The sequence below is a fragment of the Bufo gargarizans genome, chromosome 6 (genome assembly GCF_014858855.1).
Source record: "Bufo gargarizans isolate SCDJY-AF-19 chromosome 6, ASM1485885v1, whole genome shotgun sequence".
Taxonomy (NCBI): domain Eukaryota; kingdom Metazoa; phylum Chordata; class Amphibia; order Anura; family Bufonidae; genus Bufo; species Bufo gargarizans.
This window is the reverse complement of record NC_058085.1, coordinates 321,121,880-321,233,400: the sequence shown is the minus strand read 5'-3', so window position 1 is coordinate 321,233,400 and position 111,521 is coordinate 321,121,880. Positions and strand designations below refer to the sequence as shown.

The window sequence follows — 111,521 nt, the reverse complement described above, 5'->3', positions numbered from 1 at the left end:
GGAGCAATTATGTTTGCGTTTCCATAATGTTTCAGCCATATTACCGGTATTTCCTGTTTCAGCTGCACAGCTAGATGCATTTCACTCAGAAGCGGGAGTGCCTCCCTTCTGCAAGCACTGTACTACTGTGACATTCTTTCCCTTAGGACTCATGCACACAAACTTATTTTTTTCCGTTCTGTTTTTTTACAGGTCCGTATGCGGAACCATTCACTTCAATAGGGTTTAAAAAAAACAAAAAAAACTACGGAAATGACTCGGTGTGCATTCCATGTCCGTTCCACCAAAAAAAGAGAACGTGTCCTATTCTTGTCCATCTTGTGGACGAGGACAGGCATTGTTACAATGGATCTGCAAAAAAACGGATGCAATAAGAATATCATCAATTTTTTTTTTTATGGATCCTTGTTTTACGGACCGCAAAATACATACGGTCGTGTGCATGAGCCCTTACTTCCCACAATTTTTGTGTCTAGCTCCAGAGCTCACAAAACAGGAATCACACTTAAGGCTCATGCACACAACCGTATGTATTTTGCAGTCCTCAAAACACGGATCTGCAAAATATACGGATGACATCCATGTGCATTCCGCACTTTGCGGAACGGAACAGCTTGGCTGTAATAGAACAGTCCTATTCTTGTCCGTTATGCAGACAATAATAGGACATGTTCTTTTTTTTTTTTTTGTGGACATATGGAAACGGAATGCACACGGGGTAACTTTGGTTTTTTGCAGACCCATTGGAACGAACGGGGGAAAAAAAATACGTTTGTGTGCATGAGCCTTTACAGAAAGGCATATATCCTGTGATGTTAAAGGGTTTCTACCACCAGATTTGGTACTATTTAGCTGACTGACACTAGCGATGTGCTAGTGTCAGCAGTCCATAACAGTGTTCTTACTTATCATCTGTCTGCTGCCGTTCACCTTAAAAACGTACTTTTATAGATATGCTAATGAGCCCCTAGGTGCTATGTGGGCGTCATTAGAACCTAGAGGGCTCCGTCCACTAACCATTTCAGCCGCCCATCGCGTCCCTCCAGCCCGCCCCGCTCCTGTTGATTGACGTGAAACTTCTCAGTATCTCGTACCAATTTCCGCGCCTGCGCCGTGCGCTTCTGTATTCGGCGCAGGCGCAGTGAGTGAATGCCGCGCTCCTGATGCCGGCTTCCTCACTGTAACGTAGTTGGCGCAGTGAGGAAGCCGGCGCCGGGAGAATACAGAAGCGCACTGCGCAGGCGCGGGAATTGGTACGAGATACTGAGAAGTTTCACGTCAATCAACAGGAGCGGGGCGGGCTGGAGGGACGCGATGGGCGGCTGAAATGGTTAGTGGACGGAGCCCTCTAGGTGCTAATGACGCCCGCATAGCACCTAGGGGCTCATTAGCATATCTATAAAAGTACGTTTTTAAGGTGAACGGCAGCAGACAGATGATAAGTAAGAACACTGTTATGGACTGCTGACACTAGCACATTGCTAGTGTCAGTCAGCTAAATAGGACCAAATCTGGTGGTAGAAACCCTTTAAGAAGCAGTTCTTTTATCAGGCTCCTGATCTCAGCTAGCTCTGACACGCTCCCACTTCCTCTCAGCTGTCTTCTCCCTCTCTGTTGCTAGGGACGGATCTTGCCTAACAACAGACAGTTGACTGCAACTTAGGTGGAAGTGAGACCCCTAGTGGCTATGACTTTGTTTTTTTGTTTGTTTTTTCAGGTAGATACAGGCATATTTGAAAGGAAGGGATTTTGAAGTTTGCTAGTTACGCCATTCTCTATTGGCTGTTGAAATGTTCACCAAGCCTACTAGATGAAGGCGTTCACCATTTGCGTAATAAACAGACTTTGCGAAAGGGACTTCAAGAAGTTGAGTGGTCCATGTGTCAAATCTTGGAAGAGTTGGACGAGCAGTTTCTGTTCTGAAGGTTCTGGATGGTCAAGACAAACAGATGCTCTCCAAGATTGCTGTAGAAAAAGAGCTTCTGTATCTCAAAGGACATCACAATCTGGTCCTGCAGTGACCACTGGACCATAAGAAGCCGTCTGCTTGAAGCCTGACTACAATCACACACTCCACTAGCTTGTTTGTCACTGACCTCTTATCTTTGCCTCCACTTGTGCCGCACATTGGAGGCATGAATGGCAAACAATAGTGTTCAGTGATGGTGCGTTAGGAGAAAACTCCTGCCAACACATTGCCTGCGGTACACAACGTGCTCTTCAGGGTATCTAACAACTTCCCTGGCCATCTTGATAGCCAGATCTCTACCCCAGCAAGAAGATCTGGGTCTGGATGAGGCAATAGATCTCTAATCCCCAGCAGTCACCATCCATATTGGCTGAACTACAGGTCCAAGCTGAAAGAGCTTGGAATGACATCCCACAGGAGGAAACCCATCATCTGTATGACCATTATCATGCCAGAGTGGCAGCCTGTATAGCAGCATGGGACGATGCCACCTAGTAGTAATGTGACCCTGCCTCAACATCTACCCTGCTGCAGAACCCAAAATAAAGGTGCACCACCTTAGTTGTGATCATTGACCAAGAACCACTAGCAGTTTATACTTTAAAGTCAGCTCAATCACATTCAGTTTTCCAGTAGTGTATTATGGAGGATTTAAGGAAGAGCACTGACCTGGTACTTGTGACACCATGGTTGGCATGGCTCTGGGGATGTGACCTGCTCCATGGCTAGATCGTATTAGAACCCTCGCTGCTATTCTGATGGGGACACGGTGGTTGCCACTGGGGTTCCAAGACACGCGATGGCTGCTTCTTATTAGGACTCCCCCTCTTGGGGTCCATTCAGACGTCCGTAGTTCATTGCGGATCCGCAATACACCCGTCCGACACCCCCATAGAGCTGCCTATTCTTGTCCGCGATTGTGGGCAAGAATAGGGCATGCTCAATTTTTTTTTGCGGAACCACGGACCGAAAGATTGGGGGGCGCGCTCCGGAAATGTGGATGCAGGAGCACATAGCATGCTCTCCGGACACATTCCATCCCCATAGAGAATGAATGGGTCTGCACAGGATGCGGATCCATTATACGGACGTCTGAGTTCCAGTATGGGGATATAAGAGGCATTGGGAGGTATTGCGGGGAGCTGCATAGTGGTCTCTGTTCACATCGATAACATAGAGATTATTTAGTAATAATAATCTTTATTTATATAGTGCCAACATATTCCACAGCGCTTTACAATCAGAGGGTCATGTACAAACAGGTGAACAATTAAAACCAGAAGTGGGGTTCCTGCTCGCAAGAGCTTACAGTCTAAGGAGATAGGGGTGACCCAAAAGGTAAATGCTTGTTCTGTACAATGGTCCCCTTAAATAGGGGAGCCAGTCGCCAGCCGCTATCTAGTGCTTCTGCGTGCATGGGGTTGTGGTGTTTGATGATGGATCAAATTCACGGGAATGATGATGAAGGGGGTAATAAATGGAGAAGACTTAGATTAGGAGCATTTTTTTGCGGCCCCGTAGAGATCAATGAGTCTGCATCCGATCCGCAAAAAATGCAGATCGGATGCAGAACAAAACTACGGCCGTGGGCACGAGCCCTTATCCAGGAGGACAGTAGCTGGCTCTCTAGTGCCACCCATTGGATGGTTATCCTACATGTCAATGTGTGACCCTTGGCCTTGGAATAATCACTTGGGATATAAGGCACCCCTGTCAATCACTAGTGAAAGGAAAAAAGTGATCAGTGTAAACTGTCACTTTTTTTTTTCACTGGTATTGACTGTTAGGTTTCAGTATAGTTTAGGCCCCTTGGTTAGGTAGTTTAGGGATCGGTTAGCGCCCAGCCCACCGCACCGCAGTCCGTTATTCACTGATTAGCGTATCGCTAATCAGCATTTGTACTTTTATAGTATCTGGAAGTGATCAAAACTGATCACGGTCAGATCTATAATAGTATTAGTGTCACTTTAGTTCGCCCTCCACCCAAAACGCAGTGTTTGCCCGATCAGGCCTGATCAGTCGCCCACACGTGCGTTCACCCACACCCGCCCCACCGCAGTGACAAAAAATTTTTTTTTTTTGATCACTGCACATTCACTTTACGCGCGCTGCGGCGATAAAAAAATCAGTTTTGATATTTTTTATCAACCGCAGTGGCCTCCGGTACTTCGCTAGCCTCCCATTTGTAAGACAGGCTTCCTTTTTTTTCTTGGGTAGTCTCAGGGAATACCCCTAAATTTAGTTGCCCAAATGTGAAACAGGGGGTATTCTTCTGAAGAGGCCTACAGGCTTCTGACCTAGTCGGATGAGGAATGGGAACCCTCATCTGATGAATCTAGCGGGTCAGAATACGAACCTGTAAAAAAGCAGTGGCTCTCTGACCCAAAGTTCGGACGAGGGGGCTGAGGTCCCTGATAGCACCAGGCGTACCCGGCCCCGTGTCGCTAGACCACAGGTTGCGCAGGATCCGCTTCAAGAGCAGCAGAGTGGGGCTGGCACTGTCGGATTACGTGGTGAGGCATACACCAGCAGCGCAGCCCTTCCTGGACCTAGTACCAACACTGCGTACAACCTGGTGAAGTAGCGAGCACCAGAAGGGCAGTTGAAGCTGGTACGGTGGCACGTGCAGTAGTGACCCCGTCGCAGCCACCGCAAAGACGTGCCCGTAGAGCCCCTAGAATCCCTGAGGTGCTGGCAAACCCTGATTGGCAGTCCCCAACTTCAGCCGCACCTGTAGTTCCCCCTTTCACCGCCCAGTCTGGGATTCGGGTTGAGACAGCTCAGATCGGTTCGGCCCTGGGATTTTTTGAGCTGTTCTTGACTGCGGAGCTCTTAGACTTAGTTGTGGCAGAGACAAACCGGTATGCCACACAATTTATAACCGCTAACATGGGAAGCTTTTATGCCCAGCCTTTCCGGTGGAAACCAGTCCAAGTTTCCGAAATTAAAACTTTTCTGGGCCTCCTCCTCAACATGGGCCTGACAAAAAAGCATGAATTGCGGTCATATTGGTCCACGAACCCGATTCATCACATGCCCATGTTCTCTGCTGCTATGTCCAGGACACGATTTGAGACCATCCTGCGTTTCCTGCACTTTAGTGATAACAGCACCTCCCGTCCCAGAGGCCACCCTGCTTTTGACCGGCTCCACAAAATTCGGCCCCTCATAGACCATTTCAACCTGAAATTTGCAGATATGTATACCCCAGAGCAAAACATCTGCATAGACGAGTCCCTAATACATTTTACCGGGTGCCTTGGCTTCAAACAATACATCCCAAGCAAGCGCGCCCGGTATGGGGTCAAATTGTATAAGCTCTGTGAAAGGGCCACAGGCTATACACACAAATTTCGTGTCTATGAGGGAAAAGATCAGACCCTGGAGCCGGTCGGTTGCCCTGACTACCTGGGGAGCAGTGGGAAGATAGTCTGGGACTTGGTGTCACCCTTATTCGGCAAGGGGTACCATCTTTATGTGGACAATTTCTACACAAGTGTGGCCCTCTTTAGGCATTTGTTTCTAGAACCGATTGGCGCCTGTGGTACCGCGCGAACTTCTCCCAACGGCTCGTTAGCACCCGTCTTGCAAGGGGGCAGAGGGCCGCACTGTGTAACGAAGAACTGCTCGCGGTGAAATGGAGAGACAAGCGTGACGTTTACATGCTCTCCTCCATTCACGCAGACACGACAATACTAATTGAGCGAGCAACCCGTGTCATTGAAAAGCCCCTCTCAGTCCACGACTATAACCTCCACATGGGAGGGGTGGACTTCAATGACCAGATGTTGTCTCCGTATTTAGTTTCCCGCAGAACCAGACGCTGGTATAAGAAGGTGTCTGTATATTTAATTCAATTGGCTCTGTACAATAGTTTTGTTCTCTACAGTAAGGCTGGGAGAACTGGATCCTTCCTCAAATTTCAGGAAGAGATCATCGAGAACCTCCTGTATCCAGGAGGTTCCGTGGCCCCATCCACCAGTGTAGTTAGCCGTCTACACGAGCGACATTTCCCCAATGTCGTTGCGGGTACCTCAACCCACCCGTCACCCCGAAAAAGATGTCGTGTCTGTAGCAGGAGTGGAATAAGGCGTGACACCCGCTATTTCTGTCCTGACCACCCTGCCCTATGCTTAGGGGGATGTTTCCGAAAGTACCACACACAGGTACACCTAGCATAGGGATCATCTCACCAGGATAGGCACACAGGGCTATTAGGGCCCATTCACTCACAGCTGCTGCAAACGTCTCCTTTCACATGGGACAAAGTGCATAACGCACTTCGCCACATCTTTGGGCGATTTGCGCTTTGCACATTGACCCATAGGGAAGGAGAGGTTTGTTCTATAAAGGTAAAAAAACAAAAAAAAAAACACCAGTAAGCAAACACGTTAATGTTTAGTTCAAAAAGTTAAAGTTTACATGTTCTGTTCCAAAGTTAATAAAATTATTGTGTTGTGGCCTGTTTTTTTCTTTTTTTTTTTTTTTCTTTTTTTACCTTCCAGGTGGACCAACCGATCTACTAGCTGCAGCACCGATGTGCATTCTGACAGAAGCATTGCGCTGCTGTCAGATTACACGCAAGTCAGTGTATGCGGCGCTGCAAGACGGGATTTTCTCCTCTGCAGTGACAGATACGTTTGCCAAGGCATACGAGCTGAGGAGGAGGCGGCGTTCCTATGCTTTGGCAAACACTTTGTATATATATATATATATATATATATAAAAAAAAAAATCCCGGCAATGATTTATTCATCCACATCGATTGATGCGAATGGAGAAATCTGGTTTGCCAGGGCATACGAGCTAAGTGGGTATGGATGTAGGGCGGAGCTCCTATGTCCTGGCAGACGCCTTTCCCCTCCATTTTTTTTTTTTTGGCAGAGATTTTTTCATCCACATTGATCGATGCGAATGAAGAAATCTGTGCCTGTATGCCATTACCTGTATGCTCAATATAAGGAGAATAGAAACATAAAAACATAGAATGTGTCGGCAGATAAGAAACATTTGGCCCATCTAGTCTGCCCAATATATCTGAATCCTATGAATAGTCCCTGGCCCTATCTTATATGAAGGATAGCCTTATGCCTATCCCATGCATGCTTAAACTCCTTCACTGTATTTGCCGCTACCACTTCTGCAGGAAGGCTATTCCATGCATCCACTACTCTCTCAGTAAAGTAATACTTCCTTATATTACTTTTAAACCTTTGCCCCTCTAATTTAAAACTGTGTCCTCTTGTGGTAGTTTTTCTTCTTTTAAATATGCTCTCCTCCTTTACCGAGTTGATTCCCTTTATGTATTTAAAAGTTTCTATCATATCCCCTCGGTCTCTTCTTTCTTCCAAGCTATACATATTAAGGTCTTTTAACCTTTCCTGGTAAGTTTTATCCTGCAATCCATGGACCAGTTTAGTAGCTCTTCTCTGAACTCTCTCTAGAGTATCTATATCCTTCTGGAGATATGGCCTCCAGTACTGCGCACAATACTCCAAGTGAGGTCTCACCAGTGTTCTGTACAGCGGCATAAGCACTTCACTCTTTCTACTGCTTATACCTCTCCCTATACATCCAAGCATTCTGCTGGCATTTCGTGCTGCTTTATTACATTGTCTTCCCACCTTTAAGTCTTCTGAAATAATTACTCCTAAATCCCTTTCCTCAGATACTGAGGTCAGGACTGTGTCAAATATTCTATATTCTGCCCTTGGGTTTTTACGCCCCAGGTGCATTATCTTGCACTTATCCACATTAAATTTCAGTTGCCAGAGTTCTGACCATTCTTCTAGTTTTCCTAAATCCTTTTCCATTTGGCGTTTCCCTCCAGGAACATCAACCCTGTTACATATCTTTGTGTCATCAGCAAAAAGACAAACCTTACCATCGAGGCCTTTTGCAATATCACTTATGAAGATATTAAACAAAATTGGTCCCAGTACAGATCCCTGTGGAACCCCACTGGTAACATGACCTTGTTTTGAATGTTCTCCATTGACTACAACCCTCTGTTGTCTGTCACTCAGCCACTGCCTAATCCACTCAACAATATGGGAGTCCATGCTCAATGACTGCAGTTTATTGATAAGTCTTCTATGTGGGACAGTGTCAAAAGCCTTACTAAAATCTAGATATGCGATGTCTACTGCACCTCCACCGTCTATTATTTTAGTCACCCAGTCAAAAAAATCTATAAGATTTGTTTGACATGATCTCCCTGAAGTAAACCCATGCTGTTTTTCATCTTGCAATCCATGGGATTTTAGATGTTCCACAATCCTATCCTTTAATAGGGTTTCCATTAATTTGCCTACTATTGATGTCAGACTCACTGGTCTATAGTTGCTCGATTCCTCCTTACTACCTTTCTTGTGAATGGGCACGACATTTGCCAATTTCCAATCTTCCGGGACGACTCCTGTTACTAATGATTGGTTAAATAAATCTGTTAACGGTTTTGCCAGCTCACCACTAAGCTCTTTTAATAATTTTGGGTGTATCCCATCAGGCCCCTGTGACTTATTTGTCTTCACTTTAGACAGCAAACTTAGAACATCTTCCTCTGTAAAGACACATGCATCAAACGATTTAATAGTCATCCTTTCTAGTGGAGGTCCTTCTCCTTCTTTTTCTTTTGTAAAAACTGAACAGAAGTATTCATTAAGGCAGTCGGCTAGCCCTTTATTTTCTACATACCTTCCGTCCTTTATTTTTAATTTAGTTATTCCTTGTTTTAATTTCCTTTTTTCATTTATATATGTATGTATGGCCAGCAGAAACTCCTAATGCTGGCCATACATGTAATGATTGCGGAGACCCTCAAATGCCAGGGCAGTACAAACACCCCACAACTGACCCCATTTTGGAAAGAAGACACCCCACGGTATTTGCTGAGGGGCATATTGAGTCCATGAAAGATTTAAATTTTTGTCCTAAGTTAGCGGAAAGTGAGACTTTGTGAGAAAAAACAAAAAAAAATCAATTTCCGCTAACTTATGCGAAAAAAAAAATGCTATGAACTTGCCAGGCCCCTCATTGGATACCTTGGGGTGTCTTTTTTCCAAAGTGGGGTCACATGTGGGGTATTTATACTGCCCTGGCTTTTTAGGGGCCCTAAAGCGTGAGAAGAAGTCTGGGATCCAAATGTCTAAAAATGCCCTCCTAAAAGGAATTTGGGCACCTTTGCACATCTAGGCTGCAAAAAAGTGTGACACATCTGGTATCGCCGTACTCAGAAGAAGTTGGGGAATGTGTTTTGGGGTGTCATTTTACATATACCCATGCTGGGTGAGATAAATATCTTGGTCAAATGCCAACTTTGTATAAAAAAATGGGAAAAGTTGTCTTTTGCCAAGATATTTCTCTCACCCAGCATGGGTATATGTAAAATGGCACCCCAAAACACATTCCCCAACTTCTCCTGAGTACGGTGATACCAGATGTGTGACACTTTTTTGATGCCAAGGTGGGCAAAGGGGCACATATTCCAAGTGCACCTTTCGGATTTTGCAGGCCATTTTTTACACATTTTGATTCAGGGCTGTGGAGTCGGTAGATAAATGCTCCGACTCCGACTCCGACTCCTCAGTTTTTTGTACTTCCGACTCCGACTCTGACTCCCCGACTCCGACTCCTCTGTATTTAATATGCGAATGTATTTTATACATTCCTTGAAGGAAAGAAAGAAGTTCTTCTAAGCTCTTCTAGCACAGAGACGTAGTTGGGCAGAAGCTGCTGCCTTCTCCTTTGTGTGCTGATCTTCTGCTGAAGATGGGGCAGTGGGAGGATCCAGGAAGGGACATTTATTTTAAAACATGATTTCCCTAGAAGAATCCCATAGTCATGTTTAAAGTTTAAAGGGACACTGACAGGGCCAATAAGCATATTGAGGTATATATATGGCACTACAGGTCTTATAATGGGTATTACAATCATATAAGTATCCCCCCTGTCCACATTATACATACAGTAAACTTTAAGTTTTATAACCTGCTCCAACGGTCTTCAATCAGCCCAAGGGGCGGCGTTTCACCTCTCTTGCGCCCAGCCAGCCTCCCCAACTGCCGCTTTGAAGCGCCGCCCAGCTCATGAATATTCAGTTTGCTGGGCGGCTTCTGCGGTCCCCGCTCTAAAGCGCTTCGCTTAACAGTGCCCGGCGCATGAGCCGGATCTTGTGAAGTCCGGTACAGTAAGCGCCGCCCAGCTCATCAATATTCACTTCGCTGGGCGGCGCTTACTGTCCCCGACTTCACAAGAGCCGGCGCATGCGCAGGGCACTGTTCAGCGCAGCGCTTCAGAGCGGGGACCACAGAAGCCGCCCAGCAAACTGAATATTCATGAGCTGGGCGGCGCTTCAAAGCGGCAGTTGGGGGAGGCTGGCTGGGCGCAAGAGAGGTGAAACGCCGCCCCTTGGGCAGATTGAAGACCGTTGGAGCAGGTTATAAAACTTAAAGTTTACTGTATGTATAATGTGGACGGGGGGATACTTAGATGATTGTAATACCCATTATAAGACCTGTACTGCCATATATATACCTCAATATGCTTATTGGCCCTGTCAGTGTCCCTTTAAGATAACATTCTGAGTTTACACGTTTTATAGCCTTAGCTGAATGACAGCAGTTTTTCCAATGGTTTACAGCTTCAGTCTTGAACTATTGACCCTCCATTCCCTTCACTTATACAAGGGTCTCTAGTCCTGCAAAACACATATTTACTTAATCCCTTATCAGTGAGAGGCTAGGCTAACCATGGGCATTGTGTTCCCTGTAACATCAGAACACAACACAATGGAAAGTATATGTATTGCCACTCCTAATTGTGCATTGCGTGCCATATAGTGAAGCATATGAAAAGCATGCTTCTTCACATCACTGAACGCGTTTGTTTTGCGGTTACGTGAGGCACTGCATGCATTGGCCTTTATTCTTACAGTAGAGAAGTCATTAATTATAACTGTTTATGAATTCAGACATTTAAACTTGCTTTTTTTATTTTTTTATTCCAATTTAAATTTAGTAGGAGTCGGAGTCGGTTCATTTTTTGCCGACTCCGACTCCAGGTACCCAAAATTGACTCTGACTCCGACTCCACAGCCCTGTTTTGATTGCAAAGTTCTTCTCACACATATGGGCCCCTAAATTGCCAGGGCAGTATAACTACGCCACAAGTGACCCCATTTTGGAAAGAAGACACCCCAAGGTATTCCGTGAGGGGCATGGCGAGTTCCTAGAATTTTTTATTTTTTGTCGCAAGTTAGTGGAATATGAGACTTTGTAAGGAAAAAAGAGAAAAAAAAAATCATCATTTTCCGCTAACTTGTGACAAAAAATAAAAAATTCTAGGAACTCGCAGTGCCCCTCACGGAATACCTTGGGGTGTCTTCTTTCCAAAATGGGGTCACTTGTGGCGTAGTTATACTGCCCTGGCAATTTAGGGGCCCAAATGTGTGAGAAGTACCTTGCAATCAAAATGTGTAAAAAATGACCGGCGAAACCCGAAAGGTGCACTTTGGAATATGAGCCCCTTTGCCCACCTTGGCTGCAAAAAAGTGTGACACATCTGGTATCGCCGTACTCAGGAGAAGTTGGGGAATGTGTTTTGGGGTGTCATTTTACATATACCCATGCTGGGTGAGAAAAATATCTTGGTCAAATGCCAACTTTGTATAAAAAAATGGGAAAAGTTGTCTTTTGCCAAGATATTTCTCTCACCCAGCATGGGTATATGTAAAATGACACCCCAAAACACATTCCCCAACTTCTCCTGAGTACGGCGATACCAGATGTGTGACACTTTTTTGCTGCCAAGGTGGGCAAAGGGGCGCATATTCCAAAGTGCACCTTTCGGATTTCACCGGTCATTTCTTACACATTTTGATTGCAAAGTTCTTCTCACACATTTGGGCCCCTAAATTGCCAGGGCAGTATAACTACCCCACAAGTGACCCCATTTTGGAAAGAAGACACCCCAAGGTATTCCGTGAGGGGCACGGCGAGTTCCTAGAATTTTTTATTTTTTGTCGCAAGTTAGTGGAATATGAGACTTTGTAAGAAAAAAATAAAAATAAAAATCATCATCATTTTCCGCTAACTTGTGACAAAAAATAAAAAGTTCTATGAACTCACTATGCCCATCAGCGAATACCTTAGGGTGTCTACTTTCCGAAATGGGGTCATTTGTGGGGGTTTTCTACTGTTTGGGCATTGTAGAACCTCAGGAATCATGACAGGTGCTCAGAAAATCAGAGCTGTTTCAAAAAGCGGAAATTCACATTTTTGTACCATAGTTTGTAAACGCTATAACTTTTACCCAAACCATTTTTTTTTTTTGCCCAAACATTTTTTTTTAATCAAAGACATGTAGAACAATAAATTTGGCGAAAAATTTATATATGGATGTCGTTTTTTTTTTGCAAAATTTTACAGCTGAAAGTGAAAAATGTCATTTTTTTGCAAAAAAATCGTTACATTTCGATTAATAACAAAAAAAGTAAAAATGTCAGCAGCAATAAAATACCACCCAATGAAAGCTCTATTAGTGAGAAGAAAAGGAGGTAAAATTAATTTGGGTGGTAAGTTGCATGACCGAGCGATAAACGGTGAAAGGAGTGTAGTGCAGAAGTGTAAAAAGTGCTCTGGTCATGAAGGGGGTTTCAGCTAGCGGGGCTGAAGTGGTTAATGGGCCAGACACTGAGTTGTAGGGCAACCAACCAGCCACACGGTGGCACTATAGAGCCAGCTACCGGATCACGGTTTCCATTCCCTTTTTCCCATCAAGATGCATTTGTTTGGACTGCAGCGGACACTCAATAGTTAAAAATCAATCTGCTGTGCAGACTGGGCCTTAGAAGACCAGAGCCTGGTTCAGACACGATCCTTGCCTGTCCACAGTCATCACCATAGTAACGACCAGGCTCCCCTCTTAAGGCCTCATGCACACGACCGTTGTGTTCCGTTCCGCAAAATGGGGTTCCGTTGTTCCGTGATCCGTTTTTGTTTCCGTGTGTCTTCCTTTATTTTTGGAGGATCACCAGACATGAAGGAAAGTAAAAAAAAGTCTAAGTCAAGTTTGCCATGCAAATAATAGAAAAAAAAACGGACGCGCGGACGACAATCTTGTGTGCCTCCGGATTTTTTCACGGACCCGTTGACTTGAATGGGTCCGCGAACCGTTTTCCGTGAAAAAAATAGAACAGGTTATATTTGTGTGACGGACAGGAACCATCAAGGACACGGGTGACGAACGGTGCATTAGCCGAGTTTTCAACGGCAGAAAGTCATGAAAAACGGAACAATGGACACGTCATGAAACAACGGTTTGTGCATGAGGCCTAACCCCAAGAAAAAAAAACTTACGGATGTAATCAGCTCTGACAGACGTCCGCAATTTCGTTCCGCATTTTGCGGAACGGAATTGCGGACCCATCATCAGTCAGAACACGACTCAACCACTGCACCTGCCAACTTGACAACACATATGACGCATTAAGGTGGGCGGGCGGGACCCAGGTTTATTCTTACAGGTCCGCCCCGTCATGTGACTTTTAGCCCCGCCCTCCAATGCGCAGTTCGGAGGTGACGTTGAGGTGGGTGTTTCCAGTCCCGCGAGAAGCGTGTTTTGCACATCAGCCAATTACTTTTCTTCTCTCCAGTTCACGTGGTTTCCTGGGGCGGGGCGGAAGTGATCTGCGCGGTGTATTGTGGGGAGTGTGGTTCCGGTGCGGAGAAGCAGCCAGGGCCGGAGCGGACTACAAGTCCCGTCATCCTACTACCGAGTGACATCTGCGGATACTAAGCCCACCCCAGAGAACCGCGCAGACCCGCCCGGCGACCGGACAACATGAGAGATAAACAGAAGCGCCGCAGAGAACGCACGTGGGCCGAGGCCGCCAAGATGGTACCGAGAGGGGCGGGGACGGGTACCGTGATCGGGGGGAGGTTATAATGAGGGAGCTCTGGCGTGACGTGTGTGGCGGAGGATCCGGGGTGGTGAGGGGCATGAAATAGGGAGGGGCGTGGGGTGGTGAGTGGGCATCTATTTTATATATATATATATATATATAGGGGAGAGAGGGGTATGTGATTGCTCATTGTGGGGGAGGGGATGTCACTGAGTACATAACATGGGTCTCTTTTACTGTTTAGTCCCAGGATCTGGTGTAGTGGGTGATGGTGGAAGACGTCTCTCCCCCACCCTGTGACCCTAGCGATATGCCACCAATATTCGCGGTGGGACAGTCCCTTTAAGGGACTTTATTTATTTTCTAAATAAAAGTAAAAGGATGGAGTGTGTCGGGATTAGAAGAAATGTAACAGAGCCCATACATTGTATTATACTCCAGAGCTGCATTCACAACTCTGCTAGTTATTGTGAACAGTTGCAATTTCTGATTACCCCCAACTTAGAAGAGCTTCTGTGGTGAAGGGGGGGACTGACATAACTTTTACCAGGGTGCAAACTGCCAAAACGCAGAATACACAGTGGATGCTGGGAGATTTGACACTGTAGAATAGTGAGTGCAGCTCTGGAGTCTAATGCATTATATAACTCAGGATCAGTACAGGATAAGTAATGTATGTACACAGTGACTCCACCAGCAGAATAGTGAGTGCAGCTCTGGAGTCTAATACATTATATAACTCAGGATCAGTAGAGGATAAGTAATGTATGTACACCGTGACTACACCAGCAGAATAGTGAGTGCAGATCTGGAGTCTAATACATTATATAACTCAGGATCAGTACAGGATAAGTAATGTATGTACACAGTGACTCCACCAGCAGAATAGTGAGTGCAGCTCTGGAGTATAATACAGGATTTAACCGGGGATCAGTACAGGATAATTTTATGTACAGTTGTAATACAAAGTGTGTGAACCCTTTGGAGTTACTTGGATTGCTGGATGTATTGCTAATGAGGCTACTTTCACACTCGCGTTTTGGTCTCCGTTTCTGAGATCTATCATGCGCTCTCACAAGCGGTCCAAAACTGATCAGTTTGCGTTCTAATGCATTCTGAATGGAAAAGGATCCGCTCAGAATGCATCAGTTCCGTCTCCATTCCGTCCAGGGCTGTGGAGTCTGAGTCAGAGGCGATTTTGGGTACCTGGCGTCTGAGTCGGCAAAAATGAACTGACTCCGACTAAATTAAAATTGGAATAATAAAAAAAAAAAGCAAGTTTAAATGTCCCAATTCACAAAAAGTTATAATTATTTACTTCTCTACTGTAATAATAAAGGCCAATGCATGCAGTGCGTCACGTTACCGCAAAAAGAACACGTTAAGTGACCATGAAGAAGCATGCTTTTCATGTGCTTCACTATATGGCACGCCACACACAGTTAAGGAGCGGCAATACTTATACTTTCCATTGTGTTGTGTTCCGCTGTTACAGGGAACGCAACGCCCATGGTTAACCTAGCCCAGGGATGGGCAAACTGCGGCTCTCCAGCTGTTGTAAAACTACAACTCCCAGTATGCCTACAGCAGGGCTTGATGGGATTTGTAGTTTTACAACAGCTGGAGAGCCGCAGTTTGCCAAGTAAATGTTTTTTGCAGGACTACACACTTGTCTAAGTGAAGGGAATGGATTCAGCTAAGGCCTCATGCACACAGCCGTTGTTTGGGTCCGCATCCAAGCTGCCATTTTGGCAATTCTGATGCGGGCCCATTCACTTCAATGGGGCTGCAAAAGATGCGGACACTACTCCGTGTGCTGTCCGCAACCATTGCTCCGTTCCGTGGCCCTGCTAAAAAAATATATCATGTCCTATTCTTGTCCGCGCTTTGAAGACAAGAATAGGCATTTTATTGAAGGCTGTCCATGCCGTTCCGCAAATTGCGGAACGTGCATGGGCGCAATCCGTGTTTTGCGGACCACGGTCGTGTGCATGCGGCCTTAGGCTATAAAAACTTGTAAACTCAGATTGTTAGCTTAAACTTTAAACATGACTATGGGATTCTACTAGGGAAATCATGTTTTACAATAGATGCCCCTTCTCCGATCCTCCCACTGCCCGATCTTCAGCAGAAGATCAGCACACAAAGGAGAAGGCAGCAGCTCCTAGCCAGTAGTTCTGTGGTAATGACATGTATGTTGCCTTTCTTTCCTTCAAGGAATGTATAAAATACAGAGGAGTCGGAGCATTTATCTACCGACTCCACAGCCCTGGTTTCGTCTCCATTCCGCTTTGGAGACTGACACCAAAACGCTGCTTGCAGCATTTTGGTGTCTGTCTGACTTTAAATGGTGTTCATGACGGATCCGCCTTGGCTATGTGGCCGATAATACAGACGGATCCGCCTTGGCTATGTGGCCGATAATACAGACGGATCCGCCTTGGCTATGTGGCCGATAATACAGACGGATCCGCCTTGGCTATGTGGCCGATAATACAGACGGATCCGCCTTGGCTATGTGGCCGATAATACAGACGGATCCGCCTTGGCTATGTGGCCGATAATACAGACGGATCCGCCTTGGCTATGTGGCCGATAATACAGACGGATCCGCCTTGGCTATGTGGCCGATAATACAGACGGATCCGCCTTGGCTATGTGGCCGATAATACAGACGGAATGGGGGAGATTCACTTTTCAAAATGCAGCCAAAAACTGGCATACATACTAGTGATGAGCGAAGCCAGCTTCCGATGCTACGCCCAAAGTCGCTTCGCTCAAAACTTCGGGTTAATGCTGTACAGAGATCTGTCTCTATACAGCATCGAAATGTATGGGCTCTGATGAGCCCAAGTTAGTTATTTGCAAAGTCGTGCGAGACTTCGTTGAATAACGTTGGTAGTTAGTTTTTAAAGTGGAAAACCACTTTAAAACTTGGAACCGAACTTGGCTTTGGTTCCGACTGGTAGCTCGTTGGAGCCGGTACATTTTAATGCTGTACGGAGACGGATTTCCGTACAGCATTTGTCCGGAGTTTTGAGTGAAGCGACTTTGGATATGGCATCCAAAGCAAGTTTTGCTCATCACTAGTACATGCCCTAAACTGCATTTAGTTAGAGAGTCATTTATTAAGACTGGTGTTTTAGACGCCGGTCGTAATAAAGCCCCTGCACTGTCGGTGGATCCGCCGGAGTTATGAGGGGGTCTAGCGCATCCAGCGCCACTTCTAAATGTAAGCCAGCGTCCTACCTTTCTTACATTTAGACCACATTCTACACCTAAAACAGACGTAGAAAACGATGAATGAGACGGGCCTGTCCCCACCCACACGAGACCCACCTTTTTAGACCTGGCGTGAGATGGGGAAAATACTGTATTTCTGGATAATGAGATGTGGCAGATGCCTGTAAATAAATTAGGCTCATCTCTGGCGGTCCGTGCTCCAGAAACTGAAGCCCCCATCAGCTGCGGGCTGGTGTACACTTCAGCTGCAACTTAGGCCACTTCCTGGCATGAGTTATAGTAAATCCGGCTGGGTGTGCGAAGCTCCGCCCTCTTATCACCACCTTAAAAATGCGAAACTATGGGGTGCGCCATATCTTGCAACCTTATTAAGCCATTGTTGTCGTTAAGACATTAGTAAATGCCCCTCAGAGGCTTTAGGGGCTAGAACCCTTGACCTAATAGAGCTCTATCAGGGTGAATAGGACCTCACACTCTCCCTGCTGTCCTGTGTGTAGTACACACAGCAGCAGGGAGCTGACCATGGCAGCCAGGGCTTCAGTAGCATCCTGGCTGCCATGGTAACCGATCGGCGCCCCGTGTTTTCACTGCTGGGGCTCTGATCGGAAGCTGCCACTGCACCCCTAATGCAAATACTGAGGGGGGGCTGTGGCCACTGTGCCAACAATGAATATAATTAACCCTTAAAACCAAATGTAGGCAGCGGGTGCCGGTTGTATCACACAGCTGGCAACCGGCCTCAATGACGGGGATCCTGCTAAGCCCCATCAATTAACCTCTTAGGTGCTGCGATTAATGCTGCCTACATTTCTATTTAGGGGTTAATTACATTCATTTGGTGGCGCAGTGACCTCCCCCACCCTCCTCAGTATTGTACTTATTGGTGGCCAGCGGAAACTTCGCAGCCCCCTCCCCTTAATCTATTCATTGGTGGCGGCTGCATCACAGTGGGGAGGGTCTAGCTCCTTCTCCACTGTGCCGATTGCGCAGCGTACTGGTGTAATGTGCGCTGGACGTTTAGAAGCAGGCAGCACTGTTAAGTGAGACTGCCCCTATGATATCACTAAAATACCGCAGTAATTAGGAAATGGCGATATCGCCGTTTCTTAATACCGTGGTATATCATGAATATCGCCCAACCCCATGTCAAACCCCTGCTGATCTGACTTTTATGGCCTATTCTGAGTTGTCCAGTTTTTTTACTTGCATGCTCTGGGTCATTGTCCTGTGGCGTCACTGAAAGTCTCCTCCGCCTGAGGTCGTGGCCTCTTACAGTCTTCTGTAAAATCGTTGTTCCTTCAGTCACAAGGCAGCCAAGCTAGGAAGCAGAAAAGCAGCCATGACGTGCGCTCCACCATGCCTCTCGGTTGAGATGAGGTTTTGGTATTGTTGTGCAGCGTTCTTTTTCCACCAGGCTTAGCGTGAAGTTCTACAAAGTTCCCCTTTTGTCTAATCTATCCAGAGAACGTCTTCTCAGAAGCTCTGTAGAACATCCAGGAAATCTCAGGGCAGCAGTTCTCTTTATTTGGACAGCAGCAGCTTCCCTCCCATTGTCCTTCCATTAACACCATTCTTGTTCTAAGGGTACTTTCACACTTGCGGCAGGACGGATCCGACAGGCTGTTCACCATGTCGGATCCGTCCTGCGGCTATTTTGCCGTGCCCGCGGACTGCCGCTCCGTCCCCATTGACTATAATGGGGATGGGGGCGGAGCCCCGGCGCAGCACGGCAGTGCGCGGAGAAAGGCCACGGACTAAAATTACTGCATGTCAGGCTTTTTAGTCCGGCGGCTTTCTCCGTGCACTGCTGTGCTGCGCCGGAGCTCCGCCCCTGTCCCCATTATAGTCAATCGGGAAGGAGCGGCGGTCCGCAGGCACGGCGTAATAGCCGCAGGACGGATCCGACATGGTGAACAGCCTGTCGGATCCGTCCTGCCGCAAGTGTGAAAGTAGCCTAACAGTGGACACATGCACACAGTGTTTGTATTCATTTATTTATTTTTTACTTTTTTGTTACACTTGGGTTCTTTCTCACCTGTCTGTGTTTCTTCAAGTGATCTTTACAGGATTCCCCCTCCAGGGGAGAGTAGTAGCAGTAGTGAGTGCAGCTCTGGAGTATAATGTAGGATTTAAGACTATAAAAATGTCCCCTCACATTGAATATACTTACCTGGCTTCCTGGTCCCCGCGCTGTTTCTCCCTGTGCGCACATGAAAACATCCAGTGTCGGAGGAAGCAGCCAATGGAAGACGGGGATGAGCCTCCCTAGCTTCACCCGCGATGCTAGAGGGGCTCACCCCCCGTCACCACCTGCCATTGGCTGCCCTTCCCCCCGACACCGGATTTTTTTCATCCACGCATGGGGAGAAGAGTCAGTGTGGGGGACCAGTAGTGGCGCAGGGAGCGGGGCCAGGCATATGGGGGACATTTTAATAGTCTTGGATAACCCCTTTAACCATTCCAAGACCCTAGGATTTTTTTATTTTATTTTTTTTCTCCTCTTTTACTCGGTCATCCTGGAGCGATAATTATTTTATGTTTACATTCCCATACGAGGACTTGCTTTTTGTGTGAAAAGTTGCATTTTATAATGACACCGTTTAATATTGCATAGTATGTAGTGGGACGCTGGAAACCATTCCAAATGGGATGAAATTACAGCAAAAAAACGCACTTCTACCATAGGTTTATAGATTGTTTTTATGGCGTTCCCTATACAATAAAACTGCCTGTTACTTTCATTCTCAGGGGCGGTACGATTACAGCAATACCACATTTGTATAGTTTTTTTGGGGGGGTTTTAATACTTGAAAAAATAAAAACTTTGAATTAAAAAAACTGATTTTTGCTTTGTATCACTTTTTATTTTATTTTTTACACACTAATATTACATCCCCTTAGAGGACTTGAACCTGCAATAGTTAGCTCACATGTCCCATAGACTGCAGTAAATTATCATTGCAGCCTATGGGACCATAAGAACTATCACTGTGGTAGCCTCTGATCCTTCAGAGGGACTGAGGCTACCACAGCGAATTAACATCTTCCCTGATCTCAGTTGGGGCAAGCCTTTTTGGGTCCTGAGGTGAACATAGCACTCCTTGGGGAAAGACTCCTCTGATCCCATTGTCACAATTGACCAAGGCATCGGAGGGGTAGAATGTGTTTAATAGTGATCACACATTAGTCCTGGGTATCTGCTGCTTTAAACTGAAACGGGTGCCATCTTTATAGACTTGGTTAATTTCAGAATCCGAAAACCCCATTAAGGGTCCATTCACACGTCTGTGGAATTGGTCCGCATCCGTTACACAAATTGCGGAATGGGTGCGGACCCATTTATTCTCTATGGGGCAGGAATGGATGTGGACAGCACACAGTGTGCTGTCCCCATCCGCATTTCCAGAGCGCGGCTCCGGACAAAAATAGAACATGTCCTATTCTTATCCGCAATTGCAGACAAGAATAGGCAGTTCTATGGGGTGCCGGCCGGGTGTATTGCGGATCCTGCAATACACTACTGACGTGCGAATGGACCCTTACACTGAAATGCAGTGAAAATATTTACAGCAAGGTACTTGCTGGAGCGGTCATATGACTGACTGATGTGACCATTAGGCCTCTTTCACACGGGCGCGATTTCCGCGCGGGTGCAATACGTGAGGTGAACGCGTTGCACCCGCACTGAATCCAGACCCATTCATTTCTATAGGGCTATGCACATGAGCGGTGATTTTCACGCATCACTTGTGCGTTGCGTGAAAATCGCAGCATGCTCTATTTTGTGCGTTTTTCGCGTCAACGCAGGCCCTATAGAAGTGAATGGGGCTGTGTAAAAATCGCGAGCAATTGTGGATGCAGTCCGATTTTCACGCACGTTTGCTAGGAGACGATCGGGATGGGGACCCGATCATTATTATTTTCCTAACATGGTTATAACGCAAAATAGTAGCATTCTTAAAAGAACGCTAAGTAAAATGTGGATTGAGGGATTAAAAAAAAATAAAAAAACTTACCTCCTCCTCTTCATCGCGTAGTTGCCGATCTCTTCTTACTTCTTTAATCATGAGCTGCCGGCTAAAGGTCCTGTGGTGACGTCACATCACACGGTCCATCACCGTGGTGGTGGACCATGTGATTGGACCATGTTATGAGCTCAGTGACGTTACCACAGGTCCTGAAGAAAGAGCAGAGATCGGCATGTTATAAGGGAAAATAATCTACACTACAACTAACCCAAACCGGAACTTCATTGAAGAAGTTCGGGTCTGGGTACCACATTCATTTTTCTCACGTGCGTGCAAAACGCATTGAACTTGCGCAGAAAAAATGGAACCACGCAGTCGCAGTCAAAACTGACTGAAATTGTGTGCTCACTCGCACGATTTCCCCGCCGCGCACCCGCATCCTATCCGGCCCCAATTCGTAACGGCCAATGTGAAAGAGGCCTTACTGCACCCGTGGGAGTCACTGCGCTTGCTGCACCCATGGCCTGCGCACTTATGAGTGATCTGGTTATGGACGGGTTACCGTACAAGTCATGCAGCCTATGCGTCTGAGCAGTCAGGAGGAGAATTTCTTCTTCTCAGACTACAGGTGACGTTGTGGCTAAGCTAATCATAACTGTGTACTAATGGAGAAGAGCTGCAGTATAAGGCCCCATGCACATGGCCGTGTGTGGGCCGTGGAACCGCGGCCTGGATCCCTCCTGAGAGCAGGAGCGCACGGCGTCACTGGTTGCTATGACGCCGTGCGCTCCCTGCTGCCGGCACAGTACAGTAATACACTGGTATAGATCATACCAGTGTACTACTGTATTGCGGCGCCTAAATCATGGGGGAATTCACTGAGCAGCTTCTCCTGATTAGACAGAAGGATTTTCAGACTCTAATAAATCTTGTGGGTATGTTGTCTACAATAAATAGCCCCTGACCTGCCATGTTGCTGACTGGGTTAGGTACCTTTCACAGTAGCGTTAAAGTTTTCCGGTATTTAGTTCCATCACAGGAGCTCAATACTGGAAAAAATGCTTCAGTTTTAACCTAATGCATGCGGAACGGATTGTTCATTATGCATCAGGATGTCTTCAGTTCAGTCCCTCTTACGGTATTTGGCCGGAGAAAATACCGCAGCATGCTGCGGTTTTTTCTCCGGACAGAATTCCGGGAACACATGCCGGAATGTATTAATGCCAGATCCAGTACCAAGTGTTCCAGACAAAAGGGATCCCGTTTCCCGGTCTGCGCATACGCAGATCTTTAGAAATGAGAGAAAAAATAAATGCCGATGACACCGGAGAGACGGATCCGGATATTTTGACGCATTTGTTTCCGGATCCGGCTGACAAATGCAATCTGTTTGTATACAGATTTCCGGATCCGGCAGGCAGTTCCGGTAGGGGTGGGCGATATGGCCTAAAATCTATATTGCAATATAATTTTAAGCATGTGCGATATGTGATTATATTCCGCAATATATTTAATATTTTTATTTATTTTACTTTTTATTTAACAACTATTAGCCTCCTTAGGGGCTAGAACCCTTGTCTTAGTCACCCTAATACAGTGATGGGCAAACTGCGGCTCTCCAGCTGTTGCAGAACTACAACTCCCAGCATGCAAAGACTGCCTACAGCAGGGCATGGTGGGAGTTGTAGTTTTGCAACAGCTGGAGAGCCACAGTTGGCCTATCACTGCCCTAATAGATCTCTTTTATGGTGAATAGGACTTCACACTCTCCCTGCTGCCCTGTGCATAGTGCACACAGCTGCAAGGAGCCGACTATGGCAGCCAGAGCTTGAGTAGCGTCCTGGCTGCCATGGTAACTGATTGGAGCCCCAGGATTACACTGCTGGGGCTCCGATTAGAAGCTGCCACCCTGGTGCCACGAGAGGGACTGTGACCACTGCGGCCCCAATGAATATAGTTAATATGCCTGAATACAAACGTAGCCTGCATGTGCCGGCCATATCCCATACCTGGCCTCTATTACTGCGCGCCATGATCTGCTGCAATTAACCCCACAGGACCTGAGGCGCGCATTAATAGAGGTCGGGTATGGGATATGGCCGGCACATGCAGGCTACGTTTGTATTCAGGCATATTAACTATATTCATTGGTGGCTGAGTGGCCACAGCCCCTCCTCCTACTCTGTTCTCATTGGTGGCGGAGTGGCCACAGTCCCTCCTCTCCTCCTCCTCTCTGTTCTCATTGGTGGTCAGCGGCAGCCGCACACAGTAGGGAGGGAGGGACTCAGGAGAACATGGTGCGTGCCGAGAGAGGGGCATGCCATGTTCTACCACGATATGGCGATATAAACGTAATCTCTATCTTTGGCCAAATTTATATAGTTTATATTGCATATCGTCTATATCGCCCACCCCTAAGTGCCGGCAACAGAACTACCTGCCGGAATCCTCTAACGCTAGTGTGAAAGTCCCCTAAGCAGTTCTGCCTTTGCAGATTTTCGGCTGTGTGCAGTTTCCGTCACACTCATCCTACAGCTGAAACGCGTGGGAGATTCAGCATTTTTCTGTTTATATTTCCAGTATTGTGTGGGTGATGCTGTAAAAAGACATCTTGATATGAGTCGGTGCAGACTTTGGGGTGTGTTGCCCCCCCCCCCCCCCCCCCCCCCCCCCCCGACACGCAGCTACAGTGGCCATCTGATGGGTGGAATTACCCCTGTAGCTTTGATGGAATGTTGTTTTACAGATTTCCGGTTTCCTGTCCTACTGCGCCCCTTCTGTCCCTGCACTAGTATCCTTCTTCTTTTAATTGGAATACGTAGTGCAGGATCGGAAGGGGCGGAGAAGAGCACAGGAAGCCTTGCTTTAGGCTCCGCCTCCACAGGCCGCTCACACTGCATGTGTTTTGCTCTCTTGTCATGTGGATCGTTGCTGACTGATCTTCCTTCCTGCAGGTTTTGGAGAATTACTCCGATGCACCGATGACCCCTAAACAGATCCTGAATGTGATTGAGGCTGAAGGGCTGAAAGAGACAAAGTAAGCTACAGGGGGCCGGAAAGTGAGGTCATGGAGGGGGTTACTCAGTTGTAATGAGTTTCTTTTGTGTCTGCTGCAGATTTTTTTTACTTTCATGATGAATCATACAATTTCAGTGATTGTTACTTTTCCCTTTTTTTGTTTCCTTTTTCTTATCGCCCATCTTTGTCCATGGATTCTGTAGGAGGTAAGCCTGTGTGATGGGGGAGGGGCAGTTATGTGGATGGTCTGAGATGTAAAGGCGGCCATACGGACACTTCTCTACCAGGGGAACAAAAGGATCAGTTTCGTTGATCCTCCTCTCCCCCAACATCATCTGTCAGGAGTTCCCCATTTATGTTAATCTGTCAGCGGAACCCACGGTTCTCGGCAAGTTTGGACGACAAAACACTAATGTGTATGAGGGCCTTTAAGATCTCATCCAGTCTTATGTCAGTATACCTCTTAATCGGTATATAGCTACAAATTCTGTAACTTTTTATCCCCTTCACGACATCTGCCGCACATGTACTGCGGATTTTGGAACTTTAAAGGTCACACAGCAGACACCCACAGCTAATAACTGCCATCGGCCATGATGCTGATTGCAGGCATTTTAACCCCTCACCGCATCTGAGTTGCAGTCCCCGAGCCTGAACGGCTTCCCCGCACTGAGGTTGGGGAAGCCGTTCATTGGTGGTGATAGACCTGGTAGTCTCCTGCCTATCACAGGTATATTCCAATGATAACTGCTGATGGCAGTGCTGCGTAAGGATGTACTGAAATTTGCTATACATTATTGTATTAAATCACAGCAGTGTATGGGAGAAGCCATCTAAAGATCAAATGGGAAAAAAAGTTTTTAAACATTTAAAAATTCATATCACCTCTCCCCCCTTCCCTGTAATATAAACAATAAAAAACTAATTTGGATAGCTGCGTCCCAAAACGACCATACTATTTAAATGTTTTTATACCATACGGTTAATGCCATAACAAAAAATAATAATTGCCATTTTGACATTTTTTTCGCATCTTCGCATCGCCAAAAAATGTAATAAACAGTGATCAAAAGGTCATACACACACCAAAATGGCCAGCCCTCACACAGCACCATAGAATTTTTTTTCCAAAGTTTTTCTTTATATTGGAGGCCGATCAATCTCCAGACCTAATGCTTCCCACCTCTGAGGGAGAGATGATGTGTTGCCGATACGGTCAGCTCGGAGAGGGTTGTTTATACTGGATACAGTTGTAGCAAACCTTCAGCTGTGGAACGTATCATGTCTATACAAGTTTTCAGTTTCTTACAGTGAACAAGAATGTTTCCATCCTCTCACAACAAGCAGGGGTGAAGACTTGGAATTCAAAGTAAAAAATTGAAAAGTGTAGAACTTCCCAATAGTGGTCGAACATGAGATAAACCAGAACTGCCTGCACAACCACCATCTAACACTTCTTCTTGCTTCACAGCGGGTCCTCCCCTTTGGCGTGTCTGAACGCCATGTTACATTCCAACTCCAGGACACGAGAAGCCATGTTTTACAAGCTCCCGGGCCGCATCAGCCTCTTCACTATGAAGGTTAGTGAGGTCACTAGTGGTTATAAGGATGGATTTACTACTTAACAGGACCTGCTAGATGCCAGATAATGCGATATTCTGGATTTCTAAACTGCGGGGAAATAGTTTCTGGTTTGTTTTTGGAGCTTTGTTTTTTGTTTCAGAGAGCTGATTTTCTGATACAGAGCTCCAAATCCCTGCATTAAAATACACAAGTGTGCCTTTGGTCACCACTAGAGGGAGCTCCATGAATGTATACCTCTAGAGTTTGGCAGAAATTGTATAAGGGTGAAGGTACACGACCGTATGAAAGGATCCGCATCCGTTCCGCAAAGGACCCATTAATTTCAATGGGACCGCAAAAGATGCGGACAGACACCGCGTGCTGTCCGCATCCGTTGTTTCGTTCCGTGGCCCCGCCAAAAATATACAGCATGTCCTATTCTTGTCCGCAACCGCCGGCCATGTGCCGATCGAAAACGCTTACGGTCGTGTGAATGTAGCCTAAATCTGTACGCAGTGAGCTCCCCCTGTTGATAGTTAGACTCTGTAACCTGTAACTACCTCTGTGAATTGGTTAAAGGGGTTGCTCCATTACAGCAACTTATCCCCTGTCTGCAGTGTCTGATCAGTGGGAGTTCGACCTCTTGGAACGGCGGACATGCATCCATTCAACTCTGTGGGATTGTCAGATATAGCAGAGTACAAGTGCCCGGCTTTTTCCGACAACCCCATAGTTGAATGGAGCAGCAGTGCACGTGTGATTGTCTGCTGCTTCACCAATACAGGGGAACACGAGCCTCCATTCTAGTGATCGGCAGGGACCTCTGCTGACCAGACACTTATCCACTCTCCTGTGTACAGGGGGTAAGATGTGGTACCGGACAACCCCTTTCAAGGCATTAGGAGGTCTGTATTTGAATAAAGGAGCTGTGACTCCTAGGTTAGGCCCCATTCACACGTCCGCAATTTAGTTCCGCATTTTGCAGAACGGAATTGCGGACCCATTCATTTCTATGGGGTCGCACGATGTGCAGCCCGGATACGGAATTGCGGACCCGCACTTCCAGGTCCGCAATTCCGTTCCCGAAAAAATAAATAAATAGAACCTGTCCTAGTCTTATCGGCAATTGCGGACAAGAATAGGCATATTCTAATAGTGTCGTCAATGTGCGGTCTGCAAAATGCGGAACTCGCGTTGCCGGGGTCCGCAAAACACGCTACGGACGTGTTAATGGAGCATTACTGTTGTGGTTACTGTTAAATGAGTAAGAACGGGACTGGTAAGCATATGGTTGATGTGACCCAGAGCCTTAGTTTGCTTGGCTGGGTTTTGGTACAGTTGCACCAGCTTCACCCCTCTTATCTCTCATGAAGCTGCTCCTGGTTTAGTTTTGTGGAGTCGTTTCCATGTGTTTGTGCAGTCTTTCACGCGTCTGTGTATTGTCCGGCAGAAGAACGCAGTGCAGTGGTCTCGTGTGGTGTCGCTGCCTGACGATGGAGACGCAGAGGACACCGCAGATGAGGAGGGAAGCCAGTGGACCGAGGACAGCTCAGTGCCTGCAGGTGAGACCGACGGCAGGAGATGGCACCATGATGTCTCTCAGCTGTAGGCTTCTCTGCTTATTAGCCACATGTGAGAATAGAACCGACGACCCCTCTGAGTATCTGACACTCCGTCTTCTAGTGATTGGGGCGATGTTAAAGGGGCCATAGGCCTTCCAATAAATAAACCGTATTTCTGGTTTGCATCATTTTCCAGTGCAGCCTGCGGGTAAGGGGGCCTTCACATTTGGAGTAAAAATATCTGCAGTGGTCGCTCCACAAGTGAAGTTGCCGCTGCAGGTTTCGGTGCAGAATTACATATATCAATGAAGTCTATTAAAATTCCATATACAAAATCTGAAACGCATGGAAAACCTTGAAGGTCATCTGTCGGTAGATTTGCATGTGCGCTTGGCAGCTGTAAGCATCTGTGTTGGTCCCATGTTCATTTGTGCCCGCACTGCTCAGAAAAATATTTTTAATACGTCCAAATGAGGCTCTAGGAGCAACGGGGGCGTTGCCGTTACACCTGAAGGCTCTGCTCTCTCTGCAACTGTTGCTCCCTCTGCACTTTAATTATCAGGATCAGGCAGAGTAAAGTGATCATACCCGGCCCTGTCAATTATAGTGCCGAAGGTGCGACATAGAGAGCAGAGCCTCCAGGTGTAATGGTAACGCCTCCGTCGCTCCTAGGGGCTCATTTGCGTTTTTCTCAGTAATACAGGCACGTATGAACATTGGACCAACACAGATGCCTTCAGCTGCCAAGCGCACATGTAACAGGTCAGCCAGTGTCATAGGTACAAATCTGCTGACAGATGGACTTTAAACTCCATGTGGAAATTTTAAAGTTGTAGATTTTCCTCCCTTTCCATAGGAACACATGGTCTACATTTCTACAGCGGATTTTTCAGCTACGGACAATATACGAAGGCTCTGTAATGAGTGTTACCATGTGTCCCTGCGTATATGGAAACATACAAACCTTTGCCTCCCCTACATATTTTATTTCATATATACACTATATGACATGGGTGCCTTCATTCTTTACATTGCAGGCTGCATTCAGAGCTGGAAAACTGGCAGTATTAAATGTAATCCTATATAATAAAATCCCTCCGTGCCTGCGATGTGTCTGTGCGTGTGTGCTGAAGTTAAATGCGCGATGCAGCAATTTAAATGCGCATGCGTGCCGGCCAATAGGATCGCAGTGCACCACACAGCCGTCCAGATCTCCCACAGGCGCCGCCATTACAGTCCTGTCAGACACAGATGCTGCTGCCAGCTGTATTGTCCACCAGTCAGTGTCAGTCGTCTCAGCCATCACGCAGTGCTACCATTCACAGTGCCAGCAGTCTCAGCACCACCAGTCAGTGCCAACCGTCTCAGCAATTAGCTGCAGTCAACAGTCTCGGGCACAGCCTCAGTCTCGGCACCACCAGTCACGGTGCCCGGCGCCACCAGTCATGGTGCCATAGATATAGAGATATCTCAAAAATAGCATAGAGTGTAAACGGCACCGCATGTCCAAAGAGAATTGGGTGCCAGCGGATGTTGAAGCGATCCAATCTCCAAAAAATGAATATTCCACGGCAAAAATTATAATAAATGTGATATATATATAATATATAATTTTTTTTTTTTTTTTTTTTTTTATTCACCAAAGCATCGTTTTGGTCCACCCTTATGGATTTTTCCTTCTTTTTGTGTCACAGCAGAAACGTCAAGCAGTGCGTCCTGTTCTCAAGAGTCACATGTCCGAGAAACCAGGTCCCTAGTACAGGTCAGTATTCGATTCTTCTTAAAGTGAACCTGTCGCAATGAACACAGTGTCTGAGCTGATGGCAGCACATTATAGAGCAGGAGGAGCTGAGCAGATTGATATATAGGTTTGTGGGAACAGATTCAGTAAAACTTGTATCTCATTCTTTTAAATTCCTGCTCATTCAGGGCTTTGACGTCCAGGAGGCGGTCCGATCAGTGATTGACAACCTTCCCTCTAGGACAGTGCATACAGATACAGCTGTCAATCACTGATAGGACCGCCTCCTGGACTTCAAAGCCCTGAATGAGCAGGAATTTAAAAGAATGAGATACAAGTTTTACTGAATCTGTTCCCACAAACCTATAGATCAATCTGCTCAGCTCCTCCTGCTCTATAGCATGCTGCTGGAAGATTACACTGCATGGGACAGGTTCCCTTTAAAGAAATTGTACATTGTCATGAAATACTGCCCCATAGGTAACAATACCAGCAGAGTGTGAAGTGTTTGGGTACATGTCTTGCATGATCTTTGTGTTTTTAGATGAATAAGCAGAAGAGAAGAAGTGGGGTGCTGCTGCCTCGGGTTGTCCTTACACCTCTTAAAGTAAACGGGGCTCATCTGCCCTCCACTTCAGGTGAGGAGTTGTTGCCTTGGACATTCACACAATGGGACTGATCTACTTATCCCGTAGACAATGTAGACTTAGGCAGTCAAATTTGACGTATCTTTGAAGGAAACCTGTCACCAGGATTTTGCGCATAGAGCTGGGGACATGGGCTGCTAGATGGCCGCTAGCACATCCGCAATACCCAGGTCCCATAGCTCTCTGCGCTTTTATTGTGTTAAAGAACAGTTTTGATTGATATGCAAATGACCTGATATGTGTCCTGTATCCGGAGATGAGTCAAGCGGAAAGGAGCCCAGCACCGCCCCGCGTCCTCCAAATCTCCTCCTTGCTGGCTGACGTCACAGAGCTGGAGTGCCAAAATCTCGCAATGCGCGAGCTAGCGCATGCGCAGTGTCGGCATCATGTTCATTCCCTGTACTGGCATCAGCACAGGGAACGAACTACGCATGCGCTAGCTCGCGCATCGCGAGATTTCGGCGCTCCAGCTCTGTGACGTCGGGGAGCAAGGAGGAGATTCGGAGGACGCGGGGCGGTGCTGGGCTCCTTTCCGCTTGACTCATCTCTGGATACAGGACTCATATCAGGTCATTTGCATATCAATCAAAACTGTTCTTTAACACAATAAAAGCGCAGAGAGCTATGGGACCTGGGTACTGCAAATGTGCTAGCGGCCATCTAGCAGCCCATGTCCCCAGCTCTGTGCGCAAAATCCTGGTGACAGGTTTCCTTTAATCACCCCGGCTGATAGATTTGGTGCATGATTATAGCTCTTGGCTAACTCCACCTATTGGATGTTTTATTTTGTGGCATAATTTTGGCACGCGTAGCTGCAAGGCAATGTGGATTATTCATTTTGATTCTTATGTTTCATGAATAGGTCTAAAACTTGATGTAACATCTGCCAGGAATGTGCCAAATTGACTAAATTTATGACAAAATCTAGATGCAATCACATTAGTAAGTGTGGGCCAATAGGCTTCTGGTAATCAGTGTGCCATTAGCCCCCCCCCCCCCCCCCCCCCCCCCCCTAGTGGTGGCTGGTAGAATTTTCTAATGTAATGGTCTGTACAGGGGGTTTGGCGCTCTGGATCAGAAAGTTTGCTGGAGTATAAAACGTAAAGGAATTTTGCCATATTGCCTGTCAAAGAGCAGTTCTGCAGGACGTTCTTCATGTAGCGTAACTGCTGGGTTCACCAGTTCACTGTGATTTTGGCTCCAGGTTTGTCAGTTCGCCGCGTAGAAAGTGAATCTTCCAGTAACAGTGCTTTGAGGGGCAGCCTAGCTTTTCACAGACGATCAGCCTTAAGCGGCAACTCCACCCATCATCTGAGAAGCCTAAAGAACATCTCTGCTCCAGGTTCGTCCAATATGTTCCACCAATCTGACGTGAAACCATACACAGTAATGTACACAGATTGTCATTGCTCACACCAGTCCCTGGCCCATTGGGGCTCACAATCAAAATACTGAATTTGACCTATCTGTATGATTTTGGCATGCGGGAGGAAACCGGAGAACCTGCAAATAGTAGGAGGCCAATCTCCATGTAGATGTTCAAACCCAGCACTGCAAGGCAATGATGCAAAGCTAATATTTCTCACATTTTGCCATTTCAGACAGGATTGTAGGCGCTGGGTACAGGTGGAAACAAACCTCCTACCAAAATGTATTGGGTCCGTGAACTGTTTTCTTTTTATAGGACAAGTGAGGAAGAAGGAGGAGGAGATCGACTTTGAGACTCCTGGTTCCATCCTAGTGAACACTAATCTTCGCGCCCTGATAAATGTGCGGATGTTCAATGCTCTCCCGGCGCACCTCCAGCAGCAGCTTCTACTACTCCTCCCAGACGTGGACAGACAGGTACGATACAGAGCAGATGAGGGGCGATAAATGTGAAGTTAAATGGAATTTTAATCCCTCACCGTTTTCAACATCCCTCCTTGTTGTCAGTGAATGGGAACCTTTATTAAAGGGATTCGGTCACCAGGATTATCCATATAGAGCCAATTACATGTTATTGAAGGTCTCCTACAGCATGTCAGAAATATATTGTCTGTCTATAGTCTGTAAATTAGGACTGCTGTAGTTTTGCAGAAAAAACAAATTTATATGTATGCAAATGAACTGTGAAAGTGCCCAAGGGCGGTTCTACCAGCTTAAAGGGGTTGTCCCACGAAAAATATTCTACCGTTTTTAAACCAGTCCCTGGATCTGAATACTTTTGTAATTGCATGTAATAAAAAAAATTGGCATAACCACTGAGTTATTCAATGAAATGTATCTGTATAGCGCCACCTGCTGTTTTTTTTTTGTATTTCTTTGTCCTGCTTACTGAGAACGCCGCACATGCTCAGTTTCATCCTTCAACTGTCGTCTGAGCTGTGATAGGGAGAGCATGGACACGCCTCCTGAGCTGTGATAGGGAGAGCATGGACACACCCCCTGAGCTGCAGCAGAAAAGACACTCCCCTGAGCTGTCAGCTTGATATAAATCTAGCAGAGCAATGAATGGGGAGATCTCTGGATCCATGTTAGAAAGAGGTTGCCATGTAGTAGGTTATGTTTTATTTTTTTATTTTATTTTTGATACATTACTCATGGGATAACCCCTTTAATTGACTGGTGCATGTACAGTTCTTTATATGAGGCTGATGCCAGCACATGAATGGGAGACGGCACGAGTGCTCAGGTAACGAGTAAACGCTCTTGTGTGAGATTACAGTGCAGCATCGGAATGACGTCTGAGGAGCTAGGAGGGGACTTGAGGACGAGGGGAGGTGCTGGGCTCCACTGACTGGTAGGACTGCCATTTGGGCTCTTTTCACAGTTAATTTGCATACATATAAAAGTTTTTTTTTTCTGCAAAACTACATCAGTCCTGCTTTACACACTGGTATATATCTGACATGCTATAGGATAGTGTTCCTCAACTCCAGTCCTCAAGGCCCACCTACCGGTCACTATTTGAGAATATCCCTCAGAATGACTACCTGTGGTAAGTCCTGATGCACTGACACTAATTATATCACCTGCTCAATACTAAGGAAATCCTGAAAACATGACTGGCAGGTGGGCCCTGAGGACCGGAGTTGAGTAACCCTGCTGTAGGAAACCTCCAATAACATGTAATTGGCTCTATGGGGATAATTCTGATGACAGAATCCCTTGTAATTACTTTCAGAAGCGGAATTACCTCCTGACCTAATACTTCTCACGGTCGAGGGCTTATTACAGTCTAGACCAGTGGTGTGGAGACCCTATGGCATGGGTGCCAGAGGTGGCACTCGGAGCTCTCTCTCTGGGCACCCACTCCCTGGATAAGGTCTATGGTGTACCAATATGGCTTAGACTTTTCCTGCCATTCATCAGTGCAGAGCGCGCTATGGACAGCACAGGCAGCGCACTGAATGTAGTAAGGCCATTATAGCTAAATGATAAAGTACATGGAAGATATACTTTACTGGACTGTAGTATTCAGGGTAAATTGTCGTGTTGGCATAAATAAATGGGTTGCAGTTGGGGCACTTGGTTTCTAAAAGGTTCCCCACCACTGGTCTAGACCATCCTATGACTAATATTTTGTAACTGTCCTAATGCAATGTAACAAATTATCAGAACAGGTGCAGGATTTACCATTTTTGTCTGTAGGTCAGCCCAGATGGACAGTTGCGGATGAGTGGGAGCGCCCTGAATAATGAGTTTTTTGCTCACGCGTGTCAGAGGTGGAGGGAGAGGCTGGCAGAAGGTAGGCGCTTGTCGCATCAAATTTATCTATTTGTTTTTGTTGGGAGCCCCTTAAAGGCGTCAGCCCATCTCATACATTGGTGGCATATTGTTAGGATTATGCCCCCCAATGTCCGAGTTGTGGGTTCCACCTCTGGGACAGACACATCTCTAGAACAGAGCCTGCTAAGTGAAGGGTCGAGTATGTGTGGTCGCCCTCCATTAATTTTTATAGGAGTGCCGAAAATAGACGAGTAGCGAGCTCAGCTATTTCCAGAAGATATAAATTAATGGGAGGCAAACTGCGCAAACGCAGCCTCCGCTCCATTCATTTCTATGAGGCTGATGGAAATAGCTGAGCAAGCGCTTGGCTATTTTCAGCAGTCCCATAGAAATGAATAGAGGGTGGCCATGTATGTTTACTTTTGCAAACTCTTTTCTAGAGAGAGTTGCAGTTCCAACCTCATCAGACTTTGGGGTCATATCCTTGCAATATGCCCCCAATGTTTAAAATAGGCAAACACCTTTAAGTAACTGTTACATCTTCTGCAGGTGAATTCACTCCTGAGGCTCAGCAGCGGATGAGACAGGAGATGGGAAAGGAGAAGAAAGTTGAAGACTGGAAAGAGAAGTTCTTTGAAGATTTCTATGGACAGAAGTAAGAAGCTTTTGTTTCTTTTTTGAGTTCTGGTACAGTCTGGACTGCACCACTGCCCCCCATAGTGCTGCATGCTTGGCATTTGGGCTATCTTCAGACCCAGCCGTCCATTGGGGGTTAGCACCATTGTGACATCACAGCCTTGTTACAACTAACTGTCTGGAGCCACCTGAGACATGTGTCCATGAATGGCAACACCTGTGAATAAGGTTATCACTGCCCCACCTCCCTGAATATAATAGTATAGTTACATTGTGATCATGTGTTGATTAGTTTGCACCCACCTTATATTACTAAAGCCGCTATTCCTAATAAATTAGTTCTGACAACCAGCCTGTTTCTGAGGTTGTCACCATCCCATTGATGTTGTGTCTTGTTCTAATTTCCAGGCTCGGGTATTTGGAGGAGCCAGGATCTGATCTGGAAGATAAGTCTTATGAAACACCTTGCCTACAGCAAGAGAAGCCGAGAACAAATCTAGAACCTGCTCAGAAACAGGAGGTGGTTCCTGATGTTCACATCAGAACTCGGAGGAGTCTTTACAGGAACACTAAAAAGATCCAACGTAACCTTCCAGGCACTGCTGAAGTCAAAGTTACCACCTCTCCTCCCCTTCCTCTGGAGACAACGGAGTCTGATCCTTCAGCTGTGGAGAGCAGATTGTCCAAAAGAGATGACCTCAGCCTCCCCTCCACCTCCGAGAGAGTGCCCGAACTTCATCCCGAGATTACATCGGAGCAGAAGAGGAAGACCACCGAGCCAGAAATCTCCAGCCCCTCCCTCGAAAAGAAGCCACGGATGGAACAGCGTCAGTCCTTTCGTAACACAATTCAGAGTGTTCACCCCGAAAAGCCACAGCCCACCAAAGAAGAACCAAAAGTCCCACCAATCCGGGTACGAGATAAAATGTTCAATATGATTGTTTATATATACAGCTGCAATAACATAATCTTTTTTTGAATGAAGTGATAAGGACCATGCTGGTATAACCTAGACATCTCCTGTATATAATTATATATGTACAGCTGGTATAAGTTATACATCTTTTTATATACTGATATAGACCATGCTGGTATAACCTGTGTATCTTCTGTATATAATTATATATGTACAGTAGAGTTGTTGCAATACCAAATTTTTGATTCGGTTTCGATACCATAAAGTATACTGCACCTGAGGGGTTAACTACCGCTGATCGCAGCTCCATCACTGCTCCATATGCTAATTACTATCTGAGCGATGGGGAGGAGACATCAGCTTCTCTAGTGGGCTTTCCTTCTCCCTGGCTGTAGCGCTGTCCAATCGCAGCGCAGGGTGAAGGAACGCCCACTAGAGAAGCTGATGTCTCTTCCCCATCGCTCCAATAGTAATTAGCATATGGGGCACTGCGGGCAAACGGAGCGGCGCCCAGGAATAATGGTAAGTGCTGGGACGTCGCTGGGCGCCGCTCTGTGTAGGAAAAGTCGTATCATTGGTGGCGCAGTGCGCGCCCGCCCCTCTCTCTGTTCATTGGTGGCAGCAGCACAGGGGGGAGGGAGGGAGAGAGAGACTGCTTCCTTCTCCCCTGTGCTGCTGAGAAAACATGAGCGCGCTGACAGCAGCACGCTCATGTTCAGAGATACTAGACTGCGCAGCCCAGTATAAAAAAAAAAAAAGGAAAGCCCGGTATCTTATCAATACCCAATCGATACTTTTGTCCTGGTATCGAAATTTCGATACCCGCAACAACCCTAATGTACAGCTGGTATAAGTTGCACATCTTGTATATAGTGATATGGGCCATGCTGATATAACCTGGTTATCTCCTGTATATAGTTATATATGTACAGCTGGTATAATATCACTGTATGCAAGTTGCTCCTCTCTTGCTATTGTCTAACATCTGTTATACCATTCTCAGCATCCTGAGCTGTACAACTTTTATAATTGTTTAGAATATGAATTAAATTTATTAATTACAGGTATTTTTCTCCCCAGATACAGCTTTCTCGGATCAAACCTCCCTGGGTGGTTAAAGGTTTGCCAGCTTACCAGATCTTCCACCGGATCATCCCAAACCCTGATCCCACTGGGTGCTGGCCTTCTCCCTGCTCGCCTTCTGACAGTCAGACCAGTGACCATCACTCCCAGACCTCCAATGGTGAAGGCCGAGGCAGCGGTAACCACTGCCACCACACAAGCAAAAGAAGAAGCCGGTCCAGAGGCTCCAGAAGAAGAACCAGAAAGAGAAGACATGGAGAGAAACCAGCAAATCGCTGCAGAACACAATTACTGCAGGCCGTTGCCATGATGGCGGAGAAACAAGAAGTCCCACGGGTCAAAATCAGCTTGGTGTCAAGTGATGCAGGCAATGTTCATAATGACCATGGCACGAATGACTCACTTACCAAAGAATGGCACCTCGATAAGGTGAGTGTCCTAGAGGACAGCTCCCAGAATGGCGATAAGGAAGTTCCTATGGCAGACAAAGAGGAGGAGAATATATGTATGAGCCAGTGTAGTGATGAGAGGATGTTTGCATCCTCTATGGATGGCACCACAGGACAGTCCTTTGAGGGTACGCCATGTGTTCTGGGTGACGTCTCCAATACCTTTCAGAACAGACTCAAGCAGGTCTCGTTATGTTCAACCGAAAAGGATTCTTCTGAAAATAAAACTGATGCAGCACCAGCGGACAGCACCGAGCACCATGTACTACCTACATCCTCTCTAGTGCAGCCACACTCACTGGACACAGCTAAAACCTTACCCACAGGACAGTTGCCCGTGCATGTTTATGACCCCTCAACACCCAACACCACATTGGACTTTGCTAGTGACCCATGCTGTAACGGCCACCCTCATGACAATGTTCCTTGTCCCTTGGTCAACAGCTCACTGGAGCCAAATAAGTCTGACCTACCCTATGGTGCTATACAGGCAGGGTCCTTGGAGCAGACATTAGTGCCTGCTGCTGAGAACGTTGCTTTTGATTGTTTTAAGGGAAACCTGGCAGTTCCTTTGCCTGTTAATGTTGTCCCCTGCACAGCTAATGTGTTTAAAGAGGATGAACTTCCTGAACCTGAAGCCACGGTTGGAAATTTTTCAGCAGGTACAAATGATGGACAAGAAAGGTTGTACATGCACTCCATTTTGTCACCTGCGAATCTGGAGGCAGGAAAGCATGGTAGCCCTGGCCCCACCACTGAGCCATCATCCAGCCCTCACCCCTTTAAGGAGATGTCCCAGGGTTGCCAGGACAGCTGTGGAGACCATAAACATTCGCTGTATAACTCGGCTGGGTTTGCTGGTAAAGTCCCCTTATTATTGGGTATGCCCTTCATCCAGTTCCCAAAGGAAGTGGGGGTCCGTGTTGAGCTGCCTGTAGACCTAGCCTTGTCTCCCCGAAATAAGATGGACACCTTCCTGGAGATGTTGTCGCAGGATGTGGCCGCCTACCATTACTCCGCAGGGTTGCGTCTCTCCTCAATGCCTGGGGACTGTGAGGTTACGGGCAGTGCCTCACTCTCTGTGGAAGTCTTCTCGGGAGACGGAGGGAAGGAGCAAGTTTCACTGAGGTGTTCGTGCAGCTTCAAAGCCATGGCCATGTGTGAGGGTTGCGGGGCCTTCTGTCACATCGACTGCATAGGACCTTCCAAACTGTGTGTTTCGTGCCTTGTCATAAGATAATACACTGACAGCTCTAGGGGCAGTCTTCTAGTTTAGCAAGATTTCGTAAACCAGTGACCCTTTCATCCGGTAGTGGGGCTACAACTTCCTTGCATGTCCTGACAGTATGTGGCCATGCTGAGGGTTGTAGTCCCTCCACCTTCCTGGGAAGGAGAGTGGGTTGGTGAACCCTGGTTTTTAGTGTCTGTATTTTTCCTAATGTTCAGAGCAACGAGATGTTAATATTGTATTATGCTTTATTTTGTTAGAAATTGAAAGAAAAAAAAACTGCTGATGAATATTATTCAGCTGTTATTGTGATACAGGCCCTATTGAAGGGGTAGTAATGGTCATGAGGGGGTGCTGTGAGGTCAACAGTCTTGGTGTTTTGGGGGTAGCTCGGTTTATAGCCAGTCCCCCACTAAACCCATAAGATTACAATTTAAGTTCACTGCATAGTACATTTCACAGCTTTCTGATATACCTTTAATTCATTTTCAAGCCCTTCTTGCGGTCTATACTCTCATAGCTTGTTACTGTTGGATCCAATCTAGACACGTCTCTAGGAGCTAAACAGCCTGGACTCTACCCGCCCTCATCCACTTTATCAGCCCAGAAGTCCAGGCTGTTGAGCTCCTAAAGTGGATGAGGGCGGGTAGAGTCCAGGCTGTTTAGCTCACCGAGGATTGTCTAGACTGGAGGAAGTGGGTCTCTAGCCTTGCGCTGTAAGGAATAATGTTCCTGCAACTGATAACAAGCAGAGATCTTGGAAATGGTGGAGAATCGAAACGCAAGGTCTGTTGCAAAGTTACAGAAACTTTCAGTATGAGAGGCGGTAATGACATGTACAATTCTGCAGCCCGACAGTTAATCGAGGAACAGCCGGAGATTCCTTCATTCAGAACTCGGGGCAAAGTTTTTCTTTAACTTGTATCTGACTGTTTTACAGTGTTTGAGGCAAGCACTACGTCTACTGTGCAGTATAAAAGTGCATACAGCAGCGCGACTTTTAACCCTTCTAATCAATATAATAGTAAATTATTCTAGGAAGTAAAATCTGATGGAACAGAAGGCTACATCATATATTTACTTGGCTAGTTTTTACCGAACATTTCACTTCACTTGCGTGTACAGCAGGGGCCGGTGGATGCTATGGCTGAGCGTTCACTGTACTGGTGCCCATTGTGTTTTTACCATTTGTACATTACTGCCCCTTCAAGCCTAGCTCGCTCATGGAGGATAGAGGTGAGTCTGTGGGGTCAGGGGGGTTCCCCTGCCTTCGATTTGGTATGGGCTGCATGGCAGGGCTATGGTCAGTGTTCTGGGGTGGGTTGGAGGGAGGGGGGGGGGGGTGTTGAGGGGGGTAATTGGGTCGTCCATCTTTTGTATGCATGGACAATATATCTGGAAGCAGGCAGCACTGTGTGACACATGAACAGGTTGTATATACAGGAGGAGATTGGGCTTCTGCGTTCCAGTGTTTTATCCCTGTACTGATTATTATGGTGTACACATTTCTGGCCTATAATATAAATGTATATTCTGTATAGACGGCTGTGTGTGGCTTATTTACTGTGCTGCTTATTCTCCTTTATGAAAACTTGAGATGGGGATGGGGCTTTAATATCCAAGAACACACAAGTTGCAGACTGTGAATAAAGCTTTCAGAAGTATGAATAGACAGGCCATTGGTCTGCCGTACTGCTGTCCCTCAATAAGGAACTGGGTACCAGGCACCTCCACTCTCAGGACCTCTGGGGTCCTGGTGATCAGACCTCATGGTGTGTAAATGTAAAGGGTATGCTGGTTTTGAGAGTGGAGGCGGACTAGAACCCACCACATTTTGGTTTAATCACTAGAGTAACTAAGGCCCCTTAGGGTGTGTGAAGTGAACACATAGCACCTGCACTGAATCCTGCCCTATTCATTTCAATGGGTGTGTGCACATGTGTGTTTTATTTTTTTTCTTCCCCCCCCCCCCCTCCCCCCCATGCATCATTTCTCCATTGAGTAAGAATTGCACCATGTTCTAGATCAGGGATGTCAAACTCGTGGCCCTCCAGCTGTTGCAAAACTACAACTCCCATCATGCCTGGGCATACTACAGCTATCAGGGAATGATGGGAGTTGTAGTTTTGCAACATCTGGCGGGCCATGAGTTTGACATCCATGTTCTAGATCCTGAGTTTTTTGCGCAGCCCTGGTCCAATAGAAGTGAATGGGGCTTCAGTGAAAAACGCATTTCGTCTTGGTGTGATGCGTTTTTCAATGATGGTTGCTAGATGTTGTTTGTAAACCTTCAGTTTTTGTTTTTCACGTGTGTAAAAAAAAACACGCATCAAAATGGATTGCACCCGTGCGGAAAACTGAAGGCCATCGCAGACCAAATTGACTGAACTTGCTTGTAAAATGGTGCGAATTTCATTAAACGCAGCCTGAGCCAAACTGTATAGTTTGTGTGAACGAGGCCTTAAGGGTACATTCACATCTGCGACATCACGGATCTAGCACGCTGTTCCGCAGAGAACAGCTTGCAAGAGTTATCAGGGTCCAACAGAGCCAGATAGTGCCACGTACTGCCAGACCCCATAGACTATAATAAGATCACACTGGCTTTCAGCTAGGCAAAAAAAACAAAAAACTTCCATGCTGAAAAAAAAAACCTTAATCAAGTTTTTCAAAAATATCCCCAAATATTGTTTGGGCAAATGTCACTATATTAAAAATCCTGCAGTTTTCACACATCTTATGAAGAAGCCTAATAATAGGCACCACTTCGTGGTGTGTAGAGGTGACGTTTTAGCAGGCAGATAACACTTAGGGCTCATTAACAAGACCGTGTCCATTTTTGGGGTCCGTAAAACCTTGATACCAGCCGTGTGCCTTCCCTTTTTGCGAAATGGAATATCCTTTTCCATGATAGAAATGCCTATTCATGTCTACAACTCCAGGCAAGAATAGGACAAGTTTTATCTTTTTTGCGGGGCCACGGAATGGACATACGGATGCAGACAGTACGCAGTGTGCTGTCCGCAACTTTTGCGGCCCAATTGAAATGAATAGGTCCGTATCTGATGCACAAAAAATGCGGAGCGGATGTGGACTGAAATATACGGTCGTGTGAATGGGCCCTTCTATAGATGTTGTCTTCAGCTGCTGCAAGGCTACAACTCCCACCATGCCCTAATGGCTGGGAGTTGTAGATTTGTATTAGCTGGAAACCATCGCATTACCCCATGACAACCAGCTGGCTTCTTTTGTATCATTTTTCAGAATCTCGGGGAAAAGACTGTCCATCTTTTTTCAGTACATTAACTGCCCCCCTTTGTATTGTCCACCTACCTCCCCATCTCATGATTCCTGCAAAGCTGAATGACAGGAGTCGCATGCTCTTTTGAAAGGTGGGATATTTTATTATGCAGTTTTTCATTAGTCAGCCTTATACATATAGTAAAAAGAAAGGTTTCCACTTGGTGGCGAGTCAGTGCACTTAGCCTGGATAATAGGGGGTGGAATGGGGTGGACTGTGTCATAGACAATGTGATGGATGTTGGGATCACATTATATGACAAATAAAAACATTCTACAAATGATTAAAACCACACGAACCGTCAGTAACAATAAATAGCGTCTTATATATTATATATATCATAAGATCTATTGAAATTTCTCATCTGCTTAGAAGAGCCAAGAAGGTTCGGGGAGGGGGGTGCGCGCGCTCGGGAGTGCAAAATTTAAAATGGGTGTGCAAGAGGGGAGAGCCTGCTGTGACCGATGGCAACGTGCAGGGCGTTGTAATGTGAATAAATAAAGTGTGCATGTCTTTACCTGAGTTCTAGGGAATGGAGTGGTTGGTCAGAAGCCTTACAGCATGCGTGTGGCTTTAGTAAGCAGAGTAGTGCCCCCTGGTGGTGGTGGTTGGTATAGCTAATCTACACCAGGTCATCTGTACATGTAAACAGGACACTTGTGGAGTCCAGAAATAATATAAAATCAACTCAATAAAATAAAAATTACAAATCTAGAAGCACCACATAAAAGTCACAGAAATACACATTCTTCTGAAATAAGGGGGGATCTAAAAAGACAAAATAAGACTTGATCTTAAAGAGACAGCATGTGCTTTGGAATATGAGGTCAGCAGGAAGGAGTTTGGTGTCAGGAGGATGCTTAGCGAGAGCAAAAAAAAAAATGTAGTGACCTCGGCGTGCTACCTCCCCCCCCCCCCCCCTAAAGATGGCCTCCAGACATTTCTATTCAGGAAAGTGCATGTCAGACATGAATGAGGACACAATGGCCGGAATGATGCAAAAGACAAATGCGGGGGGGGGGAGAGAGAGGAGAGAGAGGAACCAACAGATATATAAAAATAAAATGTCAATCAGAATGTTGAAGAAAGGAGCTGAAATGACATGGACCTGGACAGAGATGAGGGAAAAGGGTTGCTGAGGTCAGTTGTAATCGGAAGTGCAGATTAAGCGTTTAGCTGGTTTTCTGCCTGAGTTTTGTGGAGAAAGAATGAAACGCATACCAGATTTGCTACGTTCTGTGCCAGACTTTGGAAATCCATAGCAAAGCAGGAGAGAGGTCAGATGGTTAAAAATCACGAGGTGCGCTCCATAGCAGCAGGAAGCCAGAAATAGCCTAGTAATAGACCGGCTTCACCAGGATGACACAGTGTGAATCTACTCTGTACTGAATGGTATGATCCAAAATAAAAACTTTGGTGGAGAAATGTATGGTCCCAGTGGTAGTATAGTACGGTACAGGAATATTATGTGGTTACTGAAAGTTACGCTCCAAAGAAAAACAAGAGTGCGGAATGGTATATTCCAAACCAACTTAGTGCAGAATATTATGTTCTATAGGGAAACCACGTAAGTGCATAATGGTATGGTCCAAAGGAATATAATGTTACAATGCAGGGTTAGGGTGGGGTGGCCACCTGATAAAGGATAACCCTGAATAGGATTGTCTGTGGTCTACTGGATGCGTGGAGAATAGTGACTAAGATGCTGGGTGCATGGGGCTGTAAGCTAGGCACTGAACATGCACCCTAATCAGACAGGAATGGTGCAATGTTATAATAATATGTGTAAGTGCAAGATGGTTTGGTCTAATATGATGCTACTTGTATGCAGAATGGTATGGTCCAATAAGTCACAAAACCAAGACAGAATTTGTCGGATGACGCCGGCTGGAGTGTTTTCCTTCTAAGATATGGTGGAGTGGTACAGTGACCTGAAAGAGAATGATTTTACTCCAGCGACGGAATGACCATCCAGTGTTAAAGTTCCTTAAAACAGACCCGTCACCTGCACACAAAGGAGGCAGCCACGTCGGTCGGTTAAGCCAGTGTTCATGACAAGGTAGCCTATCAATTCCCTAGCACCTGGCGATGTCGCTGTGGCACCCAGTGCCTCAATCCTCACACATTTCAAGGGAAAGAAGGCGGCTCAGTACTGGTTCCGCGCACAACATGGCTCGTCAATTGTGAAACAACAACTATTCCATATAAACAAAAAAAAACATCTTCAGAAAAATAAATTACAAAAAAAAAAAAGGAGAAATTCTGTTCTCAATAAATAGGTGAATGCAGCCCCCTGTGCTGGACGTACAGGAGGGTGCGACAAAAAGAAAATCTCGTAGTGCAGAGACACGACTCCCCCCCCCCCCCTCCCCACAATTTCCCAATAAAAGTATATGGCTCCTGCTCCGAGAACAGGTTCAGTGCCTGCGACCATCTGAGGGGCAAAGAGACATCAATGTCTTATCTCAGTCTGTAGAGTAAGAGGTTGAGGTTGTAGGTCCGCCCTGGAAACCTCTTAGTTCTGCTGCAGTATCAAGTTTTCCAGTTCATCGGCAGAGCGCAACAGGAACGCTGCTGACTCCCGATACCCAGCGATCAGCTGCCGCACGGCCCCAATCTCGGTAGGGCTGAGCTGGGCACATGGCATTGCCCGGTTGGTGGCATTGGTGTGAGAGCTACTCGAAGCCAAACTCTTGATGCTGAGGTCAGTGGGACCTAGTGAAAGAAAGAAGCAGCAGCAATCAACAATCCATTTGAAAACCTAATCGATCTACAGTAAAACCTCGTGACTGGTGATTTTCAGCAAGTTAGGACCCACAGGATCCTACTAAATGGCCCATCAGCTTCATCGACAAGTAAGCCACACCGCTTCAACTGTGTCGTGTGATCCCACTGGGCTCTGCTGAATGGCTGAGAGAGAGCACCATATGCGACTATTTTCCTAACCCCCCGATAGGTGGGTTTATATTTTTTCCCACTTAGTTCAACATGATTATGAAATCTTATAATAAATGTCACGAGACTGTTGCTGGATACAGGGTCCCTTTTAAATGTCTTCAGCTTGCTTACCATTGCAGTGGTTTCCAGTTTGCAGTGAAGTTGGTGCCGGCAGGTTGCTTCCAATGGAGCTGTAGCCACGGTAGGCATAGTGGAGACTGCCATTTATGTACACAGGATCCTGATTGTGGGTGCCTGCTGGCAGGGAGTACGAAGACTGGGTGAGTCCAGAGGGCTTATCCACTGGGGTGTTCTCTTCCTGCCCGAACAAACAAAATAACCAGTAATCACAGGGCTTCAGAGTGGGGCTATAATGGTGAAAGAACTAGTACAGCACCTATGGGGCTCCCTGAGGGAACACAGGGGCCCAGAATGAAGTATGATGTATCAGGGTGCAGACCGTAAAATAATATCCATTAATTTGAACGGGGCGGCAGGCACATGGATTGCCGCAAGCCCTGATTGGAACTGTTTTCAGGTGTGAACAATTCTGCAACAAAATCCGCAACGTGTGACTGCACCCTCACAGTGCAAATGAGCCCGAATGCATGTCACCAGACATAGGGCAAATACACGCCCCTTGGGCGCCTGCACTAACAAAATCACCCAGCCGTTCACAAGGCCTATGCAGATGACCATGAGCTCTCTCTTAACAAATGATCTGCACAGCTGGAAAACCAGCCCTCGTGAGGGCCATGCATTGTGCGCAGTCCGTAACATCAGGGTTTCTGTTACTGCCCTTGAGTTTCCCGCATCAATGTTGAAATATAGGTGACACTGTAGCCCGAGACAATTTTCTGACTTAGCGGTGCCATACTCACCGTCCCTACCAATGCACTGGCATTGCTCACTGCTCACTGCTCCCTGGTCCTCTTCACCTTGCCCTATGTCCTGACAAAGTGGGAATTATAGGGGCAGCAACAGTCTGTTTTGAGGTCTGTATAAATTTAGGGACTGATTTTGGGTACAATTTGGGGTCTGTATAAACTTGTGGGCTAACCTGGGGTTTGTATAAATTAGCTGGCGGATTAGGGGTGTAATCTAGGGTCTGTATAAATTTGGGGTCTCATCTGATGTCTGTATTAATTTTAGGGTCTGGCCTGGGAGTCTGTAATAATTTCAGGGTGTCATCTAGGGTCTGCAGTAAGAAGGGATTGTGCAGCCATGTGAAATTTATTTTGAAAACTGATTAGAACACCACAAAAAAGTAGTGCTACCTCTCTCACCCCACTGTTCTCACCTCCAGGGAGCTCTTGTAGTAGTGCTACCTCTCTCACCCCACTGTTCTCACCACCAGGGAACTCTAGTAGTAGTGCTATCTCTCTCACCCCACTGTTCTCACCACCAGGGAGCTCTTGTAGTAGTAATCCCTCTCTCACCCCACTGTTCTCACCACCAGGGGAGCTCTTGTAGTAGTGCTACCTGCTCGTTAAGTGGAGGTGAAGCAATGTATTTACATGCAGCGATCTCCTTCACAGTATGAGGACGAGGGATCGCCATTACAATTGCTCATCCCTAATGATAATTTATGTGTCTGCACGAATGACAGGATCATTCGATGAACAAGTGTTTCGCTCGTTCATCGGGTGATCGGCGGCACATTTAGACGGGCAGATTGTCAGGAATGAGCGTACACAGAAACGTTCGTTCCCAATAATCTGCCCGTCTAAATTCACCTTAAGGGCTCATGCAAACGACCATTGTTGTTTTGCGTTCCACAAAACACGGATTACCAGCCATGATGCTTTCCGTATTTTGTGGACCCCAATGAACAGTCCTATCCTTGTCCGTAATGCCGACAATAGGACATTTTCTATTTTTTTGCGGAACGGAAATACGGACACGGAATGCACACTAAGTCAATTCAGTTTTTTTTGCAGCCCCACTAAAGTGAATGTTTTTTTTTTGTAGACTGCATGCGGAACCAAACGGACACTGACAAAACATATGTATGTGTCCTAAGGGCTCTTTCACACGAGCATGTCCCTTGTGGGAATCACACTCCGTGTAAGAGAGGGATCGTGCGTTCGACTTCATGGCATTATCATGATTGATTACGCTACCTTTCTGTAACAGAATCATACTGACATTAAGCTGTCAGTGTGATTCCGCTACAGAAAGGTCATGCAGAGGCACACAGCATTATCAATTATGATAATACCGTGTGCTTCCACAATGCACAATCCCTCTCTCACATCGAGCGTGACACGCTCGTGTGAAAGAGCCCTTAGCATGATGGCAGCGCCACCCGCACATATTACTACACTAATCAGGATCTACAGGCGTTACCTGAGCTGTCTGGTAAATCTCCAGTCTCATCCTCTTGGCCGCTTTCCGGGACTCACTCTCGCAGGCGGCAGCCAGGATATTCTCTGCCATAGCTGAGGTTAGGTGAGGAGGAGTTGGCCGAGCCTGAAATAAGAGCAGGAGGCAGATATTATACCAATGCTATCATATTTTTGTCATTACGGCACAGGTTATCCGGCTCTGAGGTCATCAGATGCCTCGCCAAGGACATCAACTCCATCACCCACATATCAATGTATATAGCTCCACAGGAAACTAGGCTTCAGTAAGGGTCCATTCACACGTCCGCATCTGTTCTGCGGAACAGGAGCGGACCCATTCATTTCAATGGGACCGCAAAAGATGCGGACAGCACACTGTGTTTTTGTTGCAGGATGTAATCAGAACAGGGTGACAATTTGTCCTATAGACAGACCAAGCATGCCAGGAGGTGCCTATGTTACAGCAGGTGGCATCTCTGGCACACCACTGTATTATAAGTCTAGGGGTCCATATTGTTATTCTATCTGCCAACACTATATCACACACAGACAAGCTGGTAACTCACATAGACCTTGCAAGTATCCAGTTCGGTTCTCACCATCTCCATGCCGTTCTTTTTCATGCGCCGGCAAGATTTCAGGTAGGTGCGGATGCGCTTTCTTGCACGCTCTTGAAATTCTGGGAACTGGCGGCTGCAGGACTCAATAATAGCCTGGATCTTCTCCTTGGGCTGCTTGGAGATAGGAACCATGCGATCAAGGTTTTCGTCCACGAAGAGGCGGACAAACATCTGAAATAGAACAAACGTCACATGGAGAGAACTATGGGCTGCAGATTTCCACTCCGTAAAATAAATATTTGAATAAAAAATGATCAATGTATCTGAAATTGGCATAAAAAAAACTAAAGCTTGCCCCACAAAAACATACGCCCTCAAACAGGTCCGTCAGCAGAAGAAAAAAAAAATTATGGGTGTCATAATATGGCGACACAAAGCAATCTATTTAATTTTTTATTTTTTTTTAAAGAGCATTTACATTTTTTAAAGCACACCATGTACATTTGGTATGTCCATAATCCTATAAGATGTCATTATTACCGCCAGGTGAACACGAAACCATAAAAAAATAACGAAATTCTGTTGTCTTTTCACACTGTCACCCCAATTTTTGTTTTGTTATACAATTCACCTGATAAACCCCAAACCCTCATAAGGCTATGGTGATTTAAAATTAAAAACCAATATGACTATTGAAGTGCACAGATCCCCCAAAAATAATAAAATACTCAAGTAACAAACTAGACTGCAGCCTTAACTCCTTCTACCCCGGGCAAGTTTTCACTTCCCGCCCAAGCCATTTTTTGCAAATCTGACGTGTCACTTTATGTGGTAATAACTTTGGAACACTTTTACTTATCCAGGCCATTCTGAGACTGTTTTCTCGTGACACATTCTACTTCATGATAGTCATAAATTTGAGTCAATATATTTCACCTTTATTTATGAAAAAAATCCCAAAGACCAAAAATATTGAAAAATTCACAATTTTCTAAATTTCAATTTCTCTGCTTTTAAAACAGAAAGTGATACCTCCTAAAATATTTATTACTTTACATTCCCCAAAAGTCTACTTAATGTTAGCATCATTTTGTAAAGCAATTCTAAAAAATGTTAAGAAAATTCCCAAATCCACTTTTTAAAATACCAGTTCAGGTCTGAAGTCCCTTTGTGGGGCTTACATAATAGAAACACCCCCCCCCCCCCCCCCCATAAATTACCAAGTTACTGAAAACTGATTTTAAAAACTTTGTTAACTCTTTAGGTGTTCCACAAGAATTTGAGAAAAATGGAGATGAAATTTCAAAATTTTACTTTTTGGGCAGATTTTCCATTTTAATCCTTTTTTTTCATTAACACATCGAGGGTTAACAGCCAAACAAAACTCAACATTTATTACCCTGATTCTGAGGTTTACAGAAACAGCTCACGTGTGATCGTAAACTGATGTAAGGCCACACGGCAGGGCGCAGAAGGAAAGGACTGCTGCATGGTTTTTGGAAGGCAGATTTTGCTGGACTGGTTTTTAGACACCATGTCCCATTTGAAGCCTTCCTGATGTACCCCTACAGTAGAAACTTCCAAAAGTGACCCCATTTTAGACACTAGGGGATAGGGTGCCAGTTTTATTGGTACTATTTTGGGGTATATATGATTTTTAATCGCTCTATATTACATTTTTTGTGAGGCAAGGTAACCAAAAAATTGCTTTTTTGGCACTGTTTATTTTTTGTTACAACGTTCATCTGACAGGTTAGATCATGTGCTATTTTTATAGAGCAGGTTGTTACGGACACAGTGATATCAAATATGTCTACTTTGTTCATTTCAGTTTTACATAATAAAGCATTTTTGAAAAAAATAAAATGTTTTTGTGTCTCCATTTTCTGAACGCCATATTTTTTTTTATTTTTCTGCCAAGGGGCTCAGTTTTGCAGGAAGAGTTGACATTTTTATTGGTACCATTTTTGGGTACATATGATTTTTTGATCATTCACTATTACACTTTATGAGGCAAGGTGACCAAAAAAATTGGTTGTTTTGACACAGTTTTTATTTATTTTTACAGAGTTCACCTGAGGGGATAGGTCACATGATATTTTTATAGAGCAGGTCGTTACGGACGTGGAAATACCTAACTTTTTTTTACTTATTTAAGTTTTACACAATAATAGCATTTTTGAAACAAAATTTTTTTTGTTTTAGTGTCTCCATAGTCCGAGAGACATAGTTTTTTTTTATTTTTTGACCGATTGTCTTAGGTAGAGGCTAATTTTTTGCGGGATGAGATGACTGTTTGGTTCTATTTTGGGAGGCATAAGTCTTTTTGGTTGCTTGGTGTTGCACTTTAAATCATGTTAGGTGACCAAAAATGGCTTTTTTGGCTTTTTTTTTTTTTACAGTGTTCATCTGAGGAGTTGGGTCATGTGATATTTTTATAGAGCTGGTTGTTACGGACGCGGCGATACCTAATATGTATACTTTTTTATTTATTTCACTTTAACACAATTGCATTTTTGAAACAAAAAAAAAATATGTTTTAGTGTCTTCATGTTCTGAAAGCTATAGTTTTTTTTTGGGGGGGGGGGGCGATTGTCTAATGTAGGGGCTCTTTTTTTGCGGGATGAGGTGTCGGTTTTATTGGTACCATTTTGGGGGGGGGGGCATACACCTTTTTGATCGCTTAGTGTTGCACATTTTGTGATGTAAGTTGACAAAAATGGCTTTTTTTAAACAGTTTTTATTTTTTTACGGTGTTTATCGAACGGGGTTGATCATGTGATATATATTTATAGAGCCGGACGTTACGGACATGGCGATACCTAATATGTGTGTGTGTTTTATTTTTATTTTTTTATATAAAATCAGGGGAAAGGGGCGTTTTTTCATTTTTTTTTTTACTAGAAACTTCTCTTTTTTATATTAAAAACACTTTTTTAGACTTTTTTTTTAAAACTTTATTTCTGTCCTACTCTGGGACTTTACTTTTAGGGGTCTGATCCCCTCTGCAATGCATTACAATACATCTATATTGTAATGCATTGCCTGTTAGTGTATTACACCAAGTAATACACTAACAGGTTGCCTAGGAGACGCAGCCTAAGGCTGGATCTCCTCGGCTCCCGTAGAAGGCAGGTCCCGATGCCGTGCAGGGCATTGGGCAGTCTCTGCACGGCATCGGGCTGCCTTCTCACCCATTGGGTCCCTGCTGCAGCAGCGCGGGGACCCGATCGGCTCCCTGACCTGCCGCAAATCCCTTCTATGCCGCGGTCAGCACTGATCGCGGCATAGAAGGGGTTAATCCGCAGGCATCGGCTTGTACAGCAATGCCTGCGGATACAGCAGGGGCCCAACTACCAGGGACTGCCGGGCCCCTGCAGTGATAGGTCGCGCACCGCTCCGGTGCTCCGCCCGATCACCATGACGTAATAGTACGTCAAAATGCGGGAACGCACCTGCCGCCATGACGTACTATTAAGTCATATGTCGGGAGGGGGGTGACCACTTTCGGGCTACTGATGATCAATGTGTTTGTAAGATGACTATATGGCACATAGTAATATAGCCATATCGTCATCTTACCTGCACATTAGTCACAAGTAGCCAGAAAGTGGCCACCCCCTTTAAGCAGTTAACCTCTTGCTCACATTAAAAGCTTTTAGACGTTCAGGGTCCAGCCCTTCTGTGTCTGTGATGCGATCGTTATCCTCATGGTCATCTTCGTCATCATCGTCCACTGCCGTGGTCCGGCTTACTGACAGATCCTCCGCCCCGCCGCTGACCTCTGTCACTTCCGTTTTAATGGAGTCATAACTTCCTGAGCTGTATGGAGGGGACTGGAAGCAAGTGATATAAGTTAAAGGAAAATACTGAACTACACCCCACCCTCCATTAGCATTTACAGAAGTTGTCACCCAGCTTTCCTACAGTCCCTCACGTCACATCTACCTAGTTATGGAGTAAGACTGCAGCAGGGAATGGTCTCCATCAGGAACACGAAGAGGAGCGATTAAGGATCCCGGGAAAGCTGGGTTACAACCTTTATAGGGACGCTGCCGTGATCCCCCAGACAGTTCAACATCCCTGAGAGAGATGTGATGGGGGCCAGACAGTAAATGGAAATGGGTCCTGACCTAATAGTCCTCTTGATGGTTTGTTGTATTGTATCCAGTCTAGAAAATATGACTTCCAGAGGCTGAGAACAATTACAGACCCTTTACGTCTCACAGCTGGGGGGTTGTTACAATTGCATCCAGTCTAGACAGTCCTCTGTAAGCTAAACCCACCAGCAGCACAAATCTCTCTCCTGCATATGTCACAATGTATCAGTGCAGGTACAGACGGTTTAAAGGGGTTTTCAGAGTATTTTATACTGATGACCTATCCTCGGGACAGGTCATCAATATGTGATTGTGGGTGTCCAACACCTGGCGGTCAGCTGTTTGAAAAGGCTGCGACACCTGTGCTTGGTATCGGAGCTTGGCCCCATTTACTTGACTGGGACTGAGCTGCGCCTAGGCCACGTGAATGATGAACGTGATGTCACATGGCCTAGGACAGGGATTAGCAACCTTAGACACTCCAGCTGCTGTGAAACTACAACTCCCAGCATGCACACTTTCTTGGCTGTTCTTGTAACGCCCATAGAAGTGAAAGTAGGATTCTGGGAGTTGTAGTTTCAGAACAGCTGGAGAGCCGGAGGTTGCTGATCCTTGGTCTAGGAAGAGGCTGCAACGCTCACTAGAGTGCTGCAGCTTCTTTAAACTGCTGATCGTTGGGGGTGTTGGGAGAGGGACTCCTACCGTCCAGATACTGATGACATATCCTGAGGATATAAAACACTGGGACAACTTTAAGGAATGTCTAGTCTGGATACAGCTGCAACAAACCCTTAGCTGTTAAAAGTATTAGGTTTTTTTTTTAGCTTTTAGATGTAAAAAAGAATGTTCAGAGTCACTGACAACAAGCAGAGATAATGAAAATGGGGAGTGTCTTTTCTGCTGCCGCTAAGGGGCATGTCAATGCTCTCCCTATCACAGCTCAGGAGACAGTTGAAGGATTAAACTGAGCATGTGTGGCCATCTCAGTGAGCAGGACAAAAAAAAAAAAAAAAACACGAAAAAAAAAAACAGCAGGTGGCGCTATACAGATACATTTTATTGAATAACTTAGTGACTATGCTAAGTTTTTAATTACATACAATTACAAAAGTATTCAGGTCCAGGTGCTGGTTGGAAAACTGTAGGATATTTTTCATGGGACAACCCCTTTAAAGAAAAACTCTGTTGCCCACAGCAACCAATCACAACGCAGTTTTCATTTTACCAGAGCACGTTAAGAAATGAAAGCTGAGCTCTGACTGGTTACTATGTTGGATAGTTTTGATCACTGAGGCCCAAAATCTATAAGGAAGTTGCAGACCGTCTCATAAGTCCTCATGCGCTTGACTTTGCCGGTTTTGCGGCTAGAAAATCGCAGATCTGCAAAATACACATGCAGTCTGAGTTTTTTTATGATGCATGGACTTCATTCGATTTGTGGTCCGCATGGACTTCATTCGATTTGTGGTCCGCATGGACTTCATTCGATTTGTGGTCCGCATGGACTTCATTCGATTTGTGGTCCGCATGGACTTCATTCGATTTGTGGTCCGCATGGACTTCATTCGATTTGTGGTCCGCATGGACTTCATTCGATTTGTGGTCCGCATGGACTTCATTCGATTTGTGGTCCGCATGGACTTCATTCGATTTGTGGTCCGCATGGACTTCATTCGATTTGTGGTCCGCATGGACTTCATTCGATTTCCCATGTCCCATACTTGGCTTCAGAATGCGGACCACAGACCCAATAAAGTCAACGGGTCTGCAAAAAATGTGGATGCAACACGGACAGTATTCGTATCTTGTGGATCCGCAATTTGCAGACTGCAAAATACATACAGTCGTGTGCATGAGACCTAATACAGTGATTTGACTTGATTTACATAGGACTGATCCTCAGCATCCTCTATGGGAACCCCTCACCTCAGATGTGGCTTTGAGGTTGTATTTTCCATGGTTACGTATAGCCTCTGTGGTACAGGCATCAGTAGGATATTGTGGGACCCCCAGCGCAGGGCGTATCTTGTCACTGAGGTTGATGGGCTGCTCATCAGATGGGGCGCTGAGTTCCATGGTGGAGCCGGTGCTGTTACCATTCATGTCCGGGAAGGAGCGGCTTAGGGCAGTGCTGGCGGGCGCGCTGGACGGATTTAGCACAGGAAAGGCATTCCCATTACAGCTCTCAGAGGAGGAGTCATCTGGAAGAGAGAAGATTGTCAGCTCTGCAGCCCCATCATTGTAATGGGGGGTGTCACTGCAGATGGAGCCCCATTGTATATTCATTTCGGATTCTTTCCTTTCGAGAAGCTCTCTACCCAACAATCCGGAACCTCTCAGGTCCCACTGATGCCAGATTAAAAGAATTTTAATGCATTAGTGAATGGCATAAACAGCAATTACATGTTACTATCAGAGGCATGGGATCGGATGATCGCTCAGTTAACCCTGTGTTGCTCAGAAGGACATAGGCAGCTCTTTATTGCAGTATATTTACCGGGATGCATACCTCCCAATTTTTGAAAAGCCAAAAGATCTGCAGCCACTAAATGCGCCGTGGCAAATTATTTTACACTAAGCCACACCATCTTCACAAGTTCAATCCTACCCAGTTCCCTTTGTTCCTCCTTACAGTAGTTATGCCCCCTTAGTGCCCTCACACAGTAATTATGCTACCTTTTTTGTGCTACCTTTCAGTGCCTAGCCTACAACTGTGCTGCCCCCTTAGTGTGCCACTTACAGGAATGCTGCCCCTCTTACAAGAGTGCTGCCCCTATTGTGCTCCTCTTATTGTAGTGCTTCCCCCTTAGTGCCCCCTTACAGTAGTCCTGCCCCCTTAGTGCCCCCCTTACATTAGTGCTGCCTCCATTGTACCCTCCTTACAGTAGTGCTGCCCGTATTGTGACCCCCATTACAGTAGTGCTGCTCCCTCAGTGCCCCACTTATAATTGTGCTGCCCCTACTGTACTCCTCTTATTGTAGTGCTTCCCCCTTAGTGCCCCCTTTACAGTAGTGCTGCCCCCTTAGTGCCCCTTTACAGTAGTGCTGCCCCCTTAGTGCCTCTTTACAGTAGTGCTGTCCCTACTATGCCCCCCCTTACAGTAGTGCTGCCCCCTTAGTGCCCCCTTTAAAGTAGCGCTGTCCCTACTATGCCTCCCTTACAGTAGTGCTGCCCCCTTACAGTAGTCCTGCCCCCTTAGTGCCCCCTTACATTAATTCTGCCTCCATTGTGCCCTCCTTACAGTAGTGCTGCCCGCATTGTGGCCCCTAATTACAGTAGTGCTGCCCCCTTAGTGCCCCCCTTACATTAATGCTGCCTCTATTGTGCCCTCCTTACAGTAGTGCTGCCCGCATTGTGACCCCAATTACAGTAGTGCTGCTCCCTCAGTGCGCCACTTACAATTGTGCTGCCCCTGTTGCTTTAATAAAAATATCTGAGGTGGAAGATACAGCTGATAACGGGACATACCTCAGCCCTGCCGGGTCCATAGAACAGCTGCTGAAATTCGGGCCTGTTGGGAGTGCTGGGGATGGTCAAAGCTTGTGCAACTGCCTAATTTCCCAGATGCATTTATGCTCCATTTTTTGTAAATGTGTCTTTTTCATTTGCCCGTGTGTTTATATGTTTCTTCCATCTATAAAAGGGTCTCTCTTCGCAACAGATAATTGCTGCTTACCGATGGTCCTCTAGTCTCTGGCACATATGGGCACCGACTGTGCCCCCAACTGTCACCGGATAAAATATGGCCACTTGGCAAAGACTGCAGTTAGTACGGAAGCTGGGTGGGATCAGCCCATCAATTAAAGGGGAACCAATCCTATTACAATCACCACATTGTTCATTAGTTGCAAATGCTCATCTCCACTGCAGCATCTGTATTCTCACGTGTTCTCTTATGATCTGTTATTGGGAAACCTGGGTGCCAAACTATATGGCTGCCATTAGAGCGACGGTCACTCTTCTTTCCCATAATCCTGATAGTATGTATGTGAGACTGAGGGTCAGGAAGTCCTGCATTATCAGGGGTCTGGGAAAGCGGGCTAACAATGCCTCAACTGCTATGGAGGCCAAGATGGTCACATGTTAATTGCTATTCAGCTTTCCCAGAAATAGAAACAAAAGAAACAGATGAATAGAAAATGTGTGTGAGGTTGTAGGTCCACCGAGTAATAGGGAGACCCTAACACCCTAGAGGACGAGACAAGGGATGGAGAGCAGAGATCAGATTATTGTGGCACAGTCTTCTCAGATCTTTGAATTTGCTTCAAGGAGATTTAGCTATTTCTGGAACAGACGAAGGAAGAGAGGATTACTTCCTGGACATGTGCTACAGCCAAGGAAGGAGATGACGGGGGATGGGAAATCCTGGACAGTGCAGACTTCTCTTGGAACATCCTCCTATTAGCCTTGCTAGCAATAACAGACCCAGATAACATCAAAATGACATGGCGCTGACACTTGGGGGGCGACAGGATGCGGAACAGGCTGACACTTGGGGGGCGACAGGATGAGGAACAGGCTGACACTTGGGGGGCGACAGGATGAGGAACAGGCTGACACTTGGGGGGCGACAGGATGAGGAACAGGCTGACACTTGGGGGGCGACAGGATGAGGAACAGGCTGACACTTGGGGGGGCGACAGGATGAGGAACAGGCTGACACTTGGGGGGCGACAGGATGAGGAACAGGCTGACACTTGGGGGGGCGACAGGATGAGGAACAGGCTGACACTTGGGGGGCGACAGGATGAGGAACAGGCTGACACTTGGGGGGCGACAGGATGAGGAACAGGCTGACACTTGGGGGGCGACAGGATGAGGAACAGGCTGACACTTGGGGGGCGACAGGATGAGGAACAGGCTGACACTTGGGGGGGCGACAGGATGAGGAACAGGCTGACACTTGGGGGGCGACAGGATGAGGAACAGGCTGACACTTGGGGGGGCGACAGGATGAGGAACAGGCTGACACTTGGGGGGCGACAGGATGAGGAACAGGCTGACACTTGGGGGGCGACAGGATGAGGAACAGGCTGACACTTGGGGGGCGACAGGATGAGGAACAGGCTGACACTTGGGGGGCGACAGGATGAGGAACAGGCTGACACTTGGGGGGCGACAGGATGAGGAACAGGCTGACACTTGGGGGGCGACAGGATGAGGAACAGGCTGACACTTGGGGGCGACAGGATGAGGAACAGGCTGACACTTGGGGGGCGACAGGATGAGGAACAGGCTGACACTTGGGGGGCGACAGGATGAGGAACAGGCTGACACTTGGGGGGCGACAGGATGAGGAACAGGCTGACACTTGGGGGGCGACAGGATGAGGAACAGGCTGACACTTGGGGGGCGACAGGATGAGGAACAGGCTGACACTTGGGGGGCGACAGGATGAGGAACAGGCTGACACTTGGGGGGCGACAGGATGAGGAACAGGCTGACACTTGGGGGGCGACAGGATGAGGAACAGGCTGACACTTGGGGGGCGACAGGATGAGGAACAGGCTGACACTTGGGGGGCGACAGGATGAGGAACAGGCTGACACTTGGGGGGCGACAGGATGAGGAACAGGCTGACACTTGGGGGGGCGACAGGATGAGGAACAGGCTGACACTTGGGGGGCGACAGGATGAGGAACAGGCTGACACTTGGGGGGCGACAGGATGAGGAACAGGCTGACACTTGGGGGGCGACAGGATGAGGAACAGGCTGACACTTGGGGGGCGACAGGATGAGGAACAGGCTGACACTTGGGGGGCGACAGGATGAGGAACAGGCTGACACTTGGGGGGCGACAGGATGAGGAACAGGCTGACACTTGGGGGGCGACAGGATGAGGAACAGGCTGACACTTGGGGGGCGACAGGATGAGGAACAGGCTGACACTTGGGGGGCGACAGGATGAGGAACAGGCTGACACTTGGGGGGCGACAGGATGAGGAACAGGCTGACACTTGGGGGGCGACAGGATGAGGAACAGGCTGACACTTGGGGGGCGACAGGATGAGGAACAGGCTGACACTTGGGGGGCGACAGGATGAGGAACAGGCTGACACTTGGGGGGCGACAGGATGAGGAACAGGCTGACACTTGGGGGGCGACAGGATGAGGAACAGGCTGACACTTGGGGGGCGACAGGATGAGGAACAGGCTGACACTTGGGGGGCGACAGGATGAGGAACAGGCTGACACTTGGGGGGCGACAGGATGAGGAACAGGCTGACACTTGGGGGGCGACAGGATGAGGAACAGGCTGACACTTGGGGGGCGACAGGATGAGGAACAGGCTGACACTTGGGGGGCGACAGGATGAGGAACAGGCTGACACTTGGGGGGCGACAGGATGAGGAACAGGCTGACACTTGGGGGGCGACAGGATGAGGAACAGGCTGACACTTGGGGGGCGACAGGATGAGGAACAGGCTGACACTTGGGGGGCGACAGGATGAGGAACAGGCTGACACTTGGGGGGCGACAGGATGAGGAACAGGCTGACACTTGGGGGGCGACAGGATGAGGAACAGGCTGACACTTGGGGGGCGACAGGATGAGGAACAGGCTGACACTTGGGGGGCGACAGGATGAGGAACAGGCTGACACTTGGGGGGCGACAGGATGAGGAACAGGCTGACACTTGGGGGGCGACAGGATGAGGAACAGGCTGACACTTGGGGGGCGACAGGATGAGGAACAGGCTGACACTTGGGGGGCGACAGGATGAGGAACAGGCTGACACTTGGGGGGCGACAGGATGAGGAACAGGCTGACACTTGGGGGGCGACAGGATGAGGAACAGGCTGACACTTGGGGGGCGACAGGATGAGGAACAGGCTGACACTTGGGGGGCGACAGGATGAGGAACAGGCTGACACTTGGGGGGCGACAGGATGAGGAACAGGCTGACACTTGGGGGGCGACAGGATGAGGAACAGGCTGACACTTGGGGGGCGACAGGATGAGGAACAGGCTGACACTTGGGGGGCGACAGGATGAGGAACAGGCTGACACTTGGGGGGCGACAGGATGAGGAACAGGCTGACACTTGGGGGGCGACAGGATGAGGAACAGGCTGACACTTGGGGGGCGACAGGATGAGGAACAGGCTGACACTTGGGGGGGCGACAGGATGAGGAACAGGCTGACACTTGGGGGGCGACAGGATGAGGAACAGGCTGACACTTGGGGGGCGACAGGATGAGGAACAGGCTGACACTTGGGGGGCGACAGGATGAGGAACAGGCTGACACTTGGGGGGCGACAGGATGAGGAACAGGCTGACACTTGGGGGGGCGACAGGATGAGGAACAGGCTGACACTTGGGGGGCGACAGGATGAGGAACAGGCTGACACTTGGGGGGCGACAGGATGAGGAACAGGCTGACACTTGGGGGGCGACAGGATGAGGAACAGGCTGACACTTGGGGGGCGACAGAATGAGGAACAGGCTGACACTTGGGGGGCGACAGGATGAGGAACAGGCTGACACTTGGGGGGCGACAGGATGAGGAACAGGCTGACAATTTGGGTGAAAGGATGAGGAACAAACTGACATTTGGGGTGACAGAACAAGGGACACACTGATACTTGGGACATAGGGATGAGGAAAACACTGACACTTGGGGCAACAGAACGAAGAACACGCTGAACACTTGGGGGGGAAGGATAAGGAATATGCTGACACTTGGGGCGACAGTATAAGGAACACACTGACACTTTGGACAACAGGATGGGGATCACACTGACACTAGAGGTACAGGACAATTACATGCGTTACAGAAGAATGACATGCTGACACTTGGGGTACAGGACAATAAATGGCTGAGACTTGCTGTGGCTGGGCAATGACACGTTGACACCTGTGGTACAGGAACATTGGTACAGTAAGACATGGAGTGACAGGACTTTGACATACTGACATGTAGGCCTCGCTAGATAGAATCTGCATCTTACAGTGCTGGTCTGACATCTATGGCGTCCATTGTGCAGCACGGAGTATGACACCATTATGGTGTGTGCTGTGCTCTGGGTGTACAGCGGCCGGGGTGAGCAGCCTCTGGAGCTTCTCCCCTCCCCCACATCCTTCTTTCACAGAACCTCACTTCATCTTACATGGATTAGGCAGTATTATCCCTCCCAGGCACCCAGCCCCCCACACTGCTAGATGACCTAAAATTAACAAATCCGCCCCACACAGAGGTTCAAACACTGGGAGACAGGTCTGATGTCACAATATACCAGGACAGAAAATACTGTGCCTGCGACACCCTGCTCTCTTCACCTGTGCCGACACACAGGTAGCAATCCTTTCCTTTCCCTGGTACACAGGCAGAGCTCCCCCCCCCCCCCCCCGACACACAGCACACAGAAGAAAGCGCTCCCTTTCTCTCCCCCCAGCACACGGGTAGCACTCCCTTCCTCTCTCCCGACACAAAGCAGCGTTTCCTTCCTCTTCCCGGGGGCACAGGTAGCACTCCCTTCCTCCCTTACGGCACACAGGCAGCACTCCCTTACGGCACACAGGCAGCACTCCCTTACGGCACACAGGCAGCACTCCCTTACGGCACACAGGCAGCACTCCCTTACGGCACACAGGCAGCACTCCCTTCCTCTCTTCCGGCACACAGGCAGCGCTCCCTTCCTCTCTTCCGGCACACAGGCAGCGCTCCCTTCCTCTCTTCCGGCACACAAGGCAGCGCTCCCTTCCGCCACACAGGCAGCGCTTCCCTTACGGCACACAGGCAGCGCTCCCTTCCGCCACACAGGCAGCGCTCCCTTTCTCTCTTCTGGCACACAAGCAGCGCTCCCTTCCTCTCCTCCGGCACACAGGAAGCGCTCCCTTCCTCTCCTCCAGCACACAGGTAGCGCTCCCTTCCTGCACACAGGTTGCACTCCCTTCCTCTCCTCCGGCACACAGGCAGCGCTCCCGCCCTCTCCTCCGGCACACAGGCAGCGCTCCCGCCCTCTGCCCTGGCACACAGGCAGCGCTCCCGCCCTCTGCCCTGGCACACAGGCAGCGCTCCCGCCCTCTGCCCTGGCACACAGGCAGCGCTCCCGCCCTCTGCCCTGGCACACAGGCAGCGCTCCCGCCCTCTGCCCTGGCACACAGGCAGCGCTCCCGCCCTCTGCCCTGGCACACAGGCAGCGCTCCCGCCCTCTGCCCTGGCACACAGGCAGCGCTCCCGCCCTCTGCCCTGGCACACAGGCAGCACTCCCGTCCTCTGCCCCGGCACAAAGGCAGCGCTCCCATCCTCTGCCCTGGCACACAGGCAGCGCTCCCGTCCTCTGCCCCGGCACACAGGCAGCGCTCCCGTCCTCTCCCCTGGCACACAGACAGTGCCCCCTTCCTCGCACAGGTTTCATGCACCATTCTTTCAACTCACACCGTCTACGGACTCCACCTACAGACGCCATGTTGCCTTTCCTATCTACGCTGCCGCATGCCTCAAACCTGCCCAAACTCCATAGAAACGATCTTTGACCTAAACTGGAGTATATCTATTTACCTTTTACAATCCAGCTCCTCCAGATGTGACACACCCCTCCATAACCCTGACCTCCTTTCTCCTTACTGCAGACGCTCTGTAACCCTTACCTCCCCAAAGCTGTCCACATACCGCAGCTTAAATATCAGGAGTCTGCACAGAGCAGAAAAGCAGGGTCCCTATGTCCCTACCGACCCTGGGATCACTCTATGGCATAAAATGCCACCCCAGAAATGTGTGCACATGTATGTACATTACTCACCATCCTCAGGGCCTGGTACATTCTGAGGGCTCCGCATTTTTTCCTCCTCGCTGGGGCTCCCCGCCTTATCTGCCCATGTGGGATCATTCATATCCAGCTCTTCCTCGGTCACCGAGAGCTCATCCTGAAAGGACAAAAAGTTCAGCAGATGTGATCACCCTGCAAACGACGTCTTTATCATGTCTGACGACCCAGAGCGCACTGCCAGCCCCAGCTCGCTGACAATGTGCAGTCCTATGGCACAGGGGACACACACTGGGGATGCAGGGAGCTGTCTGTGATATTGCTCAGACTTTGTCCACCTCACTGAAGTGCAATAAAATTAAAATCCGGAAGTTTGGTGCTTGCTAGAGACATCCCAAAGAGCCCTCTGCCCCGAGAAAGCACCTTCCTTCAGTTTCCTTGTCAGCCCCTACAGGTTTGGCATAGGCCCTCCATACCCTCCCTCCATGTTGTGCTGCATTCCAAAAGTCTCTCCTGAAATGCTCTGTGCTGCATGGTGCCCTGCTACTTATACAATGTAACTCAAGCTTGCTATAGTCTGTCATCTCCTATTGATCTATTATCTCTTCCTTACATAATGACACTACCCCTCCTGAAATACTCTGTGCTGAAAGGCAACTACTCCATCCACAAAAAAAACAACTCTCAGGCCTCATGAACACGACCGTATTTTCAGTCCGCATCCGAGCCGCATTTTTTGCCCATTAATTTTAATGGAGTCGCAAAAAATGCGGACAGTACATCATGTGCTGTCCGCATCAATCTGTCTGTTCCGCTGCCCGCAAAAAAAAAAAAACGTCCTATTCTTGTCCGTTTTGAGGACAAAAATTGAAACTTGTAACATAACGCAGGACTTGTAGAAGGGGAAAGTCCGGGATGCACACGGCCGGTATCCGGGTCTGTAATTTGCAGACCGCAAAATGGATACGGTCGTGTACATGAGGCCTAAAACCTCCCTCTGGTAGGTATATATGGGGTATAATAGGCAGGTATTTACATGGGGGCAGTATATACAGGTACAGTAGGCAGACATATATATGGGGTCAGTATATACATGTACAGTAGGCAGGTGTATATATAGGGTCAGTATATACATGTACAGTAGGCAGGTGTATATATAGGGTCAGTATATACAGGTACAGTAGGCAGGTGTATATATAGGGTCAGTATATACAGGTACAGTAGGCAGGTGTATATATGGGGTCAGTATATACAGGTACAGTAGGCAGGTATATATAAGGTCAGTATATACAAGTACAGTTGGCAGGTGTATATATGGGGTCAGCATATACAGGTACAGTAGGCAGGTATATATATGGGGCCAATGTATACAGGTACAGTAGGCAGGTATATATGGGGTCAGTATATACATGTACAGTAGGCAGGTATATATATGGGGTCAATGTATACAGGTACAGTAGGTAGGTATATATAGGGTCAGTATATACAGGTTCAGTAGGCAGGTGTATATATGGGGTCAGTATATACAGGTACAGCAGGCAGGTGTGTGTATATATATATATATATATATATATACACACACACATATATATATATATATATATATATATATATATATATGGTCAGTATATACAGGTACAGCAGGCAGGTATATATAAAGGGTCAGCATATACAGGTACAGTAGGCAGGTGTATATATAGGGTCAGCATATACAGCTACAGTAGTCAGGTATATATATACGGTCAGTATATACAGGTACAGTAGGCAGGTATATATAATGGGTCAGTATATACAGGTACAGTAGGCACGTGTATATATAGGGTCAGTATATTCAGTTACAGTAGACAGGTATATATAGGGTCAGTATATACAGTTACAGTAGGCAGGTATATATAATGGGTCAGTATATACAGGTACAGTAGGCACGTGTATATATAGGGTCAGTATATTCAGTTACAGTAGACAGGTATATATAGGGTCAGTATATACAGTTACAGTAGGCAGGTATATATAAAGGGTCAGTATATACAGGTACAGTAGGCACGTGTGTATATATAGGGTCAGCATATACAGCTACAGTAGGCAGGTGTATATATAGGATCAGTATATACAGGTACAGTAGGCAGGTATATATATAGGGTCAGAATATACAGGTACAGTAGGCAGGTGTATATATAGGGTCAGTATATATAAAGGGTCAGTATATACAGGTACAGTAGGCACGTGTGTGTATATATAGGGTCAGCATATACAGTAGGCAGGTGTATATATAGGATCAGTATATACAGGTACAGTAGGCAGGTGTATATTTAGGGTCAGCATATACAGGTACAGTAGGCAGATATATATATATATATATATGGTCAGTATATACAGGTACAGTAGGCAGGTGTATATATAGGGTCAGCATATACAGGTACAGTAGGCAGGTGTATATATAGGGTCAGCATATACAGGTACAGTAGGCAGGTGTGTATATATAGGGTCAGCATATACAGGTACAGTAGGCAGGTGTATATAAAGGGTCAGCATATAAAGGTACAGTAGGCAGGTATATATATGGGGTCAGTATATACAGGTACAGTAGGAAGGTGTATATAAAGGGTCAGCATATACAGGTACAGTAGTCAGGTGTATATATGGAGTCAGTATATGCAGGTACAGTAGGCAGGTATATATATGGGGTCAGTATGTGCAGGTACAGTAGGCAGGTGTATATATGGGGTCAGTATATGCAGGTACAGTAGGCAGGTGTATATATGGAGTCAGTATATACAGGTACAGTAGGCAGGTGTATATATGGAGTCAGTATATACAGGTACAGTAGACAGGTCTATAAATGGAGTCAGTATATACAGGTACAGTAGGCAGGTGTATATATGGAGTCAGTATATGCAGGTACAGTAGGCAGGTGTATATATGAAGTCAGTATATACAGGTACAGTAGGCAGGTGTGTATATATATATATATATATGGTCAGCATATACAGGTACAGTAGGCAGGTGTGTATATATAGGGTCAGCATATACAGGTACAGTAGGCAGGTGTATATAAAGGGTCAGCATATAAAGGTACAGTAGGCAGGTATATATATGGGGTCAGTATATACAGGTACAGTAGGAAGGTGTATATAAAGGGTCAGCATATACAGGTACAGTAGTCAGGTGTATATATGGAGTCAGTATATGCAGGTACAGTAGGCAGGTGTATATATGGAGTCAGTATATGCAGGTACAGTAGGCAGGTGTATATATGGGGTCAGTATGTGCAGGTACAGTAGGCAGGTGTATATATGGGGTCAGTATATGCAGGTACAGTAGGCAGGTGTATATATGGAGTCAGTATATACAGGTACAGTAGGCAGGTGTATATATGGAGTCAGTATATACAGGTACAGTAGACAGGTCTATAAATGGAGTCAGTATATACAGGTACAGTAGGCAGGTGTATATATGGAGTCAGTATATGCAGGTACAGTAGGCAGGTGTATATATGAAGTCAGTATATACAGGTACAGTAGGCAGGTGTGTATATATATATATAGGGTCAGCATATACAGGTACAGTAGGCAGGTGTGTATATATATATATATATAGGGTCAGCATATACAGGTACAGTAGGCAGGTGTATATATGGGGTCAGCATATACAGGTACAGTAGGCAGGTATATATATATATATATGGGGTCAGTATATACAGGTACAGTAGGCAGGTATATATATGGGGTCAGTATATACAGGTACAGTAGGCAGGTGTATATAAAGGGTCAGCAAATACAGGTACAGTAGGCAGGTGTATATGTAGGGTCAGCATATACAGGTACAGTAGGCAGGTATATATATGAGGTCAGTATATACAGGTACAGTAGGCAGGTGTATATATGGGGTCAGCATATACAGGTACAGTAGGCAGGTATATATATGGGGTCAGTATATACAGGTACAGTAGGCAGGTATATATAGGGTCAGCATATACATGTACAGTAGGCAGGTATATATATGGGGTCAGCATATACAGGTACAGTAGGCAGGTGTGTATATGGGGCCAGTATATACAGGTACAGTAGGCAGGTATATATATGGGGTCAGCATATACAGGTACAGTAGGCAGGTGTATATATGGGGTCAGCATATACAGGTACAGTAGGCAGGTGTATATATAGGGTCAGCATATACAGGTACAGTAGGCAGGTGTGTATATGGGGTCAGTATATACAGGTACAGTAGGCAGGTGTGTATATATAGGGTCAGTATATATAGGTACAGTAGGCAGGTGTGTATATGGGGGTCAGTATATACAGGTACAGTGGGAAGGTGTGTATTTATGGGGTCAGCATATACAGGTACAGTAGGCAGGTATATATATGGGGTCAGTATATACAGGTACAGTAGGCAGGTATATATAGGGTCAGCATATACAGGTACAGTAGGCAGGTATATATATGGGGTCAGTATATACAGGTACAGTAGGCAGGTGTGTATATATGGGGTCAGCATATACAGGCACAGTAGGCAGGTGTATATATATGGGGTCAGTATATACAGGTACAGTAGGCAGGTGTATATATAGGGTCAGCATATACAGGTACAGTAGGCAGGCGTGTATATATGGGGTCAGTATATACAGGTACAGTAGGCAGGTGTATATATAGGGTCAGCATATACAGGTACAGTAGGCAGGTATGTATATATGGGGTCAGTATATACAGGTACAGTAGGCAGGTGTGTATATATATATATGGTCAGCATATACAGGTACAGTAGGCAGGTGTGTATATGGGGTCAGCATATACAGGTACAGTAGGCAGGTATATATATGGGGTCAGTATATACAGGTACAGTAGGCAGGTGTATATATGGGGTCAGCATATACAGGTACAGTAGGCAGGTGTATATATAGGGTCAGCATATACAGGTACAGTAGGCAGGTGTGTATATGGGGTCAGTATATACAGGTACAGTAGGCAGGTATATATATGGGGTCAGTATATACAGGTACAGTAGGCAGGTGTATATATAGGGTCAGCATATACAGGTACAGTAGGCAGGTGTGTATATGGGGTCAGTATATACAGGTACAGTAGGCAGGTATATATGGGGTCAGTATATACAGGTACAGTAGGCAGGTGTATATATGGGGTCAGTATATACAGGTACAGTAGGCAGGTGTATATATGGGGTCAGTATATACAGGTACACTAGGCAGGTGTGTATATGGGGTCAGTATATAGATGTATAGGAATGGGATACATGAGAGCAGGTGCAGGTAGTGTCTATATGGGGTGAATGAATAAAGGTGCAGTACACGGACGACATGCAGGCAGAGTACACAGTGCTGAGCTCCGGGGAGGGGGCCGGCAGCTATTGTACACAGGCCTGTATGATGTGTGCACAGGATAACAGGGGATGTCCTTCCTCCCTGCCGCCCCTCACGTCACTGAACCCCGGCTGTAACCTGCTCACCCCCATTTCTGTCTGCCCCATTCTCCCTCCCGTCCCCGGGTCGCACCTCAGGCCGGATCCGGGTGTTCGGGCACCGTGTGACAGCTGCAGCTGGGCAGGGACTGCGTGACGTCACGACCAGGCCTGTCCCACCCGGCCTCCGTACACAGTGGGGCGGGGCAAGGGCGTCGACTCGCCATGTGTGTACACCCAGCCCATACACAATGCGCACGCTGCATATTACACACCCATACACAATATACACCCAACCTGTATATACTGCACCTCACACATCCAGCCCATCACCCCGTTATGTGTATACACTGGAACCTATACACCCAACACCCAGTCTATTTACAACCCACTGTACCCTATATGCAATCCATACACAATATACACTGTGCCTCCACCGTACAGTATGACTCAAACACTCATATACAATATACACTGTACCTACAGTATACACCAGAACCCTATCCAATACACACACTGTACCCTGTATACACCCATACACTGTACAGTATACATCAGAACCCTATACAATACACACACTGTATCCTGTATACACCCATAGACAATACACTGTACAGTATACATCAGAACCCTATCCAATACACACACTGTACCCTGTATACACCCATACACATACACAATACATTGTACATTATACACCAGAACCCTATCCAATACACACACTGTACCCTGTATACACCCATACACTGTACAGTATACATCAGAACCCTATACAATACACACACTGTATCCTGTATACACCCATACACAATACACTGTACAGTATACATCAGAACCCTATATAATATGCACACTGTACCCTGTATACACCCATACACAATATACACTGTACCTCCACTGTACAGTATACACCAGGACCCTATACAATATGTACACTGTGCCCTGTATACACCCATACACAATATACACTGTATTTCCAATGTACAGTATACACCAGGACCCTATACAATATGTACACCGTGCTCTGTATACACCCATACGAAATATACACCGTACCCCTAACGTACAGTATACACCAGGACCCTATACAATATGTACACTGTGCCCTGTATACACCCATACACAATATACACCGTACCTCCACCGTACAGTATACACCAGGACCCTATACAATACGTACACTGTGTCCTGTATGCAATCCATACACAATATACACTGTACCTACAGTATACACCAGAATCCTATACAATATGCATACTGTACCCTGTAGACACCCATACACAATACACTGTACAGTATACACCATAACCCTATACAGTACGCACACTGTGCCCTGTGTACACCCATACACAATATGCACTGTACCTCCACCGTACAGTATACACCAGGACCCTATACAATATGTACACTGTGCCCTGTATACACAATACACTGTACAGTATACATCAGAACCCTATACAATACGCACACTGTACCCTGTAGACACCCATACACAATACACTGTACAGTATACACCATAACCCTATACAGTACGCACACTGTGCCCTGTGTACACCCATACACAATATGCACTGTACCTCCACCGTACAGTATACACCAGGACCCTATACAATATGTACACTGTGCCCTGTATGCAATCCATACACTATACCTCCCCCGTACAGTATACATCGGGACCCTATACAATATGTACACTGTGCCCTGTATGCAAACCATACACAATATACACTGTACCTACAGTATACACCATGACCCTACACAATATGTTCACTGTGCCCTGTATGCAATCCATACACAATATACACTGTACCTACAGTATACACCAGAATCCTATACAATATGCACACTGTACCCTGTATACACAATACACTGTACAGTATACACCAGAACCCTATACAATACACACACTGTACCCTGTATACACCCATACACAACACACTGTACATTATACACCAGAACCCTCTACAATACGCACACTGTGCCCTGTATACACCCAAACACAATGTACATTGTACTTCCACCGTACAGTATACACCAGGACCCTATACAATATGTACACTGTGCCCTGTATGCAATCCATACACAATATACACTGTACCTCCACCGTACAGTATACACTAGGACCCTATAAAATATGTACACTGTGCCTTGTTTGCAATCTATATACAATATACACTGTACCTCCACCGTACAATATACACCAGTACCCTATATAATATGTACAATGTGCCCTGTATACATCCAAACACAATATACACTGTACCTCCACCGTACAGTATACACCAGGACCCTATACAAATGTACACTGTGCCTTGTATGCAATCTATATACAATATACACTGTACCTCCACCGTACAGTATACACCAGTACCCTATACAATATGCCCTGTATACACCCAAACACAATATACACTGTACCCCCACCGTACAGTATACACCAAGACCCTATAAAATATGTACACTGTACCCTGTGTGCAATCCAAATACAATATACACTGTACCTACAGTATATACCAGAACCCTATACAATACACACACTGTACCCTGTATACACCCATACACAATACACTGTACAGTATACACCAGAACCCTATACAATACAGACACTGTATCCTGTATACACCCATACACATTACACTGTACAGTATACTTCAGAACCCTATACAATATGAACACTGTGCCCTGTATACACCCATACACAATATACACTGTCCCTCTACCGTACAGTATACACCAGGACCCTATACAATATGTACACTGTGCCCTGTATACACCCAAACACAATATACACTGTACCCCCACCGTACAGTATACACCAGGACCCTATACAATAAGTACAATGTGCCCTGTATGCAATCCATACACAATATACACTGTACCCCCACCGTACAGTATACACCAGGACCCTATACAATATATACACTGTGCCCTGTATGCAATCCATATATAATATACACTGTACCTCCACCGTACAGTATACACCAGGACCCTATACAATATGTACACTGTGCCCTGTATACACCCATACACCGTATACACTGTATTTCCACTATACAGTATACACCAGGACCCTATACAATATGTACACTGTGCCCTGTATGCAATCTATATACAATATACACTGTACCTCCACCGTACAGTATACACCAGGACCCTATACAATATGTACAATGTGCCCTGTATGCAATCCATACACAATATACACTGTGCCTCCACCGTACAGTATACACCAGAACCCTATACAATATGTACACTGTACCCTTATGCAATCCATATATAATATACACTGTACCTACAGTATATACCAGAACCCTATACAATACACACGCTGTACCCTGTATACACCCATACACATACACAATACACTGTACAGTATACACCAGAACCCTATACAATACGCACACTGTATCCTGTATACACCCATACACATTACACTGTACAGTATACTTCAGAACCCTATACAATACGCACACTGTGCCCTGTATACACCCATACACAATATACACTGTACCTCTACCGTACAGTATACACCAGGACCCTATACAATATGTACACTGTACCCTGTATACACCCATACACAATATACACTGTATCTCCACCGTACAGTATACACCAGGACCCTATACAATATGTACACTGTGCCCTGTATATACTCATACACAATATATACCGTACCTCCACCATACAGTATACATCAGAACCCTATACAGTATGCACACTGTACCCTGTATACACCCAGCCCATACAATATTGCATACACCACTCCACTATGGATAGCCTACATACACTGCACTGTCCTCAGCCCATAAGGGTACTTTCACACTAGCGGTTTTATTTTCCGGCATAGAGTCCTAGGGGCTCAATACCGGAAAAGAACTGATCAGTCTTATCCCCATGCATTCTGAATGGAGAGTAATCCGTTCAGGATGCATAAGGATGTCTTCAGTTCAGTCGTTTTGACTGATAAGGCAAAAAATAAAACCGTAGCATGCTACGGTTTTATCTCCGGCAAAAAGAATCTGAACACTTGCCTGAATGTCGGATCCGGCATTTTTCCCATAGGAATGTATTAGTGCCAGATCCGCCATTCAAAATACTGGAATGCCTGATCAGACCTTCCGGCCTGCGCATGCGCAGACTGGTAAAAATGTGGAAAAAGATACAAGACGGACCCGCATCCGGATCTCACAAATGCTTTCAGTCGGCGACAGATCGACGGAACTGCCCGCTGGATCACACTGCCGCAAGTGTGAAAGTAGCCTAACAGAGGTAGACAGGCGAGCACTGTACACTATCCCACATAAAGTGCCAGCATAATATACTGCATTCTATATATCAACTGTGTATATAACATATAAAACTCTAACAACAGTTGGTATATCTCTGCAGCACACTTATCATCCAGCCTGAACCCCTGGGATAAATCTGGTGCACTTCCACCTGCCGAGGAGCAGCAGCTTGTCGGGAAGGAAACGGTTTCTTCCTGAAGTTGGCTTCTCGTTAAGTGGAGGTGAAGCTCTGCATTTACATGCTGCGATCACCTCCACAGTGAGAAGATGAGCGGTGGCTATGGCGATCCCTTGTCCTCATACAGCTGCATTGTGTCTGGGCAGAAGATCGCTGATTACACAGCACAATCTGCTATCCTGCCTGCACGAACGATCATTTCACCCATTTCGCTTGTTCATCAAGTGATCGTCGGATTGTCGGAAACGTGCGTTCGCTCCCGATTATCTGCCCTTCTAAAATTCATCTATAGTGAAACTCCTCCTCGAGAAAGATCCAATCAATCCAACTTATCCAAGTTGCGCACGCCTCTTAAGAAATTTGTCGCATCTTCTGCTGTCCATGCGCTAGAGCAGAAATCTTCTCCAGCCAGGAGCTGTAATTTGTGCCAGTTCTCTGGTGCACAGGTTGTTAAGCGAGTCGGCAATGGAAGTCCCGTTCGCTGCCTTCTTCCCAGTTTGTGGAAATGTAGCAAAGGTTTTGGGAGAAAAAGCAAAAAAAAAAATCTCAAATTTTGTCGCAAACCAGCACTTTTGCACATACAAACTGGCGTAGAGCAACTGAATAACAGCCATTCAGCCCAGCTTGACAAAGGTCGGTGGCCTAAGGGGCGCCATTTTCTGCCATTATTCTGGTACCACATTCTGTGGCAAACTAAGCCAATAGCTGGCATAGGGTTAGGGCGGATTTACATGACCGTGACTGGCCCGGGAAACACCGTCTGTGTGTTGGCCACGGCTCTGCTGACCCGAACTGGCTGCATGATAGTAATTTATGATACAGTCAGTCCCTGATCATGGCGGTGCTATTGCACTCTACTCACATGATGAAGTGAGTACACTACAATAGCCCTGCGATCAGATATGAAGGGACTATTATAAATGACTATTAGTCAGTTCATGTCAGGGGAGTCACAGTCGGCCCGGGAGATGCGGCCGATGACGCCTGTGTGAATCAGCCCTTAGACAAAAGTGCCTCTCCCTGCACCAGATTTATCATCCAGCCTGAGCTCCTGCGACAAATCTGTTGTCGGTCTAGACAGGGCCCGTTTTTAGACAATATGTGGCCCTGGGCAAAATCAAAAGTGGGGCCCCCAAATCTTGCAATAATGTACCAACAACACAGATGCGGAGAGCACACCGTGTAATGTCCGCATCTATAGTTCAGTTTCGTGGCCCTGCAAAAAAAGATAGAGCATGTCCTATTCTTGTCCGTAATTGCGGACAAAAATAGGCATTTTCTATCGTAGTGCTGACCGTGAGCAGTTTGCAAAATGCGGAACACACATGGCCAGTATCCATGTTTTCCAGACCGTAAAACGCTACAGCCGTCTGAATGAGCCCTAATAGTAAGAGACTAATCTGTATTCTGTAACTCACATTAACCCCATGTTGCCCATTATTTCAGGAGGTACTTGGAGGTCACTTAGTATTAGGCCTTTTGCACACGGCCGTTCCATGCATTGGGGGCCTCACGCACACGCTAACAGTGGGTCCGCAATATGCGGGCACCAGTCATGTGCAAACAGCGGGTCCGCAATATGGGCCACGGCCGTGTGCATGAGTCCTTAATGTGGGGCACATGGGGACAAATTGAGAAAACCATGTGCCTCACATTAAAAATAAGTGACCCCCATCATGTTTTAACACATGGCAGTAGCAAGATTGCTGGCCCATCTGGTACTTTTGTTTTTAGGCAGGTGTGACGAATACCACACCTCGTGCCCGCATTGACGTCACCTACGTCGAGCTCCACAAGACGCAGTATGGTCACTTGTTACCAAAGCGTGACGTTACGCCCTCCAGAGGAGCAGGTAAGGTCAGCTTGGTACAGTTTACACAGACACCTTCTAACCACGCGGGCACAGAGAGGCAACAAGTGGAGAGGGCCTTTTCACTGCCGCAGTGAAAACAGCGCTGTCTCAGCCCGGGTAACTTCCACCAGCTTCTCGTTTGATATAAGCCCGGTCCGCTAACGGGATTATAAAGGGTGTGGTAATGGGAACAGTGCTGGAAGGTGTGTTGTCCCACTTCAGGTACCTCAGATGCGCAAGACAGGTAAAATCCAGAGAGTGGCAGTCAGCAAATTATAGTTTGCTGAGACATTCTGTATACATTTTCTGGGCTGGATTTTACTTGGACTGGTGGCTAGGCTTGGTAAAGGGAGTTCCCAGTCCACATCCTTCCAGTACGGGTTTTCCTTTCTACCTGAGGTGATCGCAGGTGAGGCCTGCTGTAATCAGGCAGGCATAAAGCGCCTCAGAGTAGGTCAGTCTGAGGAGGGAGAGCGAGACTGTTTGTGAAGCAGAGGCTCTGTGTGTGGTCTCAGTCAGGAGGACTGAGGGGCCACAAGGCTTTGAATAGCCTGAGGTTTGGAGGACCTAGCGACACCTAGAGAACGAGGGTTGCACACCCAGCGTCTGGAGGACTACTGGGCCACACTCCCCCAAAAGGAACTGGAGTTGCCACAGCCTGGAGGCTGCAGTATTGATGCTGGCTGGGGAAAGCCGCATATGTTGTCCATGTGTGAACTGAGCTCTATGAGTGAGGTAGGGACGTATTGTGTTTAGGTAGCGCCTAGACGGGCAGGAGTTTATTTATTTGTGTTTTAAGTGTTGGCGGTGCGGGAACCTCACCCCACCCAGTGATGTATAACTGGACTATCCTTTATAAGAAGACTGTCAAAATAAATGCACAATTTGGACATGAAAATCTGTTGTCTGGTGAGATATCTGAGTGTGACCCCCTGAAAAGAGACGATCCCTTACAGGGGTAAGAAACCAACCCGCGGTAGCTTATAACTAGGCCGAAAACACGGACGTAGGGATTCGTGATCGAGATACAAGATTAAATTATATATTTAATCGCCTTAAGGACACACTAGATATAACACTATACACAGAGAATATATACAGTGGTCTGTGGTTACAGATACAGGTGATATCGGTACAACAGGGTTAAGCACAGCAAAATCAGTTACCAGGTAGATGAAAGTTCCTTTGTGTTAGGAGGTGGAATATTCCTTGGCTGCAGTCACGTGGGGGCAGTGATGACAGCTGGTTCCTGGTCTCTCCAAACATATTGGCACGATGTGACCCCCGTCAGAAAAGACACTGCCCGCTGGCTTCCATGGGCTTATGACCTGTAGCTGGCTGCTCCCCTCCCCGCCTCTGGGAAGGGTCCACCCCTCCTTCTCTGGTGCTGGCAGCAAATGACCCATAAAACCCCTTAGCGCTCATAGTCCCAGACCAGAATGTCGCAGGAAGATGGTTCCAGGCCCAATTGATTCACCTGGGTTCCGGCTACAACTAGAGTCCAAGCATGGTACCGTTATTGGTGTGGGGAAGATATGTATATCTCCCCTCCTGGGCATCCTAGCATCAAGCCAGGACCACTGTGGATGCTTGGCTTTGCCCCAGGATCGCAGAAAGATAACCAAATTATGCCTGGAATGGATGAACGATTCATAATTCCTTATGAAATGTAGGTGCCAACATGTATGGGAGGCATCATTGATCCTGGGCAAGGGCTGAGACCTCCTGCTGGGGTTTTCCTGCAGGATTAGCTTGCCTCCAACCTGGCTGCTTGAGGTGTGACTTTATCCACCTGGGGCTTCTACCCTTGCTAGCTGACATCAGATGGCTGGGGGTGAGAACTTATTTTGCATCATGTACACTGACTGTGTACATGCCAAAAGGTGAATCAAATGACAATCAGGGCTGCCAGTAATGATAATCCATATTCCTCACAGCAGGCTTGTGTACAGTATGGACAGTCTGGGATACCAGAGTCCTTTTGCTACACCCTGTGGGGTCAGGGGGCCTGTGATGCTAATGACTGGGACTGTGGTGGTTGTGGTCTTGTGGAGATGCTGCTGCTTCACTGGGCACTCTCTGGCTGGCATGCCTCACCTCAGAAACAGCCAGCAGAGGACCTTGGTTCGTTTGTATTTCCTCCCTCCTCCTCTTTTAATTATAAGCGTTTTTCATTGGTCCCTACCTTGTGATTTCATTGGTGGCAGTGGCGGCCGCATCATAGTCGGGAAGGGAGGGACGCCTTTCCTTCCTCCATCACTGTGCGGCCGACGAGTACCAGGAGCGCGCCTGACAGCTGCGCAGACTAGCTGGCCACGTCTCTGCACTGAGCACTCTTCTGCTGAACGCCCATTGGCTTCCGCAGACGTTCAGCTGAACGGCCTGAAGCAGGGGGCCCTGGGCAATTGCCCAGTTTGCCCCCCCAACGCCGGCCCTGGGTCTAGACAATTTGCAGGATTCGTAGATCTCCCCCAATATGTGTATATACTATGGAAAGCCCTCACTGCCATAATTATGGTGCTTCCAGTTTTTAAGTCTTACAGCTTTACGGACAGATCAAACAACAGAGATCAAAGCAGTGTAAGGGCGTCACCCATTTTCTCCACCTGGCCCTACTTGCGCTAAAACATGTATTCTTTGTTTAATGAAAAGTTCAGCAACTTTCTATTATGCTTCGTGCCTCAGTTCCTCACCATTTCAAGATCTCTGCTTGCTGAGGACACAGAATGGAAACATTCATTTACAACCAGAGGATTTCCGCTCACCAGAACAAAAGAGGCCTGCTGAATTCTGGCATGTAAAGGGGTTATGCCATGACTGATGTAAAAATCAGAGGCATTGTGTAAATAGAAATGACTGGGCCCCACTGCAAATTTTTGAATGCCGCTCCAGCAACTTCTTCGCAAAACCCTGATTCCTGTGGCTAGTCAAAATATCAGACCAGGACCAGCAGCTGCTTTCGACATGTACAGTATATACTATGTCATACACTGTATAATACTGTTGAGGGGGTGCGTTGACAAAATCTCAGTCCACCTCCCGGGCGGACCCCTTCTGAGCTCAGTCCTCAAAGCAGCTGTTTCCCCTATAGCTACACCCCTGATCAGACGTTATATAGTAAGTCTCTTTTTAACAAAGCGAGAACCAGTCCTGTATCTCGCTTGGATCCAGAGATCTCCCCATTCATTGCTCTGCTAGATCATTTCAAACTGGCTGCTTAGGGGGAGTGTCCTTTCTTCGGGAGATGTCTAGGTTCTCAAGGGCATGTCCTTTCTGCTGCAAGTCTTTCCCTGTAACTGCCACAGCTTCCAACATAACACATGGCTGGTGGCAGTTGAAGATTTAAACTGAGCAATTGTGACAACTTCAGTGAGGTAGATGGAGATATAAGGAAATGAACAAACAGCAGGTGGCGCTATACAGATACATTTTATTGAATTGTTTAGTGGCTATGCTAAATTTTTAGTTACATGCAATTACCAAAGTGTTTAGACCCATAATATATCGATATGTCATAAAAACGTAGGTTAAAAGAGGTTTTCCTTTAACTGTAAAAAAAATAAATAAATACTTTATGGATCCCGCCACTCCCCGGTTCCCCTTTCTGCTTCCTGGTCCACCCATGACAGACTGACACAGGGACATATGCTATCACTTTATAAAATGGGAATACTTTTCTGCAAGACCTAAGCCTTTTTAATAAGAGCACTACAGTGCCACCTAGAGGCGACAAAGAGGTAGTGCCCTTTGACAACAATACACAAATGCATGGCTCAAGATTTTGGATCTCCAAAAATGTTGAATTCTTTTGTGCTTTTAGCTATCCGTGCACCCAACCCAATTAAAAGAGCAAATCAAATTCTGTGGGGTTTTTGTGGCGTGCTAGTCATTCAGCTATCTGCCACACCACAATGTTAGATGGAATCCATAACAATCTAAGGCTACTTTCACACTTGCGTTTGGAGCGGATCCGTCTGGTATCTGCACAGACGGATCCGCACCTATAATGCAAACGCTTAGATCCGTTCAGAACGGATCCGTTTGCATTACCATGAACAAAAAAAATTATAAAAATTTTTGTTTTTGTTTTTTTTGTTCATGATAGTGCAAACGGATCTGTTTTGACTTTACATTGAAAGTCAATGGGGGACGGATCCGTTTGAAAATTGAGCCATACTGTGTCAACTTCAAACGGATCCGTCCCTATTGACTTACATTGTAAGTCTGGATGGATCCGTTTGCCTCCGCACGGCCAGGCGGACATCTGAACGCTGCAAGCTGCGTTCAGGTGTTAGCCTGCTGAGCGGAGGACAGACGGAGCCATACTGATGCATTCTGAGCGGATCCGCATCCACTCAGAATGCATTGGGGCTGTACGGATCCGTTTGGGGCCGCTTGTGAGAGCCTTCAAACGGAACTCGCAAGCGGAGCCCCGAACGCAAGTGTGAAAGTAGCCTAATGTGTATGGAGCCTGCCTGATAGTCCCCCCTGATGTATCCACTTAGGGAAAACAAGATCTTGCCCCAGGTAAGTGGTACCAGATTTTACGGTGGTCGCTTATCCCCTATTGATAACATATATGTGATTGGCTTGGCTGTTGGTGCTGGGTCAACTTTGGTGCTGGTGGAGAGGAAAAAATAAAATCTGATTTAAAGGATATGTATACCTTTGCATACAAACCAAAAAAGACAAGGTGGCATTAGCAGGAGGTGCTCAAACCCACATGCAGTTGTGCATATATACAGGGGAGCAAATCCTGCACTTGTGGCCCGTTGCTAATGGTGATCCCCAGCAAAATGCATACGGTGGAGGATGCCCGCGGCGAACCACAAGTACCACAATAGACATCTAACACAAGGTAACAAGTGCGGATGTCTGGGCTTAGACATGTTCTACACCGTAGGACATGTTGACTAATCTCTCAATTTTAAAATCAGTTTGAGGGTTTAGTGAGACCGCAGAGTGCCCCTGTCTTTGTTATTGTTTTGTTATATATGTATACCATTGGAGGTAATTTTTGTTTATGATTGCATCTGACTCATTTTTGGCTAAAAATCATATTTTCAATTGGCCTTTATTAAAAAAAATATTGAGCCGTTCTGTCACAAAGGTTTGTGTGACTGGTACTTTCACTTTGTACCGGTCATCTAATAACACTTAGTTCTAAACTACTAATAAGAGGTCATAAACACTTATTTAAAGGGGTTGTCCAAGTTATATTTATTGATGACCTATCCTCAGGATAGGTCATCAATATCAGATCAGCTGGGGGCCAACACCCGGCACCCCCGCCGATCAGCTGTTTGAAGAAAAGGCGCACGCTGTGCCAGCGCTGCCTCCTCTTCATTGTTTACCTGCTCGCCGTTGCATCCGCAAAACACGGATCCGCAAAAAATACGGATGACTTCCGCGTGCATTCTGTATTTTACAGAACGGAACAGCTAGCCCCTAATAGAACAGTTCTATCCTTGTCTGTTATGCGGACAATATTAGGACATATGGAAATGGAAAGCACACAAAGTAACTTCTGTTTTTTTTTTTTTTTCCGGACCCATTGAAATGAATGGTTCTGCATATGAGCCGCGAAAAAAACGGAAAAGAAAATACGTTTGTGTGCATGAGCCCTTAAACAACCGGAAAAAAATAATAATTAAGCCAGTGGTCGGAACGTGATACATGCTAGTAATTTGGACGGATAATAAGCCCGGCATATGCTCGTGCGCTGTGATTGGCTGCCATGGATAACAGAGGCAATTTTTCTTCTAGACAGTTCATAAATCTTCTTGTCTCTATTCCTCGGTCACAAAAAAGGGTGAATGGAGATACTCTGACGTGGCGCGCCTCCGTGACAAGGTCTAACACTGATGTTTGCCATTACTAAGATGAAGCACAAGGACTCCAGTTTGAGAACCACCATAATAGCCAACATCTCTAAGCATTACTGAAAACTGAAGCAGTCGTGGCCAACACCACCTTATTACTGCTCCAATTCATGTAAAGTGAAAACATATGGCCCAGAGTGGCATACATCGTGCGCACGGGAGCACACAGCATCATAGGTTCCTATGATACTGTGCGCATCGGGCTGCCTGCAGGACTACTGTCCTGCACTCATATGATCATAAGGATAGGGCATCAATATAAAATTCCCGGAAAACCCCTTTAAACCTAACACTTAGGCCTCTTTCACACGGGCGTTGCGGGAAAAGGTGCGGGTGCATTGTGGGAACATGTGCGATTTTTCCGTGCGAGTGCAAAACATTGTAATGCGTTTTGCACGCGCGTGAGAAAAATCGGCATGTTTGGTATCCAAACTTCACAGAAGTTTGGGCTTGGGATCGGTGTTCTGTAGATTGTATTATTTTCCCTTATAACATGGTTATAAGGGAAAATAATAGCATTCTGAATACAGAATGCATAGTACAATAGCGCTGGAGGGGTTAAAAAATTTTATAATAATAATTTAACTCACCTTAATCCACTTGATCGTGCAGCCCGGCTTCTCTTCTGTGCTGTGTACAGGAAAAGGACCTGTGGTGATGTCACTCCGGTCATCACACGGTCCATCACATGATCTTTTACCATGGTGATGGATCATGTGATGACCGGAGTGACGTCACCACAGGTCCTTTTCCTGTACACAGCACAGAAGACGACAGAAGAGATGCCGGCTGCGCGAGCAAGTGGATTAAGGGGAGTTAAATTTATTTTATTTATTTTTTAACCCCTCCAGCGCTATTGTACTATGCATTCTGTATTCAGAATGCTATTATTTTCCCTTATAACCGTGTTATAAGGGAAAATAATAATGATCGGGTCCCCATGCCGATCTTCACCTAGCAACAGTGCGTGAAAATCGCACCGAATCTGCACTTGCTTGCGATTTTCATGCAGCCCTATTCCCTTTTATGGGGCCTGCGTTGCGTGTAAAAAAACACACAAAATAGAACATGCTGCGATTTTCACGCAACGCACAAGTGATGCGTGAAAATCACCGCTCATGTGAACAGCCCCATAGAAATGAATGGATCCTGATTCAGTGCGGGTGCAATGCGTTCAACTCACGCATCGCACCCGCGTGGAAATCTCGCCCGTGTGAAAGGGGCCTTAAACCGAACACTTTTGTCTTGGAAAGCTCCTCCCGTTTTCCTACTCCACCCGACTACTGGAGTGAAGCTGAAACTTTTTTTAAGAAAAGTTGCAATAATAAATCTGGAGTGAAACTCATTAACATCGCTCACCGCACCCACTTTCCTATCCATATTTCAAAACTGGAGTGAGTGGTGTAAGGGGCTGTTCATACCTCGTTTTTGCTGTACGTCAAGCGGATAGGTTTGTAAACAGAAAATACGTATGGAAACGTATGGCTTGACTATAATTGGCCAAAGATAGTTAAAAAGTGCATACTTTTGACTCCGTTTTTCACACTGTTTACATTTCTGTAAGTTTTTTGCAGCACAGAATAACGCAGCATACCACATTGCTCTGTCCTATAAAAAATAAATAAAAAAACAATGTATAGAAACATATACTTTTTTTTACATTGCAGTGAATGGGAAATGGATGGTTTAACGCAAGTTTTTTCAGATAATGCCTTCAAATCTTTCTTTTAAAAAAGAAAGTTTTTTTTAACAAAAAAGTATTATAAACATCCGTCAAATGTATATGTAAAAAAAAAGGGGCTCGATACCTACAAAAATGCACACATTTCTGTACTTTTTTTTTTTTACTTTATGTCTAACTGTATTCGCCTGATGTACAGCAAAAATGAGATGTGAAAAGCCATGAGAGCAAAACGTTGCAAAAGCCCTATTTTGCCCCTTTTTGAAGCCAGAATTCTGGAGTGCAGGCATAATAAATCAGCGCCACAGACTCTGTACTGAGCCAGTCTCCTGCAGCGAGGAGAGACAGCACGTTATGTGAGAGCTTCTCTCTCCTCATTCTAAGAATCGGTGGGGGTCTCAGCACTCGGACCCCCACCGACGCTATGACATATCAAAAGTTTGTTCAATGACACTTTAAAATAAAACCGTGATTTTTACATGAGGTACCGCCATGACAGGGCAACGTGAAGTCTTGTTTCAGAATACAGCCCAGAGCAACTTCTCATTGGTTTGAGATGAGGAAGTCTACTGCTGCATGGTGGACCCGTCCACGGTCAGTGCTGTATATCGTTCCATGGTGCGGACGCAGTTTACACTCGTTCAATGGTAGAGACAGAGGAATGTTTTATTGTGGGTGCAGCAGGGCAGTGTAAGAACAAGAATATGTACTGTAGCTGCTATATCCATTTACCAGGCTGGTACGCAGTGCGGACGGCCATGAGGGAAGCGATCACTGTAATCCTGTAGGGGCGTTGCGTCACGTGAAACAGTCCAGGCTGCTCTTGGCGCGTTCCATCTCATGTAGGAAACTGTAGAACTGCGGCAGTGTCAGCTCTAATGAGAAACGCACACAATCATTACAGGGGGCGATTAATCGCATAGTGAAACGCTTTTCAACTTTCTAATAGGCTTTCTTCCTATTAACTGACAAGAAACAGAGATCTTGAAAATGGGGAGAAACTGAAACGCATTGTTTACATCCAAAGGCCCAAATCTTCTTATACCTAGTCGCGCTGACGCAGCTGAGGTCTTGTTACAATGTATGAGGATCTGTAACAAGCTAAACACAAATCTGGCACCTATTTCTCGCCTCTCCAGTCAGATAGGTCTGTTAGGGTACAGTTCAATGGTATTGCTGGTCGCATGTGGCCAAGCCGTGCCTGTCCATGGCTTCCAATGGCTACACAATTTTACCGTAAAATCGCGGTGTCATTGGCTGCTGAGTGGGCGCTGCTTGGACATATGCAGCCAGCCAGATCATCGGGCTCTACCATTACAAAGTACCAGTCTGGAGTAGACCCAGATCCTCTCTTTGCTGCTGGTTGAATGCTGGGGGTCATGCTCTGCTCACACCTAGTCGTACATGTAAGTGGCTATACATCTTTATATAAGGCTGTTACACTGCAACACAATTCTCTCTTCATAGCAGTACTTTTTTCCCCCCCCATAGATGTATAATCTGATATGGCAACCTCACCTTCTATATGTCGCTATACTTCCTAGCATCACATGGGGGCCAGGTTCTCTACTTCAGCATGCAGTGATCAGTAACTGCACTTATGTTGTATACTCACCTACGTAGACTGGCTCCAACTGGTTTCCTTTTTTAATAACCATCTTTAGCTGGCAAAAAAAAAAAATGAGACAACTGTGAACCAGTCGAATTTTTATATTTTTGAAGTTTTTTTTGGTGATCCCAGATACAGCTTTAGAGGAGGGGTCAAGGCTTTTTTTCTCTGCTGAGGTCCAAATGCCCTGCTTCGTTTTACATAGCAATAGTGTTACATAAAAGATAAGTTTCTAGTTGACTGCGGCTGCCACTAGGGGGAGCAAATGACTGCATTGAGCTCCTCCTAGTGGTGGCTGCAGGTAGCTAGAATTCTATCACATATATAAAACGGGGAGGGGGAAGGACTTCTGTAACTTATAAAACGGGAAGGAGGGGGAAGGAGTTCTGTAACTTCTAAAACGGGAAGGAGGGGGATTTGTTCTGTAACTTAGACTGAGCTCTACCTGTAAGAATATGGTCCCTGCTTTCTCCAGTTCGCTGCTTGCTGCTGTAACTACAATAAAAAAATAATGGTCACAACGCTGTTATGCTGACAGCAGATGCAGGAGGAGGATCGGTCTTTAAGACTCACCCCCAAACTTCCACTCCATGTCCACCAGCTGATTAATGCTGAGTGTTCGCCCGACCGCTAGCCGTGTGAGAACCGCCACATCGCTGCTCCACTGCAAGGGAACACAAAGAAATGTTAATAGTTTGGGTGTCTCGAAGTTTATTTTCTGAGTGCAACGAAAAGGTCTCAGAAGTCGGTCATGCTCCTACAACAATACAAGAAGAAGAACTTCAGACCTGCAGCTCAAGAAGCGTGTGATGAATTAGAGGTCAATGAAACTTTACTTTTCTGATACTTCAACGTTCAAGAATTACTTCCACCTTGTTTCTCCGCAGCATGAGGCTACTTTCACACTAGCGGCACGGACCTCCAGCAGGCTGTCCCGTCGGGTAAACAGCCTGTCAGATCCATCCTGCCGCTAGTGAACGCGTGCCCCCAGACTGCCGCTCCATCCCCATTGACTATAATAGGGGCAGGGCGTTGTTCCGGCGGAGGCACGGCAGTGCACGGCGAGAGGCTGCCGGAATAAATGTTGGACATGTCGTAGTTTTATTCCGGCAGCCTCTTGCCGTTCCTCTGCCGGAACTCCGCCCTGCCCCTATTATAGTCAATGGGGACGGAGCGGCAGTCCGGGGGCACGCGTTCACTAGCGGCAGAACGGATTCGACAGGCTGTTCACCCGACGGAACAGCCTGCCGGAGGTCCGTGCCGGTAGTGTGAAAGTAGCCTAACAGTATAATTATACTCACAGAATCCCAAGGATAAGAAGGTGAGAAGAATAAAGATTTAAACCACACAAAATAGTTCATCTTACAGCAAACCTGGACTCAACCTTCAACGTTCCGGCTTCTTCTGTGGCACAAGGTCTATAGCTCTCTTTATGGCTTGTCAGGTAATAAGTAGAGCCTCTGCCCGGCAGTGTAGCTGTCACTTGCAAGAGGGGGAAGGAGACTGATTCTGCCCCGAGCGCACCCCCAGCAGCACAGATCAGCAGCTGCACCAAAGCCGGCACACGAAAGCAAAAGATGATGGGAATTGTATTTTTATGCTAGCAACACTGCAATTTACTTATGAAACGGCTATCCTCAGCCTTTCAGGCATTTAGGGGTGAGAATGATTAAAGGGATAACCCCTCTAAAACTCCTCAATTATCTCTATGTGTCTTTTTTTCATAATTACTACTTAACTTAGAAATGCATACAATTCATGGGCCAAGATCTCAGCCTCCTTTGTCCAATAATGCTTTAGTTCTTCTGATTGGTAGATTCTGGGTCACGTGACCTTGATTTCCATTAATACTTTGTTTGCTGTTTGGCACCATTTAAAAAAAGTCAGCAAGTTTATTTTTAATGAAACGTGCTTTATTAAAAAAAAAATTGTCCATATTTTCACTATTTGTTAAAGGGGTATTGCCATCTCAGACAATGGGGGCCTACACCTACAATGAGAACAAAGCAGAGAGCGTTGCGGCTGGAGGACCCCGGATTTCCCAGGGTCCGTCCACGACCAAGCGCTGCTCCCATAGAAGTGAATGGGAGCACACCGCGCATGCGCGGCCCATGCTCCCATTCATTTCTATGGGGCAGACGGCAATAGCCGAGCCAGCATGCTGCTATTTTCGGCGGCCCCATAGAAATGAATAGAGGGCGGCTGCGCATGCGCAGTACTTCCCGGCTCCGTTTTCATTGTAGGTGTGGATCCCAGCGGTGGGACCTGCACCTATCAGACAATGGGGGCATAGCCTAGCGATATGCCCCCATTGTCTGACATGGGAAAACCCTTTAAATAAAGTGAGCAGTACTTTGAATTGAACTAAAGGGGTTATCCAACATTATATCAGACCCCAGAGGATAGGTCAGCAGTAAAAATATCTCAGAAAACCCTTTTAATGTACGTGGGAATACCACACTGGGACCCTTCCTTACTGCGAACTTGCATTTGCTGACTGTCCATTTGCCGTAATCGGTGCGTTGTAATACTACATTTCTCCAGTAGTGGCCACTGCAGGACAAAAAGAACATCGGCTTCCTTGGTGGTAGAGACTGAAGTCATTTATTCTCACCTTGTCAGCAAAAATCCGGCCCTTCTCCTCATCCAATCCTGCAGGCAACAAACAGAGTTTGAGAATCCCCTTGGGGCAACATGGCCAGAAAGGAGACCGCATAAGGAGAAACCATATCCTCACCTAGAGCAACCAGGTCAGACTGCAGGTCCTCAGACTTCAGGTTCCTCCTAAGAGCACCTTGAAAAGAAAAGAATACAGGAATTAGCCATTAACATTTTGTTAAAGGGGCCAACAGCTCGGATCTGAAGGACCCTCACATAAAGGATTATACAACAGAGGTTCCAGATTATTGGAAACTCCGAACCGCGAGCAATAGCCAAGTAGCGCTGCTTGAATACTAGCACTTATAACATGCGATGGTGCTAAAGCACTGGCTGTAATAACACAGAATAATTTAGGGTTTAGATTCTCCACGGAGATTAGCAGAGCAGTGGCCCTTAGTGGAAAATCATCCAAATCAGCCGGATACATGGCATATAAGTATGATAAAATTCTAACTGCCTTCAGTCACCACTAGGGGGAGCTCCCATTGACCTTGATATGTAGATCACCTTGAGCAATGGCTCCCAGACTTTAAACTATGGAAGAGTGTAAGAAAGCAGGGGTTTTGGAGATTTGTATCAGGAAAACTGAGCTCCAAACCCTATAAAGATATATGAAAATAAATCAGCCCACAATTATAAGGTGTATTCTGTTTATGTTGGATACAGCAGTGGGTCCCAGAACAAGAATAACAGCTATAACAGTCAATGACAATGATAAGCGTTGGTATCGCTGTTAGAAACATGGGCCCAGGTTTAATACATTTACAGGCATTACAATGACCCACAGTGACCGAGAGTAAATTTTGTGTCACTTACATGTAATTTTCCACTGCTCCATGTTCAGTCATAATTAGTTATATTTTTTGCATCTGCAGATCATTGTACCTGAGCTGTACCGGGTCTTACGATGCCCCGGCAATTAATATGGGATACAGCTGGAGGTGATGACTCAAGTCAACGACATGGTGGCCATCGTGTCAGGATTAGATGACCTGCGCTTCAGCGAGAGGCAGATTCCGGGCTCGGTCTCTGCACTCACTCACTGAACGTCTGCAGTCAGATATATTCACTAAAGTAGTGAGTTTCCTGCTGCATCAAAGGCAGATTCCAGGCTTGGTCTCTGCCATAACCGCTAGACTTGACATTCACTGGACTTTCTGCAGACAGATGTATTCACCAAAGAAGTGAGTTTCCTGCTGCATTAAGAGGCAGATTCCGGGCTCGGTCCCTGCATTCACCACTGGACGTGTCATTCCCCGGACTTTCCATAGTCAGATATATTTACTGAAGAAATGAGTTTCCTGCTGCATCAAAAGGCAGATTCCAGGCTTGGTCTCTGCAGAAGTCAACGCATTTGACATTCACCATTGACTCAAGCAAAAATCTACTATCTTTGTCACGTGCCATTTTTTACTTGCACCGCCTAGGGGAAGGGCAGTCCTTCAGCCATGGTTCCCCCCACTGGGGGTTTTTCCTCTCCTGAGTGCTGAAGGCCCGACTCTTCACGAGTCAAAGGCCCCTCATCAATAGGGCCACATTTAAGACCAGTGCCCTGACAGGGTATCCTGCAGCAGATTTGCCCATAAATGTTACAGCTGCGCCTGTAGATCCTGCACACACATAGGCAGAGGTCACAATAACGCCTGTACAAGCGTCACTGACGCCTAGGCCATTTTACTCCCTGGAAAAAGTCTAGGGCGTACCAATACGCCTTACAGTTTTCACCCACATTCATCAGTGCAGTAAGCGCTGTGGACGGCACGGGCAGCGCAGCGATGCTGCCTGTGCCTGAAATAACCAATAGCAAAGCTCTGTACGGAAAGGAGCTTTGTTATTGGTTGGTATGAGCGCAATTAAAGGTCTTGCAGCAGGGGAATCCGGCAGGAGCTGGAAGGAGGAGGGGCCAGCTCCTGTAGGTGGATGCAGTAAGGAGAGCAGGGCGCACTGCCCAAGGCCCCCAGGAAACATGACAGGGCCACTGGAGAGCTAAGGAGCTGCGGACTCATATGACTGGTCTGAGAGAAGTGATTCCCCCCTCTCTCAATTATGGTTCCGTCCAGTCTCCCAGTTCTCTGCACCCCCCTCTGCTATCTTGTTGTCCTGTCCACTTTATCACCCCATAACTAGCACCCCCCTCCAGCTGCAGGAAAATGAGGAGCATAGTCTCTAAATGTGTGCAGAATAGTTATCATGAGGACATGACCTACAGAAATACAAGAGGACACACAAAATCTAATAGGATTCCCCCCCCCCCACTAGTGACCCTGCTCCCCCCTCCTCCTGTCACCCCACTAGTGACCCTGCTCCCCCCTCCTCCTGGCACCCCACTAGTGACCCTGCTCCCCCCTCCTCCTGGCACCCCACTAGTGACCCTGCTCCCCCCTCCTTCTGTCACCCCACTAGTGACCCTGCTCCCCCCTCCTTCTGTCACCCCACTAGTGACCCTGCTCCCCCCTCCTTCTGTCACCCCACTAGTGACCCTTCTCCCCCCTCCTTCTGTCACCCCACTAGTGACCCTGCTCCCCCTCCTCATGTCACCCCACTGGTGACCCTGCTCCCCCTCCTCATGTCACCCCACTGGTGACCCTGCTCCCCCCTCCTCCTGTCACCCCACTGGTGACCCTGCCCCCCCCCTCCTCCTGTCACCCTACTGGTGACCCTGCCCCCCCTCCTCCTGTCACCCCACTGGTGCCCCTGCCCCCCCTCCTCCTGTCACCCCACTGGTGACCCTGCCCCCCCTCCTCCTGTGACCCCACTGGTGACCCTGCTCCCCCCTCCTCCTGTCACCCCACTGGTGACCCTGCTCCGCCCCTCCTCCTGTCACCCCACTGGTGACCCTGCTCCCCCCCTCCTCCTGTCACCCCACTGGTGACCCTGCTCCCCCCCTCCTCCTGTCACCCCACTGGTGACCCTGCTCCCCCCCTCCTCCTGTCACCCCACTGGTGACCCTGTTCCCCCCTCCTCCTGTCACCCCACTGGTGACCCTGCTCCCCCCCCTCCTCCTGTCACCCCACTGGTGACCCTGCTCCCCCCTCCTCCTGTCACCCCACTGGTGACCCTGCTCCCCCCTCCTCCTGTCACCCCACTGGTGACCCTGCTCCCCCCTCCTCCTGTCACCCCACTGGTGACCCTGCCCCCCCTCCTTCTGTCACCCCACTGGTGACCCTGTTCCCCCCTCCTCCTGTCACCCCACTAGTGACCCTGCTCCCCCCTCCTCCTGTCACCCCACTAGTGACGCTGCTCCCCCCTCCTCCTGTCACCCCACTAGTGACCCTGCACCCCCTGTCACTCCTCAAAAATGGTCAGAGGAGTATTTTTACTCTTCTGGAAGAACGTAGTGCGACCTCTGCACATTATGAAAACCATCAAATTCTAAGATGAAACTGTCTCTCATGAGAACCACTCCATGAAAACAAGGATAACTTCATTAGAATTACCAGCGTCAAAAACCTCAAATTAATAGCACCTCCATAAATGCTACCATAAAAGTACCAAACATACCTCAACAGAGGAGACTGCGAGAATTAGGCATTTATGGTCAAATTGCTGCAAAGAAGTCACTACTGAGGAACAACAACTAGAAGAGAACTGCTTGGGCCAAAAAAATGGCATGAACATTACACCAGAGGAAATCTGTACTTTGGTCTGACGAGTCAAAATTTGAGATTTTTTGTTCCAATGGCCAAAAGGTGAGAAGATGGTTTCTCTATCTGTTGCTCCACGGAGAAGATGTAATGATGTGGGGGTGCTACACAGGTGATTTATTCTAAATTTAAAACACACTAAACCAGCATGGCTACCATAGCGTTCTGCACTGATATGCCATCCCATCTGGTTTGTTCTTAGAGGGACCATCATTTGTTTTTCAACAAGACAATGTCCAAAATCACTTCAGGGCTATATAAGGGCCATCTGATCAAGGAGAGAGATTAAGCACTGCGTCAGATGACATGGCCTCCACAATGACCTTAACCCAATTGAGATGTTTTGAGATTAGTTGGTCTGCAGAGTGAAGGAAAAGCAGCCAAAAAGTGCTCAGGACCTCTGTGATCTCCTTCAGGACTGTGGGAACACCATTCTAGGCATCTGCCTCATGAAGATGATTGAGAGAAGAGTGTGCAAAACGGTCATCAAAGCTAAAAGGGGACTACTCTGAAGAAACTAGAATAAAACATTTTGCTCTAACACTTTTTTAAGTTTACCCCTAATTCCATATGTGTTCCCTCATCGTTCTCATTTCTTCAACATGAAGCTAAAATGTAGGAAAAAGGTGTGTGTAGACTTTTGACTGGTTCTTGCTCCTCTCCACTTCCTGTCCCAGCGCGACACGGCAGAAAAGCTCATCGCTGGCATTATCAGTGACCTGCTTCGGGAACTGGAGAGCAGGGGGAACCAGAGCAGTAGATTGGTGGAAATAAATAGCAATTTTTTTATTTTTAACCCTTTCAGGCTTTTTTTTTTAAACTATCTTCCTGGAAAAGCCTACGCTATGCTCATCTCAGCACCCAAAGCATTTTTAAAAGATTGCTTTGCAAACAGTGCAGGTTAAAAATCTCCTATCATTTTTGTGTACAGATCTTCTATACAAACCTATTTCCATGGTTACAGACTACAAACCCTGTGTAGTCAGATCCTGCAGTCTCTGCCCTTCTAAATAACCTACGGAAAGAAGTAGGGGAGGAGAATGAAAGAAGGGTAGTAGCACAAGACTGCAGGATCAGACTACACAGGGATCGCTTGTAGTCTGTAACCATGGAGACACATAATAAACAAAACAGTAGGAGAGTTTTAATCAAAACTATTTGCAAAATTGATTAATTAATGATTTTAGGTGCCACAGAGCAAAAATGTACATACCCGGAAAAAGAGGGTAAAAAACAGAACTACACATGAAGGGAGTATTTACCATCCTGCTGATAACAGGACGGACTCCGCAACCCATTGCGCTTTCATCTCATCCTCACCGTTCAGAACGAGCAGCACACTCCTCACAATGCTTTTTAAAGGACTCAGGCTAATCCCGTTGTCTTTGGCAAAATCTTCAAGCTGAGAAGTGAACTGATCCACCTGCCGGTAAAAGAATAAAATACAAAATGTAGACCTGTATGGCAACAAGACATGTGGAGAAGAATGGGGGGGGGGGGGGGGGGGGGGGTTGTAAGGGTCAGTGATCGGAGCTGAAGTTACCTCTTTCTGTTCTTTTAAGAAGGAAAATATCACCAAGCAGAGTCGTGAGACTTGCTGCAGAAGAAGGAAAAGACAGCGATAAGAGAGTGGAAGAAGCATAACCAGATATGTCTATTAAAGCGTTATCATAGAAGGGGTCCCCACGTAATGAGAGCAGGAGAGCTCAAGATCAGCAGCTGACCGTGTAGTGATCCTGAGCTGTACTTACATCTGACGTCTTCCAGTACCCCCCACTTGTTCAGTGTCTGCAGAGAGCTTTGCATTCTGGGAACTGCTGTATTTACATCATGTACTGTACAGCCATCTGACGCAGGAAAATGTTACTGCCTCCTGCATTGCAGGGGATAAAGGGGTATTCTGGGGGCAAAATGTGAATTCAAAATGAGGTTAGTAACAACCAGTACCTCCCTTATCATCCCCACGGATTCTGCTCCAGTCACCGCTTCTCTCCACTTCCTGTTCTCAGGCTCGACACACCAGAAACGGCTTGGAAGGCCAACACAGCTAAACACGGGAATGACGCAGCTTAGCCAGGCCAGCGGGCAGTGGGGGCCAGTCCTGGTTGTTTGTTATTTTACCCCACTCAAATCCCATTTTTAATTAAAATTATACTCCCAGAATATTACTTTACACAGTTCTGACAGCAAGCAAGAATAGTGTCTACAGACTCTGAAGTATAACAGTGAGCAGAACAGCGAGTGCAGCTCTGAAGTGGAATACAAAATGTAACCCAGAATGAGTACAGATGAGTAATGTCATGTATGTACACAGTGACTCCACCAGCTGATTAGTGAGTGCAGCTCTGGAGTATAAAAAAGGATGTAACGCAGGATCAGTACTGGATGAGTATTGTAATGTGTGTACACAGAGACTCCATCAGCAGAATAGTCAGATATTAAGAAAAACATTCATATGTCTTTTTATATAGTGTATGTAAACTTCTGGTTTCAGCTGTATCTCAGGATCAGTACAGAATAAGTAATGTGATGTGTGTACACAGTGACTCCACCAGCAGAATAGTGAGTGCAGCTCTGGAGTATAATACAGGGTGTAATTCAGGATCAGTAATGTAAGTATACGGTGACTCCACCTGCAGAATAGTGAGTGCAGCTCTGGAGTATAATACAGGGTGTAATTCAGGATCAGTAATGTATGTACACGGCGACTCCACCAGCAGAATAGTAAGTGCAGCTCTAGAGTATAATACGGGATGTAACTCTAGGTCAGCACAGGATAAGTAATGTAATGTATGTACACAGTGACTCCACCAGCAGAATAGTGAGTGCAGCTCTGGGGTATAATACAGGATGTAACTCTAGATCAGTACTGATAAGTAATGTATGTACACAGTGACTCCACCAGCAGAGTAGTGAGTGCAGCTGTGGAGGATAATACAGTATGTTTAACCCTCTAGGCACCCCAGGTCGTAGGATAAGCGGGGTTCCTGCATTCATACCATAACAGTCTCTCATTGGAAGCTTCTTCAATTGAGAAGTCACTGAGGAGCCAGCTGTAAGCTCCCTTCTATCTTGCCCCGATCCCTATGCTCTTACCTCCCGGGAGAGCTGCCTCATATTCTGCATGTCAGACGACACAGAGTGGGGAAGAGGAGTCGGCGAGCAGCGCAGCGCCATGACACCGAAGACAATGCCACGCCCCCGGAGTAAGATATCACGTGACCTACACAATGGAACACTAGAGGGCGCTCCTCAATGCCATATCAGGCCGGTGTTAGAGCCGCTGAATGTGCGCCGAACCGGGAACGTGACTGCAGTCAGGATAATACTTCAGTCATAACGAGTATTAGGAAGAATACTGCAGCCAGATACTCTATTACCATTATGAGAAGTAATAATTCTGCAGACATATCACACGATGAATAATAATACTGCAAATAGATGAGTAATAAAAACAGCCAGATATAGTAATATCACATGATGAGTAATAATACTGCAGATGTATAATGACAGGAGTACTAATACTGCAGTCAGATATACAGTTACCACATGAATAATAATACTGCAGCCAGATGTACTGTTACCACATGTGTAATAATATTGCAGCCAGATATACTATTACCATTAGGAGTAATAATACTACAGCCATATATACTATTACCACGTGAGGATTAATAATACTACAGCTAGATATACTATTACCACGTGAGGAGTAATTATACTGCAGCCAGATAAACTGTTACTATGTGTTGAGTAATAATACTGCAGCCAGATATACTGTTACCATGAAAGGAGTAATAATACTGCAGACAGATATACTGTTACCATGTTAGGAGTATTAATACTGCAGCCAGATATACTGTTACCACGTCAGAAGTAGTAATAATTTAGCCAGATATACTATTACCACATGAGTAACAATAATGCAGCAAGATATACTATTACCACATGAGGAGTAACAATACTGCAGTCAGGTATACTGTTACCACATGAGGAGTAACAATACTGCAGCCAGGTATACTGTTGCCACATGAAGAATAATAATGCTGCAGCCAAATATACTATTACCACGTTAGGAGTAATAATACTGCAGTCAGATATACTGTTACCACGTGAGGAGTAACAATACTGCAGCCAGGTATACTATTACCATAAGAGTAGTGATATATTTGTACATGACATACTACATTATCACATAATACCATCATATTATTTTTGTGGTGATATATTACTGGAAATACTGCTGTTACAGAGTATTCTACGCTGCCATTCACAGCTCAACTGTGCTAGAGGATAAATGGCTAATGTATTAACCCCTTCCCATCATCCACCATACATGTATGGTGGATGTCAGGTCTTGGTGCCTGCTCAGGAGCTGAGCGGGTGGCAGAAAGAAACCTGCCAGCAGTGCCCAGACCACGGACATTTACCCCCTCAGATGCCCCCTGAGCAGTCATTTACCGGGAATGGGCTTCTTTAGCTGCTATAGTAGCCGGGAGCCTTGTGAAGACCCCCAGGCCTGCTATAGTAGAGTTATACCACTTCAGTCTGCGGAATTAAATATTCAAATCACCATCCTTCCCCCCCATTAACATATAACAAGAAATAAAATGTCCAAAAATACCTAAATTATTATAAAGGGGTATTCCGGTTATATCACGTTATCCTCTACCCACATGATAGTAGTATGGGGTTAACTATTATTTGACATGTCCATGGTGACATATGTGACAATGGTCAGTGGTTCATCCATGAAGATGTCCGTGAAGGACCCATGTTTGGTCTGTGTGTCAGTTTTTTGCCCTCCGTGTGTCATTCATATTCCACAGAAACTGCTCCGCTGAAATTCAGTTTCCAGGCGTCCACGTATCAGCAGTTTTCACTGACCCATAAAATGGGCGTTTGGTTCTCATCATGGACTGCGCGTCTCCATGGTTTTACCATTGACCCACGGTCTGTGGAAAATCACTGACGAATAAATACACACATTAGAATCAATGGGTACGTGTGCTGTCAGTGGAGAACACTGACAGCACACCTCTGTGATTCACTGAAGTGTGAAGGAGGCTTTAGATTGGTGGGGATCTGAATGCTGGGACCCCACTGCTATCTCTGCCACTCCCATAGAGCACAGCTCGACCTGTCACTCCACTCATTGTGCTCAGCTCCTCCTGCTCTATAACACGCCGCCTGCAAATTACACTTTAACCTTCTAACAGTCACATTAAAATCGGAAAAACACTCAAAATGTCACATTTTTATTATAGAATTTTAATATGTGTCTGAAGTAAATCTTGTTGGCACACAACTCAGGGGCCACGATTGCATTTTTAACCCCTTAGTGACATACAGCTTTTTTCAGACTATAAGACGCACTATAGTCTGAATAGTAGGAATACTAATGACCGCCTCCATTCTGGAAGCAGTTATTAGAATGCAGGAGGCACAGGGAGGTGTAATCACCTTCCCTGATCTTCTTCCAGGTCCCGCTGTGTACTGTGTCCTGACCATGCATAGTGTCAGGACGAAGTGCACGTAGGCGTGCACTATGAACTGATCCTGTGCGCCGCCAGGTCACAGTACACAGCGGGACCTGGAACAAGCGATGGAGCGGCGTGTCCTGGATCTGTGGCGCCATTCAGAGCAACCGAGGTTTTGTTTGTTTATTTATTTATTTATTTGTTTATTTATTTATTTATTTTGTAACGTTTGATCTGATGTCTGATGGGGGTTTACCTGAGGCGGATGGGGCTGGGGGGTCCAATCTGAGGCTGGTTGGTGCTGGGGGTTTCGATCTGAGGCTGATTGGGGGTCTGACCTGAGTCTGAAGGGGGCCGGGGGGGCTGATGGGGATGATCTGAGGCTACTAGAAGGGGGGAGGTCTGATCTGAGGCTGATGGAGGCTGGGGGGGTAGTCTGATCTGAGGCTGATAGAGGCTAGGGGGGTCTGATAGGAGGCTGGTCTGAGACTGATGGAGGTTGAGGGGTCTGATTTTGGGGTCTGATGAATGGGGGTCTACTTTGGGGGTCTGATCTGAGGTCTGATGACCTGAGGATAGGTCATCAATATCCTTTTCCTAGATAACACCTTTAACCCCTTAGGGACTGGGCTCATTTTCACCTTAAGGACCAGGCCATTTTTTGCAAATTTATGTGCAAATAACTTTAAAACGCTTTGACTTATCCAGGCCATTCTGAGATTGTTTTTCATCACATATTGTACTTCATTACACTGGTAAAATGGAGTAAAAAAAAAAATCATTTTTATTTATAAAAAAATACCAAATTTACCAAAAATTAGCAAATTTCCAAATTTAAATTTCTCTTCTTTTATAATAGATAGTAATACCTCCAAAAATAGTTATTATTTTTACATTCCCCATATGTCTATATATGTCCATTTGAATAATTTTTTTCCAGTAACAAAGCAAGGGATAACAGCCAAATAAAACTCACTATTTATTGCCTCGATTCTGTAGTTTGCAGAAACACCAAATATGTGGCCGTAAACTACTGTACTGGCACACTGTAGGGCGTAGAGGGAAAGGTGCGCGGTGTGTTTTTTGGAAGGCAGATTTTGCTGGACTGGTTTATTTACACCATGTCCCATTTGAAGCCTCCCTGATGCACCCCTAGAGTAAAAAATCCCTAAAAGTGACCCCATTTTGGAAACTACCGGATAAGGTGGCAGTTTTGTTGGGACTATTTTTAGGGTACATATGATTTTTGGTTGCTCTATATTACATTTTTGTGAGGCAAGGTTACCAAAAATAGAAATTCTGAAATTTCATCTCCATTTGCCATAAACTGTTGAGGAACACCTAAAGGGTTAATAAAGTTTGTAAAATAAGTTTTGAATACCTTGAGGGGTGTAGTTTCTTAGATGGGGTCACTTTTATGGAGTTTCTACTCTAGGGGTGCATCAGGGGTTTTTCAAATGGGACATGGTGCCAAAAAAAAAAGGCCATCAAAATCTGCCTTCCAGAAACCATACTTTCCTTCTGCACCCTGCCGTTTGGTCATACAGCAGCAGTTTACAACCACATATGGGGTGTTTCTGAAAACTGCAGAATCAGAGTAATAAATATTAAGTTTTGTTTGGTTGTTAACCCTTGCTTTGCTACTGGAAAAAAACTATCTAAAATGGAAAGTTTGCCAAAACATTGCTGTTTTGGCACCGTTTTTACGGTGTTCATCTGAGGGGTTAGGTCATGGGGTATTTTTATACAGCAGATTCTTACGGATGCGGCGATACCTAATATGTCTACTTTTTTTAAATGTATTCAGGTTTTACACTATATTATCCTTTTATAAACAAATAAAAAACTTTTTAGTACCTGTCACCATCACCTCTCAGGATCGCAGGATGGTGATTGGTGGTGTATTATCACACCACCGATCACCATCCTGTTATCGGGTCTCCAGAGACCCGAATAACCCGAAAACGCAGCAAACCACAGGTCTGAATTGACCTGTGGTTTGCTGCGATCGCCGACACTGGGGGAGGGGGGACCCCCCCCCCCCCCCCCCGCGCATTGTCCCAGGGTGCCTGCTCAATGATTTTAGCAGGCACTTTGTTCCAATCACCGCCCGCTGCGGTGATCGGAACTACACATGACATACCAGTATATCATGTGTCCTTAAGTACCGGGACATCATGACGTACCGGTACGTCATGTGTCCCCAAGAGGTTAATGTAGTCACTTTCACAATGACACAGGCTTTGTTATGGTAACACTTTGTGCATCCTAAGAACAAGTTTACTGAACAGAGAGCCCTGGGGTCCATTCTAGGACTGACTGCAACGGGGTTCCCCAGTCTAAGATAGGTCACTGGAAAACCCAGTGACCTGATTAAAAGTGAGAGTCCCCTATACTCATGCTGCAGTCACAGACCACGAGGATTTAAGGGGTTTTCAATTATTTAGGTATTGATGACCTATCCTCGGTATCACATCAGTGGGGGGGGGGGGGGGGTCTGATTCCTTGCATCCCCACCCATCATCTGTTCATGGCAGCTGTCAGGGCTGGAAACTATACAGAGCCAGAAACAGAAGGCTCCGTTCTCTGTGGAGTCTCCAACGCTGGCGTACCCCAGCACGGCCGCCACAGTGGGCGGAGCTTTCTGCTTTTGACTTTGTTCACTGTATAGTTTCCAGCACGGGGGGCTGCCAGGAACACCTGATAGGTGGAAATGCAGGATGTCAGACCCCCGATGATGTTATTGATGACCTATCCTGATAGGTCATCAATATCTAAATCCTGGAAACCCCATTTAAATCTTTCAGCCCTGGAGGATCCATAACTTTAAGCTTTTAGTTTTCCGTTCACATAGCCGTGTGAGGGGTTGTTTTTCGCTGGGACAAGTTGTACTTTCTAATGGCACCATTTAATATTGCATATGATGTACGGTAGTAGGAAGCTGAAAAAAAAATGGGGTGGACATGGAATTAAAAAAAAAATCTGCCATAGTTTGATGGGTTTTGTTTTTACAGTGTTCCTGTCACGGCCTCTGTGGTGTGCGCCATGACACGGTTGCCGTGCATGCTGTTGCCAGCAGCATCGTGTTGTGGTTGCAGCATGTAGGTGCCTCCTCCTTTCTCCTGGGGCCTTCTCTGTCTGGTGCCGGAGTTTTTTCTTATCTAGCTGGTGGGGATTTAGGTGTGTCCTGGGTGTGGCCACGAGGTTTATAAGGCCTGTGGCCTGTTAGTGATGGGACGTTCGAATCTTTTAAATGAATCGGTTCATTCAAAAGAACCGATTCATGAATGAAATCTTCTATTCACTCTGCTGATTCGGCTGACAAGCAAGTGAACCGAAGCTCAGGAGTAAAAAAAAAAAAAAGCATCCAGGGGTGGGGAAAACTCAGGACTGGAGGGGAGGGCTAATTAATATAATTAAAATAGTTGCAGACTGGGTGGGTTGGGAAGGCCCAGCCTTCATTCTAGGTTCACGTTACACAAGACCTGCTAGAGTCTCTGCTACCTCACACTGAGAGGCTTCAAACGGATCAGCTCAGTCAGATGAAAGGAATCGATTCAAAAGGACTATTCGTTCAAGAACTGGACTTCTCTATGGCCTGTTGGCTGGGTTCTTTGTTCCTCCAGCCTTGCTGTGTGCTGGAGCTGTGCTCCTGCCCGACCTCTGCCATCTGCCCAGTGTTCGAGAGCCACCTTGTGGAACATCAAGGTCTCTTCTATGTTTTCCCAGGGTCACCTTCCCTTCTCTACCCCTCTTATTTGTGTGGTGTTTTTCGTATGGTGGGCTATCTTTAACGCCGGGAAAAAGGGGCAGTTGCCCCGGGCCTAGTTGCTCCTAGGGAGCCCAAGGCAGCTGCTTTCTGAGCCCCGCTGGCCACAGCCCACAGCCACAATGACATGATCTTCTCTGCCGGTGTTCTGTCAGAAAACCTTACCTCGTCAGATTCCCTTAACCCACGTGACTTCCGGGGGTGTGCGCCTCCGCGCAAGCGCAGTACCACGTCACGGTGCCTCCGCGCAAGCGCAGTACCAGGGCATGGGTAAGGTAAAATTACAGTGAGCGTTGACTCATGGACACGCGCACGGAAACCGCGGGTACGCCCTCAATGGTAAGGAGATCTTTTGTCTTGTTAAATCTGCAACACGCCAGACCTGCAGGGTATAGCGAAGTGAGGTCACGGTTATGGGCAATCGAGGGTTACTCACTGTATTGGAGAACCCTGGGCAGGCGCGTGGCAGTGAAGGAGAGGTAGACACGGTTCCTCTGGGGCACACTCTGTATGTAGGGACCAGGCCTGATGGTGGATGAGGTGCCCTGGATGTTATGGGTATTTTGAGTGCCTGGGGCAAGGTCCCTGTTGGATTCGTGACGCCAGTGCCTTTGGACGGTGGCACACCGGTTGGTAGTTGGAATGATGGAGGTACACAAGTAGAATAGTGAACCAAACGTAATTTTACTGAACAATCCAACTTTGTACAGCAGGTGGTAACACAGTCTTTCAATCACAGTTCCACAAGTAGGCTTATTCACAAAATGGCAGGTATTACTTATGCAAGATACGCAGAGGGTAAATTCACAAGCACTCAGCAGCAGGTTGTACCTTTCCTCAGAAACAATGTACACTGTCCTTTCTAGAACTCCTGTTCTGGCTTTATATCCCAAGGCCCGGATGCCTAAAGGGTGGCTTAAATCCTTGGTAACTATCTTCCTCTGGTATTAATTAAATCCTTGCTTTCCTTTCTATTTGCATCTGCCCATCAGGGTTACTTATCTTTCCCTGGACCTTTCTCACGTGGCTGTTGATTGACTGTGGGTTTCTCCCAGGAGGTTGGGTCCTGCAACTGGGGTGTCTTCAGAGCTAACTAAGGCTCTCTTGGCTTCAGGCAGGCTGGATCTTCTCACTAGCCTCCTGGACATCACTAGCAGCCAGGGCTATCCAGCTGCATGTCAGGAGCAGGCTTTTTAACCTCTGTCTTCTCAGACTCCTGACTCTGCACTGCACTCTCCCTGTGGGCCTGGACATTTATACTAGGGGCTCCCTATCTCCCTCTAGTGTCTGGGATGTCTAACTACACCCAACTAGGCCTGCTATTGCATCATACAGGGTACATTACATATCAAAAACACATTAGAAAATACATTAAATGCACAATTAAATATAACATTTCTGTTCCTTGTGAGTAGGAGTAACGCGCACACCAATTGATCCTTGTGTAGTGCCCACCCCTACCTAGTGGGACACTACAAATCTCCTTACCCTCACACTGCTCAAGCACGGATTCCGAAAATTTCCTTACCCTCACTACACAGCGCGCTTCCTATGCGCAGTGTGAGGGTAAGGAGATTTAACAAGACAAAAGACCGTCAGATTTCCTTACCCCTGAGAGCGAGGGCGCGGTGTCCGTGCGTGCGTCCATGAGTCAACGCTCACTGTAATTTTACCTTACCCATGCCCTGGTACTGCGCTTGCGCGGAGGCGCACACTCCCGGAACACCCCGGAAGTCACGTAGGGTAAGGGAATCTGACGAGGTAATGTTTTCTGACATAACACCCGCTCTGTATCCCAGTGAAAACTACCGTAGCAGGCAGGCTGGCCGGCCACGTAACGTCACTCACTCCGTCATGCGCCTGCTCCACCTGCTTCATTAATAAAGTGGGAGGAGCAGGCGCATGCGACGTGACAGAGTGTGTGACGTCACGTTACGCTACCAGCCAGCCTGCCTGCTACGGTAGTTTAAATGTTTGATAGTGAGTACTAGCCTCCCAGCCATGATTAGTTGACTACACTTTACATATAAAGACCCCGCCGTAATTAGTTACCGGCCTCCACCCTCTGTATTGGGGGTCACTATTTACACAGGGACACTGTTATGGGGGGGATCTGTGGATGACACATATATAGCATAAGATGCTATATATACTTCCGTTACCCATCCTGTCCAAACCTTGGACACATTTGTCCATGGACTTTATCACGGATTTACTGAATTCTTCGAGAAAAACCTTGTTCCTGGTGGTAGTTGATCGGTTTAGAGAAAGGGCGCATTTTATAGCATTGCCTGCTCTACCTAATGCAAAAACTCTTGCACAGGTGTTTGTCGATAACATTGTGAAACTACATGGCATTCCCTCTGATGTGGTGTCTGATAGGGGTTTGTTACCAGATTCTAGAAAGCGTTCTGTACTCGACTACGTGTACAATTGTCTTTTTCGATCCTCCCCTAGACTGGGGATGAGATTTTTAACACGGAGTAGGCCAAGGGGAGGCGCGGGGGTCCCGGATTTATCTAACTACCATAAAGCGTCAATCCTTTCATACATATTGGATTGGTTCCACAATGGACAATCTAAAAGATGGGTCCAGTTTGAGAAACTTGCGGTAGGTTATCCAACCCAAAACATACTCTGGATCTCTAAATCCAGGAGACCCTCGCGTCTCCCCCTACTGACCTCGGGTGTCTTAAAAATCTGGGATAGAATAGCACTACCATTAGGTCTCACTAAGTCCCCCAGCCCTATGACCCCCCTTCTTAATAATCCTGACATTCCTTTGGGAATGGGTCGTAGATCATTTCTGGGTTTGGTCCTCACAGATAATCCTACTACGGTCCTTGCGAGGGGCTCCCTTCAGCCACTCTCCTCTTTCCCGGAGGGGACATCTAAAGGGGCATGGTTTAAGTACATTAGCTTAAGAGACTTCCTGTCCTCCTTAGGCCCCATTAACACTCTATCTAGAGACCTCACCCCATTTGAGGCGTTGTGTACCCAAACTCCCCCCCCCCCCACTCATTTAGTGTCTCTGGTCTACGGGCTACTCCAAGGGAAGGACGACTCCATCTCCAATCTACCCTTTGTAAGGGTTTGGGAAAGAAAATTGGGGAAATCTTTTTCTTCTGACCTATGGGAGAAGGCATTCGAGTTATCTCATAAGTCTTCTATAAGCTGTGGACTCCAGGAGAAGAATTTTAAGATTAAGTCCAGGTGGTATAGGACCCCGGTCCTTCTGCATTCTTTCTTTCCTACCTGCCCTAGCTCTTGTTGGAGATGTGGTCGTGAGGAGGGTAGCATGCTCCATATTTGGTGGTCCTGTAGCAAAATCACTCCTTTTTGGGGAGCTATTAATGATCTGTATGACATGGTTAGCAGTAGCTCCTCCAGATGGACCCCTGAGGGCGCTTTGCTCTCCATGTTTCCTGGCTCTATCTCCACATTAAAAAAGGGTCTCCTGAGATTCTTTGTTTAAGCAGCACACCTGGTTATCCCTAGATTCTGGAAATCGACTCCCCCCCCCTCTCCCTAGGGACTGGCTTATCAATTTTGATAAAATCTTCAGAATGGAGGAGCTCTGGGCGGAGGACATAGGTAACTCCACTAAGTTTTTAAAGATTTGGACTCCTTGGATCTTGTTCAAGGGTTCTCCTGAGTTTAACACGTGGCTAAATAGAGATGTCGCCAGTCCCTAGGGGATTACACCTTTCATGCAGATGTCATTTTCTTCACCTGCTCCATTAGCAGCGCCTATACTAGTGAGTACTTCACTTACGGTCTGTGAAGCCTAGGATTTGCTCCGCACGGTTCTTTAAACTTCTGCTGGTATTATCAGGGTTCCCCTCCCCACCCCCCCTCTTTTCCCTCCTGTCCGTCTGTGGTCTTGTCCTTGTATATGTCTTCTGTTGTGTAGTATACGTTTGAGCTTTATATCCATATATTCTCCCGTAACTGGGATCTTGTGATTCCTTTACAATGGAAGCTGGGTTCCCGAGTTATATTCTGGTACTCATTTTATTACAATGAATCTACGTACATGTATTGTGATTGTCTGTAAGTGTACACTGCTGTACACAGCCTCGATTTGTAATCGGGCTGTTTTCATTGTATTGCTACTATATTGGCTCTTCTAATAAAAGAATTTGAACCACAATTGTCTTTTTCTTCGGCATTTCATCCACAGTCAAACGGACAGACGGAGCGCACCAATCAGAATCTGGAGACCTACTTGAGATGTTTTGTTTCGGAGAACCAGGAGGACTGGTCTTCATTCTTGTCGTTAGCTGAGTTTGCCATTAATAACCGTAGACAGGAGGCATTTGGATTCCATCCGCAGTTTGGCACATTTTCTGGTTCTTAAACATCTGGTATTCCTGAGGAGGAATGATTTTCCTCTTCTTTGTCTTCGGAAAATTCAAAATAACCTGAAAAAGTTGGGCAACAGGTATAAGCGTGTGGCTGACAGGAGATGTATGAATGGTCCAGACCTGAGAGTGGGTGATTCTGTGTGTCTGTCCACAAGAAACATTAGGCTTAAGGTACCTTCTTGGAAGTTGGGCCCAAGATTTATTGGTCCATATAAGATCACTGCCATTGTTAACCACGTAGCCTTCCGTCTTGAACTTCCTCAGGCTTTGAAAATTCATAACTTATTAACTTATTTCGTTGTTGAAGAAATGTGTCAAACCTGTTGAGCCGTCATACTTACCTCCCGCTGCTGTCTTGGTGGATGGTAATTTAGAATTTCAAATCCACAGGATTGTGGACTCCCGAGTTCTCCGTAGATACCTCCAGTATCTCGTCCACTGGAAGGGTTACGGACCAGAGGAGAGAATGTGGGTTCCAGGGGCCGATGTTAATGCGAATCGTCTGGTGAAGGCCTTTCACAGAGCCCATCCTGATAAGGTCGTAGACGGGGAATACTGTCACGGTCCCTCAGATGACTGGTGTCAGGAGATCAGAGAGACTGGCTGAGCGTGGAGGAATCTAACAGCCTCCTTGATTTCTCTTTATTCAGTGTTTATAGGGTTAATGACCACTTCCCTTTTCTCAGCTGTTGCTCAGTGGTCATCCCTTCTACTCTTTATAGTCTGACCCCACCCTTCTGACTATGCGGTAGATAGCTTAATTTGGGTTTGGCTGAGCTGGTGTGAGGTCGTCTCTGGTGTTCCTGTTCTTCCAGTTAGGTATCGGGTTTGTTTGTATTTGTTATATTCCCTGTTGTATCTGGGCCTGAGACAGAGACTTCCATTCATCCATCTGGAAAAGAATGGGTTGTCTCTGGTCCTAAACTTATTGCAGAGCCTTATAGAGAAATCAGGGCCTAAGTATCATGCATATGAATATTCCTACCTTCAAGGTCTATTCATATTTATAGGTAGTCAGGGTCCAGGTTAGGGTTGTCTAGGAGGTGACCTATTTCTACCCTAGTTTCCAGGCCCTACTGTTCCCCTTCCCTTCTGTGTTCAGTGTGGAGTTCCCCCCCCCCCCACACACTGATCATGACAGTAAGTGTGTTGTATGGTGTGCTTACCCGCCGATCCAGTTACTGTCTTAAGTCTCCATTGTTTCCTTGCAGTTAGGCCGGTAGAGACTCTGTTCATCTGTATCTGGAATGAACAGGTCGTCTCTGCCCTTTCTTTATTTGAGGGATTATCAGGGCGACTCAGGGTCTTAGGTTTCCTGGGTATGAGCCGTCCTACCATCAAAGTCCGCTCATACGGTGAGGAGTTAGGGTGAGGATTAGGGATGCAATAGGAGGTGACCTGCTCCCTTATCCCAGCCTCTGGCCTAGTTGCTTTTCTACCGGGTGCACATTGTACGGTGGGGGGTTTCCCCCACTCTCCAGCGTGACAGTTCCCTATGCAGTAAAACTGACCTCTCTCCTTCATTCTCTGCGTCAGTACGATTACAGCAATACCACATTTATATGTTTTTTCTTGTGTTTTAATACTGGGGAAAAAAACTTTAGAAAGAAAATATTTTTTTGTTTAATCGCCGTATTCTGAACTTTTTTTTATAGTAACATCTATGGAGCTGTGTCAGGGCTTAGTTTTTGAGGGTCGATCTGTAGTTCTTTTTTATCAATTATCTATTTATTGAATTTTTTTCAAGAATAAGCATGTACAAAAACAATACCTCTGGTATACAGTATTCGTGATACAGAGATATAACGAAGAGCACTGAGCAAAAGATAACATGCATTACACAGTTATGCAAACAAACAGGTTCAAAGCATGTACCAAAATACAATAATCATAGAAAAGTAGTACAATGGTAGGAGTCAACAGATTACTAAAATGACAAAGTGTCCATTATCCTATAACCTGTATGAAGGCGTGAAAAAATTACTGGGGAAGAGAGATTAGACACACAAAGAGGAGTAACAAGACATGACACAGTAGGGTTAGGACGGTGGAGAAAAGGTAAAGGTCTAGTCATTCTAGAGCATCAAACACCAGATCCCATTGCTTCCAAACTCGGTCAAATTTATCCACCGAGGCAAGCAAAGTGGCCGACAAATGCTCGAGGCGTCTGACTTCCAGTATGCTAGTGATGAGTTCAGCCCGTGACGGGCAGTCTGTCCGTTTCCAAAATCTAGCCAGTGAACGCCTGGCCGCAGTCAGAACATATAGCATTAACTTCAATAAGTGTTTCTTTAAAGGTATGTGCGGGATGTTTAGCAGATATGTGGAGGGGTCCAAGGGGAACCTAACCTCAAACAGACTGTAGAGAACTTCCTGCACCATGGTCCAGAAAGGAGTAATAATCTGGCAGTCCCAAAAAATATGGATATGTGTACCTTCCTCTGTGCCACATCTCTAACATCGATCTGAAATACTAGGATTAAACTTATGTAATAATCGTGGAGTGTGGTACCAGAACATCATTATTTTGTAAGTGTTCTACCTGTGAGTAACACAAGTTGACGTCATCGTAGCCCTCTGCCAAATCATTTTCCACTCTTCCAGAGGAATAGGGCGATGTAGGAGCGATTCCCATTTAGACATATATGGGTGCCGGATGGATGTAGGAGAGGCTGGTGACGAGAGGAGTACATATATTTCAGATATAAGACCTCTGGTCGATTCTGAGAGCTTGCACGTCTTCTCAAATGACGTGGGGGTAGATACTTGATTCGAGTGAAACAAAGTGGTAAACAGATGTTGAATTTGTAGGTAATGGTACATAGATGCCTCTGGAAGCGACCTAGAGCTCCTAAGCTCGTCAAATGGAAGTAATTGTAACGTTATGTAATCAACCAAATCTGAAAATCTAAACAATTTCTTAGAAAACCATGGTTTAAAAAAAGAAACTTGTGACCCAGCACTGAAGAGGGGGGTAAATAAGAAGGACGTCATGGAGGACCTCTTGGAAACTAGAGAGAAACGATGTTTGCAATATTGCCATACTTTGTATGTGGTAGTTGAGATTGGGGGATTGGGGACCACAACAGAGAGTTAGGATGTATTGGGGCGATCCATAATTTTTCAATTTCCATCCACCTGGAATAAGCATGGAGGCCAGAAGCCGTCTAAGGTGGGTGGCACAATAATATTTTGCAATATCTGGGACTGCCAGTCCCCCCTGAGTCTCCGATAGAGCAGGCGGTTCTGCCTGCTTCCAATAGCGAGTTATTATTAGTTTAGCACTAAGTAGTATGTGTCCTATAAGGCTTCTGTATTTGGGATGTATTGTAGTCTGTATGCCAAGGAACAGTAATACAAGTTCCGGAAGTGGAATTACAGTTTCCAGTGTTATATCAGATACTACCGCAAATATCTGTTGCCAAAATTGGGAACGTTTGGGGCAGGTTTACAAAATGTGGTACAAAGAACCTACAGTTGCAAGAAAAAGTATGTGAACCCTTTGGAATGATATGGATTTCTGCACAAATTGGTCATAAAATATGATCTGATCTTCATCTAAGTCACAACAATAGACAATCACAGTCTGCTTAAACTAATAGTGAACCCCTAGACTAATGACATCTCGAAGAGCTAATTGGAGTGAGGTGTCAGCCAACTGGAGTCCAATGAATGAGATGAGATTGGAGATGTTGGTTACAGCTGCCCTGCCCTATAAAAAACACACACCAGTTCTGGGTTTGATTTTTACAAGAAGCATTGCCTGATGTGAATGATGCCTCGCACAAAAGAGCTCTCAGAAGACCTATGATTAAGAATTGTTGACTTGCATAAAGCTGGAAAGGGTTATAAAAGTATCTCCAAAAGCCTTGCTGTTCATCAGTCCACGATAAGACAAATTGTCTATAAATGGAGAAAGTTCAGCACTGCTGCTACTCTCCCTAGGAGTGGCTGTCCTGTATAGATGACTGCAAGAGCACAGCGCAGACTGCTCAATGAGGTGAAGAAGAATCCTAGAGTGTCAGCTAAAGACTTACAAAAGTCTCTGGCATATGCTAACATCCCTGTTAGCGAATCTACGATACGTAAAACACTAAACAAGAATGGATTTCATGGGAGGATACCACAGAGGAAGCCACTGCTGTCCAAAAAAAACATTGCTGCACGTTTACAGTTTGCACAAGAGCAAAATATTCTGTGGACAGATGAAACCAAAGTTGAGTTGTTTGGAAGAAACCCACATCACTATGTGTGGAGAAAAAGAGGCACAGCACACTAACATCAAAAGCTCATCCCAACTGTGAAGTATGGTGGTGGGGGCATCATGGTTTGGGACTGCTTTGCTGCGTCAGGGCCTGGATGGATTGCTATTATCGAAGGAAAAATTAATTCCTAAGTTTATCAAGACATTTTGCAGGAGAACTTAAGGCCATCTGTCCACCAGCTAAAGCTTAACAGAAGATGAGTGTCGCAACAGGACAACGACCCAAAGCATAGAAGTAAATCAACAACAGAATGGCTTAAACAGAAGAAAATACGCCTTCTGGAGTGGCCCAGTCAGAGTCCTGACCTCAACCCGATTGAGATGCTGTGGCATGACCTCAAGAAAGTGATTCACACCAGACATCCCAAGAATATTGCTGAACTGAAACAGTTCTGTAAAGAGGAATGGTCAAGAATTACTCCTGACCGTTGTGCACGTCTGATCTGCAACTACAGGAAACGTTTGGTTGAAGTTATTGCTGCCAAAGGAGGTTCAACCAGTTATTAAATCCAAGGGTTCACATACTTTTTCCACCTGCCCTGTGAATGTTTACATGGTGTGTTCAATAAAAACATGGTAACATTTAATTCTTTGTGTGTTATTAGTTTAAGCAGACTGTGATTGTCTATTGTTGTGACTTAGATGAAGATCAGATCACATTTTATGACCAATTTGTGCAGAAATCCATATAATTTAAAAGGGTTCGCATACTTTTTCTTGCAACTGTATGTTTCACGTCTGACTTAATTTCAGAAAGGTCAGATAGTACCGAACTGAGAGCTTGGGCTATAGAAAGCTTTGGAAGAAGCAGTCAGTTTAAGCTCCCCGTGATCGCTTGCGGCGCAGCTAAGTTGGTCTACATCCTCCTCGCTGTCCTAAGCTGCTGAATCTTCAGCCGCCATTTTGGGAGGTCTGGCCTGCACACTTGGAGCTCTGGTTTGGAGGTATTTGTGAATATCCGAGGATTTCTTTTGGGCCTGGGGTATGCACGGAGACTTCAACCTCTTATCTTTGCCGTATTTGACCATTTTTGATGGGTTAAAACATCAGCTTATCTCGTCTCTAGTGACTGCTGTGCGGGAGCTCTCGCTTCACACCACTGTCTCCATGTGCGGTCAGGCTCCGCCCCCCCATACATTTATATTTTAATAGTTCAGGCATTTTGGGACCCAGAGATATTTATGATGTTTATTTTTTTTATTGTTTATTTTAATTATGGGAAAAGGGGGGGATTTAAATTTTTTATATAATTTTAAAAACTTTTTAAAAATTGTTTTTAAGTCTTCCTAGGTGACTATAAGGGTGCTGCCACTGGTTTAATTTTTTATGTCGTTTTTGAAGCCACAACCAGTAGTGCAAAAAAATCTTGATATCAGTCCGGATGTTGTAAATCTGGTTTGACATCAGGGTTATAGCGTAGAGCCACACCATTCTGTTGCAGCCTTCCGGCCCAGCTCCAGATGACGATAGAGCGTGGCCTCCTCTTTCTTCTGTTTTGAATTTTTCTATGGCATGTGAAATCCTACTGACAAGCATAATGTTGCAGTTGGACGGGAAAATGTGTGGCAAACACCTAAGGCCACTTTTAGAGAGGCGAGTGTCACGCTCCGGACTTACAGTGCAGCTCCCGTCCTGAAATTCCAGCATTGCTGAGGTCGCATAGCATTATATTGATTTATGATGCTTTGTAACTGATGAACAGCATATATAATCTACTGGTAATACAATTGCAGACTACAAATATCTACCGTATATGAACACATATAAAGTCTACTGAGATATTATATACATACCCACATAAGCACACATATAACTTAGCTTGCTCCTGAAGTGCTGTTGATCCAAGGGGGTCCAGGAAGAGAAGTGAGAGCCCGACTCCCAAGTTTCACCTATATGTTCCTGTGTCCCAGCCCCCCACCATAGACTCCACCCTGTGACCACCCAAACATCTTCCCCCATCTCTTGGCCAAGAGAATGTTGTTCAACTGCTTTTACAATGTGCCCTTCCTGCCTTAGATATGCTAACAAGGAACACAATGCTACTGGCCATACTGATCACTGAATGGGTGAATACCACTGGGTCCAATTATTAGGCATATTTGTGTGGTCATCAGGATGAGGTTCTGGCTGAAAGCCATATTTCCTGTAACATATCCCCCTGTTGTCGGTATACTGGCACACTAAGTTGGAAGCCTGGTCTATGTGTGGGAGTGTTTACAATAAGAACAAATACAATACATTATAAGCTCATTTATGTAGAATCTGTAAAGAATAAATCAAGGCAACTGGACGTACTGTAGATTTCTTGAAAACGTTTCACTCGTTCTTCCAACGAGCTTTCTCAATTCTGGGTGACTGTACAAGAATTCTGGGAATAAATATGTAACTTAATCAACATCTGGTAATTATACCCAGCATGGGGTCAAAGGTATTGATTCCATTATCCTAATTGGAGAGATCCTAAACATCACATTCCTGTCTGCTTTAAACCCAGCAACACACTGAGGCAACAACTGGTTCACCCCAAAGACCCAACGCCTAAACACAAGATGGACAACATTGTGTACGCAGTCCAGTGCAATGAGGAATGCTCAGAACTGTATATCGGCGAAACAAAACAACAACTACATCAGCGTATTGGCTCAGCATAGAAGAGCCAAAACCTCTGGTCAAGATTCAGCCGTGTACTTACATCTAAAAGGAACAGGTCACACCTTTGAAGACAGTCAAGTACGTGTTTTGGATAAGGAGGCCAATTGGTACAAACGAGGCGTGAAGGAGGCCATCTACGTAAAAATGGAGAAGCCAAGCTTGAATAGAGGTGGGGGGGTTAGACATCTATTGTCTGCCACATACAATGCTGTCTTGACACTTTTTTCTGGGAAGTCTTTATCACCTACTGACTCCAATTAGGAGAATGGAATCAACACCTTTGACCCCATACTGGATATAATTACCAGATTTTGTTTCAGTTACATATTTATTCCCAGAATTTTTGTACAGTCACTCAGAATTGAGAAAGCTCGTTGGAAGAACGAGTGAAACGTTTTCAAGAAATCTACAGTACGTCCAGTTGCCTTCATTTATTCTTTACAGATATACCATGACCTGGATAAATGAGAACCTTCACAGTCATTTATGTAGCATTTTTGGCCAATCTCTTGATTCATCTTCTTGTGCATGGATAGTTCTGGTGTTCATCTGGGATCAGGGCCGGTGCAAGGATTTTTGCTGCCCTAGGCAAAGATCCATTTTGCCGCCCCCTCATGTCACTCACTCACTGACAGACACACACACACTGACAGACACTCACTGAATGACGTACACATACACTCACTGACAGACACACATACACTCACTGACAGACACACACACACTCAGACACTCACTGAATGACGTACACAGAAACTCACTGACAGACGCACATACACTCACTGACAGACACACATACACTCACTGACAGACACTAACTGACAGACATGCACTCAGACACCCACCGAATGACGTACACAAAAACTCAGTGACAGACATACACTCACTGACAGACAGACATACACTCACTGACAGACATACACTAACTGACAGACAGACACGCACTCAGACACTCACTGAATGACGTACACAGAAACTCACTGACAGACATACTCACTGACAGACACACACACTCACTGACAGACACTCACTGACAGACATACACCTACCTTCTGAAACACACACACAGACAGAAACTCACTGACAGACACTCACTCACTGGCAGACAAACACACACACACATACTCACTGACAAACACACAGACACTTACTGACCGACAGACATCCACATTCACTGACATACACTCACTCACTGACATACACACACAGACACTCAATGACAGACACACATTCATTTACTGACAGAAAGACAGACATACATAAACTCACTGACATAAATACACAGGCAGACACTCACTCAGTCAAACACTTAAACACTCACCTCCCTGGGGTCCAGTGTGGTGCAGCTCCTCAGTCCTCCAGCGCGCCGTAGAGTATGTCGGGGCCGGAATGACGTCATATTCTGGCATCACAGAGGGCGCACGAGGGAGGAGTGGGGAGCTGCTAGAACAGCCTCCCTTGCCATCGGCCTCCTCTCCTCCGGTAATTTACTGGCAGAGCAGGCACCTGCCATCAGTGTAAGCAGATGCCTGCTCTGCCATATTTAGGAAGGACCTCCACCTCCTGGCCCCCCTGTAACGGCGCTGGGGGCGGCTCAAGAGCCGCTCGCCCAGGGCTGCAGCCCCAGCAGGCCGGCACCCTAGACGAACGCCTAATTCGCCTATATGGTTGCATAGGCCCTGTCTGGGATTTCATCTGGCATTATCTGGTGCCTTCATGATGGGTCTTGACAGATGTCTGGTCACCTTTTTAGATCAAGGGCATTCATTGTGTCTCTGGGCATTTCTCCACCTGAAATCATATTAAAAAACACAACAGTCAGGTCCTCGGGGGAGCACACCTCAACAGCTGCAGTTCTTTAAATCCGTCAGGAGATATCATGGCCTCCTCTGTTGACAGTATCTGTAGATAACACTTGGCACTCTTAGTAGGTACATTACAAACCGATGCTATATATCACAACCCAGTGGGAGTTCCCACTTGCAACGGCTGCGCCCAAGTTCCGCGTCCAACTGGACAGTCGCAATTCCTGCAAAGCGCCTCTGTGGATCACTGTGGGGTCAACCCCCTCCCTCGCAGAATCCCCAATAGGGAGAGCTATGCCCCACAACCTACTGGCTGTGCCGCTGACTTTGTGGGCTAGCACCCAAATTACATTCTATGCATCCATGGTAGTTAGTTACTACCGTTAATGGGACCAGTCGGTTTTGGCCTTACTAAAAGCCTACTTATAAGTGCCAGTGACAGACAGGGAGATAGACTGCCATTTCTCCATACTCTTTAGTGACCCAATTCAGAAGCTGACAGTAAAGGGTTTACCTGAGTAAGACACACTGGAGATATGCAACGACATGCCCTTATGATGACACTCTGAGCCAAGTTTAAGGAGCAACAGACCTTGGCACCAACAATTAGAACCATATATTATATGCCGTCCTAGTGATATAGGCGAGGGCCGCCTCACACAACCAGACTTTGTTAGTTTTTTCAAGGTACCTGCCCAACATGAAAAGAGCACGCCCAGACTGAACTGTCCTATTGTACAAGAAGTTATAAAGGGTTTCATGCACAACAATCCTTTATGAACCAACAGTATTGCCAATGGATGCAAGCATCTAAAATCCATTGTCTCCTCATGGTTGAGGGACAATGCCATCTATTTGTGAGCTGTGTGGCCTTACCCCCTGAGGCTGTGGTGACCTCAGGCAATGGCCTCTACAATAAAGAGAGTCATAAATTCCTAACAGCTCCCCCAACAGACACTTGGGTGTAGAGCTTAAAGACAAGAACTCTATCACATTTACATTACGTTACTGAGGACAAACCAACAAAAGCTTCTGCAACAGTAAACCTAATCCCCCCCCCCCCCCCCCCCCCGTGTTGGTGACCATGCACTGGGGGCTTTTATAGGTTTACATTGACTGCATGCTCTGGCCAGTATATGGGGGACCCCTGAGTTACATATTATGGCCAGATCTTTAGGGATCCCCACCACAAATCTATTATAACAGATTCTCAGTAGGGATATCTGTTGTAATGGAGTCTTACAGCTCACAAATGGAGTCCTGTTGACACCGTATATTCTCCCACTTTCTTTGTTGAAGAGCACTAGAATACACAGATATTTTGTTAGCTGCCATCCCCTTTAATGTGCAGCCATCTTGCAGTTTTTTATTAAATGCC

The 111,521-nt window shown here is 46.3% G+C and overlaps 3 protein-coding genes across 8 annotated transcripts; 1 reads left to right on the top strand and 2 right to left on the bottom strand.

Annotated features, from left to right (window-relative positions):
• Positions 1-13,644: 13,644 nt before the first annotated feature.
• On the top strand, positions 13,645-39,176 carry ASXL1 (ASXL transcriptional regulator 1). Of its 5 annotated transcripts, none has more exons than XM_044298631.1 (12): positions 13,645-13,867; positions 24,037-24,120; positions 25,570-25,680; positions 27,114-27,225; positions 28,923-28,987; positions 29,511-29,604; positions 30,818-30,955; positions 31,298-31,458; positions 33,247-33,343; positions 33,874-33,979; positions 34,369-34,873; positions 35,957-39,176. In XM_044298631.1, exons 1-12 carry the CDS (start codon positions 13,811-13,813, stop codon positions 37,646-37,648), a joined length of 3,222 nt encoding a protein of 1,073 aa, XP_044154566.1. In that variant the 5' UTR covers positions 13,645-13,810; the 3' UTR covers positions 37,649-39,176. The 5 variants fall into 5 exon arrangements, with proteins under 5 accessions (XP_044154566.1, XP_044154567.1, XP_044154565.1 ...); XM_044298632.1 differs by having other exon boundaries at positions 28,920-28,987; positions 35,963-39,176; XM_044298630.1 differs by having other exon boundaries at positions 28,920-28,987.
• Positions 39,177-41,016: 1,840 nt separating this feature from the next.
• Positions 41,017-66,147, bottom strand: NOL4L (nucleolar protein 4 like). 2 transcript variants are annotated; one of them, XM_044298635.1, is made up of 8 exons: positions 66,059-66,147; positions 60,632-60,755; positions 52,809-53,083; positions 50,430-50,618; positions 46,789-47,013; positions 46,224-46,346; positions 44,007-44,193; positions 41,017-43,652 (listed from the first exon to the last, which is right to left on the bottom strand). In XM_044298635.1, exons 1-8 carry the CDS (start codon positions 66,077-66,079, stop codon positions 43,453-43,455), a joined length of 1,344 nt encoding a protein of 447 aa, XP_044154570.1. In that variant the 5' UTR covers positions 66,080-66,147; the 3' UTR covers positions 41,017-43,452. The 2 variants fall into 2 exon arrangements, with proteins under 2 accessions (XP_044154570.1, XP_044154571.1); XM_044298636.1 differs by having other exon boundaries at positions 46,822-47,013.
• Positions 66,148-80,537: 14,390 nt separating this feature from the next.
• Positions 80,538-91,018, bottom strand: COMMD7 (COMM domain containing 7). The gene is made up of 9 exons (XM_044297475.1): positions 90,903-91,018; positions 89,350-89,403; positions 89,127-89,229; positions 84,239-84,295; positions 84,116-84,153; positions 82,075-82,165; positions 81,947-81,996; positions 81,508-81,556; positions 80,538-80,767 (listed from the first exon to the last, which is right to left on the bottom strand). The coding sequence occupies exons 1-9, from the start codon at positions 90,981-90,983 to the stop codon at positions 80,691-80,693; spliced, it is 600 nt and encodes a 199-aa protein (XP_044153410.1). The 5' UTR covers positions 90,984-91,018; the 3' UTR covers positions 80,538-80,690.
• Between the last annotated feature and the right edge of the window lie 20,503 nt (positions 91,019-111,521).

Excerpts from the sequence above, each read along its gene's own strand:
- NOL4L (XM_044298635.1), bottom strand. The coding sequence starts at position 66,079 with ATGGGGCAGACAGAAATGGGG. Across the intron at positions 46,347-46,788 it reads TGGATACTTGCAAGGTCTAT|GCTCGGCCAACTCCTCCTCA; the intron begins GTGAGTTACCAG and ends CTCTTATTTCAG. Across the intron at positions 43,653-44,006 it reads AACTGGAAACCACTGCAATG|GTCCCACTGACCTCAGCATC; the intron begins GTAAGCAAGCTG and ends TTCTTTCACTAG.
- ASXL1 (XM_044298630.1), top strand. The coding sequence starts at position 13,811 with ATGAGAGATAAACAGAAGCGCCGCAGAGAACGCACGTGGGCCGAGGCC. Across the intron at positions 13,868-24,036 it reads GGGCCGAGGCCGCCAAGATG|GTTTTGGAGAATTACTCCGA; the intron begins GTACCGAGAGGG and ends TCCTTCCTGCAG. Across the intron at positions 29,605-30,817 it reads TCATCTGCCCTCCACTTCAG|GTTTGTCAGTTCGCCGCGTA; the intron begins GTGAGGAGTTGT and ends TTTTGGCTCCAG.
- COMMD7 (XM_044297475.1), bottom strand. The coding sequence starts at position 90,983 with ATGGCGCTGCGCTGCTCGCCGACTCCTCTTCCCCACTCTGTGTCGTCT. Across the intron at positions 81,557-81,946 it reads CAGGGACCATATTCTTACAG|CTAAAGATGGTTATTAAAAA; the intron begins GTAGAGCTCAGT and ends TTTTTTTGCCAG. Across the intron at positions 80,768-81,507 it reads GTTGGAGCCAGTCTACGTAG|AGCTGACACTGCCGCAGTTC; the intron begins GTGAGTATACAA and ends GTTTCTCATTAG.